The 117,105-nt window shown below is 45.3% G+C and overlaps 1 protein-coding gene across 2 annotated transcripts; it reads left to right on the forward strand.

The window, feature by feature from the left end:
* The first annotated feature begins 4,304 nt into the window (after nucleotides 1-4,304).
* Nucleotides 4,305-84,015, forward strand: MBD3 (methyl-CpG binding domain protein 3). Of its 2 annotated transcripts, XM_030220040.1 has the most exons (8): nucleotides 4,305-4,502; nucleotides 5,191-5,211; nucleotides 13,332-13,491; nucleotides 17,253-17,390; nucleotides 53,887-53,977; nucleotides 55,337-55,514; nucleotides 68,020-68,196; nucleotides 82,456-84,015. In XM_030220040.1, the coding sequence occupies exons 1-7, from the start codon at nucleotides 4,393-4,395 to the stop codon at nucleotides 68,189-68,191; spliced, it is 870 nt and encodes a 289-aa protein (XP_030075900.1). In that variant the 5' UTR covers nucleotides 4,305-4,392; the 3' UTR covers nucleotides 68,192-68,196; nucleotides 82,456-84,015. The 2 variants fall into 2 exon arrangements, with proteins under 2 accessions (XP_030075900.1, XP_030075901.1); XM_030220041.1 differs by lacking the exon at nucleotides 5,191-5,211.
* The last annotated feature ends 33,090 nt before the right edge of the window (nucleotides 84,016-117,105 follow it).

The following is a 117,105-nucleotide window of genomic DNA, read 5'->3' on the forward strand; positions in this document are numbered from 1 at the left end:
TAAACTTCACAGTAAGTAAAAAAAAATTGGGCTTGTTTTTTAACCGATATTGCTTGTTTTGGTCTTATTTATTTATGGAAAATGCGCTTGTTTTTCAACTACCTGGCAACACTGCAGAGGAGAAGCCCTGCAGACTGGCTGGAGGCAGCCTTTCTTGCTACCACTGCTGGTGACCTAGAGCAAGTATAGACACTGGACCTGGGGTGGGGAGAGAATATGAAGCAGAGATTTATGGGAGGAAAAGGAGAGATGCTGGCCTGGGGGGGGGGGGGGTGGTGGTGGTGGTGGTGGTGGTGGTAGGGAAGAAGCTGGCTGTGGAAAGAGATAGAGATGCAGAGGACTAATGCTGGACATGGAGGTGGGGAAAGGGACTTGATATACCGCCTTTCTGAGGTTTTTTGCAAGGTGGGGAAGAGATAAGGACATGGAAGGGCAAGAATAGGGACATAGAGAGAGGAGATGCTGAGTAGGGTGGGAGGATGAGGGTAGGAACTCAGGAGTGATGCTGAACAGAGTAGATAGGGACAGAGAGAGAAATGCCAAACGGACAAGGAGATTAGGAGGGGCATAATCGAAGGGGGGCGCCCATCTATAAGGGCGGCCATCTCTAATGACGGCCCCGTAAAGCGGCGTACCCGACTGTACTATCGAAACAAGATGGCCGGCCATCTTTTGTTTCGATAATACGGTCGGGGCCGGCCAAATCTCAACATTTGGGCCGCCCTTAGAGATGGCCGACATTGGTTTTCGCCGATAATGGAAACTAATGGCGGCCATCTCAAAACCGGCCAAATCCAAGGCATTTGGTTGTGGGAGGAGCCAGCATTTTTGTAGTGCACTGGGCCCCCTAACATGCCAGGACACCAAACGGGCACCCTAAGGGGCACTGCAGTGGACTTCACAAATTGATCCCAGGTGTATAGCTCCCTTACCTTGGGTGCTGAGCCCCCCCAACCCCCTCCCCCCATAACTGTACACCACTACCATAGCCCTTAAAGGGTAATGGGAGGCACCTAGATGTGGGTACAGTGGGTTTTGGGTGGGTTTTGGAGGGCTCCCATTTACCACCACAAGTGTAACAGGTAGGGGGGGCATGGGCCTGGGTCGGCCTGCTTGAAGTGCACTGCAGTACCCACTAACAACTGCTCCAGGAACCTGCATAGTGCTGTGATGGAGTTGGGTATGACATTTGAGACTGGCAAAAAATGTTTTTTAATTTGTTTTTTTTTGGGTGGGAGGGGATTGGTGACCACTGGGGGAGTAAGGGGAGGTGATCCCCGATTCCCTCTGGTTGTCGTCTGGTCAGTTCGGGCACCTTTTCAAGGCTTGGTCGTGAACAAAAAGGGACCATGTTGGCCAAATGCTCGTCTGGGCCGGCCTTCTTTTTTCCATTATCAGCTGAGGACGGCCATCTCTTAACCATGCCCCCGTCCCGCCTTTGGTACACTGACGACATGCCCCCTTGAACTTTGGCTGGCCCTGCGACGGAAAGCAGTTGAAGCCGTCCAAAATTGGCTTTCGATTATACCGATTGGGCCGGCCTTAGGAGAAGGCCGGCCATCTCCCGATTTGTGTCGGAAGACGGCCGCCCTTCTCCTTCGAAAATAAGCAGGTAGGTATAGTCTGAAGAAAGTAGAAATGAGAGCGTGGGGCCAATACTAAAAAAAAAGCAAAAAAAAAAACTGATCTCAAAGATAGAAAATAAAATATATTTTTTCTTTTTCTATTTATTTAATTAGAATATGGAATGTACAGCTACCAGAGATGGCAATTGGCATGGCTGGGGCCTGTGAGAATAACTTTTTCACTGACCTTCAATCTCAAGCAGAGTGGTGGTAAATCTTTGTTTTGGATGAGCTACCTTGGGGTATCTGCTTATTAAGGTGGGCTTTTGCATGTTAAGTAGTATGAAAGCTTTATTTTCAAAGTTCAACTTTTTTTTTATTAAAACAGCAAATAATAACAAACATTCGTAAAGCCCAGCAGTCTGAGATTAACACAGCTTGTTCTAAAGATAACAAATAATTAAAGAAAAATAATTAAGCAAGAAATTGTTCTTCTATTTTCTCATATGTGGACAGATAAATTACGCTTTGTGAGACTGCCAGGTACACTATTGGAAAAAGATTAATGGGCTTTGATGGTCTTTTTTTGTCTATCCTGGTATCTGATTGTTTACTTATGCACTAGGGCCCTCATGATCAAAAGCCCCGCGCTGTTCCAAACAGCGCCCTAAAAATAGCGCCGGGACAGCGCAGGGCTTTTCTGCATCGATGATCAAAGATAATGCATGCAAATCTAAGCAGCACTATTATCTTTATCATGTTGAAGTGCGGGAGAATTGCGCCCGAGCATGCGCTCAGCACAATCCTCCCGCACTTCTTTGACAGGTCTGGGCTGTCAAAAGCCCAAAACTGTCAAAGTGGCCTGCCGATCCCCCAACAAAGAGGCCGCCGCCGGCTACCAAACCGACTCCCACCCAGCGATGGAGGGGGGGGGGGGGCTGGAGGTCCGGTGGACCTCTGGTCCCCCCGACGACCCCCCCCCCCCATGTTCACGGAGGGCTGGAGATCCAGTGGTTCTCCAGCCCCCCCCACGAACCCCCAGAGGAGTTGGTTGCCGGCTTAGAAACGCTGCCCTACCCTCCCATCTGCGACGGGGGGGAGGGCTGGAGGATCGGTGGGTCTCCAGCCTCCCAAACCCCCAGAAATCGTTGTGATCCATCGACGGTGGGTGGGGCCTAGAGGTCCACCGGACCTCCAGCCCACCCCAACTCCTCCCCCCCGGCGTTCTCCACAAATCCCTGTGGTCCGTGGTGACACGTAACCCCACCCTCCTCCCTCCCTCCCGGCCCCCCTACCTTTGTTGGAGGAGGGACGCAGCCTGCATGCCTCCCTCCTCTTCCTTTTGACGCCGCTTCAAAATGGTGGCGCCCAGCCCCGCCCATTGCATCCTGGGATGCGCTGGGCGGGGCTACATACCATATAAGGGAGCGATTCCCTTACATGGTATGAAGCCCCACCTAGCGCATCCCAGGATGCAATGGGCGGGGCTGGGCACCGCCATTTTGAAGCGGCGTCGAAAGGAAGAGGAGGGAGGCATGCAGGCTGCGTCCCTCCTCCAACAAAAGGTAGGGGGGCTGGGAGGGAGGGAGGAGGGTGGGGTTACGTGTCACCACGGACCACCAGGGATTTGTTGAGAACGTGGGGGCGGGAGGAGTAGGGGTGGACCTCCAGCCCCACCCCCCTCGGGTACAGCGGCCACAAGGATTTCTTGGGGTTTGGGGGGGGCTGGAGGCCCGCCGAACCTCCAGCCCCCCCCCCCCCCGGCGCTGGTGGGAGGGTGGGACAACACTTGGCCGGAGGCGGCTACAAAGATTTTGGGGGGGGTGGGGGGTTCGGATCATCGGGGGGGGGGGGGTGGACCTCCAGTCCCGTGTGCTGTTGCCTTGGGGGGGACAGGGCTCACCATTCCTCCCCAATGATCCGCAAAATCTAACGCCAGCTCGGAGCTGGCGTTGATTTTGCTGCAGTCAGCGACCCAATCTTTGGCGCGCTGGTTGCTGATCATTGGGGATGAATGCGTTAAGCGCCAATTAGCATGCATTTGCAAGCTAATTGCGCTAGAAGCCCTGTTTAGCATGCATTTGCATGCTACTTGCGCTGAGAGCCCTCGAGTGGGCTGTTTCAGGCGCTTGAGGGCTCTGATCATGGGTCGGCTGCAAACTCTGGCGCTAGTATGGCGTTAACAGCCTCTAGCGCCAGAGTTTGCTTTTGATCATGAGGGCCTAGATGGAAGATGGGGTAGGGGTTAGATGTAGCGCACACGTGTGTTCACTGCCTAAGTTGTTCTTCTGGTGGTTTGCCTACTGACAATTGGAGATCTTTTGTTTTGTTTTAAATTATGGAGGACACTAATTTTTGCTTAGATGACTGCACTGAATCGATAGTGACTATTGATATGCATTAACTAAGGAGCTCAGCCTGGCTTCGGCGACAGCAAGGTTTGTCTCTTCAATTCACAGTTCTACAACAGCATGAGCACTAATTGTTAGTTGGGCAGCCGGTAAACAAAGGAGCAGCCAGTTCAGCGGCGCGCCGCCACTGTCGCACCACATGACCACTTGGCACTAGATTTTTGCGGCGGAGGGATGTGGTTCTCACGTCACGCCCCTTCTCATTCTAACCTCCTTGTTTCATATTTGGCATGGCGGTGATGCGGCTGGCGGAAGCGGTGTAGTGGACGTGCGCCGTGCGCGTTCCTGTCCATAGAAATAGAAGGCGGGAGGGCGCAGGCGACTCGGTGCTTGCTTTGAGGGAAGGAGGGAGACGGGGTGGTGAGCGCGACGGCGGGTTGTTAGAGAGCGCGAGACAGTGTGCGGGCGCGGAAGGGATGGAACGGAAGAGGTGGGAGTGCTCGGCTCTTCCTCAGGGCTGGAAAAGGGAAGAAGTGACCAGAAAGTCCGGTCTGTCTGCTGGCAAGAGTGATGTCTATTACTATAGGTGAATGTACCATTGTACGGAGGGGGGGAGGGGAAGGGGGACCCCCCGGCCGTTAGCTCTCATTTAATATCACCCGACCGCGTGGGAGTGGGAGATCTGCTGTTCATGTTCCTGTCTTCGAGTCCACACTTACTGCACAGGGGGATGGGGGGGCAGTCAATATCCTCTATCTTACCACCCTTGTTCTTCCCCGTGTCAAGTTTCCGGGGGGGGGGGGAGGTTAATTTTTCATGATCGGGTGTTCGTTGATGATGATGGGGGAGGGGGGGAGGGGAGGAGGAGGAAAGGTCGAGTCGGGGTTTTTATTTAAAGCTGTACCTCCTGTCTTTACTGGTAGGCTAGGATGAAAGACTTTTTTCTTTTCGTAGTCTGGTGGTGTTCATGGAGGATTTATGCTTATAGTCCTTTTAATCTAACGAATAACTATATAAACAAGCTGCTTTGCAGGCAAGAGGGAAGGAGGGCCGATTAAACATGTTGCAGGTGTTTTTTTAGTTTGGGTAGAACTACCGTAGTTTATGAACACCGGCCGTTATTAGGATAAAATGTATGAGTGAAATGGGGTAAGCAGTGAATTACCATTGTAAATGTTTAGATGTCTGTAAATTGTTTTAAACATGTATATTTTTTGTTATTGAATATTTTTTTTTCTATCTCCCCACCCCATCTTTGTTTGCCTGGTACACAGAGAGTCAGGGCATAAAAGCAGGTAAAACAATAGCTTTCCACACATTTTAGTTCATATATAATTTTGCTTTGATTTTTTTTGTTCTAAAATTGCATTACTTTTAGTTATGTCATAGCATTGCATCATGTGGAGCCATTAAATGTAGAATAGTTAGAGAATATAATTTAGTACTAGGTATATTGGTATGGGTAACTAAGTGAAATGCAACGGTTTATTCCCATGTTAGGTTTGCTTGATACACACACTTGGCGCTGTATTGGGTTTCTTATGATAATTCTCAATGAGTGTTGATGATTTTTCATAGTGGCGTCAGATGAAGCTGCCATTCCGGCTTTCAAAATTAAGCATCAGTTTGCATGTTTATAGCTTCAGAGACCTATGGACCATTCTTTCCTCTTCTGAAGGAAACAGCTGTATACAGTCCTGCACCAAAACAATTTGTAGACCTGAAGACCTGTGAATACGAAAGATGACATCAGAATATATCCCAAAAGATTAAAAAAAGGATAACAAGCTAGTCACAGTTATTTTAAATTAATCCAATGAAAAGGTATCATCTACAACTTTTGATCCTTATTTTCACGTATCCAAGTGGATTAACACAGCAACAATTCTTTGCTCTAATTGGACAGAAGTAGATTATCTAGTTGGAATTTTAAAATATTTGACTATGACTTTGGTATTCATTCTCACTCCTCAAGAGCGGCCAACAGGTTGTGTTTTCAGGATATTCTTCAGTAAGGATATTCTGGAAACCTGATTGATTGGCAGCCCTCAGGGGTTACAAATGAGTGCCACTGGGCTGTGATGTCACTCTTATGTACCTATTTGCTCAGGTTAAACACCATTTGAAAATGGAAGCTTATCACAAGAATTCGTGCAGAGTAGAGGGCTTTTTGTCCATATGGACAGGTGAAAAGAGCGCTAGAAATTCACCTGGTGCTGGAGGGGAGATAATTTCAATTAACCAGATATGATTTGCTACAAGGTAAGGTTCTGTGGAGTTTGGGAAACTGGCCTTGCACATTCCCATTCCTGAGTGTATCTGGTGTGCTGATGGGAAAACAGTTCTGTCCCATAAGGCACTTCCTCAGCCTTAACAAGGAAGGGTCACATCAGTTGACAAACATTTTCTCGTGCAAAGGGGGGGGGGGGGGGGGGGAAGAGACTCGGTTCAGTGGAGCTTTTTCTCTAATTTTATGCCCACTGAAAGAAAACATTTGATTAAATCAGGCAGCTTCTAATACCAATCTTTTTCAGTACATGCATAGTTGAAGCATTTGGTTAAACAAATCCTATGCATTTTATTAGGAATTATTTTACCACCTTTTTGAAGGAATGTACTCAAGGCATGAGGGACAATTGACTAACTTGTCCTCCTTTTGTGAGCTGATGAGCTTCAAAAATGTGTATGGGGGAAAAAGGAACAGTTTAGGGCAGTGGAATGTGTGGTTATTCTGGCTATTGCTCCTCCTCCCCAGGCCTGATTTTTATAAAGGTTTTATTTTTTTTGTTTTTCCTTAGCCTTTGGAAATTTTTGTGGGGCCTTATTCTGGGCTCTAGATAAGTTGCTAAACTCTTTCATAGTACTGTTCCTTTTCCACATGTTATATCCCCAAAGTCAGAGGATAGTGGGTTGAATTATTCCCATCTTATATATTATCCTTTCTCTGAGGACAAGCAGGATGTTAATATTCTTACTGATGCGCGATGTCACTTGACGAGTCTGGCACAGCAAGCACTTCTTGGTGTTCTTCTAGAAGCCTATGGAGGCAGCCTATTGTGTATGCGAGGATCTTCCCGCCTGCTTCATTGTGTGGGACCTGCTTAGTCTAGTTTTTTTTCCATGGAGGAGTGCGAATGTGTTTATCCTCTGTCCTTCCCAACTTGCATCAAAGTTTCCTCAAATGTTTTATTGCCGTTTTTAATTTGTCCTACACTCTGTAAGTATGTTCACACTGGACCAGTGTCCTTTCCTCTCCTGTTTTTTTTTTTTTTTGTTTGTTTGTTTTCAGCACTTCGCATTTCCTTTATTTTCCACATCCCATTAGGCCTTGAGCGCCTGGTCAAGAACCTTTTTTTCCACCATTGCCTTGACTATTTTTCTAGACATGTCCTAGAAAACTGTGGTTTTAAATGCTTCAGGCAACAGGACTGTGTTCTGCATGGACACTCATAATTGGTGCCTGCAAGGGCTCAATCAAAATTCTTGTAAACTCTGTTCCTAGGCAAGATGAGGTATTAAAGGTTGAGAAAAACTTCGAGAATGGATATTTGGCACTGTGATGTCTGGTCCATTGACTTTGGCATTGGACACCTCAGACACGGAGGACTCATCAATAGCAGGAGGGCTTTACCTTCCTCGACCGATTTCAGTGCAATGCGTTGAGTGGAAGTTGAGCATAATCAGCATTGATTGCTCTCAAAGCATGGCATCAAAGTCACTGATGCTCTCATAGTACTCCTCACATAAAGGCCACTCATCCTCCCTGGAAAGGATGGGGTGCAGCAGCCCCCATCAAGCTGAGACCGGGTTACTGGATCCAGCTGAGCCTCAGCTTTCACCAATAGCAGGCCTTGAGGAACGGCTCAGAGCCATGTTACAAGATCAGGTGGAGTGTCTTAATTACCTGGTAAGAGGCTATGGTAAGATTCCATGCTACCAATCCCAAGTATACATATGTAGTATCACACCATACCTTATGCTACGAGTTTATCTTGTTGGGCAGACTGGATGGGGCCGTAAGATCTTTATTCGTCATCATCTATTATGTCTATTATGTTACTAAGACAGTAGTGGCTTTCCCCATTTATACCTCAATAACAGACTATGGGCTTTTTCTCCTGGAACTTAGCCAAACTTTTGTTTAAACCCAGATACGCTAATTGCTGTTCCCACATCCTCTGGCAATGAGTTCCAAAGATTAGCTATTTGTTGAATGAAAAAATATTTCTTCCTCTTCGTTTTAAAAGTGTGACTTCATTGAAATTCAATGCGAAGAAATGCAAAGTGATGCACTTAGGGAGTAGAAATCCACGGGAGACGTATGTGTTAGGCGGTGAGAGTCTGATAATGTACAGACGGGGAGAGGGATTGGGGTGATAGTATCTGAGAATCTGAAGGCGACGAAACAGTGCGACAAAGCGGTGGCCGTAGTTAGAAGGTTGCTGGGTTGTATAGAGAGAGGTGTGATAAGCAGAAGAAAGGCAGTGTTGATGCCCCTTGTTGCCCCTGTATAAGCTGTTGGTGAGGCCCCACCTGGAGTATTGTGTTCAGTTTTGGAGGCCATATCTTGCTAAGGATGTAAAAAGAATTGAAGCGGTGCAAAGAAAAGCTACAAGAATGGTACGGGATTTGCGTTCTAAGACGTATTGCTGACCTGAACACGTATACCCTGGAGGAAAGGAGAAACAGGGGTGATATGATAGACGTTCAAATATTTGAAAGGTATTAATCTGCAAATTAACCTTTTCCGGAGATGGGAAGGTGGTAGAACTAGAGGACATGAAATGAGGTTGAAGAGGGGCAGACTCAAGAAAAATGTCAGGAAGTACTTTTTCACGGAGAGAGTGGTGGATGCTTGGAATGCCTTCCTGTGGGAGGTGGTGGAGATGAAAACGGTAATGGAATTCAAACGTATGTGCGATAAACATAAAGGAGTCCTGTTCAGAAGGAAGGGATCCTCAGAAGTTTAGTGGAGATTGGGTGGCAGGGCTGGTGGTTGGGAGGCGGGGCTAGTGCTGGGCAGACTTCTACGGTCTGTGCCGTGAGGATGGTAGATACTAATGAAGGTCAGGTATACACAAAAAGGTAGCACATTTGAGTTTATCTTGATGGGCAGACTGGATGGATCGTGCAGGTCTTTTTTCTGCCATCATCTACTATGTTATTGAGTGTCCCTTAGTCTTGGTACTTTTTAGAAACATGACTGCAGATCTGCAAACGCCAGTCTGCCCATCCACAGTAATCACTATCTCCTCCTCCTTTCCCTAAGAGATCACGTGCTTGTCCCACACTTTCTCAGATTCACAGTCCTTGTCTCCACCACCCTGATTCATGTTTACCCATTCTGAAGCACTTGACGTTTTGTAGGCCTCTTATCATATCCCCTTTCAGCCGTCTCTTTTCCAAGCTGAAGAGCCCTAATCTCTTTAGCCTTTCCTCATATAAGGAGTTCCATCCCCTTATATAATTTTGGTTGCCCTTTGAGCCTTTTCTAATTCCGAATTGTTTTTTCAGATAGAGAATTGCACATGCTATTTACGGTGAGGTTGAACCATGGAGCGATAGAGGCATTTTTTTTCAGGATTCTTTCATGAGGAACTTTGTCATTTTTCTGAAAGTCTAGATACACTACATCAACTGACTTCCTTTATCCATATGCTTGTTCACGCCTTTTAAAGAAATAAAGCAAATTGGGTGAGGCAAGACTTCCCTTGGCTTAATCCATGTGGACCCTGCTCCATTAAACCATGTTTGTCTGTGTTCAGTAATTTTATTCTTTATAATAGTTTCCACTATTTTACCCGGCATTGATGTCTGGCTTACCGATCATTAATTTCCTGGATCACCCCTGGAACCCCTTTTAAAAACCTGTGTTACATTAGCTACCTTCTAATCTTCATGCACTATGGATGATTTTAATGACAGATTACAGATCACTCATTTGACCTGGAAACTGAGGATGAACCAGGGTTGAGGTGTTGGATATACTTCAGTTTGACACCTTCCCCCCCCCACACACCACCATGCATAGAGCCCTAAAGTCTCAGGGATTCAGGACGATCCAGCTTCTTCCCATTCTATGGTGGTCAAATCTGCTCTCAGACTCCCTCCTCGGTGCCTCCAGGGAGGGTGGTTTGGACCTTGGAATCTTTTTTTTGAAAATAAATTTCAGAACTCTATATTTGCCCTCTGCATAGATTCTTACAAACTCTTAATGAACATCCATTTGCAGAACATTGCCCAATGTGGCAAGTTTACAGGCACACTCCCTTGGGACAAGACTGAGGAGCTCCACCAGCCAGTAGTCAAAGTGACAGTGCACAAAGTACATGGTTAAGACAGCTTATGATGTTTTCGATATAGCATACAGAGCCTCTGTCACAGGTATTGGGTTGTGAAGGCTCACCTGGCTGTGTGTCTCTGAACTAAAACCAGTGATTCAGGAGAATCTGGCGGATATTCTGTCAGCAAGACATCCGTTTTGGTGACAAAGTGGAGGAGGTAGCAGACTTCATCAAGAAGTGATCTGAACCTCCACATCCAGGAGATATTCTGGTGGAGGACAATGGAAGTCCTACCACTGTCATAGGTGTAGGTGCTCTCATTGCAGCAGAGGGCCCAAAAAAATCCAAGTTGGCTCCCCAGTCAAAATAGGAGACGTGCTTTTGACTGGCTCCAGGAGAGCATAGCTGCAATTCTGTAACCAAGTACTTGTCACCAAGAAGACGGGGATTTCATCCCTTCCTAGGCCTAAGGGCCTTGAATAAATATTTGGCCAAACAAAAGTTCAGGATGGTTTCCCTGGGCCCCCTGGTTTGGGAAAATGATTGCCTATCAGCTCCCAGGATATTTCACAAAATGTCTAGCAGTAGTCACAGCGTCCCTGAGCAGACTGAGGGTGCATGTTTTTCCTTACCTGGATGATTGGCTAGGCAAGAACACATTGGAGGAAACAGCAAAACTTAACACACAAAACCATTCAGGTGCTGGGATATTTTCACAAATCCTAACACCTCCAAGTGCCTGTCCCAGCAATTGGAGTCCTGCTAGATAGGACTTGGGATTGGAAGGAAGGCCCTGGCTCAACAAATAGAAGTACTCATCTCTGGTTCAGCAGGTTTGCCAGAGTCAGCAGTTACCAGCTCTGCAGATGTTAAGACTGCTAGACCACATGGCCTCAACTGTATGTCATTCCTATGGTGCACCTCAAGAAAGTCCCTCAGTTCTGCTCTAGACTGGGGTCATGTGGCAGACTAGCCTTGGATGCCTGTCTTCTCTCTGCATATCCTCCGCCTCTTGTAGCAAAAATTCTCCTGAAACTCAAGCAGGACCAGGGAACCATGATTCTCACTGCCTCGTACTGGGCGCGGCAGGTCTAGTTCCCTCTTATTTCTGGAGTTAGCCTCTGAAGATCCATGAAGACTGGAAGCTTTCTGACCCTCATCACTCAGAACGAGGGGTCCTTCTTACATCACAACCTCCTGGCCCTTGGATGTTGAGGTTTGAGGTGGATCTTGCTCGGCCAATAGGATTACTAGGTAAGTTTTTGATTGGTAGGTTTGAGAGACGGTGTCTATTTTAGCCATGGTGCCACTTTGCTGCTTATCTCATTGAAGCAGAGTATTCATGTTGATTTTGGCATGTAGTAAATGTTTTTTTTTTTTTTTTTTTTTAATAAATTAAAAAAAAAGTTCTTTATATTTGATTTTGATTTGTTAGACAAATTGGTCTTGGCTCCCTGAAGCAGCAGTTTTAACCGTGAAATATTGGCAGCTGATGTTGGAAATGGACCTTTAATAATCTTGTACAATGTTAAGTGCTTCAGTTTGGATTAGTAACTTTTGTTTTTTTCCAATACTGTTTTTGAAGAATTTATAGAAGGTTTATTGCCAATGATCAATGCAAAGATCAAGGTTTGAGCAAATGAATAGCTGGATATTTATGGCTTATCCCTGCTATATGAGGCTTTTGCCTTTCAAGCTGTCTTGAGTTTTGACAAGTCATTTACAGATTTATTTTTTTGTGCTGTTAAGCATGATATTGAGTAACGTATACTGTATTATTGTGGTGTTCTTACTTAATGCCCCCCCCCCCCCCCCCCACCACCCGAGTATTCTAAAGAGTTCCATCTTAACCAGTCAGTTCTGTCAACATTTTTCCAAAGCCACATCATGCCCATTATAGTGAAAGCGCACTGCATAGGCTGGGCTGCAAGAAAGCCGTGGCCTTCTATCCAGAGTGGACTGGAGCCCTTAGAAAGTCCACCCAGCTTTTTATTTCTTTTTGACTACATCAGGATAGGGGTTTGCCATTGGTAAACACATTGTCTAATTGGCTCACGCTACATTTCTTTTACTTATGCCCATACTGGGCTGACTCTGGAGGGTTATGCCACGGATCACTGTGTCAGAGCCATGGCTGCATTGGTAGCTCACCTGAGGTCCGCTTTAATAGAGATTTGCAGAATTACAACTTCGGCTTAGTCCACACATTCACCTCTCACTACTGCCTAAAGCAAGATTCCCGATGCAATAGCTGGTTAGGTTAGATAGTCCTTCAGAATTCGGGGTCTAGAATCCAAACCCCCGGCCCATTTGTTTCTGTTCCAGGCTGTCTTTAAAAAACAGATTTTGTTTGCGCAGGTCTCTGTTTTAAACCCTTTTTAATTGAGACAGCCTGGTAGCTAGGGATTCTTTTCTTTTAAGAATAGTCTTGTATATTCTTACTGCCCAACCCACCTTCTCTTAGAGTTGAATTCTGTAGTCTGTTGTATTAAAGTGAGCTTAGCTGGTCTTGTGCAATGATAACAGGCGGGAAGAAATGCATAGTAAGCTGCTTCCAGTAGAACACTTGAGAGCACTTGCCATGCTGGGCTTCATCGGATGATGTCGCTCATCAGTAAAAATATTCATCCAGCTGTCCTCTGAGAAGACTTGCTACAGGTGAGTAATTTTGATTATCATCAGAAATTGGGCATTTTATCATGTGATTTAGTTTAAATATTTTACACTGCTACGATGCCACTAGTGATGACTGCGCCTGTGAGGGAGAATCCCTTTTCGCAAATACCCACAAAAACACATTCTTCTAGATTACTGATAATGGAGATGTTATGTTGATGTTTAACTCTCATCTCTGTTTCCACTTCATCATTAGAAATAAGTTTGTGAAGTGGGCTATAGCACCAAAACCTCAAAAAGTGACATCCTTATCTTGGGAAGGTGCAAGGTCATCCAAAATACCCTTTAAGATGAGGGAGAAACCTCATGTCTGCCCAATCCCATCAGAATTTTATGAATGTTTTTCCCTGACTTTCCTCTCTTATTTTTGATAGAGGCATTGGCCTCGATATCATCAAATGTTTTAACTCCTCTCACTTCTCTGTACTTTCACTTCTCTGTACTCTTTCTGTTAGCCCCAGCGGAAAGAAATTCCGAAGCAAGCCCCAGCTGGCTCGCTACCTGGGCAGCTCGATGGACCTCAGCACTTTTGATTTCCGCACAGGGAAGATGCTAATGAGCAAGATCAACAAGAACAGGCAGAGGATGCGCTATGACTGTTCAAATCAAGTCAAAGTAAGAGGACTGCACTTCATCAGTTCAGAACCAGGTGTCCTTCACTGACATACCCATTTATTAACTGCATTGAAAAGATGTTGATCTCCTCAGAGGCAGGTTTTAAAGTCCACTTAGATGATGCCTAGAAGTTAGTTGGTGGCATGGTTTGTGACACTGAACAAGCTAACCTGAAGGCAGGGTCATAGTCTGACAAGGGACCCATATACTGTAAGAATGTCTGAATATCTCGGTAAACAGCATAAATTCTGCTTGGGCAGCCCCTGTGGTGCAAAGTGTGTGTGGGGGGGTGCTCAGGGAAGAAGAGGGCCTGTTTGAAGCTGCTTCTGATCCTCTAATGTGGGCTTCCCCTCTCCCAACCTAGGGACCCTTTCAGAATTGTTGCTTGAGTGCCCATGGTCAGAAGTTTGGATGCACTGTGTTTATGGATAGTGCCATTTGACTTTCAAAACACAAACTTCTTTTTGGGAGATATTTAATCCTAATTGTCTGATTGTCTCAGTATGCATTGTGCAACCTACCTACAAATTCCCTTTGAAAAGGAATCTGAACATGAAAAGTGTACACATCAAAGGCAATCTTTAATCAAAATCAGAGGTTAATAGGTTGATGGAATAATTCCGTCATCTGTTACACTTCATGGTTTGTCAGCATTTGGTTATATTATCAGAATAGGGTGTTTGTGGTTATTGCTGGTAACTGAAAAAAGCTTTAATTTGCATTATAGATACTAAGTCGGTGTAACATGTTGGTAAGTGTACGTTTCAAAGTCAGATTAAACCAGGGGCTAGAATCAGAGGTCAGTAAAATTTGGCCTTAATTTATTTTGTGTGTAGAAGCAGTACTGATACTGCTTCAGTTTTGTTGAGTAGGAATATTAAAATTTGTTAATGGAAGTCGCTTTATAGAGTTGCCTTTCCTCTGTATGCTGTGAATGTGAGCCATGAAGGAAAGAAATAGGAATGGTGTGAATCCTAACAATATAGACAAGAAAATGCAACACTGGGCCTTCAAGAAAGAGACAACGGCAGTCCTTTATTGTGAAAAAGACCCGACACGGGCTGTGTTTCGGTGCACAAGTGCCTGCCTCAGGGATCAAAGTTTGTCTTCACAATATATGAGCAGGAATGTTCAGTCTGAGTAAATTTTCACATATAAGTACAGAACCTAGTTATTAAATGTAAGCATACATCTTTCAAAAAAGGAGGAAAAACGCCTCAAGAAAAAGCTTCTCCCAAAATTGTAAGTGGGATAGAAGCTATCATTTCATCATCATGGGCGATACAAAAAACCTCCTATATTGAATTATTTGTATTTTTTATTTTATTTTTACTTTTACTATTCCTTTTACCACAAAAGAAAAGATTTTTTACTCTGCCATCCAAATTGAAAAGTTTTTACTTAGCTTGGGCAGACTTTAAATTCTCTCCTCTCGTGACCGAAATAAAACTGTGGTCAACGGGTCCCGTTTCACATTACGCTGCTTCAGGACCACAGCTATTCAATTATATATTTCAAAGGTCATCTTTCAGCCCGTTCAGTATGCCGACGGTCGCATGGCAGTCTGAGTAAATTGCCAGCCACCACTGAGCGTTTGTTCAATCCTAACAGACGCTGTCTGTGTGAAAACTGCCAAGACAGTTTTTATACAGACAGCGTCTGTTAGGATAGAACATTCCTGCTCATGTATTGTGAAGACACACTTTGACCCCTGAGGCAGGCGCTTGTGCACCGAAACACGGCCCATGTCGGGTCTTTTTCACAATAAAGGACTGCCATTGTCTCTTTCTTGAAGGCCCAGTGTTGCTTTTTCTTGTCTATATTGTATGCTGTATTACCCTCTCTTTTGTGATTTTGTGAATCCTAACATGGTCCACTCCTCAGAGCCATGAGTTAACAGTGTAGTTTCTCCTCGGTGAAAAATAAATGTGCCTTACTATGAGGTATTATGTTGCATTCCTTTACTTCAAAAGTGCAAAGGTCTATTGTAGAATGTCAGCATGTCCTGACATAATACAAGGGATGTGTATGCTGTAAGTATATGTTACTGGGGAGAAACAGGAAGAGGCAGAGGATGCGGTACTCTATGAAATAATCTACAAATGTTTACAGTAAATGCATGCCATGTATGTGAAAAAACACTTGGTTATACTTTACCCATGTGCAGACTTTAAACATCAGGTGCCCTTGGCCTGGATTGGCCGCTGTCGTGGACAGGATGCTGGGCTCGATGGACCCTTGGTCTTTTCCCAGTGTGGCATTACTTATGTACAGGTTAGAGTAACTGGTCAAGGATGTTGAGACTAGGAGACTGGGCATCAAAATGGTAGATGCAAATTGATGCACATAGCAAAGTAATCCCAACTACAGATACAAAATGTTAAGTTCCTTAGTTAGTCACCACCCAAGAAAAATAAATCATGTGGTTATTGTGCATATGTTGAAATTTTCAGCCTAGTGTATTGTCTGCTAAAAATCAAACAGAATATTAGGGATTATTTAAAAGGGGGTGGAAAATAAAACTGAAAATATTAGTTTTTTTGTATAGGTCTCTGTTGCATTTGCACCTTGAGCGTTGTGTGCAGTTCTGGTCACCCTATTTCGAAAAGGATGTTATGATACTAGAAAAGGTTCAAAGAAGGGCGACAGAAATAAATGGAATGAACACATCCATTAGGTTAGGGCCTTTCAGTTTGGAGAAAAGATGGGGGATATAAAATTAAGTGGGGAGTAACAGTTCCATAGCATCCTGTCAGACCAGTCCACACTGATAGATCGTGTGACTCCACCAGCAGATGGAGACAGAGGAAGAAAATAGTTTTTGTGCATTACCCCTTATGGGTATTATGCAGCATAGAATGTTCAGTATTTTCTTTTATTTATTTATTTAGATTTTGCTCACACCTTTTTCAGTAGTAGCTCAAGGTGAGTTACATTCAGATACTCTGGATATTTCTCTGCCCCAAGAGGGCTCACAATCTAAGTTTGTACCTGAGGCAACGGAGGGTTAAGTGACTTGCCCAAGATCACAAGGAGTAGCAGTAGGATTTGAACCGGCCATCTCTGGATTGCAAGACCGGTGCTCTAATTACTAGGCCACTCCTCCACTATGTTGGGGACACTGCTTTGCTACATTCCATTGTTCTGGACTGGTCTGGCCTGATAGGATGCTGTGGAAAGGAAAGTTATGTCTTACTGATAATTTTCTTTCCTTTAGTCCTGTCGGACCAGTCCAGAATCTCTCCCTGGTTGATTAATTTTGTTTTGCTTACAAGCTATATTTTTCACAAATCACAGATTCTGCTTCTACTTTTTTCCTAACCTATTTTATGTCACGCATGTCGTGGGAAGTTAAACATCCCTCATAACCCCCTCATAACCTGTCTTCCAGGTTTTCTTACTTCGGTGGTGGCTACAAGAGATGTATATGCCTCACTAGCTGGTAAGGTTATGATTTACTTGGTTTTGAAGTTTCTATATTGGCCATTGGGCAGATTTTGAGCGCCATTGCTTAGCTATTCGAAACACTGAACATTCTATGCTGCAAAAAACCCAAAACCCTTAAGGGGCGAGTCACAAGAACTATTTTCTTCCTCTGACTCCTTCCGTTGACCCAAACTGGCCACTGTTGGACACCAGAGTACTAGGCTTGAGGGACCTTGGTTTGATTAAGCTTGGCTTTTCTTAATACTAGATGTATTCTATCATCTAATTGTTTTCTAATTGAGTAAACATTGAAGCTTCTCCCCTTTTTTGTTTAGGGTAAACCGGATTTAAACACAGCACTACCTGTTAGACAGACTGCCTCAATCTTCAAACAACCAGTCACCAAGGTCACCAATCATCCCAGCAACAAGGTGAAGAGTGATCCACAAAAAGCTGTGGATCAGCCTCGGCAGGTTAGCTCATACACCTCCACTTTGTATGCTTGTGTACGTAGATGGACACCATACCATTTCATAGGGTGTGCAGTCTTCATTTTAAACGAGCTTTTGTAATTTTTCTTGCATTTCTGTTTCTCTGCAGACAAGGCAAGGGAATGCAGGCACTCTAAGGTGAAGACATCTGATGGGGCCTTCTGTGCTAGAGATTAGCTCAGAGAAATCTGAAGTAGATCTTTTTGAACACCCTTCACATTGCCTTGGGTTTTGTCATTAAATCCTTTGGTTCTGTCATGTTTTGATACTACTTGGCACTTCACTACCAGCATTAAGAACACGTTACTTTCAATTTCTTTCTGACATGACCACACTTCTGCTGGTGTCTTCTCTGGTACTGCCTTTCCCCTTGCCTCCACATTCAGAACTTAAACTTGCAGGTAGCAAGAAGAACAGTCAAAAAGCAGCTGCACAGCAAGCAGTCATTCTGCACAATGTGGCTGAGATCTCTGGAGCCCAAGACCCACAGAATGGAACCGTCGCTGTATCCCCCAATCTCCTCCTGTCCATCTGTCTGAGGACCCATGTGCAATGATATAAGTAAACAAATTGTCAGTGGTAAGGAGAAGAAAAAACACTTTCCCAGAAAGCTTCTGCCACCACCCCTAACGGGCACAGATCTGCACATTCTTCCTCAAGGAGGGTCCCCACTTTTACAAAGCCACAAAAAAACTAGTTTTGACACCATGCCTCTCCTCAGTCCAGTGGACCCAAGGAAAACCTGTCCATCCCCTAAGGACTCTGCCAATGGTGCTGTCATCCAGCATCTTAAGATTTATGTAGGACAACTTTCTTTCTGCAGTTGTCTCATCAGTTTCACCATGACATCAGTTGATGGTGTAAGGAAATAGACATACTTAGTGACATCATCAGATGGAGCCTTGTGTGTGGATAGCTCTGAGAAATTGCGACTTGATTTCTCTGAGCTGTGGGGGAGTTCCTATGCTGCCTCCATCTTTCTCCTCTTGCTCATATTTTTTTATATATCTGCAGAAGGTATTCAAGGCTCCCCTCAGTGTCTTTGGTATCGTTTTCCTCAGTGTATACCTGTTCTCTTAACCACAGAGTTCTTTTTAATTTAATCATGGTGTGTTTTCTTTCCTTATTTATTATTTAAATTTTGCTCACACCTTTTTCAGTAGTAGCTCAAAGTGAGTTACATTCAGGTACACTGGGTGGTGTTACCCTGTCTCTGGAGGGTTCACAATCTAAGTTTGTACCTGAGGCAATGGAGGGTTAAGTGACTTGCCCATGATAACAAGAAGCAGCAGTGGGATTTGAACATCTGTATGTCAAGACCGGTGCTCTAATCACTAGTCCGCTCTTGTGACTTTTTCCATGCTGGCAAAATCTACTTTTGCTTTCTTTATCTCATAATGTTAGTTTGGTACTGGCTACTACTCCTGTGTTGCCTCGCAATGCTCTCCTCCACAGTCTGTTCAGTTGGGCTTTGTAAAATTCAGTCCATAGCCACTCTACAGCCCGCCATCTCCCGACTTCAGGACTCGGGTGGTTGTAAGTACTAAATGCAGTGCAGCATAAAGGGGGTGGGGGGAGAAGCATTCTTCCCTCAAGTTAGGTAAGCATAATACTGACAAAGGGAAAGTTACCTTGCTGCCTCTATAAAAAGAAAATCCATCTCTGGTTAAAAAACAAATTGGGACTTTCTTTATATGACCCCCTCCCCCAGGAAGAACAAAAACTAACCTATTTTATATGCCTCTCCTCAGTCGTGAGGGCACCTCAGAACTTACCTCTGCTGACTTTTTCAGCTCTTAAGAAACTTTGTGCAAGATACTGGGCTCCTGAGAAGCATCACCAAACTAACTAAAAGCCCACCGTGTAGAAACCATGAGTGTTCAAGATGGCCCTAGTTGCTCTCCATCTCCAGTCTGGTCTCCTTGGTCTCAGCTGTTACTCTCCTCAGTCCTACTTGCACACAATGAGAACTGCTTCCAGCTTGCTTAGTGACATCCTGAGATTCAAGGAAAACACTCCTTTCCTTAGCGTCCCTCCGGACCGGACCAGGATTGGACTGATGGGTTGTGCTCGCCTACCAGCAGGTGGAGACTGAGAAAAAACTCTGACTCTAGAGAGCCAATAGGAGCCCTGGCCATGTGACCTTAGCCTCAGTATTTTCTCAGTCTCCCAGCAGGTAGGAAGTGAGCCCATTAGTCTCTCTCCTTTTCTCTCTAGATATTACAGATATCTAAATAAGATAATTCTTCTGTGCCTGGAATCTTATTTAGAGGCTTGACAGGGTTTCCTTTCTCTTCTTTCTTTGACAGCCTCGGGGGTGTTAAACTCGGGTGTCTCGAGTCCACCCCCCTTCCTCCCCATCTCCCTGGCTTAGCAGGGAAGGGCCGTCCCTTTCTCTGGAAAGGTGTACCGTCTTTGGGAGAGGCAGCCACTTTTAACAGGTAGCTGCTTTAAAAGAATTAAATAAAAGGAAATTCAAAGAAGCAGCCTTTCTTTCCCCAGACTTCTAACGAGCAGGCAGCTCCAGTGTTTTATTATGACTGAGGGGCTATAAAAAAAAAAAAAAAAAAAAAAACAGAAGAAAATAATTCAGTATCTGTGACTTTAAACAGCGATTTTTCTCGTCAGATTTAATTTCCTCCATTTTCTTGCGTTTTGGCGGCGGCGGCAGTTTAAACAAATGAAAAAAAAAAAAAAAGAAAGGTGCGAACCGCGTAAGCGCGGCCACCTGTTTTTTCCGATATGGCTTAAAAGTTCAAACAGCTGCTGTCGGTCAGCGTCGCACAGTTCACGCAGCCGGAACGTGTAAATTTTGCTCTCCCTTCAAGGTTTCTTCGGGTCCGGTGCTGCCTCCAGTTTTTTCGGGGCCTTTTTTGCCGGCTGTTGTTTCTTCGCCGTTCCACTGGGCTCCGCTTGTTCGGAGGTGTCGGGCGCGCTGTCGACGATCGCCACAGGGCCAGTGGAGCGAACGGCGGCCATTTTGTTTCTCCCTCCATCTTATCAGTCGGGGATCTCTCTGCTGAAGGTAAGGCTGCAGTTCATAGAGCAGTTCGGCTCCAAGATGTGTACACTTTTGTATGTGCTGAACGGCGTATTCTAAAATGCTCTTCACATCAGCAGGCAATATTTGGTTGAAAGGGGGCTCCTTTCATATATGGATATATAACAAGCTTTTCTTCTTTTAAATTTCTATGTATCACGGGGCTGTTAACACTAGTTTTTTCTGGTGCTCAGTCATTTTTCATTGCCTGGTGGAAAATCTACATCTTATCATAATATCATAATTCATTTCAAGCATTTTCCTCAATAGCTGTAGTATTATACAGTGTTTTAAGAACTTTAGAAACTTTCTCTATAGGCATAGAGTAAATTTCTGTCTTTCTCATTCCCTGGTGAATAGGACTACATTGTCTAAGAGTCAATTGATTGGTACTTTGTGCAATTCTGACCATAATATCTTAGTTCCTTTCAAGCATTTTACTCCATGCCTATGATGTTATATAGTGTTTTAAGAACTTAACAGACACTCTCAATGGCTGTAGTGTTATACAGTGTTTTCTTTTTCCGACTTTAAGAAGCCTTCTCTAGAGGCATACAGTATATTGTTCAGATGCCATGGGGATATATCAGCTCTTTCATATTCTCTGAGGGACAGTCCTGTCTACCAAGCTCCCAGTCACTCAGCTGCCTTAGCAGGCATGCTTTATTCATGTCTTCCCTTCTTTTCCAACTGCCTTGAAGCCTCTCATATTTCATTTTAGCTTTCTTCTGGTTTTTACAGGACATATGGTCACTTAGAGAATAAAGTCATCCTTTCACTTAAAGATAGTGGACGGTCCTCAAACCATCTACTCGTGTTTGTCTCTATCAACATTGGCAGATTATAAACATCCTGGTTTGGTCCAGTATGCCTATACATACCATCTGCTATCTCTTCCTCTTCCTTAGAGACCTGATGTTATATCAAGCTTTCTTGAATTCAGATACAGTCTTGTCTACACTGCTTTCACCAAGTGGCTGTGGCACAACTTCACTTTTTTCATTACAGGTAATTTCCAAGTTTGTCCTTTTTCATTTTCATTCTATGCGCCTTCACTCCAGAGTGTTCTTTCAATTGGAAGGGGATTCACTCACTTCCTGTGTATTTATACCATAGGTACATAAGTATGGTTATGCTGGGTAAGGCCTAAAGTCCATCAAGTCCAGCATTCATATCTAATGGGCATAGGTACATAAGTTTTGCCATTCTGGGGAAGCTCAAATGTCCACCTTTCTACAGCCAGAACAGCATTAAAAAAAAAAAAAAAACCTCTCACAAGAGTATCGAACAGAAATCTCTACTCCAAAAGCAAGGCTTTGCAGTAATTCTGCAAACTAACGCATACAATATTTGCCATGGCTGTTCACCACTAGGAACACCGGGGACCCTGGGCCTAGGTTCGGTGTTTTAACCTGAAACAAGCTCAACATTCATATCTATTGGGTGTGAGTCTGGTACTACTACTACTACTTAACATTTCTAGAGCGCTACTAGGGTTACGCAGCGCTGTACAAATTAACAAAGAAGGACGTTCCCTGCTCAAAGGAGCTTACACTCTACATCTCAGTGAGGGAGGACGCATGACCGTGGTATGTGGATTAGGGAGATCCAAGAAATTACAGGCCGGTGAATCAGACGTTCATACTGGGACATTTTTTTTTTTCTGTCCGGAGCGTACTACCATAGCTGGTGGACTCCTATATTCAGAACTTACCCAACTATGGAACGCCATAGAGATAGGGTTGGAGTTTGTAGCCCTATTTAACTGGTGTCCTTGGTCACCCTTCCTCTTCTCCTCAGGATCCAGAGAATGGCTAGTTTTTTGCTTATGCATTAACCGGTCATTTTCAGCAGTACTCTCTCTTCCGTTCTTTTATAGATCTAAGAGGATGTTCATTGCGCTCTTAGGGTCATTTCATTCTTACCTAGACTGCCTAATTGGAGAAAGTCTTATCAGCAGAGTTTTCAGGTCACGCACCGGGTGTTGCATTTCTTACAGTCTCTAGGTTGGGTGGTGATTGTAGCCAGGCCTCTCATTTGATCTCTCATTTGATCTCTCATCAGATATCTCTGATTTTCTCTTTGTTTAGTCATGTTGGCGCACAGTCTTTTGTCTCCTCTGCAATCATCCCAGTTTATATTTTTCTTGGTGACCTTGGGCCTTCGGCCATTTCCTCGCTCTATTCTGCAGAATGCAATTTTACTTTCTAATGCCCAAGAAGGAATTTTCCTTCATCCTATTGCGAATCTCAGGGTCATCAATCGCGCTATTTAAGTGTCATCTAGTTATCTCAAGAACCTTAGTTCTGTCATTGGGATGCTTCGTGCAGTACACTTTTTGGCAGAAGCTTTTTTGTATATATTTTTTTTCTGGGGGACCTCAGCAATTCGTTTTACCTTCGGGTGAATTTTGTTTTCCCTACTGACAAACAAGGCGGAGAGAGCTATGTTGGTCCTTGCCATGGCAATGGGTTATGTCATCCGCCAAGGAGGAGTTAAGAGTATACTCTTGAGTTTGTACTCATTTTTTCTTAGTTGTGTCACCCTGCATTTAGGTGAATGGACTCTCATTTTTTCAGCCTTCTTTATGCGTTTCTTCCATCATCTCACTAGGTGTTTACGCAGAACCAAGGCACCCTTCTACATCCGGACCCCCAGTCACTCAAACTTATGGCGTGGTTACTGGGTCTGCAACATCTTTGATATTTTCGCAGGAAGTACTTCAAGTTTTAATTGCTTCCAGACAGAAATCTACATTAAAGTCCTATGAATCAAAGTGGCGACGGTTCACTCTGTGGTACTCCTCTCGCCACTTCATTCCACAAACAGTATCCATTTTGCATGTTTTGGAATATCTTCTGCATCTTGCGAAATCTTGTCTGTCTTACTCATCCATTAGAGTTCATTTGGCAGCTCTATCAGTGATGCATGATACTGTTGACAACCGCACGCTTATGCAGCATCCACTGTCGAAGCGGTTTCTTAAAGGAGTCCTGCACCTGTACCTCCCGCTTCGTCCACCAGCTAGGTGAACTAGGTGATCAGACTCTTAAAGTTCTGTTTTCTAGTAGCCATAACTTTTTCTATAAAGTTTTCCTCTTCAAGCAGTGTTTCCCAGTAGCCATTGCAGCAAGTAGATCTATGTGTGGAATACTTCTACGGTGGGTAACTTCTTTTCGGTCTGCTGTAGTTTAAAGTTTTCACCTTTCCCAATCGGTTTTTTCTTATTGGTTTTGTCCTTCTAGCCAGTAGGCGTAAAAGTTTTTCATTGTTTCTAACCCGCTATATCGCGAAGGATCAAGGAAATGAGTGTCTATTTCTCTTCTCGCTGAGAGGGCAGTTCCACAGCGTATTACAACATATTCCACAACTTCAGAAGCGGACTCTATTCTTACTACGGCGATTTTTGGTGCTCTCGGTGCACATTGGTAAGTTGGCAACTTAGTCCTAGTTTCATTTTATTTTGCTCATTGGGACACACTACATGTTAGTTGTCGCCAGGTGGCCTATGCAGCATGAACATTTCTCTGCAGTTTTCATAAGGTCCCTCCCTTCAGATTACTGCTTTGGTACTTCCCATCAGTCCAATCCTGGTCCGGTCCGGAGGGACGCTAAGGAAGGAGAAATTAGATCTTACCTGCTAATTTGCTTTCCTTTAGTCCCTCCGGACCGGACCAGGCCCCTCCCATGTTCTCTCTACTCTTTAGCTTCTTTTATTAAGTAGGAAGTGTATTCATTCCTTTACGATTCGTGGAACAATACTATATATATACAGAACTTTACGTGGTCTATACCACTTCTCTGGTGGTTGCTGGTGAGCTCAATTGCTGGAATCTATCTATAAAACCTTAAATACGCCATACCACTTCTCTGGTGAGAGTTGTGGCTGAGCTCAGTTGCTGGAATATCTATAAAACCTTAAATATGATTTACCACTTTTCTGGTGAGAGTTGCTGGTAAGCTCAGTTGATGGAATATATATAAAATCTTAAGTGGGCCATACCACTTCTCTGGTGAGAGTTGCTGGTGAGCTATAAGACAAGTGAGCCATACCACTTCTCTAGTGAGAGTTGCGGGTGAGCTATATTATATGTGAGCCATACCACTTCTCTGGGGAGAGTTGCTGGTGAGCTATATTACATGTGAGCCATATCGCTTCTCTGGTGAGAGTTGCTGGTGAGCTATAGTACAAGTGAGCCATACCACTTCTCTAGTGAGAGTTGCTGGTGAGCTGTAATACATATCGGGCCATACCACTTCTCTGGTGAGAGTTGCTGGTGAGCTCTGATACTTGGCATTGCCGAGTGCTTTGTGGCTGCTAGGATTCCATACGGCACAGAAGGTCTTTCTTTCTTTCCTGCTTTGTTATTCAAATACTGAGGCTAAGGTCACATGGCCAGGGCTCCTATTGGCTCTCTAGAGTCAGAGTTTTTTCTCAGTCTCCACCTGCTGGTAGGCGAGCACAACCCATCAGTCCAATCCTGGTCCGGTCCGGAGGGACTAAAGGAAAGCAAATTAGCAGGTAAGATCTAATTTCTCCTTAATGAATTTGCTTAACTAAAGTTTGTCCAAAATAGTCAAAACACGCTTTCACTACAGCTCAGCATTTAGCTAATAGAAAAGATTTTAGTTCTATCCTTCAATCTTGTGCTGCAACAAAAGTGCTCCCAGTGCATGGCATTTTACAGGTGCTTCAGCTGTCTGGAAACCGCCTTCATCAGTACCCCTCCCCCTTAAAGACATCTGGAATTTCATTACAAAGTCTTGACTGCTCCAGGACATGATCATCACCAGCTGTCTTTCTGGTCTGTGGTATCAGAAGCAGCTCTAAAGAAATGAAAAGCAAAGTCCTCCAAATCTTGGATCTTAATGTACCTCCGGGCAAAGAAAGTAAGATTTTAGATGCTTTAAGGAGAAGAGTTTATTGAAGTTCAGAGCTAACCTTAAAAATTGTAGCTCATCAGCTGCAAATGCTTCATTATCAGCATACTGTTATATAGCAATTAGAAAATCAACTAGCTTCATCAAGTTCAACACAGGACCAAATAGCTCCTTTTCTTCTTGCCCTTCAGGAGTCTATATTCCTTCTTATAAGATCTATCTATAATGTCTGTGATAGTGTCCAGAGCAGCAGCAACTGCAGTATCATCATTTTGTATGACCTGACTCCAATTCGGTATTCAGGGAGGACCTTCATGATAAACTTTCCAGTGCACCTTGCATAGGTGACAGTCTTTTTGGCAAAAAAAAAAAAAAAATGAAGATGCCGTCTCTCAAGGATCATTCTTCCATAGTCTGGGAACTTTCTTCCCAACCTCAGGAACAGTGTAATCAACCAACAAAGTTCTCAATAGTACCAGTATAGAAAACTTTACCAATACAAGTACTTCTAACAGTTTTATTCCGGAAAAGGTTCCAACATTACCCAATAATTCAATACCAGCCATACATAACTAAATGACCAAGGGAGCACAAGATACAAGTTATTCAACCAGCTAAACTATCTGCTTTTTGACTCCATTCTTTTGGGTGGCAGGCTTGTAACACTTTTTTTTTATACCCATTAGGAAGTCATCGCTGGGCCCTCCAAAGGGTATCACATACATTTTTTTTTTCTCAGCAAAACCCCTTTGCAGTTCAAGACAGCTAATTGACTCCAGAGCATGCTGCAGTATTAACAGTGATCAAAGCTCTTTTGCAGGCAAATGTGAGAATAGAATATCCTCAAAGAATGAAGGGGACGCCCTCAGAATCTTGAGACAGTCTAGCATAACATTTATTATAAATGTTAGGTGCATAAGTATTACAAATAACATATGTAAAACTAGCAATAGTTAAATGTATCCTGTATACCCTCAGTGTCAGTGACAACTGTATGAATAATGGCATCCAGCCCTCCGCGCAACAAAATCACCACTCCTGACTGCTGGAGAACCATAGAAATCGGGGGAAACCCCAAACTCGCCCAGAAACCCATATGTGCCAAAACACCCCGTCACATACTTATCTCAATATCCTGTGAATCCTCCCGAAAATAAGACTAAGTCAAAGTCCCCACCCTTCCATGTAAGGCACAAAACTGTCCATTAACAGAGGAGAAATAGTAACTGAAACAGGAACTAAATGCTACCAGAATAACAAAAAAACCCCCAGCTCATCCAGTAAAAAAAAAGGAAAACATGAACATTTCTGATTAGCTAAACCAAGGGAACAAATAGCACAGAGGCAGACGAGCAGTGTGTTAAATTGCCTCTGGCAATTCACTTACAATAGCACTGAGCAACGTTTCAGTAGATGAGTCCAAACAATGCCCCTCTAAAAGACATGAAAAAAAAGGGGGCAGCTCAATGGGATCTGTATCAACAATAGAATAAAAGGGCAGATTCATTGCAAGCAAAAGTGCGAGAGCAGTGTGTCCCGTTTTAAGTATCAGAAAACACCGCCACAATCCAAATCGGAAAAATATTGACAGAAAAAAGGCATGCGGGCTCGGGTATCTGGAGAGGTCTCCTGCAAATTTGATAAATGCCTGTGCCTCTGCCACAGAAGTATAAATGGTAGTGCAACCTTCATACACAACCCACAACTTTGCTGGGTATAAGAGTGGAAATTTAATCTTTCACATGTAATGTGGAGCACACTGACGTGAAGGCCTTGTGTTGATACAAAGGCATTATAACATTCTCATTTTTCTTTTCCATTCCTTTCCTAATAATACCCAACTTTTTCTATTTGCTTTCTTAGCTGCCGCAGCACACTGATCAGAAGGTTTCAACGTATCATCGACTGACACCTGGATCCCTTGGTCAGTGACTCCTAACGTGGAACCTTGCATTATGTAGCTATAATTCGGGTTCCTCTTTCCCACATGCATCACTTTGCACTTGCTCACATTAAACCTGATATTTAGACGCCCAGTCTCGTAAAGTCCTCTTGTAATTTTTCACAATCCTCTTGCGATTTAACAACTTTGAATAACTGTTTCGTTAGTAAATTTAATTACCTCACTAATTACTCCCATCTCTAGGTCATTTATAAATGTTAAGCCTTTTGAAAATCCAGATACACCAATATCAACCGACACAAACATGTAGATAAAGGTATCTCTTCAGGCCACTTACCTCCCCAGTTATCAAAATCAGATGACTCTCTCAGTTGAAAACTGCACACACGAGTGGAGGTTGGGCCACAACACCATGCAGATGGTGATCACTCATTGGAGGAGCTCATGCAATAGACCTTTCCATATCATCATGCTGATCAGTCCATAGACTGGTGGGTTGTGTCCATCTACCAGCAAGTGGAGATAGAGAGCAATCCTTTTGCCTCCCTATATGTGGTCATGTGCTGCCGGAAACTCCTCAGTATATTCTCTGTCTCAGCAGGTGGTGGTCACACACAGCAGCAGCTCTGGCTAGGTCTCCAAGCCTAATTTTTAGGTTTTGTTGAGTACCTGGGGTTGAGGGCTCTTCTTGAGCAAGTGCAAACCTGGTGGTGCCAGGTCCCTCCTTTTCTCCCCCCTCCCACTGGCTCTGTTTATATTAAAAAAAATAAAAAATTTGGACGTCCTTTAAGGGCGTTTATTTCAGCGTTTATTGCAGCTGCTCACTGGGACACCAGTTCTTTACAGCTCGGAGCGAGAAGCAGGTAATTTTACCTTTTTATAGCGGGCAGGGGTTCCCCGTTCGGTCTCCACGTGGCCTATGGCGAGGGCGCGAAGATTCGCTCCCCGGTCCGCGTGTGTGCGTCTAGCGAGGATGCGGGGGTTTCAAAGCCTGAATCGCCTTTGTTGAGCATCAGTTCGGAGTCCGGTCAGTGTCCTGGTTCTTCCTCCGGTGCGGCGGTTTTTCCCGCCATAAGCGCCCATCCCCCGCTGCTCGCCCACTCCATGTTGGCCGGCCACTCTGCTCGGATGGCTTCTTCTTGGGCCGCCCTCGAGCTGGGAGACGTTAATACTATGGTCGCCCTTGATTCGGGCGATGGTAAGAAAGCGGCCAAGGTTAAGCGCCGTTCTTCCCGCGCAGCTCCTTCTCGGAGTTTCGCGCCGGACGCCATTTTGGATGCGTAGCACGTTTCTCCCCCGCTCTTGCGAGCGCCGGTTGAGTGTGCGTCTAGGGCCATGGCCCAAGCTGCAGAAGTGCACAGTTCGGGGGGATTCTCCCCTTAGTTCATTTTACTGCTGCATCAGGCTTTTCTTATGCAAAACGCTGCCCCTGCCCCCCTGTCTGATAAAGGGGTTGAGGCCTCCGGAAGCAAACGCCCTCGGGTGGATTTCCAGGCCCTAGAGGACTCTGTCTCCTCTGATGTAGATGAGGGCAGCGTATCTGAGTTCTCCCAACGGTCCTTTGGGGATTCCTTGGAGGAGACGGATTCCCGCTCGGATGGAGCGGATGACCCCTCTGCAGCGCGGATCTTTCGCTCAGAGGATTTGCCCAACCTGTTAGTGCAGGCCATGAGCATATTGAAGATTTCCTCTCCGGAGGACGTCTCTCCCTCAGCCTCTGTTGGCTCTGCCGTTATGCTGGGGACGAAGCACCCGCCTAGAACTTTCCACGTGCATGAGGCCATGCGCACCTTGATTTTGGCTCAATGGGATGTCCCAGAAGCGAGCCTCAAAGTGGCTAGGGCATGTCCCGCCTCTATCCTCTGCCTGAATGTGAATGGGAGGCCTTTCTTTGGCCTACCGTGGATTCTTTAATCACTGCGGTGACTAAGAAAACGGCGTTGCCGGTGGAAGGTGGCACGGCCCTAAAGGACGCCCTAGACAGAAGATTGGAGGTGGCCTTAAGGTCGTCCTTCGAGGCGGCTGCTTTAAGTTTGCAGGCCTCAGTTTGCGGCTCCTATGTGGCCAGGGCGTGCCTGACGATTGTGCAGCGGGCTTCCCCCTCGGATCCTTCCTTGAGGGCTGATTGGCCGGCCCTGGAATCGGGCTTGGCTTATTTGGCAGACTTGCTGTATGATGTCTTGAGAGCCTCAGCTAAAGGTATGGCTCAGACAGTCTCTGCGCGGCGTTGGCTTTGGCTGAAGCATTGGTCTGCTGACTACGCCTCTAAGTGTCGCCTGGCTAAGTTGCCTTTTAAAGGCAAGCAGCTCTTTGGGGTCGAGCTGGACAAAATTGTGACCTATCTCGGCACGTCTAAGGGCAAGAGGTTACCAGAAGTCAGGGCTCGGGCAAGTGGTGCTCGCCCCGGTTCCTCCAAAGGACGGTTTCAGGAAGCCCGTCGGTATCGCTCGGGCAATTCGGGCTCCTCTGCCCCCTCTTCCTTCAAGAGGAACTTCTCCCCCAAGCAGCATTCCTTTCGCAGAGATCGCCGTCCCTGAGGTGCGTCCTCCGGTCCTCCCCCAGGGTCTCGTACCCAATGACGGGGCCCTGGTCCATGGCCCAGTGCAGATTGGAGGACGCCTGTCCTCGTTTCTGGGCGAGTGGACCAGGGTAACTTCAGACACTTGGGTGCTCGAAGTCATCAGACGGCTACAAGCTAGAGTTCTGCCGACCCTTATGAGACTGGTTTGTGCACTCTCCCTGCAAGTCTCCGGACAATCTGATCCGCCTGGGTGCGGTCGTTCCTGTGCCAGAAGATCAGCTTGGCAAGGGACGTTACTCCATTTACTTTGTGGTACCAAGGAAAGGAGGTTCTGTACGGCCTATCCTCGACCTCAAAGGGGTCAATCGGGCCTTGAAAGTTCGGCACTTCCGAATGGAGACTCTCCGCTCTGTGATAGCGGCAGTGAAGGCAGGGGAGTTCCTGGCATCCTTGGACATCAAGGAAGCTTACTTGCATATTCCCATCTGGCCTCCTCATCAACGCTTTCTGTGTTTTGCAGTCCTGGGCCGACACTTCCAGTTCAGAGCCCTCCCGTTCGGGTTGGCTACTGCTCCGCGGACCTTCTCCAAAGTAATGGTGGTCATCGCGGCCTTCCTACGAAAGGAAGGAGTACAAGTCCATCCTTATCTGGACGACTGGTTGATCCGAGCCCCCTCTTATGCAGAGTGCGGCAGAGCTGTAGACCGGGTGATTGCTCTTTTGAGCTCCCTGGGGTGGATCATCAACTGGGAGAAAAGCCAGCTGCGCCCGACTCCATGTGAATCAGCACCTCTGTCTCCCATCCTTTCGTAGGGAGGACTTCCCAGGAGTACTCTGCTCTCAAATATCTAGATGTGAGACGTCATCATCAGATACTTGGAAGTGACCAATGATATCCGGAAGTCGGATCATCTGTTTGTCCTGTTTGCAGGTCCTCGTAAGGGTCTGCAGGCTGCTAAGCCTACAGTGGCAAGATGGGTCAAGGAAGCCATTGCAGCGGCTTATGTGGCTGCAGGGAAGGTGCCGCCTATCCGGCTGAAGGCTCACTCCACTAGAGCTCAGGCGGCCTCGATGGCAGAGGCCGGGTCCGTCTCCTTGGAAGAGATTTGCAAGGCGGCAACTTGGGCATTGGCTCATACCTTCTCCAGGCATTACCGCTTGACTGTGGCTGCTCGGGCGGAGGCCCGGTTTGGAGCTTCAGTGTTGCGGTCAGGGATTTCTATGTCCCGCCCTGGTTGAGTACTGCTTCGGTACATCCCACCAGTCTATGGATTGATCAGCATGATGATATGGAAGGTAAAATTATGTATCATACCTGATAATTTTCTTTCCATTAATCATAGCTGATCAATCCATAGCCCCTCCCAGATATCTGTACTGTTTTTATTCTGGTTGCATTTCAGGTTCAAGTTTAGTCTTCAGTTCCTGATCAGGAGGACTTCGTGTTCAAGTTTTTTCAGTTGGATTCTTCAGGAGTTGAGATAATTTTGTGTTACAGTGAGCTGCTGCATTCCTCTCCCCTCCGTTTTACAGGGCTGGATTGAGACCTAAATTCTGCCGGCGCTCCCTCCCGCTTTGTGCGGCTGTAGGGCAGCTTTGTACCCCTCCCGCTTCGGCGGTGTTAGGGTCAGTCAGCTCCTCCCGCGGTTGCAGGATAAGCCAGATCCCCCCCACATCGGCGGGGTGGTGTCCCTCCCCCGCTCCACGGGGATGAGCTGGACGGATTCCCCTCCCCCACTTGTGTGGGGATGAGCTGGGTTAATTCCCCTCCCCCGTTTCGGCGGTGGTGAGCTGGGAAGAGTGTCCCTTTGTGGGTGTAATTCTCTAAGTGCTGAGTCCTGCGGATGGAGCTTTGATATCGACATACTGAGGAGTTTCCGGCAGCACATGACCACATATAGGGAGGCAAAAGGATTGCTCTCTATCTCCACCTGCTGGTAGATGGACACAACCCACCAGTCTATGGATTGATCAGCTATGATTAATGGAAAGAAAATTATCAGGTATGATACATAATTTTACCTTTTGCATTTTTAGACAACACAATGTTCTCAGTTTTGCTTTGTATAACCCCCCACGTATTTGCTTCAGATGCTTTCGCCATCCATTGGAACCCATCATCCCCTATATGTATTTCCTCCTTTTTCCACTAATCTCCTGGGTTCTACAAAAATCCACTCGGGCAAAGCACAAGTCATTCTCATCGCCCCGTACTGGCCTGGACAAATTTGGCTTCCACGCCCACTGGACCAATCAGTCTGGGACATCATGTGATACTTCTCACTCAAGATCTGGGACAAACCTTTCATCTCATTCTCATATTTCTCTGACAGCTTGGAGATTGAGTGGACCTAATTGTCCGCACTCCTTACTAATTCATTAAGCAGGTCTTCTTGGCAGCGAGAGAACCCTTGTAAATCTTGCCAGTCAAAATGGTGCCGATTTTCCATTTGGGCTCAAGGCTAGGGAGGGAATCCCAATGTGTGTCCTCCATCAAAGATTCTAAACTGTTGCCTTGACCTTTCAGATTTAGGCTTGCAAGCACAGCTGTATGAATTCATTTAGCAGCCATTTATTAATTATAAAACTCTTACGATTATCATTCTCACATTTCATGAAGGGTCTGCTAATCTTGAAACCACCATTAAAACTGCCCCCTCCTGCTTGGGATCTTAGTATTATTTTAGCCAAACTCATGGAACAACCTTTTGAGCCTCTCATTGGCTTCTCTCCAGTATTTTTCATGGAAAATTCTTTTCCGTGTTGCAATAATTTCAGCAAGAAGTTAAAGAACTACAGTTCCTCATTCACTACCTGCCTTATACTCAATTTTGTCACAATAGGGTGCTTTTTCGAACCCATACAATATTTTTGCCTGAAGTTGTTTCATCTCAATCAAACTCGGAGGACAAGCAGACTATTCTCACAATTGGGTAACACTGTGCGTTGCCCAGTTCAGAGCTTTATAACAAGCATTACAGATTTTTGTGGAATGCGAGACATGATCCACCCTGCTTGTGTGAGTGCCTTCCTGCCTGCTTTGAGGGCACGGTTACCACAGTTGTTTTTCTACCACGGAGAGGAGAAGACTTCAGTCCTGGATTGGAAGAGCTGCTTTTTTGGTGCCTTTTCGACTTTTTTGCGATTATTTATTTATTTTTTTCCCCCCACTGTGCCTTGGCAGGCCTTCGGCCCCTTCTCTTCTGCATATTTTTAGTTCTTTCTGCTGGTTTTTAAGTTTCCTTTATTTTTGGTGACTTAGGCTGCTTTTAGACCTAGTCTTCTGTCGGGTCTTTCCGGGGTGGTGGTTTGTTTGTTTGTTTGTTTTCTTTCGGTACCTTGTCCCTTTTTTTTCAGACATTGATCCTTTTGATTTGGTTTTGGAAGTTTTTCCCTTCCCTGTCTACTAAAGCTCCCAGTAGCTTTAAGCGCTGTTCCCGGTGCAATCGGATGATCTCTGGCAAGGGCACCCATTTTTGGTGTCTTCAGTGCTTAGGGCCCAACCATAGCCCTGCTAACTGTTCTTTGTCTTCAGATGACAAAGAGGACTCAGGTGTTCACAAGATTTTTGGAGCCAGGACCCCGTCCTTGCAATCGAGGTCAGTGACGTCAGACCGCATCAGGAGCATTGGTCCATATGGCTGCTTCGAGACCCATAGACACTGGGAGCAGTAGTACATTGGGTGGGTCTCCACCTGTCTGGACGGCGGCTGCTGGACAGGGTCCTGGGAGATCCGACCCCAAAGTGACGTGAGGATTCAACGTCATCCTTGGCACTGGAGTCTCAACTCCAAGCTTTGGGCGAAGGCCAAGAAGCATCTATTACCCTCGACGCAAGGTGCCCGGGAGCTCTGGGGTGTCAAGGGATTTGGAACCTGAGAAGCATCGGTGCCAGGAGGATTGCTCTCCCTCTATTCAGGAGGTACCAATGCATCTGTCTACAAGCAGCCAGGACCTGACTACCATCTCATTCCCCGTCAGTTCTGCAGCCTGTCTCAGAGCCGGCACCCCAGTCTTTCCCGGTGTCTGCCCTTGATGAGCGTGTTTGGCTCTTGCTGTCTGAGCTGCTAGATGTCCCTTTGCAGCATTGTGCATCAGTATCTGGTATGATTGCGCCTGCCCTTCTACCTGTTGCTGCCCCGCTTGGCCCTCAGCCTTTGGTGCAACCCCTGGCATCGACAGCCATCCAAGCTGGTTCCTCCTCAACGTTGTTGGAGGAAGATTTGCTGGAGGCGGGAGCAGGGAGCAGACTCCTCAACGCTCCTCTCCGGGACATTGCTTCTCAAAGTTGAGGCAGACTTTCAGGCTTCCCACGAGGAGTTCATCTGATACTGATGAGGAACGTTCATGGGAGTCTGAAGAGGATCCTATGACATCCCCCTCTGAACCCTCCCCTCCACTTGAAAGGAGAAGTCTCTTCTGGGACAACGTTTTTAGATTTGTTAGGAACTGGGCAACATTCTTGGGGAGGGGGAGCCTATTCCAAAAGGATGGGCTCCACCTTAACCAGTGTGGGACCAGGCTGCTGGCATCGGCATTTTTAAAGATGGAGCAGCTTTTAAACTAGAAACTAGGGGAAGGCTGACAATCGCTCAAAAGTGCATGGTTCGGGTATAAGGTATCTTTCAAAGATATCACCAAAATAGGGAGATAGGGTATCCCGATAGTGAGGTTGCAAAAGAGACCGTAGTTGATCAGGTGTCCTTAAATAAAAATCAGACAAAAGATTGCAAATCAATACTGTCAAGTACTGAGCATGATGTCATTAGGAACAACAAACATAGTTTGAAATGTCTATATGCGAATGCCAGGAGCCTAAGAAATAATATGGGAGAGTTAGAATATTTATTTGTTGCATTTGTATCCCACATTTTTCCACCTATTGCACTAAATGAAAAATTAGTTATAATAGACCTGGTGGAAGGAGGATAGCCAGTGGGACACTGTCAAAATGGGGTACAAATTATATTGTCGTGATAGGGTGGATCAAATTGGTGAAGGGGTAGCATTGTATGTTAAGGAGAGCCTTGAATCAAATAGATTGAAAATTCTGCAGGAAACAAAATACATCTTGGAATCCCTATGGATTAAAATTCCATGTGTAAAGAGGAAAAGGCTAGTGATAGGAATGTACTATTGTCCGCCTGGCCAGGATGAACAGACGGATGTAGAAATGTTAAAGGAAATTGGGGAAGCAAACAAACTGGGCAACACAATAATAATGGGTAATTTCAATTACCCCGATATTGACTGGGTAAATGTAACATTGGGGCGTGCTAGGGAGGTAAAATTCCTTGACTAAATCAAGGACTGCTTTATGGAGCAGCTGGTACAGGAGCCGACGAAAGAAGGAAAAATTCTAGACCTAGTCCTTAGTGGAGCGCATGATCTGATGCGTGAGGTAATGGTGCTGGGGCCACTTGATAACAGTGATCATAATATGATCAAATTTGATATTAGCTTTGAAGTAAGTATACAAAAAGAGACTATGATAAAATGAGAAGAACTGTGAAAAAAAAAACTGAGGAGCAGCTTTGAGGGTCAAAAATTTACATCTGGCGTGGATGCTGTTCAAAAGCACCATCCTGGAAGCCCAGTCCAAAGATATTCTGCGTATTAAAACAGGAGGACGGAAGACCAAACAGCTGGCATAGTTAAAAAGTGAGGTGAAGGAAGCTATTAGAGCTAAAAGAAAATCTTTCAGAAAATGGAAGAAGGAACCAACTGAAAATAAGAAACAACATAAGGAATGTCAAGTCAAATGCAAAGTGCTGATAAGGAAGGCAAAGAGAGACTTTGAAAAAAAAAAAAAAAAAAGATTGTGTTGGAGGCAAAGACACACAGTAAAACGTTTTAGGTATATTAAAAGCAGGAAGCCGGCAAAAGAATCAGTTGGACCACTAGATGACCGAGGGGTAAAAGGACAATCAGGGAAGACAAAGCCGTAGCGGAGAGATTAAATGAATTCTTTGCTTCGGTCTTCACGGAGGAAGGTTTAGGAGAGATACCGGTGCCAGAAATGGTATTCGAAGCTGATGAGTCAGAGAAACTGAAATGAAATCTCTATAGATCTAGAGGATGTAATGGGGCAATTTGACAAATTGAAGAGTAGCAAATCTCCTGGAACGGATGGTATTCATCCCAGAGTACTTATAGAACTGAAAAATGAACATGCAGAACTATTTAGTAATATGTAATTTATCCTTAAAATCGAGCGAGGTACCAGAAGATTGTAGGGTGGCCAATGTAATGCTGATTTAAAAAAAAAAAAAAAAAAAAGGTTCCAGAGGCGATCCGGGAAATTATAGACCGGTGAGTCTTACATTGGTGCCGGGCAAAATGGTACAGACTATTATAGAACAAAATTACAGAGCATATTCAAAAGCATGGATTAATGAGACAAAGCCAACATGGATTTAGTGACGGGAAATCTTGCCTCACCAATCTATTACATTTCTTTGAAGGGGGTGAACAAACGTGGATAAAGGTGAGCCGGGTGATATTGTGTGTGGATTTTCAAAAGGCATTTGACAAAGCACCTCATGAAAGACTTTAGAGGAAACTGGTGAGTCATGGGATAGGAGGTAGTGTTCTATTTTGGATTAAAAACCTGGTTAAGATAGAAAACAGAGTAAGGTTAAATGGTCAGTATTCTAGAAATGGGAGTAACTAGTGAGGTAATTAAATTTGCTGACGACACAAAAGTTATTCAATGTAGTTAAATTGCAGGCGGATTGTGAATAATTACAAGAGGACCGTGCGAGACTGGGCGTCTAAATGGCAGATGACGTTTAATGTGAGTAAGTGGAAAGAGGCACCCGAATTATAGCTATGTCATGCAGGATTCCACATTAGGAGTCACCGACCAAGAAAGGGATCTAGGTGTCGTCGTTGATACGTTGAAACCTTCTGCTCAGTGTGCTGCGGCGGCTAGCAAAGCAAATAGAATGTTAGGTATTATTAGGAAAGGAATGGAAAACAAAAATGAAGATGTTATAATGCTTTTATATCGCTCCATGGTGCAACCGCACCCCGACTATTGTGTTCAATTGTGGTCGCTGCATTTCAAAAAAGATATAGTGGAATTAGAAAAGGTGCAGAGAAGGGCGACGAAAATGATAAAGGGGATGGCAAGCCTTCCCTATGAGGAAAGGCTAAAGCGGCTGGGGCTCTTCAGCTTGGAAAAAAGACGGCTGAGGGGAAATATGATAAGAGTATAAAATACTGAATGGAGTGGGACGGGTTGAAGTGAAGCGTCTGTTTACGCTTTCCAAAAATACTAGAACTAGGGGGCATGCGATGAAGCTACAAAGTAGTAAATTTAAAACAAATTGGAGAAAATATTTCTTCACTCAACGTGTAATTCAACTCTGGAATTCATTGCCAGAAAATGTGGTGAAGGCGGTTAGCTTAGCAGAGTTAAAAAAAAGGTTTGGGCGGCTTCCTAAAGGAAAAGTCTATAGACCATTATTACATTGGACTTGGGAGAAAATCCACTATTTCTGGGATAAGCAGCATAAAATGTTTTGTACTTTTTTGGGGATCTTGCCAAGTATTTGTGTCCTAAATTGGCCACAGTTGGAAACGGGATGCTGGGCTTGATGGACCTTTGGTCTGTCCCAGTATGGCAGTACTTCTGTGAAGGAAATGGCTGAGACTTTCATTTTGTTTGGCAGTGGAGGACGAGCCCAGGACTAAGATGCTCAAGGTCTTGGACTATGTCCTCTCCTAGGGAGGCTGTGTCTGTCCCTCTCCATGAGGTACTCAAGGAAGTCCTCGCTAGGAACTGGGAGTCCTGTCCTGTCCAAGAAGATTAACACAATGTATTGGATCCACAGCATACCTGGTTTTGATACGCCCCAGTTACCTCACAATTCCATGGAGGTGGAATCCGCTCTTAAGAGATCCAGGAGTTTAGAGACTATGCCTCGGCTCCCCAGGCAGAGAAGCTAGGGCCATGGACTCTTTTGGGAGGAAGATGTTCCAAGCCTCAATGCTTGTGTCCTGTATACAATCTTACAAGTGTCTATTTGCGGGAATCAGTACGAGCGATTGAGGCCTTAGATGCTGCCTGTCCTCTTCATGGCCCTCCTCCAAACAACAATAAAAAATGGTCCGTCGAATGAAAATAGCCATTCGCCGCACATAACACTGAGCGCCCTACCGACATCAACTCATCCCGCAAAAAGGAAGGCAAAGAAATAGACTGACATGAAAAGGGGAGACCACCTTAAGCAAAAAGGATGGAACCGGTCTTAATAACACCTTTTTCCTTGGAACCGGTCTTAATAACACCTTTTTTTTGGAGAAAACCAGAAATGACTCCGTGCATGAAAAAGCTTGCAATTCCGAAATATGCCATGTCGACGTGATAGCCACTAAAAACACCACTTTGAGAAAGATCCTTAAGGATGGCCTGCTGAAGAGGCTCAAAGGGCGCCTTAACTAAGGCAGACAGCACCAAATTCAAGTCCCAAGGTGGAACAACCGGTCGGACAGGGTGTTGCAACCTCTTGACCCCTTGAAAAACTGGGAGACTTTGTATGCATCACCAAGGAACGCCCCCACACTGGACTCCAAAATCAAGTCTGCACCGCCAACTGCACCCAAAGGGAAGACTACAATCCATACTGAAGAAAATCCAGAATCTGATTGACTGACGCTCAAAGGGAAACTACCTCTCTGTCCTCGCACTAATCCTCAAAAATATGTCAGTCTCGAACATAGGCCACTTTTGAGAACTTAATATAAATCACCCCGGAAAAATAACCCTTCTTCAGCAACTGCACCTGTTCTCAACACCCTAGCTGTAAGCGCAAATTGACTCGCGTTGGGCAGTAGAATGGGACCCTGCCTCAGCAGGCTTTCCTGCATAGGAAGACAAATTGGATCGTACACTTGCATCTGCACCAGGTCAGCATACCAGGACCTGTGAGGCCAATCGGGGACCACCTGACCACTGTGACTGCGCTGTAGAGCACGACCAATGATCAGCGAACCCTACCTGTTGACGATGACCTGAAAAGCCATGGGAACCAGACTCCACTCGCCTGGATCCATATGATGATGACAGTCCTCCTCCAAATCGTTTACTCCTGTTACATGGACCGTGGACAGTGACCATAAGTTCTGTTCCGCCCAGGCCATGAGAAGGGCTGTTTCTTTTGCCAACCTGAGGGCTCTTCGTACCCCCCCCCCCGCCCCCCCCCCCCCCTCGGGGCAGATTGTCATAAGCGATTGCTGTCACGTTGTCTGAGAGGACTTGAACATCCTGGAAGAGGACTAAGTGCTGAAAATCCAAAAGGGGTGAGACATATCGCCCGAGTCTCCAGACGATTGACCACCGTGACTCCTCCAACCAGCGCCCCTGAGCTACCTGACCGAGACAATGAGCTCCCCATCCGGACAGACTGGCATCTGTCGTTTACCTACACCCAGACCGTTGGGTCCAGGGGCATGGGACCACGAGGGACTGGCAAAAGTACACCTGAGAATGGAGTGGATAAAGCACCGTTCATGGAAGAGAGTGTGTATCAACAACTTGGAAAGCTAAAAGTGGACAAAGCCATGGGACCGGACGGGATCCACCCCAGAATATTGAGGGATCCACCCCAGAATTGGCGGGTCCTCTTAAAGATTTGTTTAATAAATCCTTGGAGACGGGAGAGGTTCTGAGGGATTGGAGAACGGCTGATGTGGTCCCTCTTCACAAAAGTGGTGATAGGGAAGAAGCTGGAAACTACAGGCCCGTAAGCCTCACTTCGGTTATTGGAAAAGTAATTGAAGCGATGCTGAAGGAAAGGATAGTGAATTTCCTGGAAGCCAATAAGTTGCAAGATCCAAGACAACACGGTTTTACCAGAGGGAAATCGTGCCAAACGAATCTCATTGAATTCTTTGGGTAACTGGAGAATTGAATCATCGACGTGCTATAGACGTAATCTACTTAAATTTTAGCAAAGCTTTTGACACGGTTCCCCACAGGAGGCTCTTAAATAAACTCGATGGGCTGAAGATAGGTCCCAAAGTGGTGAACTGGATTAGGAACTGGTTGACGGACAGACGACAGAGGGTGGTGGTAAATGGAGTTCGCTCGGAGGAGGGAAAGGTGAGTAGTGGAGTGCCTCAGGGATCGGTGCTGGGGCCGATTCTGTTCAATATATTTGTGAGTGACATTGCCAAAGGGTTAGAAGGTAAAGTTTGCCTATTTGCGGATGATACTTAGATTTGCAACAGAGTGGACACCCGGGAGGGAGTGGAAAGCATGAAAAAGGATCTGAGGAAGCTAGAAGAATAGTCTAAGATTTGGCAATTAAAATTCAATGCGAAGAAATGCAAAGTGATGCACTTAGGGAGTAGAAACCCAAGAGAGACTTATGTGTTAGGCGGGGAGAGTCTGATAGGTACTGAGGGGGAGAGGGATCTTGGGGTGATAGTATCTGAGGATCTGAAGGCGACAAAACAGTGTGACAAGGCGGTGGCCGTAGCGAGAAGGTTGCTAGGCTGTATAGAGAGAGGTGTGACCAGCAGAAGAAAGGAAGTGTTGATGCCCCTGCATAAGTCATTGGTGAGGCACCACCTGGAGTATTGTATTCAGTTTTGGAGGCCGTATCTTGCGAAGGATGTTAAAAAAATGGAAGCGGTGCAAAGAAAAGCTACGAGAATGGTACGGGATTTGCGTTCCAAGACGTATGAAGAGAGACTTGCTGACCTGAACATGTATACCCTGGAGGAAAGGAGGAATAGGGGTGATATGATACAGACGTTCAAATATTTGAAAGGTATTAATCTGCAAACAAATCTTTTCCGGAGACACACTGGTGAAGCCACACCCAGCAAGAGAGCCTCTGACTGAGGAGACCAGCACACGCTAGCAGTGCCGACTGTAGAGATGTCTTGTGAGCTCTCACCCACAGCACTACCTCGATGATCACCACCATGGAACCTAGAACTTGCAAAATGTCCCTTGCGGATGGAGCCCGGAATGTGAGGAGACAGCGAATCTGAGATTGAATCTTCTGTATCCTGGTCTCCGGAAGACTTGCCATCCTGTCTCGAATGTTGAAACTTACCCCAGGTACTCCAAGGTCTGTTTGGGAACTAGAGAACTCTTGGCCAAATTGACAATCCATCCCAGGCCCTGGAGTAGCGGAACCACCTGAGATAGTCGCATTTTGGTGCTCCTTGACTGACTTTGCTCAAATCAGCCAGATGTTCAAGTAGGAATGCACAAGAATGCCCTCCTGCCAGAGGTGGGTTGCCGACACCACCATTACCTGAGAAAGGTTCTCAGTTCCTTGGCCAGGCCGAAGGGCATTGCCCGAAATTGATAAAACAGCTGCAACCTGCTACCTATCGGCACAATCGGTTGCTGGACCCCCAGAATATCATTGGGAAGCCCGGGCACCACTCGAAGCCCCTTCATGAGGGCCTCCAAAGAACTGAAAGGCCTGCCCCTTATTCCAGAAACGACTACGCTGGGAACCGGCCCCTCTACCCTGCTGATACTTCTAAATTTCCGAAGGTGCCCCCCGACCAGCTGAACAGCCAGACAAGCGCGACCTATCCTACAGAAGCTGAGGCACCTTGGACTCACCCAAGCTCTTAACCAGCTTCTCTAACTCCTCCCCGAAAAGCAACTTGCCTTTAAAGGGGAGCTGACTGAAATGGACCTTTCAAAATGTCTGGTGCTCACTCCTTTTCCTTTGGTGGATCCACTATTTGCTGTTTTCTTTTTTTTTTATTTATTTAGATTTTGCTCACACCTTTTTTCAGTAGTAGCTCAAGGTGAGTTCCATTTCAGGTACACTGGATATTTCTCTGTCCCAGGAGGGCTCACAATCTAAGTTTGTACCTGAGGCAATGAAGGGTTGTGACTTACCCAAGATCACAAGGAGCAGCGGTGGGATTTGAACCAGCCATCTCTGGATTGCAAGACCGGTGCTCTAACCACTAGGCTACTCCTCCACTTTATTTTATTTTATTTTTTTTTACTGCTTGGCTATTTGAAATACTGGGCAGGTCAGGGTTACACAGTCCTTATACAGGTGTCACTAGTCAGTAGTTCTCTGTCTTCTGCTGGTGGGAGTTCATATTATCCACTTGTTGAAAGTGGTCTGGAGAGACTCAAGGAAAGTAAATTAGCAAGTAAGATCTAATTTCTCCTTTCTATTGAATACCCTAGTGCAAACCATTCTAGCTGACTTTTATAATAAGATTCTTCATGGGAAAATGTTGCGCAGCACAACAGTCTGGTTGTTTGGATGCATTTACAACTTTAGATAATACTATTCTGTCCTTTCCCGTAGATAAATTCTGGACTTTATTTGATAGTTTCTACAGCTGAGGTAAGCAGTTTGCTCTGAGATCTCAAAATCTTTTTTGTTGTTTTGATCATTGCCCAAATAGGCTGCTGAAACAGCCTCCACCAGCGATTCTTCACTGGGTTACCACACTTACAAATTGTATATTGCAGTCAGGCTTTTACTCAGAATCCTTGTAGGATGATTTTAACCCCTATTCCGAAGTCACTGTCACGCTCCTCACCTCGGTAGGACCCGCTCCTCCGATGCAGAGCGCCAGCCATCCTGGCAGGTCCGGCGCTTCGGGCGGTCCCGTGCCTGCGACGCTCCAGGGAGGGTTCCTGGAAGGGCATCTCCGCTTTCGGAAATGCGGAGCGCTGGCCATATTGGCTGGGCTGGTGCTCCGGGAATTCCCCTGTCGGTCTGCCACGTGGAATGCTGAGTCTGGCACCGCCTCCTGCTCTTTGGATGCTCTGCCTCTTGTTCCTTATGATAGGTCCTGGCTCCTCCTGACACTGCGGCTGGCTAGCCAATGGGAGGCTCCCCCTGCCAGCTGATTCCATTTCACCTGATGGTGGGGGCTATTTTAGGAGCAGCCTGGCCTCACTTCTGTGCTTCGGCTTCTACTCCGGTAGATTACTTTACACTTTGGTGTGTTATCCTTTACTCGTGTTGCTGCCTGAACCTGGATACTCTGCCTTCTGCCTGACCTCTGCTAGTGTCCTCGCCTGACCCGACTCCTCGCTGCCTGCAGCCGTTTGACCCCTGTTCGTATCCAGAAGTCCTGGTGGCCACCTGCACCTGGGGGCTCAACCCTCGGGGAACGGTAGTCGCTCCCAGGTGAAGCCTCGAGGTTGTTCGGCTGCCCGACTGAGCGGGGGCTCAACACACTGGGTCACGGTGCTCTGTTTGGGCACATGGGCTCACAACCGTAACAGTCACCCAATTTGGACTGCTGAACTATCTACATGTAGCCCAATAGCAAGTAATCCGTTTGCTAAATTAGCTGAATCATTGTTCACCAAACAATTGACAGAATATTTATATAGATTTTCAGTTTTAAACCTTTCAACATGGTATCAAGAGCTTGCATAGCACTGAAACAGTGCTGCTTGCTATGGTTTCCAGTGCTAGGCAAATCAGTAGTGGTGGCCAAGCTGTATTATTGCAGTTAGGTTTATCTAAAAAAAAAAAAAAAAACAGCAACAAAGGAGTGAGGAAACAAAAAAACAAAAATGAGGAAGCCAAAGCTGAATGATGTAAAAAAAAAAAAATAAAAATTGAAGGACTTGACATGCATGGCTGTGTTTCAGCAGGTTTGCCTTAGGAGCCTTAATTGTAAAAGTAATTACAGTGCAATCCGCTTAAGTGCAAGGGTCTGGGACCAAAGAAATGCATGCAGTTAACCGGAGCATGCACTTAACCGTTGTGACCCAAAGAAGCTTGACATCTGATAAACATATGTACAGTACTGTTATACATACAGTATACAGTCTTCGTTAACTGATGTTAGGCTTACTTGAAGTAATCAGTTATAGTCCTCTGTACACTATTGGGTCTGTGAATTCCATAGACTACGTCTGCCAGACGGTAAAAACCGTCATAGCACTGACATCCAGTGGCCTCCAGATAGGCCCACACGGTGTTGAGACTCTCCAGCGCTCTTGCAAAAGTGACAGGAGGAGGTTGTTGAATTTCATCAGCATGTGCCTCGCTGCTCATTTCATCCTCTGTTTCATTATCAGCTGTTGTTGCCTATGTGTAGGTGCATATTTGGACATCAGTGCTGTCGTCAGCTGTTTGTAGATCGTAATCAACAGCTACGTAGTGATGAAACTCCTCTTCAGTAACACCGGCTGGTATGTCAATAACCTGTTCATCTGACTTGTTTGCAACAGCTGCATCTGTTTCCTCCCTCTCCACATCCTTAAAGCTTGCCCACTTGTAGCAGTTCACAATGGTTGCCTGTGTAACATGATTCCAGGCTTCTTTCTGCATATGTAGAGAATTCAACAGTAATAGATTATGAGCCAGTTCAACAGCACGTTTATCCTTGCCAGTCTTGTCATCCATAACGGGTCATCAGACGACGTAGCACAAGAGCCCGATTAATGTTGTTTGAAATTGGCTACTATGCCCTGATCCATAGGTTGGCTCGTAGAGGTAGTGTTTGGTGGCAGGAAGACCACCTTGACGTTAGACAGCCTGACATCATCCCTGTGTGCAGCACAATTATCACAAAGCAGCAAAATCTGAAGCTTTTGTGTCTGCATTCTAGTGTCTAACTTCTTTAGCCACTGCTTCCAAATTTCCCCAGTCATCCATAAATTTGCGTTAGCCTCGTATGACACTGGAAGTCGCTTAACTTTCTTGAAGCAATGGGACTGTTTGCTCTTTCCAGTGATGAGTGGTTCCATCTTCTCACTCCCATCCATATTGCAGCAAAGGAGGATCGTCAGTCGGTCCTTTGACATTTTACCTCCAGTGGTTTCGGCATGTTTGAATGCAAGTGTTCCATCAGGAATTGTTTGCCAGTAGAGACTGGGAAGAACTGAACTCAATTTTCAGCACCAAAGTCAGCGTCTTGTTTCTCTCCATGCTGTTTCTTGAATTTTATGCTGTTCCTCTCCTTCCATCTTTCCAAACATCCAACAGTTGCTTTGAATTCAGTTAGTCCAAGACTTTCAGCTAGCTGATTAGCTTTCTCCATAAGTAGTGGACCACTGACAGGAAACTGTCTGCTCCTGACTCGAGAAAACCACAGAAGAGCATCTTCTACCTCCTCAGCTTTTCCCGCCCGGTTTCATTTCCATTGTGGATTTGTATTGTTTTGCTAGTCTTCCAGAAGCTGATCTTTCTGCTTCAAGACACGTGAAATTTGACTGGGATTGACACCATATTCCTTAGCAATAGATGCTTGACTTTCTAATTTTTTAAGAACTTCTATTCGTTCAGCCAGTGTTAGTCTTACAGTTCCACCACAACGACGACCCCAGTGTACTCTCTAACATTCTTTCGCTTATTCTACCTGTGGCAGTTAAATCTCGTTGGTTGTCATGCGCCAGTCAACTTCCATATTCCGTGCGTGCGCTAATGCGGAGTCTTTCCTGCAGAGGAGCGGTCTTGAACCATGCATATAAGCGAATCTTGCACTTATCAGTGGTGCGTTAAACCAAAGTTTGTCCCCATAGAAATTGATGGTGCCAAAAACGGGACCGAAGTACAGCATGCAGTTAAACAGAGCATGCACTTAAATGGAATGCACTGTACATGTAAAGGTATAATAAATATCCATGCTCTCAGTCTCAGCAGATGATAGTGTTAAGCCTGTACAGTCCTGGTCAGTTGGGCCCTGGGGGAGTTGATAAGATAGGGTTTTTCCCCTTGAGGTTGTATTTTAATACTGGCCCTATATTTTTATACTGCTCCTATATACCAAAAAAAGGGAGAGAAGAGAGAGCAACAAGCACCCTCGCTGTATTTGCCTTTTTTTTTGGTCCTGGCTACTGGACTGAGGTTGAGGTCCATGAGGGTCTCTTCCACTCCGGGGGTATCACACCTGGGTGGCTAGGTCCCTTCCCCGTCCTGGGACCCTTTTTGGGTGTCTTAGGTGGCCTGCTGGAGAGCCTCAGGGTATGCCTTCATTCATTGCTTAATGGATTCCTTCCCACAAAAACAAACCCCACAATTCTCTAAAAGCCTGTTCCTGGCATCTCTCCTGGTCTTTCTCCTTTGCTGCTCTTATTTCTCGGCTGAGTCTTGTATTGTTCAGGGTTTCTTCAGGGCTCCCAGGGCATTGGAGATGAGATGTCGGCGCCAGAAGTACTGAGCGGTTTTTGAGCTTCAGAGCCTCGATTCGGCAGGGCACTTGTTCCTTTTTGTGGTACCTGCTGAAGCTGCAAGTTTGGGAATAGGGGCTGTGCCTTCGGCAAGTTGCTCTTGGGAGACTTACAGCAGGGCGAATGCTGAAGGAGAGAGGTTAATGGTGATGGTTCGGGATTCAGCAGGCACTATCGCCATTTTGAGCGTCTCATAGAGCGCTGATCAGCCTCCAGTTTTTCTTTTTTTTTTTTTGGTGGCGATTACTTCGACACAAGTTTTTGAAATTCAGACCCTTTCTTCCTGGGATTCATTTCTTGTTTTAATTTCATTTTCAAATAAACTTACATATATAATGCAGCAAGAGGCAAAACCCAAGTCCACATTAATGAGGAAAAAGACATTCATACTAAGCAAACAACTCCCTGCCTAATATAATAACACGTTTACAAGACTATATACAATTTCACAAAATCCTAAAATCACTCTTGTTCAAAAGGTTCCTAACAATGGATAACAGACCTTAAGTCCGTCTCATTCTGTGGTTTAACTCCCTTGCAAAACATAATATATATCCTTACTCATATACAACTTCCTTGTTATCAATGTCAACTATATGTACAGTGTATTGTACTTTGAATTTAGCTTTTACCATTTTTTTTCTCAACAAATATCATTTTCAGTTTTCTGGGACTTAAAATGTGCTGTACTTTGAATGAATTATTTTTGTTATACTACTTGTCCGTTGTAAGCCACATTGAACTCAAGCTTATTTTGGGATAATGTGGGATATAAGTGTCAAAGCAATACATTAAACAGTGCATCAATTCTGAGTACCTTAAATCTAAGACCCTAAATGTAATCTAGAATCCCCTAACTGGCAATCAGTGAAGACTAATAAAGGAAATTCACTTAGCATTTTCTAATATAAATGTTCCAGCTGAACAGGATCAAACATATTAGAATCCAGGAAATTTAAACACTTGCAGAGAAATTTGAAGATAAATTTTTTCCCCACTGCAGGAGTACAACCAGAACATACCAAGTGAAATCAAACTCAAAACATATCTCCCTGGAAAGCAGACTACAGAGTACCGCAAGGATCACCACTATCACAGATCCTCTTCAACCTAATGATGACCCCACTAGCAAAGTCCTTAGCCATCCAAGGCCTCAACCTATTCATCTATGCAGACAACGTTACAATATACATTCCTTTCAAACACGACCTGACAGAAATCACCAACGAAATCACGCTCAGCTTGAATACTATGAACTCATGGGCAAATGCATTCCAATTAAAACTCAAGACAGAAACACATTGCCTCATCCTCTCATCCCAACACATGTACAAACCTACAAATGTAAACACCCCAGATTACACCCTCCCTATCTCAGCCTGAAAATCCTCAGGGTCACAATCGACCGTAACCTCACACTCGAGAGCCAAGTGAACTCTACAAACAAGAAAATGTTCCACTCTATGTGGAAACTCAAACGCATGAAACAGTTCTTCCTGAGGGAAACTTTTCGCAACCTGATACAATCAATGGTACCTTAAAGCCATGTGGACTACTGCAATGGAATCTATGCGGGATGTAAAGAGCAACTCATAAAGAAACTTCAGACTGCTCAAAACACAGCAGCCAGACTAATATTTGGAAAAACACGATTCGAAAGTGCCAAACCCCTCTGAGAAAAACTGCACTGACTTCCAATCAAAGAACACATAGCTTTCAAAATCTGCACCCTGGTCCATAAAATTATCTATGGTGAAGCCCCGGGATACATGGCCAACCTCATAGACCTACCAACCAGAAATGCAATCAGATCAACACGAGCATACTTAAATCTCCACTACCCCAAGCTGTAAAGGACTCAAATATAAATCAATTTATGCATCCAGCTTCTCCTACATAAGTACACAATTGTGGAATGCATTACCAAAAGCTGTGAAAATAACGTACGACCATCTTAACTTCCAGAAGTCACTAAAGACCAACCTGTTCAAAAAGGCATACCCTACCAACCCAACTTAAGTGCCTGAACCCTGCAACACAACGCAACCAAAGCTCGTAATGAACACTATATAACTCTCCTTCTCTGCTATTCCCAATGTGTCTGTAACATATGAACCTTATTAAGACTACAACATCACTTTGTATTTGTTTCTCTACTGGAGTTGGCGAATGCCTTCATGGTACTATGTAAGCCACATTGAGCCTGCAAATAGGTGGGAAAATGTGGGATACAAATGTAACACAAGTACAAGATTTAAATTGTAGGAAAGCCCTTCTCTGGAGCTGTGTAACAAGCCTACATTTGGAATTTTTTTTTACTTTAGCTCCATAGGAGCCAGCTTTTTAAAAATTATTGGGGAGTCCTGAACCAAATGGAAATTACCCCTCTGTACACAGTCAAAGAATTTGCTCAATTTTGGGGGTGGTCGAGGTCCCACAGTACCCACAGAACAAGAAATCTTTTGAAGTAAGCTTTCATGACAAGAACTTTTATCTTTTTCACAAATAAAAAGATACTAGGAGGGTGGCTCACTCAGATATTATCCTGAGTCATTTCTCAAGAGATTCCTGTCGGATAATACATCACCTGCATGTTTGATGTGTTGTATTCCTGTTTTGTTTTGTTTCTATCCTAATATTGGTGTTCTTTTCCAAATTTTATGGGGTATTTTTTTATTGTAAGCCACCTAGATTTTTGACTGAGTGGTATATAAAATTTTAATAAACTTGGAAATTTACCCTCCTGATTCACCTGCACAGCATATTTAGGTAAGGGAATGTAGATAGTTACATCATCTGCATATATGTACGGGTGCAGGCCATGGTTAGATAGGGCAGTAGCAAGTGGAGACTTCATAATATTAAATAGGGTAGGTGACACGGGGGAGCCCTGAGGAACTCCACAGTAGGATCTCCAAGGTGGTGAAATAGAGGAATGGACTTTGACTTGATAGGATTGATATAAAAATTCTCGAAACCATTCCAATGCAGATAGTAAAGACAGAAAGAGGTTGTGGTCCACCATGTCAGATGCACTGGACAGATCAAATTATAGAAGCAAGATATCCAATAAAGCTTTTTGGATATTTTACTGATCTGGTTTGTTTTCCACGTTGGATTTTGCAGATCGTCTGCCTTGTTTTCTGGAATAGAGAATTTATCCAGATAATAAGTGAGCTGTGAATTGACCAAGCTCTCCATGGACTTAACTAGTAGTGGGATAGTTGCAACAGGGCGGTAATTAGATATATCTTGTAAAGTCACTTCACCTACAGGAACACTAGATTCAAGAGCAGAAGGTTCTGTCTAAACCACCGGTTTGAGTGATGTAACCATCAAACTAGTAGATGGTACCCTGGAAGAATGGGAGTAGAAAATTCTCTCCCTAGTGGGAATAGACCTCCATCTTGGGAAGGACTTAATCTCAAGGAGGGAATAGGTGGGAATGGGGCAGGTCTATCCCCCCAAACTGAACAATGCTCCAGAGATTAACCTTAAACATAATGCTGTTGGAGAGTCCTCAGTTTTTTATTGTATATGTTTATCTGTTGGGCCTGTAACCGTAGGTCCAGTAGAGCCTTCCCCTTCCTTATCCAAATGAATATTTTTAACAGATAACCTGCAAGTTAAAGTAATTGTTCAATAAGGAAGATAAGCTTTGGGCTCATGGGCTTCAAAGGGCCATTCCCCATGCCCCTGTATAGCTGCAACTTGTACTCAGCAGACGGCCCCACCAGATGATGTCATAAGGCTGACTGATGTGTGTCAAGGCAGCAGTGGAATCTTCTGGATCAAGCTCCTAGTGGTACAGATACCTCACTGGGGACCATTTCTTTGTTTTTCGGAAGTTGGCGTGGCTATAAGGACTGTTCTTCCAAAGTAGTATCAGCTTTCCATCTGAACAAACCAATTTCCTTCCCCCCCCCCCCCCCCCCCCCCCCCCCCACCACCACCACCAAACCAAGCAGGGAGGCCTATGAAATGAATTTCAGATCCTTTGAGTTTCTGGATGTGCAGAGAGTTCTCATAAGATATTTACAGGCTACTGATGAGTTAGATCATTGTTCTGTTTTCTGGTCCTAAAAGAGGTATGCAAGCTTCAAAGACCACTATTGATTGTTGGCTAAAACAGACTATATCTTTTGGCTTATATTTTGGTGGGTAAACAGCCTCTTTTGAACCTTAAGGCACACTCTACTAGAGTGCTAGTTGCCTTCTTTGCTGAATGTCACATCAGTTACCATTGATGAAAATTGTAGGTCTGTCACCTGGGCTTCCTCGCGTACCTTTTGTATAGAGCACTATTATCTGGGGTTTTTTTTTTTAGCTAGTGCTTCCTTTGGAGCTTCAGCCCTTTTGGTGGGGGGTGTCCCATTTCCCAACTTTAGGATTGCTTTTATACATCCCATGAGTCTGGATTGATCTGTGGGATGAAAAGGAAGGAAAAAATTGGTTCATACTTGCTAATTTTTTCTCCTTTAGTCCCCCAACAGATCAGTCCAGAAGCCCCTCCCTTAGTTCCTCCATCTGCTGATAAGAATATTCTTCAATTACATACATTTAAGTTTTCTTTGTTTACAGATGCAAGTTTGGAAAATGTTTCATATTATGATTCATTGTTTAACTAGTAAAAAAGGCCCGTTTCTGTAGGCAAGGAAACAGGCCCTAGGCAGGCAATTACTCCCCCCCCCCCCCGGACCGCCGAAAAGCGCCCCCCGCCGCCGTTGTGTACTACCTGTGCTGACGGGGGACCCAAACCCCCGACAGCCGAAGTATTGTGCCCTTCGCGTTCCTTCCTCATCTTCTCTGGAAGTTCCTCTGCATGCGTGCTGCGCGTGTTTCCCTACTCCTCCCCTTGCCTAGCAGACCACCTCCAGCCTAGGGAGCCACGGTCCCAGGCACAGAACGTTGGAGGTGAGAATTATTATATAGGATGTTAGAAGCAGGAGAATTTTTTTCCTTTGATTTATTTTCTGTTCTGCTCCTTTATCAAAATACTGATTGAAAGCTGCTGCACAGTAGCCTTTATGGCAGAACTCTGTTCTCTTTCTCTACCTGCTGACATAACCCATGAGTCTGGATTGATCTGTTGGGAATAAAGGAAAGAAAATTTGCAAGAACCACATTTTTCCTTGGTATCTGTTGCAGGCATATGCACAGCTGCAGCAAGGGGTTCAGCTTTTCACTGACCACTACTGCCTGAATCATTCATTGGCATAAGATGTAGCTTTTGGCCAATCAGTTCTATGCAATCTGTTTGCATAGACTGCTCAATTTTTATACATTTCACTTTTCCTCAGTCCATTTCTAATTTTTTGGGCCAGCAAAACAAACAAAAGTAATGTGGCCATCAGCATGGGACTCACCATTAGTGTGCCTGCATTCACTTGCCTTGTCTGTGGAGAAAGCAGAGTTGTTTACCTGTGATAGATGTACTCCATAGATAGAAGGGGAATGAAGTCACACTTGCCTTCCCTCCATCCCCTCAAAGGGAGGGGGGGAAGAGAATAAGGAAATTAGATAAGAGGCTTTAAAGCTGAACTCACACTTCAGCTTTGATATAGACTGAGGAGGAGGAGGGAACCCAAGGTAGTGTGCAAACCCCCACACATTCTCAGAGAGACTTACTGCAGACTTCCTGAGCTGAAGGGAATCTGGCACACAAGGGTTGATTGGATGATGTCACCTTATTGTGCCTGCATTCCCCTGCTATCTACGGAGAACCTGTTATTCAGCTGTTTCTGATTCTAATGTTGTAATAGTCAAATGTTTTTCTAAAGCATGCTGTCCATTAGATGAATGTCCTGCATATGTGTTCTCACTCTCCTGAGTATTTCATAACCTGTCATTTCACAGCTAATCTATTCAAGAAAAAAATGATTAAGAGTATTAAATACCACTGATAACATCAAAATTGCAGTAACATCATTTGACCCCTTCTAGTTAACATCTATTGTCAATACAAAAATAGTGTATCGGGGGCTGTCAAAATTTCTAAAACTGTGTTGAGATGGTAATATAATCAAATTCACTTCATAAGTTAATCAAGCTATGTTCTACAGTGGTTTGAGGGATTTCTTAAAAAAAGAAGAAAAGTGATATAAAGTTATTAAAGATGAAGCTTCATTTGTCTTTTGGACTCCTCCATGTGGAGTTCCTCAAGGGTCCCCAATTTCTCTGCTGCTGTATAATATTTACATGAGTACATTGGGATCAATTTTTTAAGACTTGGGTGAGAAAATCTACTCCTATGTGGATATTTTTCTGTTTCTTCCTGTTAATCCACACCTAACTATAGTAACTAAAACCTTGACAAGGACTTTTGAAAAAGTTAAACAATGGTTATCAGAATACCATCTGAAATTTAATATCAGGAGTGTATTCTTGCATCAGGATGTTGGACGGCTCTCGTTTTAAAATAGATAAATTTCTAAAGTACTGCTATTACATTCCTCTTTAAGTATGGATCCTCAGATTAATGCTATTGTCAAAAATTCTTTCTATAAATTGAAAGTTTAATTCTTTCTAATTTGTTTTAGAATATTTGTTAAATCTCCTATTCTGTCTCAGATGGATTGCTGTAACTTTTTGTATTCTGATATTTTAGTGAAGGAAACTTTGATTCAAACTCTGCTGCTAGGCTGTTATTTAAGAAACAAGATTTGATTCATGTCACCGTTTTGTTTGAGAGTCTTTGGCTTTCTGTTGAGTGCCATATTTTATTTAAATGTTTTTCTTTTGTTTCAACTTTTAGGTGGCAGAAATAGTGAATGTTTAATGTTGTCTCTTCCATTGTTGGAGTCAAGTTTAAATTTGCCTATTAAAGGTCTTTTGGTTATGGTGCAATTAGTATCTGGAATTCTTTACTTTTGAAAATTTGTCTAATTTCGACTTAGGAACTTAACCAGCTGAGAAAACACTTTTTTTTTTACCAAGTTTGTATGCGTTGGTAATTTATATTTCATTTAAGATTGTAGATTTGATACTGTTACCTGCTTTGAACTTGATTAGGGATTTGACAGGATTCAAATCCTTTTACATAAGATAACATAACCTCTATAGGTAAGCAGCTTTGCTTTTTGCATATTTTCATCCTAAATGTGTGCTAGAACACTTGCATTCACAGGTCATTTGTGTATACATTAATTTGTAGCTATATATGCAGAAGAATTTTTCAGGCATCCAAATCCAATTTAATGAGAAGTGCTCACCCAACCATTTAACCATACCACTGTAAAACAATAGTGTTGCCTATCTTGTAAACATAGGCAACTGAATTCATTTAATACATTTTTGAAAAATGTGATTTCAGTAATTGCATTTTTTTCCTTCAAAGCTGCTTTATTCTGCTATAAATGGCCAGGAGTATGGTAGAGGTAGTAAAGCTACTACCCTGGATAAAGAATATTGTGTCCAAGCTGTCAAACTGTTAATAATCGGGCTTGCCTGTCATGTGATGCCTACTGTTGGGGCTTCTCTTACCAGTCAGAGGAGTTTCCTCCTAGTTTATGGGAAGGAAAGTCACTTGCCTGTGTGAAAATATTTTTGGGGTTTATTTTTATTAGAATATAGCTCACAACCTTTTCAGTAGCAGTTCAAAGCAACTTACAGTTGGCTACAGTAGATGCTTTCCTGTCCTTACGTGTGTACCTGAGTTAGAGAAGGATTAAGTGATTACCAAGACCACAAAGGGCATTGTTAAGTAGAGGAAATTGGAGATATTGCTTGGAACATTAAACCATGGGCTCCTGTTTGCTATCAGATCTGTGTGATCTAAAGCAAATTATTTGATGTTTTCATATGCTTGTTTTCACAACTATTTTGGATAATAAGGATACCTTCCTTCACTTGTTAAGCTTACATGCAGTCTAAACTTCTGAAATGTGCTGCTCAGTCATATATCACAAGATCTGTTGCACACAAGCTTTCAAAACTGAAATCAGGCTGGATGAATCCACATTCTTCACCACCCTTCTCTCTTCTTTGAGGCAGCTGTTCTGGGAGAAGAAACTGAGTGGCTTGAATGCTTTTGACATTGCAGAAGAGCTTGTGAAAACTATGGACCTCCCAAAGGGCTTGCAAGGTAATGATGAGCAAACTATTCCCTTGCCAATGTCAATACACTGCCAAGGTAGGCAATTTATAAATTCAAATAAGATAAACACATCAGCCCTTCTCTCGCCAACCAGACCAGTAGAGAGTACAAGATAGAAAGTGGGTGTTCTCAACTGTGGTTCTTGAGGGTCACAGAGCAAATAAAGATAAGACCATTAACCTGGTTGTTGGACCACATGTATACAGGTCTATCTGAAAATTCATTGTAAGCATTTTTGGTCAGATTTAGTTTTCAAGACTGCAAGTGAGAAGTACTGAACAAACCTTCAAGCTTAGCTTGATATTTATTTATTCCAAGAATATATTGCCAAAATTCCTAACTCAGACTCGCCAGATGCTAATAAAGATATTCCTTGTACGCTGTGAGAAATATTTTAGAGGTAGTATGTCTGTCAACTATGCAAATAATGAAGATGGAAACAACTTCACTACAATTCTAAAAAAGTATGAGTACTAATCAATATGTATGGAATAAATAGAGACCGTACAATAGCCATAAGATAGGAGAAAAGGAACTTTTGTGACCAAGCGCATGGACTAAAGCAGCTTCAATCAAGTCTTTATATATAGGCCCCTTTTATAATCCTAGGTCTAGAAAAACTCCTATTACATGCACATATATTAACACATTCACTTAACTCATGTGCTACCATTGCCCGTTTATGTTGTATATAAAAACAATTTCACAACAATCTTGTTCTCAATAATTCCTGTCTAATTCACTTGTACAATTCAGTGATTGAATTAAAATATTATAGTCCAATCAAAATTCAACAGTTCATCATTTAAAGAAATCTCAGCACTTACCTTAACTCCATGCACTTGGCCATATGAGGATTCTTTTCTCCTAATTTAAAATCTAAAGTCTATTTATTCCATACATATTGGTTAGTAGTCATGCAATGTCCAGTCCATCAACCATAGAAACAGATTTACAGGTACCTTAAACTTTTGAAGTGCAAAAGATCTCATTTAAACTATTTCCATGAACAGTAGAGGAGGAATAACATGTGAATTTTGATTGAACATTCAAAAGGAGAGATTTGGGCCAGCAACAAAAGGTTTTCATAGATTTTGGGTCTTGTTGTAATTGGGTAAATACTTATCTGCCCAAATAACAGAATTAATAGAGGTAAAGTCTGTGGGTTCTGCTGCATGAACATCTCAAGGAAGGTCAAAATGTCTGAACGTTAATCGAGTGTTAAGGGGGCAGGGAATGACTTTTCTGTGGTAGATGAGCTTCATTTGAAAAAACCTTAGTCTGTTGTGTGTGCTGTTCAGGTTGTCTGAGTGTTTTGATATTGAAGCATGTGAGTAAAATTTGCAGGTGTTGGACCAGGTTGTACCGATGAGACCCTTCTCTCAGCCATTGCTAGTGCACTGCATACCAGCACCATGCCAATAACAGGACAGCTCTCTGCTGCTGTGGAGAAGAACCCTGGGGTTTGGCTGAATACCTCTCAGCCACTTTGTAAAGCATTTATGGTGACAGATGAAGACATTAGGTAAGACACAGGTTTATGAGTGCAAACCTACTACAATATTGTCTTTGCTCTGTCTCCACCCTGTCTATAGCCTTTTGGAAGAATGGCTTTAGAGGCAATTTTATTTAATTAGTACAGTTGGAGAGAGTGGAGTCAGGAGATATTTATGGAAGGGATGATGGATGCGAAGAATGCCGTCCTGATGAGGTGAATATAGACTGTATCTGAATCAAGAAAGCATAGCCATGTACAGAGGATCTAAGAGGAAGAGATAGTAGATGGTTTGGATGGGCCATATGGTCTTTCTGCCATCATTTTATATTTTTATACCTAGGTTAGTCTCAGTGACCTGTACAGAAACATCAGGTTTTTTTTTTTTTTTTGTTATGCCTCTCCCTGTGAGCTCCAGCTACTGTCAACAAGCCAGTAAGTTAGTGCTCAGTCTCCATACTATCCTTTGAGCAATGGACTTAAGGCCACAACTCATTTCACAGTAAATTTAGATCATATTCCACATACCATGGCTTAGAAGTGAGGTTCATTCCTATCAAGGTAGTTGCAAAATCCATTTGGAGAAACTACCTCTGAGAGAAAATTACCAACTTGACTTGATCTGAACCAGTAACCTAAACATGAAAGATTATGAAATTCAATGATAGTACTTCTGTTACCCAGTACCTGTCGTGATTCTCTCCTTGTAGCATTTAAAAATTTCTGTTTTACGGTAAAAGAATTTGCATATATAATATTAATTTCTTTCATGATTGGAGCCATGTGGCAAGATGGCCACTGCTCTCTGAGCTCCATTGCTTCCCTCTGATTTAAAACCTGGCCAGACAGCTTTCAAAAAAAAACCCTTCTTGCCTCTCAAATGCTCCCTGCAGCTGTCTGGAGCATGATTTGTGTGCTGGTCTTCGCCATGAAGTAGCAACAGTGGTGCAGCACTGTGAGGAATTGTGCAGGAGAGGAGCCATGCCAGTTGGACTGGCTACAAGGCATTACGGCTTGTGATCAATGGGTCACTTTCAGAACCCCCCTTGGGTGTGAGCTGACTCCTTTACTGTCAGACCCGCGGCTCTGCCGAGTCGCAGAGAGCCCAAAGATCGACGAGGCTGAGGCACCCCCTCTTGCACATGGCAGTGAGGTGATCTGGCCTGGCCTTTCCATCAGCTCCTTTAAAATTTTCACGGAGCCTTAGCTTGGCAGCAGGGGGTGATGCTTGAGTGCTGGGCAGCAAGCGGCCACTGGATTCTAGCAAAGAGGATGTCTCAGCAGCTGCTGCAAGTGTCTTCTGGGGGACATTTTACTTTACTACTTGGAGCAGATTGAGGTACGCTGAATTTGGGATGTGATATCTCCACTGTCAGATCCATGGTCTCTGACCGCACTGCGACCCCAGATGGCACTGGTATCCAAGGGCTATGGATTAGAGCCTAGCCCAGCCACAGATGATGGCTTGGACCCAAGGCTCCTAGTCGAAGGAAGGACCGAGGCACTACCAGCCCCAACCGCGGGATGCATTACTGGGCGGCTATTGGAAGAGGCAGACTCCCTGCCATAGAGCTGCGTTGGTACCCTTGAAAGCTGAGTGTCCCCCATCTTTGAAACAGATAAGATTCCTCCGAGCACCGGGACCAGCGAGGACAACCCAGCTGAGGGAACAGAGCTGCTACTGGAGGAAGAACAATTGAGGCAGCGCACTCCAGACACAGTGAGACTGAGGCTCCGTCAGCCTCTTTGAATTCCAGAGGGAGCAGAGCAGCCTCTCCGATGAGAAAGCCAGGGAAGCACTGAATCCCAGAGAAGCAACGTGTGTCCACAGCAAGGAGAGCCGGGGCCTCTTTCCACACAGGACCAAAAAACCTTCGGGCCTATTCACCCATCTGCAGGCGCTCTCCTTACCTCCTGAGACTTTTTTTTTAAGGATCTCTTGCTACTTGGCACACTCCTCATCTTGAGAGGATCTCTTCTAGCACAATACTTCACATCTTTACCAGCTTGCATCCAGCACACAACACCCACAAATCCCCCACTAATTTGAAACAACTTTCACCTCCACAAGACCTTTGTTGGAGCAGAGAACCCCGACATAACACACAGAAATCATGGCATCAAGTCCCTGACTGTCTATTCCTAATTCTCACTAGTTGTGGCCATTGGCCCCTTACCCACTCTCTAAATCTAGCATACAACTATATCCTCCTTCCAGCTCATCCTCACGCCATTGAAGTCTGCCTACCGCTGACTTGATCGACTATTCGCAAATACTACCCTCCCCTATTGAAGTTCTGTAAAGTACCTCTTACTGCAAATGCTTTAAAAGATACAAAACAAACACTTTCTGAGATCAAAAGACCAAGGTCGTTCCCTCAAAAAGGATACAATGTCAAAAAATTTACATTTCCTCTTCTGTCCCCATTCCCTTAACATTAGGTCAGTGGGCAATAAAATACCACTCAACATTGGCTTAATGGACATCAGTCGAGTTGCCTCTTTCTAACCGAAACCTGGTTATTTTCTGAAGACCCTCAAATTAAAGAACTATCTCCTGCAGGATACAAAACTATTACATTGTCCTGGAACTGAATTCTAACTTTAGATCTAGAGATCTTTGCATGCCATCTCACTCATCACAAGACCCAGGGCTTTTTTTGAGGGGGTACTGAGTACTGGCACCTTTTCCATTGTCTGCTAAAATTGACCCAGGATCCCCAAGTTTTAATAAAAGAGCTCAGGCTCTACACACCAATTCTGCCTTGTCATAGGTTCTGTGACTGGTTGCTGGGCACCTGGCTATTGTGGGGTGGGTCCTTCAGTGATCACCCCACCCTTGAAGGGTGGCCTGGCATTTGAGTACCAGCACCTTTTTTGCTAGAAAAAATGCACTGACAAGACCACTTAACAATGCATACTGTTGTTACAGCCCTCATAACAAGTGGCCTAAAGTTTACCCTCAATTTTGTAAATTTATCTCAAAAAAACTGTTTAAAGTTCTTGTAATCTATTATTGGGAGACCTTAATGTACACTTAGAAAACGTATCAAATTCCAGTAGGTCTGATTTCTGCTCCTTCCTTTCATCTTTGAACTATGTGATACTTTCCCCCACACCAACCCACAGTAAAGGTCACAAACTAGACCTGGTCACCTTCAGTGATAATGGAAACATGAATCTGACTATTAGACTAAACTAAGTTGATATAGAAGAGTGATAAATGGTTCAATCTAGGTTTACTGAATGCAGAAAACTAGAACGCAAATGGATTTAAAAGAATCCAGTCTATCTAGGACCAATTGTTGAGAAGCAGTTCATATCGACAAAAAAGCTACAGTTTTAGCTAGATATTATTCAGAACTTATTCAAAAGTTTTAGCTAGAAAAAATTATTCAAAACTGATTCAAAGGGGGATGTAATAAGAAAAAAACTGTTCTCCATTGTCAACTCAGTACACCTCCAAACTCTGAGGACATTACGAAAGAGGACCGTCCCTCAGCAAAACAACTAGCCATGTATTTCCAAGACGAGGTTAACAAGCTTAAAGTTGATCTGTCCTCTACCACTGACATACATTTCCACTAGGGACCTGACCTCTTAAAGCATTCCGTCTAATAGAACCTGGAAAGATTTTGATACTACACAGTGGCCTACCTTTACCAAACTACTCTCAAAATATGCTCTTTCCTATTGCATACTAGATATCTGCCTTCCCCATTTAGTGAATACGGCCCCATCAGCATTCCAGGCTAATGACCTCTTATGGCTTTCAACAAGTGTTGCATGGAATCTTTCCTCAAAGCTTCACTAAAATCATCATTACACCGATACCAAAATACCCTAAACCTAGACAAATGGTTTCTAACTACAGACCGGTGGCCTCTATTCCATTCTTTACTAAATGAATGGAAGGAGTAGTGACTCTACAGCTCACTCACTACCTGGATTTGCATGATATTCTTCCACCATCACAATCCGGATTCTGCGTGCTCTTCAGCACAGAAACAGTCTTGTGCTCCAGGTTAGACGACATCCAACTACTATTAAGTGAAGGAAAAAGTGCACTGCTACCCCAAATTTGATCTGTCATCAGCGTTCGACATACTGGACGACATTCCTACTACAGAACCTCGAGGAATCACAGAAATGTTCTAAAGTGTTTCAGAGGCTTCCTGGAAAGTGGATTGTACAGGGTCAAAGAACACAGAATTATCCCAAAACTGGAGCAACAGATGCGGGGTCCCATTGGGCTCACCACTTTCTCCAGTACTGTTCAATGTTTTTCTCTGATCCTTAAGCTCACTGTTAGTTAGAACTGACCTTCTCCATTACATCTACGCTGAAGACATCTGTGTTAATCCCTATCCAGTCAATTTTCAGAATAGATGTAACTAGGGTCCAGCAATAAGTACATAAGTATAAAGACCAAAGGTCCATCAAGCCCAGCATCCTGTTTCCAACAGTGGCCAATCCAGGTCACAAATACCTGGCAAGATCCCAAAAAAGTACAAAACATTCTATACTGCTTATCCCAGAAATAGTGGTTTCCCCAAGTCCATTTAATAATGGTCTATGGACTTTTCTTTAGGAAGCCGTCCAAAACTTTTTAAAACTCCTCTAAGCTAACCGCTTTTACCACATTCTCTGGCAACGAATTTGAGTTTAATTACACGTTGAGTGAAGAAGAATTTTCTCCAATTCATTTTAAGTTTATTACATTGTAGCTTCATCGCATGCCCACTAGTCCTAGTATTTTTGGAAAGTGTAAACAGATGCTTCACATCTACCCGTTCAACTCCACTCATTATTTTATAGACCTCTGTCATATCTCCCCTCAGCCGCCTTTTCTCCAAGCTGAAGAGCCCAAGCCGCTTTAGCTTTTCTTCATATGGAAGTCATCCCATCCCCTTTATCATTTTTGTTGCCCTTCTCCGCACCTTTCTAATTCCACTATCTTTTTTGAGATGCGGCGACCAGAATTGAACACAATATTCGAGTTGCGGTCGCACCATGGAGCAATACAAAGGCATTATAACATCCTCATTTTTGTTTTCCATTCCTTTCCTAATAATACCTAACATTCTATTTGCTTTCTTAGCCGCAGCAGCACACTGAGCAGAAGGTTTCAACGTATCATCAACGACGACACCTAGATCCCTTTCTTGGTCTGTGACTCCTAACGTGGAACCTTACATGACGTAGCTGTAATTTGGGTTCCTCTTTCCCACATGCATCACTTTGCACTTGCTCACATTAAACGTCATCTGCCATTTAGACGCCCAGTCTCCCAGTCTTGTAAGGTCCTCTTGTAATTTTTCACAATTGTTCTGCGATTTAACGACTTTGAATAACTTTGTGCCATCTGCAAATTTAATCAGCTCACTCCCATCTCTAGGTCATTTATAAATACGTTAAAAAGCAGCGGTCCCAGCACAGAACCCTGGGGAACCCCACTAACTATCCTTCTCCATTGAGAATACTGACCGTTTAACCCTACTGTCTGTTTTCTATCTTTTAACCAGTTTTTAATCCACAATAGAACACTACTTCCTATCCCACGTCTTTCCAATTTCCTCTGGAGTCTTTCATGAGGTACTTTTGTCAAACGCCTTCTGAAAATCCAGATGCACAATATCAATCGGCTCACCTTTAGCCACATGTCTGTTCACTCCTTCAAAGAAATGTAGATTGGTGAAGCAAGATTTCCCTTCACTAAATCCATGTTGACTTTGTCTCATTAATCCATGCTTTTGAATATGCTCTCTAATTTTCTTAATAGTCTCTACCATTTTGCCCGGCACCGTTGTCAGACTCACCGGTCTATAATTTCCTGGATCTCCTCTGGAACCTTTGTAAAAAAAATCGGCGTTACATTGGCCACCTTTCAGTCTTCTGGTACCATGCTCAATTTTAAGGATGTAGCCAATCTATTTGAAAAATGGATGCACTCAAAAATTCAAACTCAATACTGAAAAAAACCAAATGCTTAACTGAAAACCAGAACAAATCCCTAAGATGCTTAGCATCAACTAAATGGGCTTCACTCCTAGGCATTCATATTGACTGTGCTCTTTGGAGGCACAAGTTAATGAATTTGCCAAAAAATGCTTCTTCCTAATGAGAACTCCATACCATTTGGATATACTATCGGTCAATATGAATGCTTGGTACATGTGCTGCTAATATTTTTGCTTGATTACTGCAACATGATATACCTGGGATGCACAAAGACCTTACTTAAGAGATTTCATACCATTCAAAATACAGCAATCAGAGTAATCTTCAGGCTATCAAAATTCGACAGGGTATCCCTTTTTTTATTACATCAAACTACACTGGCTGCCCATAGCGGTGAGAGTGCTTTTCAAACTACCATGCCTCCTTCTCAAAATACTACAAGCAGCACTGATCTCCAGCTACCTGCTAACTCATTTTTGCTTTGCAACCCCATCCAGAACTAGAAGACAGGAAGCTCCCAACTTTCACTTTCCCTTCATCTAAGGAAAAGAAGAAACTAGCGCGTTGACAAATCTCCTGCCATTCAAGTAGCGAGACTTTGGAAAAATGTTGCCGAAACGTTCTCTCCCTCACAAATATCTCACATTTTGAAAGACAAAAACTTGCTTATTCAGGAATGTACTTTAGATTTCTGCTTGTCACCAAAATAACCATTGTAATTCTCAAAGGAATGTTCTGATCTCTTTATCCCTTAGGATACTTGTAAACCGCTTAGAAGTGGTATGTATCTTTGCTTTCCTTAGCGTATGCAGCAGATGAATCCAGGAACTGGTGGGTTATGTCCATTTAGATTACAAAGCTGAAGGCAGTGATACCAGACAGTCAACTCCTCCTTCACTTCAGTGTATCTCTATCTCTAACAGCTGGTAGACGGGGTGTCTGCAGCTCCTGGATTCGTCCCTTGGGCCTGTGCCTGTGCCTTTTGGCCAGTTGAGCTTAGGGGGTGTTTGGGCTCTGTGCCAACTTTAGGGGCATACCCGGTGGCCTGGGTCCCTGCCTCACCCCGTGGTCCCTTTCCTCCCAGAGTTTGGGCTGTTTGGACTGTAGCCTTCCTCACCAAGAAAAAAAAAAAAGTTCTAGTCTACAACAGACCTGTGTTTGCTGTTATCCGCTGTAAAAAAAAAAAAAAAGGCAATTCAGGACACGGGCTCTACAGCTGCAACAGGTTGCTAAGAGGAGTCTTGGGGGCAGCGTCTCTGAAGTTGCTGTGTGTGTGTGTAGCCTACTGAGCCAGTTTGGCAGGCTTGCCTGGGAGGTTCTGCTGTCGGCGGGAAGTCTGGCAGCGTGTTTCCGGTAAGTGCATCTTTTTCTGCCATTGGGGGGACGTGCGGTATTGACGGCGGAGACCACCATAGGAGGCTCATGTTGTGAGAAAGCGTTGGCGGCAGCGGGGACGGGTGTTGCCGGGTGCACAGAGGCACAGGCAGGCACCAGGGACTTCTTTCTTCAGAGTGGGATTCCCGCTCTGTGGCGTTGAATGTATGCACCATTTTCGTTTGGCTCATCCGGCTGTTGGCTGCATTGACGGCATTGCCTCTACTATGGGGACCCCTTCAGGCTTTGTACCGATCTCTCCTGATTTCAGGTGAATTGTTTTGTGCTGTGATTTTGTCGTCCTTTTTGTCCTCGTCCACTGGCTTTTGTCCCTCAGCATTTGTCTGTACCCTGCCCCTTTTGACGGTTCCTTTGAGTGTAGTAGTGGCTTTGCTACCCTCTGCGGTAGATCCAGTGTTCCTGGAGAGACAGCTGTGTGCCGTGTTAGAGTTTGTCATTGGGACCTCTTTCTGGTTCCCCCTCGATAGCTTCATGCTCAGGGGAGTTTTTACGCCCATGGATGGATTCTAGATGGCAAAGTTTTTTTCAGAAGAAATGTGATGGAACTTCTGCTGTGCGCCTTGTTTTTTTGGGATGCACGTCAGCTGCTCTGGGGGCTTCTCTGGGGCAGGGGCTTCTGACCTTCTCCCCCCCCCCCCCCCCCCACTTCCTGTCTGGTAGGGGAACTGTTAGTTCCTTTTTAAGTTCTGCCTTTGGAGACTTCTGTCTTGTTCTCTGTCTTAGTCTCCACCGATGGGCCCAGCCCCGAAGAGGGGATGTTTACTCTCCAGCACAACAGTAGCGTCCATTGCTCCTCTGTCTTCGTCTATTCGGAAGGCGTCTTTTCAGGGCAGTCCCTTTCTGCACAGAGGCAGCAAGAATCACCTGAGCTGGAATGCCATATTTGCTTTGAGGGCAGTAGACCTCACTGTCTGTGGTGGGTTAAGATTTTCTTATAGTTCCTGCATTGGCTAAAGGCTGTTCCTGGTGTGGGAAACAGTGAACAGAATCAGAGCTGTGGCCCTTGGCTCCTTTTCATTTAGGGCATAATTTTTTTCACTCTCCCATATTGTTTGCCTTGACAAGTAGTTATTTGCATATCAGGGACAGCTAACACTACGCTATAGTGCCAAGGTTAGCTGTGTTGGTTTCCCACAGCAGCTTTGCTCTTTTAGTTTTGCACTTGACACTGGTCAAACTATTGTATACCAGCTCCAGCTTCCACTGTATTAGCGACACCTCCAGCTAGCTATATGTTGCAGTGTCTCTAAGGCTTTTATTGCACTTTTCTTTGTATTGGACAGCTAGCTATATTCTGAGCTACTTCAATTTAGCATTCTTCCCTGCACTTCTCCTCTAGGAAGCGTTTCTACTCTTTCCCCTTCGGCACCTTCATCTGCAGTTTTTCTGTTTGGACTTTCTGGGCCCTCATATTCAGTTCCAGGCTTTGCCTTTTGGCATGGCTATGGCTCCATTCACCTTTTCCTAGTATTGGGAGTCTTGTGGCATTCTCCGCAAGGACGGCATCTGAGTGCACCCCGTTCTAGACGAGATCCAAGAGTCAATCTTGGGTCTTCTCGCTGTTTGAATCCTTGGTCTGGGTGGTCACCCTTCAAATGAGCCACCTTGTCCTGTCCCAGACAGCTCTGGTATGATTTTTTTCTTGACCAAGGACTGGAGGATCTAGCTTCAGACTTGAGTGCAGAGTCCTCAGGCCTGGCAATGCTTTCATATCTTGGGCTCTGTGGCAGCCATTTTGGAGGTAGTGCTATGGACTGTGCTTCTGTGCGACATCTACAGCTCTTGCTTCTCTGCAGTGGTGTCCTGTGTCCCAGGAGTGTCTGCTGTGTCTTCCATGGCTGTTCTCGGAACGGCTGCGCATGAACTAGTGGCTCTGCAATTCCTCCCTGTGGAAGGAATGCCTTGGCGCCTCTGCAGTGGATGGTGGTTGGTCATGTATGTGAGTCTCTCGGACTGAGAGCACTTTGACGCCTTCTTCCACCTCTGGAGCGGTGGATGGCACAGGACGGTGTGGCTGATCTCCCGCCTAGAGCTGCTTTTGGTGCTGTTCGTTTTCTAGCCTTTCAGGACACATTGTGGGCCGGGTGATGCTTGTGCCGTCTCTCCCGCCTGGACCTGCTTTTGGTGCTGTAAGTTTTCTAGTCCTTCAGGACACATTGCGGGCCAGGTGGTGCTTGTGCCTTTGGAGAACATGGCGGTGGCTGCTTCAAAGGAGTGGGACTCGGTTGGGCCATGCCCATCAGGGCATGTCGCCTCCCCCCCCCATGGAGTGGGCAGAGGACCTTGTGTTCCGTTTCTCCGTGGCCCACTTTGCGGGCTTTTCCTATGGTGAGTTCTCTTTTTCTGCCGTCTGGTCTCAGCTGAATGGTTATTCCGCACCAGTGCTTCCCCAGTTTGACCTCAGGTAGATCTGGTGGCATCCCAGCTGGACGCCAAGATGTCGTCTTTCTTCTGTCATCGGAGAGACGGTGATTCAGCAGGGCTGGTTTTTCAGCTGCTTCCTTAGCCGGAGGACGTTCTTCGATAGTGTTTCCTCCGTGCCCTCTCTGTGGCCGAGTTCTTTTTGGATCGCGCACCACTAAGGTTGAGTCATTCTGGTAGCTCCGGATTGGCCACGGCGCCCTTGTATGTGGATATGGTGCGGTTCCTTGTGGCGCCTTCGTTTCGGATTCTGCTTGACTGCAGTCTCTTCCTTCAGTGTCCTTTTACTGAGTGGATGATCCCTCTCACTTTGGTCTTACGCTGGTTGTTTGAGAGGTTGACAGTGATTTCTGCTCTATTGCGATCTTGTATGCAGTCCACTTTGATCACGTATTCTCGGGTGTAGAGGAATTTTTGAGGGATAGTTGTGGCCCATGCTTGGTCTTCATTGCAGGTGTCTATTCCTCAGCAATTGATTTATTTCTGCAGGATGGGTTGCAAAAGGGCCTGACCTGGCTTTGCACGTGGATGTAGTGCATTTCTTGCAGACTGCTTTGCTCCTCCGCTGCTGCGACCTTGTTCACCCTGAAACCTTGTTCTTGTTCTCCGAGCCTAGCTTAGGGCTCCTTGTCTACAGAGCATTGCTTTGGACTCTTTTTGATCCTCTGTAGAAGGCTTTGCTTAGGAGCTTACGAGTGGTGGTCTTGGTTGCCAATTCTTCAGCATGCAGTGTGTCTGAATTTTTAGCGCAGCTATGCCGAGCTGTTTTTCTGCAGCTCCTTAGTCTGGAGTGACCTTGCATTTGGTTCCTCCTTTTCTTTCTGGCTGTGGTTTGGCTTTTATTCTTTATCAGCCTCTCTTTCTTTCCTCCTTTCGGGAGGGGGATTTTCACATGGAGTACATGGCGCTTTGTCTTCTGGATGTTAGGGTTCTCTGGCATTTGCAAATGTTGCATATTTTTTAGCATTTGGATCTTCTCTTTGTCCTCGCTAGTTCTTCCTGTGGTATGATGGCCTCTGATCTGATTTTATTTTTTCACGTTGGATTGCAGATCCTGTGTTTCCATGGATTTTTTTTAAAGGTTGCATCCTGCCGGTGGCGTTGCAGGCTTGTTCCACGAGGTTGCTATCTACCTCTTGGGCAGAATGGGTGTGCTTTCACTATTCAGATGTTGCCTTTGCAATGGTGGTTCTATTTTGGGGAGCGGCGACTTTCCACCCTAATTAGGGATTGCTTTGGTACATCCCACCAGTTCCTGGGTTCATCTGCTGCATACGCTAAGGAAGGTAAAATTATGCCTTACCTGCTGATAATTTTCTTTCCTTTAGTAGCAGCACTCTGTCAGCCGCTATTGTTTTGACTGGCTGTTCTTGCCCTGGTCTTTAGTTTCCCAAAAAAAAAAAAAGAGAACAAACCACTGAAGAGGAGTCCATCGCAGTTGTGGTTTCTCTAAGTTTCTGTTGTGTATGGTTGGTGAGGAAGGCTTCCTGGTTTCTTGTCTGATTCTGCTTGGTGATGAGACACATATTGAAGTGAAGGAGGAGCTGATAGAGATTACAAAGCTGAAGTCATAGATTACAAAGCTGAAGGCAGCGATATCAATCTCCACCTGCTGGTAAATGGACATAACCCACCAGTTCCTGGATTCATCTGCTGCTACTAAAGGAAAGAAAATTATCAGTAGGTAAGGCATAACTTTACCTTCAAGAATGGGCTAAAAACAACAAACTTTGCTTGAATCCAAGTAAAACAGAAGTTCTATGGGTCCCTAACATACGTGGGGAGGTAAGACGTCAAAATTTTCTTTTTGGAAATATGAACGCCTCTCAAATCACAAGTCAGGAACCTTGGAATATAGCTCGATTCAACACGTACTTTGATCCCCCAGTTCCAAGCAACTTTCAAGATCAGCTTGTATCACTTGCAACAACTACGCTGCCTCTCTCCTTACACTGAGAAGGCAAGCCTTGTTTCAGTTGTGCATGTCATGATAACATCAAGACTAAATTGCTGTAATGCACTCTATACTAGTCTGACAACAAAATGATTTACATCATCTCCAGTTGATTCAGAATGCTGCAGCAAGACTAATAGAAGGTTGTAAGCGATGTGACCACATTGCTCCATTTTTGCATAAACTTCACTGGCTACTGGTACAATACAGAGCCAGATTGAAAACTGTGTGACCTTCATGGTCCTTAAAGGAGTTTTCTTAACCACACCCTCTCCAAAGGATATCACACAATGTGATACCCGCAAGCGAGCCTTCTCCAGAATAGCCCCCACACTCTGGAATGCACTATTTGTAAGGCTTTGCTTAACACAAGACTCTCTACTTCAGGAAGCAGGTGAAAGCTTGGTTCTTCAACCAGTCCTTTCATGGAAGAAGTAAACGACACCGGCTACACATACAATATAGCAGGACATGTTTATCCATTCCTACCTTAGCTAAGATAATGGTCATGCAACTTTCTTTAAATGAGTCCCTTATTTTCTGACTCTTGTTAACTCTGTCTTATCAGTTTATATGTTCCATCTTTGCTTACACCCTATACTGTCCATTAAAATGTTTTTTATTTTGTATTGTGTTGACATTGTATTATTGTTTGAATAGTTTTACTGCTGTAATTGTATATTGCTTACACTTGATTTATTCTTGCTGTACACTGCCTTGAGTGAATTGCTTCAAAAAGGCAGTAAATAAATCCAAATAAAGTTGGTCTTGATCTGCGGTGATGCTCTGCTTTTTGTTCTTCAGGAAACAAGAAGAATTGGTGCAGCAGGTGCGAAAGAGGCTGGAGGAGGCGTTGATGGCTGACATGCTGGCACACGTAGAAGAAATTGCAAAGGACAGCGATTCCATGATAGAGAAGGAGGGGGAGGATGAAATAGAAGAGGAGGAGCAAGAACAGGATATGGATAGTGTATAGTCCAGGTAATGCTCTCAATATACCATAGCAAGATAAATGACAGTGGCTTGAATTCAATGAAACTCAATATATGAAGTCAGAAAAAGACCTAAACTAGTTTGCCCAGTTTCATTCCTGGTGCCATGTCATAGATCTCGCTTAGTCTGTGGTTTTCCCATCATTCAAACCTAGAGATAATCTGTGCTTAGCCCAGGCTTCCTTGAATTCTATCATTTTTTTCATCTCCTGTGAGGCCATCCTTTGCTTCCACTTTATGAATAGATGTTTCCCAATGTTGCTTCTTGGAGCCTTGCCCCCCCCCCCCCCCCCCCCCCCCCCTTTGTACCCTCATGCTATGCCATTCTTTTATCCGAAAAATGATTTTTCCTGTGTTACATTACTGTACATCTTTGAGGTATTTGAATGTGTCCATCATAAACCATGTCTTTGCCCCCCTCAGGAGTGACTCCTAAACCTGTCTTGGGTGACCGTCAACCCGTTGGGTTTTTAGGGTATCAACAGTGAGTATGCATGAGAGAAATTTGTGTGCACTGCCTCCACTGAATACCCTGAACACCGATTTTGCTTGGCGGTCCCTCTAGACAGGTTTGGGAGCCACTGTTTCTTAGCATCTCTCCAGACCGGCCTAGACGGGTGGGATATGCACTCCTACCAGCAGGTGGGTGAGACTGAAAATTGCAGAATTCTGGTGGAGCTTATAAGGTAGCTATGCAGTCCCAGAGTCAATATTTTTGTCTCCGGCAGGTGGTAGAGGTGTGAGTCTTGACTGGTCTGGTAGGCCTGGGGATCCCTACACCTAAGGGAAGGAAAAAAAAAATCCTTAGTAACACTCCACACCGGTCATGACTCTTGGGTTATGTACACCTACCAGCAGAGGGAGGTTGAGAACAACACTATATTCCCCATATGCAGACCTCAGCCAGCCAGTATTTTGCTGTCTCCCAGCAGAGGTGAACATGCAGTCTTGCCAGTCTGGTAGGCCCTGGGGAAGTCCCTTGTTGGGGGGTTGTTTTCTCTCTGTTCTACCTGGGTGCTAGGATTTAGGTTTAAAAAAGAAAAGTGCTTCAGGGGTTTTGGTTCGTGGGAGCCACGTTTACCCCGTGGGGGTTAACCCAGGTGGCTGGGTCCCTTTCCCTCCTCTGGCTTCTTTTCTCTCAAGTGGGCTTTGTGTCTCAGCTGCTGTTTCTTGAGGGAGCCTTGAGTACCCCGTTGCTGGTGAGCAGCTTGCAGCAACTCTTGTTTAAAAAAAAAAATTAAAAAAAGGTAAGATACAAGAGTGTTAATTATACTGAGCTCACAAAGTGCAGCACTTTTGGAGGGCTGAGCTTTGGGCACTGGGTTTTTTTTTTTTTTTTTTCTCAAGGCTGTCTTTAGCAATTTCTGCTGGATGAGTTCCAGGAAAGTGCTCTGTTGCCATGGCTTTGTGCATTGCACTCTTGAGGCACCCAGTATTCTGTGTAAATTTTGTGGGGATCCAAAGTCCGGCCCGGATCAGGCCTCAACACTGGACTGGAGAGCTTTGGGAGGCCATTTCAGCGTGTTCTGCTCCTGCTGGCTTTTCAGTGGCAGTTCGTTTTGGCAGGAACCACTGCCATTTTGAATTCTTCCCACACTGATGTGGCTCCTTCGTGGCTGCTTCCTGAGGTGCCTTTCCTGGACCCGTCTTCATCTGGGACAGCATTGGGAGACCCCCCCTCCCCGAGTTCATTTGGTCCCTCCGGGGGGGGGGGGGGGGGGGGGGGCGGGGCGGTAGTTTCTGAACCAGGGGCCCTCAACCCCAAAAAGCCTCTAAGAGGCCCAGGATGGACTGGGCTGGTGTGATGGAGGATCCTTCAAGTCCTATGCATGGAGGAGGAGGTTGTAGGGGAGGACCCAGAAGAGTGGGTCTGGAGGACGAGGTACTGCTTCCTGGGGAGGACCCTTCCATCGATAGGATCTTAGGGATGAGCTGGCGGAGTTGACTGCTCAGGTGTCTTCTACTCTTAAGTTTGAGCAGGAGATGGTGGCTGCAGAGAGTTCTCAGGTGGACCCGCTAGTGAAGAGAATTCACCAGCTGTCATGAATCAGGATGTGAGGGACATGATGTAGGCTGAATGGTAGTCTCCAGATGCCCCTTGTGATGGGCAACCTGTATCCCTGAATCCTCCCATTGTAGACACTCTGGTGGTAGCGGTGACCAAGTAGAGTACTGTTCTGATGGATGGTGGCACGGTGCTTAAAGACCTTCAGGATAGACTGATGGAGTTTCTTTTGAAGTGTAGTTTTGACTTGTCAGTGCTGGTTCTTCAGGTGTCCCATCTGTGGGGGCCTGGTGGCCAGGGCTTCCTTTGGGTGGACAGAAAAGGTGCTGGATGGTCCTTTTCTAGAGAGGGAGGCGTTGGTCCAGGAGTTGGCCAAGCTTGAGGTGGAGACATCCTTTTTAGCGGATGTGCTGTATGATTTGGTGAGGGCTTGGCTAAGCATACGTCCCTGGTGATTGCAGCCCATTAAGCATTGTTGCTTTGGGGCTGGGCTCGAGTGCTGCATCCAAATCTAAGCTGTGCTCTTTCTTTCAATGGCTTTATACTCTTTGGGGAGGAGTTGGACAAGCTGGTTCGGGGTTTTGGTGACAGGTAACACGTTTGCCCAAGGATAGGTGTAAGGTAGGTCACGGTGTTTTAGGGGTGCCAAGCATTATCGCCTGGGATGGTTTAGTGGGACCCAGCAGGGTCATTTTGTTTATAGCGGATGCAGTCCTTTTTGGGGCAGCCATTGGGGTCGTTAGGACTCAGACCCAGGGGCTGCTGGAATTTCTCAAGCTTGTCAATGACGGTGTTATTGTCTAGCCTCTGGTACCCGTGTTTTACCAGAGGTGGATCCAGGTGATAGACAACCAATGGAGTTCGAGCATCCTGTTCTGGATCTTTATTTGGAGTCTCCCTGTTGCTTCCATCTGAAGGTGGTCTGGGACACACTGGCCCGCCTTCTTCAGTTAAAAGGCAGTGGTTCCTGTGTCCAGAGCACAAGCTAAGATGTTCTTCGATTTATTTTGTGGTGCCCAAGAAGGAAGGTTGTTCTTGGCTGATTCTCAAGCGTGTCAACATTTCTCCGAGGACAAGCAGGTTGCTTGTTCTCACATGTGGGTTGACGTCCGCGTTGGCCCAGGAATCGGCATTTTGCAAGTAAAATATAAAAAAAAGTTTTGCCAGAGTCTTCTGGCACGCGTGCGCGGACTGATTTCCCACTCGCCATGTGGGCGTGCCACCTCAGTTTTCTTTTCTCCGCGTTGAGGGTGCAGTAGGTTTTTTTTTTTTTTCCTGCGCTCCTCTCAGGCCCAGGAAAGAGTCTCGAGTTTTCAATTTTTTCTTCTGAGTTTTCGTTACTTTTTTGTCATTACAAAAAAAAAAAAAGTTCCCATAGTGTACTTTCACTTTTGTCCCCTTTCAAGTTTCCTTTGCTTTTCGTCGCGGCTGGTTTTTAGGCCGTGCGGTCGGGTTATTCCCTTATTTTTGTGCCTTTTTGTTTTATCAGGCACAATCGCGTCTTTTGATTTTCGCAGAAGTCGTTTTCCTTCCATGTCATCGAAGACATCCAGCGGCTTCAAACGTTGTACTCGGTGCAACCGGACCATCACAGGTACTGATACCCATGCCTGGTGTATCCAGTGCCTTGGGCCTGACCATAGCCCAACTGCTTGCAGTCTGTCTTCGTATGAAGAAACGGACCCAAGCGTCTCAAAGTCCGAGAAAAGCTTTTTGGGGCTCGGTCCGGTCCTTCGATGGCGGCATCGACGCCGGGAGCAGAGGTAATGGCTGCTGAAAGACCAATTCATGCTTGGAGCACTGAGGCATCGAGTGGGTCTCCACCTGCCTCTGGTGGGGAAGACTTTGCTGCAAGTCAAGCAAGACTGCGGCACCATGATCCTGATTGTACCCTTCTGGCTGCGTCAGATTTGGTTTCCTCCTCTTCTGGAGTTGTCCTCCAAGGTACCGTGGAGATTGGAATGTTTTCCAACCCTCATCACCAGAATGAGGGGTCGCTTCTACATCCCAACCTCCAGTCTCTGGCTCTCACGGCCTGGATGTTGAAAGCTTAGAATTCGCCTCCTTGGGTCTTTCAGAGGGTGTCTCCTGAGTTTTGCTTGCTTCCAGAAAAGATTTCACAAAGAGGTGTTACTCTTTCAAATGATGGAGGTTTGCTATCTGGTGTGACAGCAAGGCCCTAGATCCTCTGTCTTGTCCTACACAGACCCTGCTTGAATACCTTCTACACTTGTCAGTCTGGTCTCAAGACCAACTCCGTCAGAGTTCACCTTAGTGCTTTTCATCGTCGTGTAGAGGGTAAGCCTATCTGGACAGCCTTTAGTTCGCTTCATGAGAGGTTTGCTTTTGTCAAAGCCCCCTTTCAAACCTCCACCAGTGTCATGGGATCTCAATGTCGTTCTCACTCAGCTGATGAAAGCTCCTTTTGAGCCTCTGATTACCTGCCGTCTGAAGTACTTGACCTGTAAGGTCATTTTCTTGGTGGCTGTTACTTCAGCTGGTAGGGTCAGTGAGCTTCAGGCTTTGGTAGTACATGCACCTTAAATCAAATTTCATCACAACAGAGTAGTCCTCCGCACGCGCACCCTAAGTTCCTGCCAAAGGTGGTGTCGGAGTTTCATCTGAACCAGTCAATTGTCTTGCCAACATTCTTTCCCCGTCCTCATACCTGCCCTGGCGAAAGCAGTTTGCATACCTTGGACTGCAAGAGAGCATTGGCCTTTTACGTGGAGCGGACAAAGCCCTTTAGACAGTCTGCCCAGTTGTTTGTTTCTATCTATCCCAACAGGAGGGGAGTCGCCATCGGAAAACGCACAACGCACAATCTCCAATTGGCTAGCAGATTGCATTTCCTTCACTTGCGCCCAAGCTGGGCTGACTCTGGAGGGCCATGTTACGGCTCATAATGTTAGAGCCATGGCTGCATTAGTGGCTCACTTAAAAGTCAGCCTCCATTGAGGAGATTTGCAAGGCTGCAATGTGGTCATCAGTCCACACATTCACATCTCACTACTGCCTTCAGCAGGATATCCGACGCGACAGTCGGTTGGAGTGTGTGGTCTGGGTGGTGAACCCAGTCAAGACTCATCTTTGTCCCTCTCAGTGCCTGGTGTATTTGGGAGCTCGGTTCGACACTCAGGTGGATCATGTTTTGCAGATTTGTTTTTTATACACACATCTGATCCTTCTACATCTCTCCCTCCTGAGGGGTTGGGGTCTTGGATCTTTTCTCAAACGTCCTAAGGTTTCCTTGGCTGTAGACGAAGCTGATATGGAGTTTGATCCTGAGATGCCTCGCATGCCTGGTGAAGACCCTTCTGTTGTAAGGATTTTTCGTAAAAAGGATTTAAAGAGCTTACAGCTTTGGATACTGCATCATTAAACGTTGAGGATTGAGGTAATTAAGGCATGTAAGGTGGATCTTTACTCAAGGGCATTAAGAAGGCTTGTAAAACTTTTCCAATGCACCAAGATATCTGGGACATCATTCAAGCACAGTGGGATGTGCCGGATACTCCCTTTTTGTCTTTCCAGGTTCATGATTCGCTTACACCCAGTGCTGGATCCAGACACTGCTTTTCTTAAGCTTCTGTATTTGATGTGGTGGTTTCTGCAGTTACTAAGTGAGTCATTCCGTGTCAAGTGGACCAGGGGTCCCCACCTCACCATCTCAGATTTTGATGAAATTTGGTACATAGTTTCTTTATGATAAAAAACTAAGCTGTGCAAAACTTTAGTTCAAAAGACTAAAAATTGGAGGTTCTAGGGGACCTCAAGTAAAGGGTTGCAAAATGTCACCTGAGCAAAAATGACATTTTGGGCCAACTTCCAGAAGCTGTAAAACTGGAAGTTTTAGTAGTACAAGGGGGATATTTGGAGAACCTGCACTACTTTTAGGGCTTAATGAACTGGCAAAACCCCATGTTCCTAGTCCTCTTACTTTTTGAATGGTTTAGGCTCAAACGTTGCCATAAAAACGGCAAAAATCAATTTACAGCGATGTTGAGGCTGCTGTAGTTTCTAAACTAGTTGGCCTTTCAGGTTGATTTTTGGTAGGTGTACTAAATGCAGGGCTGTAATGAGGCATTCCAATTTGCAGCACTTTCCTTCAAGTGGTTGAAAAATTATAAGCGTTCAAAGTTGGTATAAAAAGCATTTTTGCCCATTTTGGGCTATCTTTGATGCCCTTGATCTCCAGTGGGACAGCTTCAATATTCTTTCTTTTAGCACCATTAGAAAGAGCAGATTTCCTTCTATCAGAATATGTAGTTTTCATTTTGGAGTCTCATCATATAAGGATTGCAAAAATGCCCTCAAATGTTTGCGGGCAGCAGCCTGTGATTTCTTCACTACACCCTTGATACAAGTGTAGTAAAAGTGATTCTTCTTTCAAAAAGCACCAATTTTTTAAAATAAAGAACACATTATATTATAAAACTGTATTCAAGAAAACTAAAAAACAGGAATGTTTTTTAGGATGTGGAAGGATGAGGCCAGGTTTCATGACAGGTTTAAAGAAAACTGCAGTCAGTTAGGATGACCGACTTGGCCAATTATGATTGGTGGACCCTGTTGCAAGGCGTCTGAGTGTCTGCTGCTGGTGTTTCTTCACCCTTGCTACAGTTTGACCTCTTAGTGAACTGTAGGCATCAAAGTAAGCCTAGCAACAGACACTCAGGAGCCAGGAGGTACCAGAAGCATACAATTGGGCAATGAAACAAACAATTCTGCCTTGCAACAGGGTTCACAAATCATAATTGGCCAAGTCTAACTGGCTAAAGAAGTTTTCTTTAAATATTATGTTATAAAACTGTGTTCAAGTAAACTAAAAAATAGGGTGGAAACCATTGTATACATACTTCTTGTTGAAGAAACTCGCACCTGCACCGACAGGCTCATTTATATTGAATTAAATGCCACAAATGAAGATATTAATCACTTTAGACTGAAGTAAAATTTTACCCATTGAAAACCTGATTGCAAGAATAAACGCGTTTGTTGAACTGATGCTAATGGTCATCAATGGATCCAGAAAGATCAGATGAATTTCCACTTTGCTCAGTTGGCTGTTCAAGTACATCAGAGTGTCATTTACTGACATACAATAAAAATAAGGGTTTGAAATTAATTGAAGAGCTTCTGCCTGATCAACAGAAGTTGTTACAAGAGCATTCTGGTCAACTTTTCTATGCTGGATCAACTATTTGCCTTCATCATGAATCCTTACTGTTGAAAAAGTTTGAATTTTTGCAAAGAACCTGCTGTAACCCATTTTCCAAAGGTGGTCATAATGCAAAAAGGGGCTTAAGAGTGCTGGATGACACACTAGCAGCCCAGCTAAAGGCCTTAACAAGCAAAATATTTGTGCCGGGTCAGAAACTATGTCCATCTTGTCGAAAAGACGTCAGTAACAGAGCTGCTGATTCTTTATCATCATCAACAGCAGCAGATGATGAACACAGTGACATTTCTGGCAAGTTGAACACAAGTTTGACATCTCTTGGTTTTTCTCCATTAAAGTTCAAAAAAGTCAGCAAGCGTGATGTACGAGGCTACACCAAGCGCAAAATCAGGCGAGTGCAAAATACTTTGAGAGTCATCATCTTGCAGTTGCTGGTGGCTTAGACATTCTACCAGTCAGAAATGTGACAAATGTTCTGATTATGATGACCTGCTAAACGAGTTGAAAAACAAAGTCCAAGTTTCAGCAAATCATGCAGAAAAACTGCAAATACTAACTTTAGCACCAAACAGCTGGTCTATTGAAAGAACTGCCTCAGAATTCATGGTTTCAACTAGAATGGTTAAAAAAGCAAGAAATCTGAAATCAGTTTGTGGAATTCTGGCAAAACCAGACAAGAAGAAAGGTAAAGTTTTACCAGAAGAAACAGAAAAAAAAAATTCTTGGCTTTTTTGAAGATGATGAATTCAGTAGACTGTGCCTAGGGAAAAAAGATTTTGTCTCTGTCAGAACTGGCACTGAAAAAATTCAAATGCAAAAGCACTTGCTGCTTAGCAATCTAAAAGAAATGTATGTTGCATATCGTACTCGAAATGGGCCAGAAGTGGGTTTTTCCAAATTTTGTGAGCTAAGGCCAAAATGGTGTGTCACTGTTGGCTCATCTGGTATGCATTCAGTGTGTGTTTGTGTCATTCATCAAAATGTGAAGCTTATGCTTGCTGGAAGCCATCTGCTGAACGAAGATTACAAAGCACTGATGGCTAAAACTGTGTGCAATTTGGAATGCAAAGAATGCATGCTTCACAGGTGTGAAATATGTCCAGGTAAAATTGTGCTTGAAAATTACCTGACAGAAGTGTTCATTGATGCTGACCCAGGTGAAACAATCGAGTTTAAGCAGTGGGTTCATACAGATCGCACCACACTGGAGACCAAACAAATGTATGTTGATGATTTTGTATCTGAGCTTGCATTGAAAGTTTCAAACCTGTCAATTTACCATTACTTTTCCAAACATCAGACACAATACTTAAAGAAAACCTAAATCCTTGTGAAATTGTTGTTCTCTTGGACTTTGCTGAAAACTACTCCTTTATTGTCCAAGATGCTGTTCAAGGTTTCCACTGGGAAAACAGTCAAGCTACACTGCATCCATTTGTTGGGTACTTCCGTGATGCTTCAAGTGAAATTCAGTGCATAAGTGTTTGCATAATAAGTGACAGCTTGCGGCATGATGCAGTTGCTGTACATGCATTCTTGGAAAAATTAATCGCGTTCTTGAAAAGCAAAATTGGAGAAATAAAATATGTAACATACTTTAGTGATGGCTCAGCTGCACAATACAAGAACTTCAAAAACTTTGCCAACTTGTGCTATCATCAAACAGAATTTGGAATAAGTGCACAGTGGAATTTCTTTGGCACAAGCCATGGCAAGTCACCATGTGATGCCATAGGTGGTACAACAAAGCGACTAGCTGCTCAGGCTAGTTTGCAACGACCTAAAAATAGCCAAATTCTCACAGCACAAGGCTTGTTTGAATTTTGTGATCAAAAAATAAATAAAATCAAGTTCTTTTTTGTTTCCAAGGATGAAATTGAATCTTCAAGATCTGCACAAGAGGAAAGATTCAGTAAAGCTTCCACAGTTGCTGGAACTAAATCACCAGTTATTCCCATTGACTTGAACCAAATTTCAGTCAGTAGAATGTCAAATGATTCCTCCTCATTTGTTGTCAAACTTTGTCAGTCGGATGACCCAGTGAGTGTACCTGGCATAAATGTGTCTCAACTTCAGCCTGGGCAGTATGTTGCCTGTGTTTATGACAACAAATGGTGGATTGGCAATGTCTGTGACACATCATTTGAAGAACATGATGCCTTGGTCAACTTTATGCATCCATGCGGGCCTGCACGATCATTTCATTGGCCTAGCAGAAGAGATTCTTGTTGGATTTCTGAACAGCATATTCTAGCAGTTCTTCCAGTACCAGCAACTACACACTTGGACGACAGTATACATTTCCAGAAACAGCAGTGAAACTTATCAGTGAAAAATTCTTGTCACTTCAGCACTGAGGTTTTACTTGGAACCATTAAGACACCCCCATTAGGCTTGAGAAACTAGGCAAAGACAACCAAATGAGGCTTGGGAACCTCAAGTAAGATGCCCACCTTCAGGCTTGGGAACCTGTGCCAAGTGGCTGGACTTGCCTTGCTATCGGGCGTGACCTCTTGGCGATGAGGTTGCTACTTCCTATTGAATTGGTAGTGGCATAGCCACCATGGACCAACGCATGCTTAAAGCAACTGAGTGACTTATACAGCAATTAGAAACATTGATGGGCCCTATATCCATTTCATCTATCATTCAACAATACTGGCCAAAAAACACTTTTTTTGCAATCCTTATATGGAGAGACTCCAAATTGAAAACTACATATTCTGATAGAAGGAAATCTGCTCTTTCTAATGGTGCTAAAAGAAAGAATATTGAAGCTGCCCCACTGGAGATCAAGGGCATCAAAGATAGCCCAAAATGGGCAAAAATGCTTTTTATACCAACTTTGAACGCTTGTAATTTTTCAACCACTTGAAGGAAAGTGCTGCAAATTGGAATGCCTCATTACAGCCGTGCATTTAGTACACCTACCAAAAATCAACCTGAAAGGCCAACTAGTTTAGAAACTACAGCAGCCTCAACATCACTGTAAATTGATTTTTGCCGTTTTTTTGGCAAAGTTTGAGCCTAAACCATTCAAAAAGTAAGAGGACTAGGAACATGGGGTTTTGCCAGTTCATTAAGCCCTAAAAGTAGTGCAGGTTCTCCAAATATCCCCCTTGTACTACTAAAACTTCCAGTTTTACAGCTTCTGGAAGTTGGCCCAAAATGTCATTTTTGCTCAGGCGACATTTTGCAACCCTTTACTTGAGGTCCCCTAGAACCTCCAATTTTTAGTCTTTTGAACTAAAGTTTTGCACAGCTTAGTTTATCATAAAGAAACTATGTACCAAATTTCATCAAAATCTGAGATGGTGAGGTGGGGATGACCTTTAAAATTGGTCCACTTGACACGGAATGACTCAAGTGCAATTCTGTCCCTGTTGATGGCATCTCTTTTAAAATCTTTTGATGTCTCTGCGCTGGCAGTACAAGCAGCTACCTGTGGTTCTTTGGTAGCTAGAGCTTGTTTTCGGTGGTCCGAGAGAGTTTACATAGGTTTTTGGATGATTTCACTTCATTAGACACAGTCACTTCATTAGACACAGAGGTAGCTAAGATAAGAGATGACCTTGGCTTTCTTAACAGATACCTTTAATGATTTGTTGAGGGCCTCTTCCAAATCTATGGCTTTGAGTGTTGTGGCCCGTTCACTTTGGCTTCGAGGTTGGTCAGCTGTTGTGGCGTCTAAGCTTAGTAAGTTTCCCTTTCGAGGCTTCTTTCTGTTTGAGGATGAGTTGGATAAGTTCCTCAGTTACCTGAGGATCATCCTTTATCTGCTGGTCTTGGCCTTGACGTTTCAGAGATTTTCGTAGATTTTGATCGGGATGAGTAGCTACTGCTCAAGTCTCGCTATTTTCAGAGATACCAGTCCTTTTGGGGTGCCCGATGCGGAAGTAGAGATGCAGGCACTTCCTTCCTGCCCCCTGCTCGTCCATCCCATGAAGGTTTCAGGGCCCAACCTCCATTTCCAGTGGGAGCTCGGCTAGCTAAGTTTTATTGGAGGTGGGCCCAAATTACGTCCAATCAATGGGGTCTTGAGGTTATTCACTACAGGTATGCCTTATAGTTTGCACCCTCGGTCTTTGAGGGTCATATATAGAAAGGAAGTAGCTTCTGTGCAACTGGTAAAGCCAAATAAGCAACTAATATATAGAAGCCCAGTGCATTTGGATTCTCTAGCTGGGTTATCTTTTGCAACTTCGCAACATAGATGCCTAACCAAAGTCTAAGCTTTGTTTTCATGGGCTCATATGATCTTAATTTCACAACCTTACTGGACCTTAACCTTTTGATGTCATTTGAATTTCTCTTTTAGGATTAAGCTGAACTTATCTCAGCCTCCTTGTACTCTCTAGGCCTTTATCCTCTCTTATCAACACTGTGTCAAGTGGTTTAGTCTTAACAGATTCAGCTATATATCTTCTAGTACCAGCTAGATTTTTGTTCTTTTTTTTTTTTCTTTTTTTTTCAGCTACCGTTAGCCGTTATGGGTCAGATTCTTTTTAGGGGAGCAGCTGCGATTTTCTTCGTAAGTGTTTACAGATTATATTATTGTCACTTTTGGTAGGCAGCTGCCTTTTTGCTCTAAAGTTGTTTTTTTTTTTTTGTTTTTTTTTCATTCTGCCCTGTATAGGTTGATTCTTTCTGAGTCGCCTTTGCCATCAAGACTTTAGCAAAATCTTTCCTTCGTAGACTATGGCATTTCTCCTTACAGAAATTGTGGTATCTTGAGTACAGCTGAGTACTGCATTTTCATTATACAACTCTTTGGCATGTTTCCAATTCCCTTCTGGAAGTTTTAATGGTGATTAGGCCCTAGCTCCTACTTGGTATAAAACTCTTAATTCAGCACACTTAACTGCTGATGTAGTGGTTCAGCCGTACAGTGGTTCATTGCAATTTTTTTTTTCTGCTAACAGTGTTCAGTGTTTTCCTATGGTTGATGCAGACTGTTTTGTGCCTCGGTCTTTTTTTTTTTTTTTTTCCCCCTGAGGTAGGGAAGTGTCCTGGAGTGTTGGTACTGAACAGACTACAGACTGTTGTGTTCCTTGGTCATGTCCCATCAAGTGGGGAAGTGGCCTGCAGAGCCAGTTTTGTGCCTCGGTCAGAATAGTTGGTTTGCTATGCTAGATGGTTGGAGAAAGGACCTGGCAGAATTTCAGGCTACTATAGTGCATTGGATTAAGGAGGCCATTGCTTCGGCTTACCTTCTTGGTGGCAAGGTGATCCCAGATGCCCTAATACACTTTCTACCAGAGGGCAGCCAAGTTTGTGGATGGAGAGCACTTCGGTACCGCCACAGGAGATTTGTAGAGCAGCAGGCTGATCCTTTTTGCATTCCTTTGTTAGGCAGTACCACTTAGATGTTCTTGATCGTCCGGATACTGCTTGTGGGGCTCTGATACTAGTCGAGGCTCTGAGGGTCACACCCTTGATGCTAGCTGCTTTGGTACTTCCAATCCGTCTGGAGGGACAGTAAGGAAGGAGAAATTAGACCTTACCTTTTAATTTGCTTTCCTTTAGTCCCTCCAGACCGGTCTAGAACCTGCCCATTCTGTTATGATCTGGCTTTCTGTGTTTTCGGTTATCTCCGTAGGGATTTGTTTAGGAGTACTTCCTGAGAGGGTGCTTTTGGACAGAAGTGTTCTTTTTTATTCCAAAAAATAAAACCCCTGTTTTAAGTGATAGAGCTCTCTTCATGGAGAGTAGAATAGGAAGCAAAGAGTGTTGTACAGCTCATTTGAGGCAGCAGATTCTGTGTGACCACCCTTGATTTCTGAGGCAGCTGCTTCCTTGCACATCGTATGGGATTTTGAAGGGTTAGGGGAGATTTGTTCTTATTCTATTTGCTAGTTCTTTCTGCTTGTTGCGTTCATACTGATTCTTAGATGGTCTGCACAGTTAACTTGACTCCACCAGAATTCTGTAGTTCTCCTATATGCTAGTAGGAGTGCATAACCCATCCTTCTAGGCTGGTCTGGAGGGACTGAAGGAAAGCAGATTAGCAGGTAAGATCTAATGTCTTCTTCTAGGCTATACAAAACCAGGTCTTTAAGTCTCATCTCAAGATGTTAGGTTTAGACACTGCACTATTTTGATAATCTCTGAATTGCCTCCACCCTTTTTAGAGCCTTTTGGAAGAATAGCCTCCAAAATTGGATAGAATTGTAGGTAAAGTGTCAACAATGACCTATATAAAAGCATGATCACTTACTTTTCTCTGTTACGCTTCTCCCTGTGATCCCCAGCTTCTCTGCCAACAATCAGGGTGAATTGGCCACAGAAACAGGAAATGTCATCTTGGTGGCACCCAGTAAATTGCACACAAACCAGGACTCGAGCCACCAAAAATATATGAAAATACTTACACCAGTATTAACTTATACATATGAATTGTAGATAGAGGACCCTCATATATTCCACTATTAATGCAGACAATAATGCTGCTATGTAGTGGTATAGCACTTCTTTCATCGGGTCACTAAAGGTCTTTTTGGATGTTACCAGATGCATTGATATTGTTAATTCATCTTCTGATCTTGTGGCACCAGCATGAGCATTTGCTCTGGCCACCTCTAGATCACAAAATGATTCACTCTTGACGTCTTTCACCTTATTGGTGTACATTTGTGTCTGTTCCCCACATCACCCATCGTGTGCTGTTTACTAGGGTTTCTTAAACATCCCAAGTGTATGATTTTGCAGTTTTTTTTCACATTAAAATATTGACACACACACATCCATTTTGTTGCAGATTCAATAAAAGGTCTGCTAAGTATAAAGTGCAAAGTATTTCATTTAAAGGGCATGCCAGGAACCTAGAATTGTAGTGATGAGGATTTTGGATCCTAGACCTAGGTTAGAGAAGTGGTTTTCCTCTGAGGTACTGCATAAGCAGGATATTGGCCTTGGATGAGCTACCTGTCTGAAGAAAAGATCAGTAATTACAGCCAATCAAAAAGATGAAAAATTGGACCATCCAGTGGTCTCTGATATTTAATTTTCTGTATAAAAAAGGGACTTATTTCTTTGGTTTCATTTTTGTGTTTGTTTTTTAGGGTACTGTCTATCCAGAAGTTTACATATTCCAGCTCTGGCCAGTACAAGGATATTTACACAGCAGGATTGAACTGTATCTACTGGCCTTGCGTGTGAGCATGCCCTGTGTCTGCTTGCCATGAAGTTGGAGGGGGTTGGGATGGGAGAAGAGGTGGTAGCTGTTTAGGACTAGGTAGGTTGAAGCTGGACTATACTAAATAGGCAGACTACCCATTTGTCCTTGGGAAGGGGTGTTGGATTGATGAGCAATTAATGGGTTAATGTTTGAAAAGAAATCTGATTTCAATATTTGGTGGTCACAGGTCAGTTTTTTTTTTTTTTAATGTATGTGAAATACCATAGTATGAGAAGATTCTTTTACTGTGAAAAGTCACTTCTGGTTATAGAACCAGTGGAGGCAGTTTAAGGAAAGAGTTTCTAATGCTACCTTTCCTTGGTGTTTCATGAACTTCTTAGTTGAAGACAAATACTCTGAAAAGGTCCAGAATTTGAAAAGTCTTAAATAGTACCACAAAATGCTGTCCTCCCTTCTTTGCCCAAGGTTCAATGTGCTTATGTTACTTTCTGTATGTTATGATAGCCTATTTGTTGCCTGCTCCTGATTTTACATAGATCCTTCATATAGCACAAGGAGAGGGGGAGGAGGCAACCTCTTAAATTCCAGATTTTACACATGTCAATATCCTATTCTTGGGTCACACACATGGAGATTGCTTGAAGACACTTCCACTCATTTTCTCACCCTTTAACATCCTGCTGAAATGACATGATTTCCATTGCTGCTTCATATCATGGGGGATATATGCAATACTACCATATTTACTCAGCAGAAAAGAAATTCCTAAAAATCCTCGCATTAAATAATTTCGATAGTTTTTGTACTGTATTTATATTGTATAATTTGGAAGTTTGAGAGGTTTTTTTTTTTTCACTTTATCTCCAGATTTCTGCAGCTACTATTGGTAGATGATCAGAAGCCCTGCACTGTTCCAAACCGTGCTCTAAAAATAGCACTGGAACTGCGCAGGGCTATACTGCCCCTGTGATCAGAGCTAATTGCATGCAAATATAGGCACACAATTAACTCTGATCATAGGGGGAAAGTGCGAGAGGATTGTGCCTGAGAATGCGCTTGGGCACAATCCTCCCGCACTAGTTTTGACAGGTCTCAGCTGTCAAAAGCCTGGACCTGTCAAACAAGGAAATGGAGATCCGTGGGACCCCCATACCTCTGTCATCTGCCACCCCCCCCACCCCCCACACACACATAGCGACATTGGGGGGGGGGGGGGGGGCAAGAAATCCAGCAGACCTCCAGCCCCTCATCCTAACAACCAAAAAAGTAAACGTTGGTTGCCCAAGTGGGCTGCCATCTGAACCATGAACTTCCCTGGTGGCTTAGCGGATTCCTCCCCCGTACCTTATATGGTAGGGAAGTCCCGACCAGTGTATCCCAGGATCCACTGGGCAGGGTGCTGCCATTTTGAAGACGGTGCCAGACAAGGAAGGGAGTGTACCTAGGCCACCAGGGAAGCTTGGGGTTCAGATGGCAGTACACTTGGGCCACCAGAGTTTATTTTTTTGGTCAGGTTAGGGTGTGGGGGGGGGGGGGCAGTAGCCACCAGGGCCTGGACTGCTTTTTTTTGGGGGGGGGGGGGGGGGCTGCTAGCATGCACATGCATACTGGATAGGGCAACCCAATGCTCCGCAAGCTGGCATAGGGTTTGCTGTGGGAGCAGCACCAATGTTTGGCGTTCTGCCCGCTGAGCATTGGGGAGGAATAGCTAATGCCCTGTTTAGCATGCATTTGCATGCTAGTTGTGTTCAGAGCTGGCAAGCGCATTGTTATATGCGCTCGCTGGCTCTATTCATCGGTTGGGAGCAGTGGGTTCTAGTATGACGCTATTGGCTTCTTGCGCCCATATTTGCTTCTGATCATCTGGGCCTCAGTGTTGCAGAAATGGCCATCTAAAGTGCAGCAAATGAGACTTCCTTGTCAGCAGCAGATGAATCCAGAGACTTGTGGGTTATGATCATGTACCACCAGGTGGCGCTAGAGTACCATACTAAACTCTGCCACATAGGACGGTATGCTTCTTGGTCAGTCAGTATGCTTGATCTCCACAGGCAGTAGACAGGCACAAAATCCTGGTTGTTTCTGCTTATGTGGCTCCTGTTTTGGGTTCCCTGGTTAAGTAGAGCTTGTGTGTGGGGGGGACAGAGGTGCCTGACTTGGGGTATACCTGGTAGTGTCGGATCCCTCTCCTGCCACTTCCTTCCTCCTCCTTGCAGAATTTTGAAAAAAATAAAATAATGCTGTTAGAGAGCAGATGTCTGCTTCTGGCATTCTGGAGGAGATGGTATGTGTCTGTGCTCCTGCAGCTGTTTGGATTCAGCCACCTGAGCAGTCAACTATAGGTACCAATAAGGCTGGCAAAATTGTGAATGTGAACTTTCATTCTTCCCCTTTGTCGGGTTTGTACTTTTTGGGTTAGCGCAGGTGTGACGATACACTATTTCCTTTTGGGCAGCCTGTGTGTGCCTGTGTTTTCGGGAGAGTACCATTGGGCCAGCATGGAGTGACTCTTTGGCATGCTTTTTTACAGTTCCTCTCTTTAGTTGGCTGCAGCCATTTTGGTCACAAGGCTATAATAATGGATTCTTTTTCTTTTCTGTCTTCACAGCTTTCGGGCCGTTATGGTTCAAACGGCGCTAGTTCCTTTGGCAGAGGTTTTTTTGTGTTCCTTTGCGGTTTCCTGTCTTGGCTGCTTCTTGAATGGCGAATTCCCACTCTGAAGAAGCCTGGACATTGCTGCTCCCAGGGCACACAGCCTTCTCGTCAGTGGCCTTCTTCAGGCTCCTCTCGGCTGCATTTTCAGTCTGCAGCTCATTTCATTTGTTTCTGAGGCCTAGGCTATACTGGCTTGCTTGGGCTGTCCTTTTTTCCTGGGGGGGGGGGGGGGGAATGTATTTCCTTCTTGCTTAGAGCTACAGGGCAGCGTCTCCTCACAGTTGCTTGGCCGGCTCTTGACTTGTGCCTGCACTTCCTGCCTCCTACTGTATTTACTCCAGGTACTGGATTATAGTGTTCCTTGTTTTGGTAGCTGTGGCTCGATGTTGCTTGGACTGTGGTTTTTGGACTCTGGGGTTGCCCCCACCCCCTTCCTGAGGTATGGCCATTTTTCTCCTCTGTGTTTTGGGGGCAGCTGGCGGTCTTGCTCCACACACAGCTGCCTTTGAGGCATGTCGGTCATCCCAGCATGGGCTCCCTAAGGTGGAGATCCTGTTCAGCTTCATGAGCTTTAGACTATCAGTTGTCTGGCCTGTTTTTCAGTCCCTTGTGGTATTGTCAGCCTTTAGCTATGACTGTGTTCGCAGACTTCAGCTTCAGCATTCGGCAGCGTTTCCACCTTGCAGCTCTGTGTTTTTAACCAACTTGGGACTGTTCTAGCATGGGCGATTCCCCTTCAGATTGTTTAGGGTTTGCACTATTGGCTTTTGAGCTGCTGTAGCCACGTGGCTTGGAGTAGGTGCCATGTGGGATGGTCCCTGAGTGCTTGGCAGGTTTCAGCCTTGTTTTTTTGCTGCTGAGATCTTGTGGGATGTTCAAGTGAAGAACTGGAAGTCCCCTTTGTCAGTCCCTGTCCTCCCTAAAAAGATTGACACCGTGTACCAGAATTCAGTCATCCCCGGGTTTGTTAGGCCCCAATTGCCTCATCATATCCTGGTGATAGAATCTGTGCTCAAAAGAGCCAGGAGTTCTAGTGACACTGCTTCTGTGTCCCCTGGCAGAGAAGCTAGAACTCTGGATTCTTTTGGGCATAAGATGTACAGTAGAACGCTGGGCATCTGGATGTCCAATTATCTGGACCCCCAGTATCATTTCCCACAGATAGTTGAAAAATTAAAATCGCTCACCAGACGGATGCAGAACCATCCGGAGGTGGATAGAAAGAAGCCCCCGAGAAGCTCCACTGTATCGCGAGTGCCTGCGTGCCATGCGTTGTCATATATATGTGCATGCACATCAATATGAGGCTTGCGCTACTCAGCGGAACTTCGTGAGGCCTTCTTTCGATCCAGCTCCGGACGGTGCCATCTCCTTCTGGAGAGGAATTTTAATATTCCAAAGTTTGTTTGTTTTTTGGTTTTTTTTTTCAAATTATCCAGACCACCTTTTTAGAGTATAGTCCGAATAATTGGCGTTTTACGGTATCAGACCTCTATGCTCATCTCCTGTATTCAATCGTACCAGCTCTACACAAGCCTGTACTTGCAGTCCTTGGTGCGTAGTATGCCTAATTTGGCAGACTCTCCCACTGGAGCAGGCCGAGCTACTTCACCAGTTGGTCAAGCAGCAGATGGTGTGTCGTAAGTTCTTGACCAGGGGCGCCTACAGTACTTTTGATGTAGCGTCCAAGGTCTCCACTAAAAGTATAACTATGTGCAGACTGTCCTGGCTGTGTGTCTTGGTCCCGGTGGTCCAGCACAGGTTGGCATATGCTACGTGCTGGGGGGGATAAGCTTTTTGGAGAGAAGCTGGAGGCGGTTGCTGACCTTTTCAAGGAACATACAACATTGACACACTCTCCTGCTAGACGCCTTCTGCAACTGCCGCCTCCTCTAGGAGGTTTTTGGGCAGGTTGAAGAGAGGTTCTTATAGAGGCATAGGTACGTTCCCTCTCAGCAGGCTCAGATGTTGAGGTTGTTAGGCCTTCATCGTCCATGTCATGCCCATGGCACGTCTTCGTATGAGAACTGCCCAGTGGACTCTAGCTTCCCAGTGGTGACGGGCCACAGGGAAACTAGCGGATGTCATCCGAGTGTCAGCACACCTGGTTCAATCTCTGCTCTGCTGGACAGTTCGATCCAATTTGACTGTGGGGCTCCCATTCCAAATTCCTCAGCCCCGGAAGGTGCTGATGCTGGATGCATCCCACCTAGGCTGGGGAGCTTATTTAAATAAGCGTCACACTTGGGGTGCTTGGTCATCTCAAGAGGCAGATCTTCCAGTCAAAACTTCTGAAACTTCAGGCCATCTGGAACGCTCTAAAGGCTTTCAGAGATCGGCTGATCTTTCGAATTGTACTTATTCAAACGGACAATCAGTTTGCGATGTACTACACCAACAAACCGGGGGGGGGGGGGGGGGGGGGGGGGGCACTGGATCACGCCCTTTGTATCAGGAGTCTGTCCGGATGTGGCAGTGGGTGCTCCAGTATTGGATGCTTCTCAGTGCCACTTATCTGGTGGTCAAATCCAACAGCCTGGCCAACCGACAGAGCAGGGTTATGCAACCGCATGAATGGTCTCTCAGCATGGGTGTTGCCCGCAAGATCATCTGAGTGTGCTGCACCCCTTTGGTGATATCTTTGCCACTCAGTTCAATCACAAAGTCCCCCAGTACTGTTCCAGGTCCATGACAGACTAGTGTCGGATGCCTTCCTTCTCCATTGGGGAAATGATCTCCTGCATATGTATCCTCCCATACCTCTTGTGAGGAAGACTTTGCTGAAACTCAGTCAAGACTGAGGAACCATGATCCTGATTGTGCCATATTGGCCCAGGCAGATCTGGTTTCCTGGAGTTATCCTCCAAAGAACCTTGGAGTGTTTTCACACAGCATGAGGGATCTCCTCTGCATCCCAACCGCCAGTCTCTGGCCCTCACAGCCTGGATATTGAGGGCTTAGAATTTGCTGTCTTGTATCATCTTGAGGGTGTCTCCAGAATTTTGCTGGCTTCGAGGAAAGATTCTGCCAAGAGATGTTACTCTTGGTTTGCCATCTGGTGTGAGGACGAGGCCCTATTTCCCATTTTCTGTCCTCCACAGAATATCTTTTACATTTATCGGGATTTTTTTTTATTTGATGCATTTGTACCCCACATTTTCCCACCTATTTGCAGGCTCAATGTGGCTTACATAGTACCATCAAAGGCGTTTGCCCAGTCAGTGGATAACAAATACAAAGTTGTATAGTATCATATGAGGTATAAGTGGAGGGTCAGAATGGATGACGATTGCGTGATGTCCTGTTCAATCATAGTCATGCTGTGTTGGTAGGTGAAGAGGGTTACGTGGGGTCATTGGGGTAGGCCTTTTTGAAGAGGATGGTTTTTAGTGATCTCCTGAAATCACTAAAATTTCCTGGAAAACAAAAAATTAGGACGACATAATGCCTTTGTATCGCTCCATCGTGCGACTGCACCTCGAATACTGTGTGCAATTCTGGTCACCGCATCTCAAAACAGATGTGGAATTTGAAAAGGTACAGAGAAGGGTGACGAAAATGATAAAGGGGATGGAACGACTTCTCTATGAGGAAAAGGCTAAAGTGGCTAGAGCTCTGATCTCATCCCATGGTTTTCAGTATCACCTTTATGCTGATGACTCCCAGATCTACCTGGTCTCAAGGCCAACTTTGTATGGGTTCATCTCAGCAAAATTAGTGCTTATCGTGTAGAGGGTAAGCCTGTCTCTGGATGGCCTCTAGTTCGATTCATGAGAGGTTTGCTGTTGACAAAGCCCCCTGTTAGACCTCCACCAGTGCTATGGGACCTCGACGTTGTCCTCACCCAGCTGATGAAAGCTCCTTTTGAGCTGCTTGATTCTTGTCATCTGAAGTACTTGAGCTAGAAGGTCTTGTTTTTGTTAACTGTTACTTCAGCTTGCACAGTCAGTGAGCTTCTGTCTGTAGTAGCAGATCCACCTTATACTAAGTCTCATCACAACATAGTTTTTCGTTCCTGCCTGAGGTTGTGTGGGAGTTCCATCTGAACTAGTCGATTCTTGCCAACATTCTTTCCCAAGCCTCATGCCCATCCTGGCAAAAGCGCACTGCACACTTTCGACTGCAGGTGAGCATTGGTCTTTTACTTGGAGCAGACTAGGCCCCACAGACAGTCCACTCAGCATTTTATTTCTTTTGATCTCAACAGGATTGCAGACTTTATTTCTTTCACTTATACCCAGGCTGGGCTGACTCTTGGTAGTCATGTCAAGGCTCATGGTGTCAGAGCCATGGCTGCGTCGGTAGCCCACTTGCAGTCAGCCTCCATTGAAGAAACGTACAAGGCTGCAACTTGGTCTTCGGTCCACACATTCACATCTCAGTACTGCCTTTAGCAGAATACCCAATGCGACAGTCTGTTTGGGGTTTAACTCCACCCCCGGGCCCATTTGGTTCTGTTCCAGGCTGCACTTTCACACAATTTATATATAGTTTTTAGGTTATCTGTGTTTGGCCTCTCTATTGCAAGGTTCAATTGACCACTGTTTTCAGTGACCTGGTAGCTAGGGATTCCCACATGTGAGAATTATTGGCCTGCTTGCCCTTGGAGAAAGCGAAGAAACTTACCTTTAGCAAGTATTCTCTGAGGACAGCAGGCCATATATTCTCACATTCCTTCCCACCTCGCCTTGGAGTTGTCTCCTTTTTTGTGGTATGCTACAGTATATCCCGTGCTCTCGTGGCAGGCAGGAAGGCATTTGCACATGTGCGGTGGGAGCACATTGCGTGCTCTTAGTTATATATAGTTTTTTTTTTTAAGCTCCAGACTGGGCAACATGGACCGCGTTACCATGTGAGAATGTATGGCCTGCTGTCCTCGGAGAATACCTGCTACAGTAAGTATCTTTGCTTTCCTTTAGTCACAGCAGATGAATCCAGAGTCCACTCTTTCACGAGATTGACACTGTCAGTTCAGTCCTCGCTGTGGTTGTCTGTGCATAGTTCTGCTAGTTGACAGGTTTGTACTTCATTTCTGTGAGCTGGGAGAAATGTTTGCCTTATTCCTTCTGCTTTGTTATGAGAAATACTGACTAAGGAGCATACTGTCCTATGTGGCAGAGTTCAGTTTGGTACTCTGTCTCCACCTGCTGGTAGATGGTCGTAGCTCACAAATCTCGATTTGTCTGCTGTGACTTAAGGGAAGAAAGTTATAGTTTTTCCATCTTAAAATCTGCTGCACACCCTTGAGCTGAAGGAGCAGACTATAGATTATAGGACATTCCAGGATAATGGTAATTCCCCCTCCTTACCAACACCTACCCCAGGCAGAGCATTTTCTGGGGATGAACTGCGAAAGCCAGCAATTAAAACCCTGGGGTTTCTGTGAAATGGTGCTCTGTGCTTGGAATACTGTGACTATTAAAAATCCTCTCCAGTTTTGTTTGCCTTAAATTATATTCGTTTACCCACCCACATTGCCAAGTTGTATATTAATTTTCAGAATACAGAGATTTCACCCTTAAAATGTGGTGGTTTTTTTTAAAAATTGAAAAGTTGCTTGTATTCACATAGGTCTTCACATCTGACACTGCAGCTATCCCTGAGATGAGCCACTTGCCACCATAATGACTATAAAAAAGGGCTTTGCAGCTGCCAAGTTTTCTTTAATGATCTCTTTTTAGCAGATGCTAATTGTTCTCAGGCCTTCCTTTATAACTTCAGACTCCTATAGCAAGGCAGGAGAGATATGGAATGAGGCATCTTAGTATATACTTCTATAAAAAGTATTACAAGCCATGGGTGTGTCCTCAAAATTGGCTTTTCTAAAGGAAATTTAATTATAGTGGTACCCTTACATTTGATAACTTAATTGACAAGAACAATAAATTAAATGCTAGATTTCTTTACCTTTTTCTGGAGTCTTATTTTGTAACCTTAGATCTACTTAAAAGGATTCTTTAACATTGGGAGTTACAAAAAATACAAAACCCACTAAGACGGGGCATTTGAATTTTTAAAAATGTTTAAAACATTTGAGTATTAGGAATATTCATAATATATAGGAAGATAGACATAACTGATCTGTCTGTTTGAACCAGAGGTTCAACGAGTGATAGAAGTGTACACTTGTATCTTAACACAAAAGAGGCACCTTACGCAGTTTGTTTCTTTCCTGAATCGGCTGTCTGGGTCCCTTCACATAAATCTGGCCCAAACATGGCAGGCATGCCGACATAGCAGACATTCCCTTGCCTACAACATTTTAATCATATCCATGCATGGGAAGGGCCTCTGATCTATGTGTTAAGACAGCCAGACAGAGGGAAAGCAACAGGTGCTCAGCATTTCTGAAAGATGCTTAAGACCACAGTTTGAAAACTGTAAAATAAAGCTTGCATTATTTCTAAATTTGAGAATATAAATATAATGCTGATAGTTACTGAAAAGGTTCTAGTTTGTAATCTCTCAAAGCTTCTTCATTGCTTTATTTATTATTTTTTTAAATAAAATTTTATCTTCCGACACACATTAGTTCCTTGACACTTGTGGTAATAGCTTTTGTTACACATGTTTGTGTTATATACATATAAAATGATTTGAAATCAAATTTAAGAAAGCACGTTTCTTTCTTTCTACTTATGTTTGGAGTCTTTCGTATAGGCACAGAATGGGGGAGAGGAAGTCTTTCATTCACATCCTGAATTTTTTCATGGAAGAGGACTTATTAAAACTTCATTTAAAATTCATCCCTCCAGTTTAGTCCAGACTGAGTGCACTCTCCTACCAGTAGATGGAGTGAGAATTACTGGATTAATGACACCAATTTATAAGGGTGATATACAGCCCTGAACCAGCCAGTATTTCTCTGTCTCCAGCGGAATGGTAGGTGAATACCTGTGCAGTTCGGTTCTGGTGTTGGGGGGGGGATCTGATTTTTTTTTTTTTAGTTCCAATATTTTTATTGTGTTTTATAAATGATAACAAATGGCTAAAATAAAACAATTAGCCAGCTGCTTAAGTTAACAGTAACAAGCATCAGCATACATGTTCAAGTTAGGGGGGATCTGATTAATTCACTGGTCCCTTACTGGATGATCTAGTTCTTGGGTGTGCTGTGTTTGGCCCTGTTGAATTAAAAAAAAAAAAAAAAAAAGTTAGGACCACATTTTTGACTGGGCAAGGACCAGTTGTGCTAGTCCCATTAGGGGGTGCAAACTTCAGTCTTCAGCTTGTCTTCCCCCACCCCCCAGGCAAAAAGCAAACAGGCAAGCAAATCATTAAAAAAAGAAAAACAAAATTGGCTGCTGACCTTCCAGGCCTTGAGGTTCTAGAGGAGAGAAAGGGGTGCACTGTTTGTGTAATGCTGTCTGTGGGATTTTTATAGCTATGCAACAAAAGGGCAGGCACTGTGCAGCCTGTATAGTATGGAGGCTGGTCACTGCTTCAAATGACGTTTGTGGTATGTGCTCCAAAATGAAGAAGGGCAGCTCGGTCTCTGAGGAAACTGTGGAGTAGGTGTGACTGTCACCAGTGGATAGTGTGCTGGTGGCAGACTCGGGCACCAATAGAGCAAAAGGCTGGGAACGTCCATTATTTTTAACACTATGACGACAAAACTCTGACTTGGATCCTGCTGATGGAGGAGACTCCCCTTTTTCCTCTGAATTTGTTCTGCTTTTACATTGGGCTTTTTGTTTGTAGAAAGGGTCTCTTTGGGGGGGGGGGGCAGGTGAAAACTTCCAGCCTTACGGCTAGAGAGCCACTCAGTGGCCAAATGGCCTAAATTGGTGTATTGTCGGGATGTGGAGTCATATGGGTCTACTGGGTTGCTATAGCCACCTGATGGAGTACTAGTGTGTGGCAACAGACTTGGAAGTAGAAGCTCCTCCAAGGGAAGACACCTCTGTGGTGTGAATCTTCAGAAGGCAGGAGCTTTCATATCTGATAGCCAGGGTGCAGGAGGTACTAGATTTGTCAGAGCTGCCCCTCTGGGGCAGCTATAAAGGGGGACACTCTCTTGGTGGGTAACAAAAAGCCATCTAGAACCTTCCCAATGCATGTCATTGAGCTGGTGGAAGCAGAGTGGTAGGTGCCAGATACAGAGCTTAGGGTCACCAGAGCCATGGCTCACGTTTATCCATTGTCTGTGCAAGAGATGTTCCGCTTCCTTTAGGTGGATGCCTTAGCGATTGGAGGTGACTCGGCCACTATTTTGGCCAAAGATGGGGATAGCTTTGAAAGATTCTCAGGCCTGTCAGATGAAAGCTGAAGCAGTCTTTTTGAGGTATCCACATTGGCTTTACAGGTTGTGATTTGTGGAGGATACATGGTATGAGCATGCATCCATTGGAAGGAGTAGTTAACAAAGAATAGGGCTGCTTGTTGCAGTTAACTCCACAATTTATATGTTTATTAATTGTGATCAAAAAAAATTAATCCTGGCTAATAAAATTAGTTGTGCTGCAGTCTTTTCACATCCTCCAATTCATGGTCCAGCATCTCTCCCTCCCTGTCTTGCTCACAGTTCAATAGCTCCCCCTCCAGGTGTACCTTAAATCAGGCCATTTTGGTCCTGGCAGCAATATTCACTCATGGTCTGTAGCCTGCTTGGAGCGCTCCCTCGGACCTGTCCCACTTCTGCAGAAACAGAGTTGCATCAGTAGAAGGTGAGACGGGTCAACCGGAAAGCTCCGGTGCAGGCAAGTAAGTATTGCTGCTGGGTCCGAGAAGACATGATTTAAGGTACACTTGGGGAGAGGGAATTGAGAGAGGGGGGAGCTGCTGAACTGTGGTCAAAGCAAGGAGAAAGATACTGGACTGTGAATTAGGAGGAAAAGATGAGGAGATGGTGGCCAATGGGAGGGAGAGAAGAATGAAGAGAGATAATGGACCTGGGGTGGAGGGGATAGATAAGTACTGCCCAGGGGGAGAGGGGGGGGTAATGCTGGCCTATGTGAGGGAGAGGAGGATGAAGAGATTGTGGACGGGGCGAAAGGGAGAGATGGAAAGGGTGGAAGGGTGAGTGATGCACAACTAAAGGAAGAGGGAGTGAAGGATTGGTTCAGAGGAAAGAGATTGAACCTTGGTGGGGGTAGATGGAAGGAGAAATGCTGGACGATGAGAGAGGGAACAGATGTTAGACTTGGTGGTGGGAGAGGAAGAGATATTAATCATGTAATTAATTGCAGTTAAAAATTTAAATTAAATACAACCCTAATGAAGAACTTCCATACCCCTACTACCTAAATAGACTCAGGGCAGTTCACAAGTTAGGACGACATATAAAAATACATTTTAAAAAATCACCAAAAATTAAAATGTAACACTTTGAAAGTAATACTTTTTTAAAACGGCAGTGTTTGACTCTTCCTAAATAGAAGATAACTTATTTCAGTGCATAATTCTAATTTGTCTGCAAACCGCCTCATGCATCTTGGGTTGCTGATATGTATGATCTGATTAGGACTTCTGCAAAGAATGTAGCCCTAGCAGTTGCAGATGTACCTTCTGTGGCTTGGAGGTTGGGTGGTGGATGTGGACCTTCAAGACATGCCTTGGTGCAGGGGTGTCAACCCCTTGCCAGTTCGGGTTTTCAAGATTTCCTTGATGAATATGCATGAGATCTATTTGCATACAATGGAAGCAGTGCATGATCTCATGCATTTTCATTGGGTTAATCCTGAAAACCTGACTGGATTGTGGCTGTCAAGGACTGAAGTTGGATAACCCTGGTTGCCCAATGGAGAAAATTGGACGAACCCCTTGCCTAGTTTTTTCCAAAGTACCAAGGTTTCAGGAGGATGATTTGTGTCCAGAATGTCTTCAGCCAGGGTTTGTTTTCGGGATGCTAGAAGTTACCGTCTGTGTACAGTGAGAAGGGCTTAAAGAGGAGCTGGCCCTTTCACAGTAGCAAGCAAAGGGCCTGTGAAAGCAGACAGGGGGCCCTGGACAGCCCAATGAAGGTTTAGGAACCCATTCTTTGGTGGTAGCTGTGGGAGGTCGCTTGGCAACTGTTTTACCGAGCATTGCCCCATATCGCATTGGATCAGTGGGTGTTGAAATTCATTCAAGAAAGCTGTGCCCTAGACTTTGCTCATCCACTGGCCTATGCATTCCTGGAGTCCCTCAGCTGGGCACCAAGAATAGGTGGTGGCTGTTCAATTGACGTTGGACTGACTACTCCAGCTGAAAGTGGTGGTTCTGGTTGTGTGTGGGAAAAGAGGCCTAGGCAGATACTCATTTTATTTTGTGGATCCTAAAAATGGAGGGCACTTAAACAATCCTCGATCTAAAAAAGGGTAAACAAGGCCATGAAGGTTACCTCTTTTCACATGGAAATGTTGAGATCGGTCATAGTTGGGGGTTTGCTAGGGGAAGTTTCTAACTTTGTTGGATCTGATGGAGGCTTATTTGCATATTCTGATGCAGCAAGAGCATCAGAAACACTTACCCTTTGCGGTTTTAGGAAGGCATTTCCAGTTCCATGCCTTTCCCTTTGGATTGGCTGCAGCCCCAATAATCTTCTCAAAGGTGTGGTGGTAGTTATGGCAGGTCATCTCGGCAGAAAGGGATTCTGGTTCGTAATTGGTTGACGTGAACAAAATTTCTTGAGAGCAGGTTTATCACAGACCAGGTGATCACTTTATTGCAAGAGTTGAGTTGCATTGGGTGGTGAGTCTTGCCAAGAGTCAGCTGCAGCCATCACAAGAATTGGAGTACTTGTTTGACAGTGCAGCAGCAGAGTGTTTCTTCTGGATGGGAGGATCTAGAAGTTTCAAGCTGATGTGCCGGGTAGGGTCTATGGCAACCACAATAGAGCAGTCCCCTGGACCAGAGTACTCATCCTGCCGCTTCAGGAGGCCTTGCTGTCTCGGTGGTCTCCATAATCTTAGGATCTGGATCTATGCCTCCCCTTGAAGGGGGGGGGGGGGTTGAGGTGCATTCTGACTTGGTGGCTAGATAAGGGTCAGTTTGGTGCGCAGCAAGGGCACTGGCTCTCAGAAAGCAGCATAGTAGATCAGTCATCTGGAAATGAGGACTATTCGACTGGCGCGCCAGGAGGTCCTGCTCCTGATTCAGCACTAAACTGTGAATGATGCCAGACAACGCAACCACAGTAGCATATATCAATTGACAAGAAGATAACCAGGAGCACAGGAGGCAGCGATCCTGATGAAGTGGGTGGAGAGGAATCTCCCTTTTCTGACAGTCCATGCAGTAGGAGCCAACAATGTGGAAGCAGATTTCCTCAGCAGGCACATATTGAATTCAGGAGGGAAGATGGGCTCTGTCCATGAAGCCTTTTGCATAATAGATCGGTGGGGGGGAGGGAGTGTATGCCAGAGATTGACATCATGGTGACTGCAATCCATGCAAAGGTTGACAGATTCATCAGTCGCGGGAAAGAGATTGTTAGAAGATGTGGACGAATTGGTGTGACGATGACCTAGGAGACTCATCTGTACATATTTCCTCCTTGGCCGTTGATGAACTGAATTATTCAGGGCGGGTGATGTGGATTACTCTGGACTGGCCCAGAAGTCCTTGGTAAAAGATATCATGGAGCTGAACGTAGAGGGTTCCTGTCGTCCTTCCCGCGATGGTGGGACTGTTAGAATAGGGACCAGTTCTGATGCAGGATGTGGACTGATTTTATCTTACAGTGTGGCTATTGAAAGGAGACAGCTGTTAAAGCAAGTGATTAGGGTATTGAGTTTTAGGAAGCTATCCACATCAATTTCCAATACCAGAGTTTGGAGAGTTTGAGGTCTGGTGTGAAGAGTTCAACCTTGTGCCACTTACAGCTTCTGCCAGTATAGTCCTGCAATTTCTGCAGGAAGGTTTAAACAAAGGCTTCGCTTAACCTCCCTGTGTGTTCATCTAGTGGCCATACTGTGTGTTAAGAAGCAGGTAGGTGCAAGTTCATCCCTTGGCGATTCATTGGAATGTCTCCCACTTATACCTCTGTTTAGAACAGTACTTCCTCATTGGTATTGGAACCTGATATTTTCAGTCTGTGCAGGCACTGTGTGTGAACCTATAAGAAAGGTGACTATCAAGGACCTTTCTTTTGAACGTGGTGATTTTTGTGGCCATTTCATCAGCCAGAAGGATTGTGGAGTTGCAGATGCTTTCCGTTGGAAACCATATCTGGTCATTTTCCGAGAAAAGGCTGTGTTTGGCTTGTTCATCCTTTCTTCCAAAGATTTTGTTCCTCTTTCCATGCCAATCAGCCTATCATATTTCTGGTGCTGATGGATTGGAGGACTCTGAGGAGGGAAGATAACTCCATTGTCTGGATGTTAGAAGAGCCTTTTGTGCCTACTTGAAGTGATCTGAAAAGCTTCATTGGTCAGATTAGCTTTTTGTGGTGGTTAAGGGTTTGTGGAGAGGTGAGGTAGCCTGCAAGGCTGCTATTACCAGATGGATCAAGGAGATGATATTTACTTGATCAAGGGTTGGCAGTTGCCAGCAACGTTGAATGTGCATTTGAGCAGAGTGTAAGCTTCTTGAGTGAAGCAAAGTTGGATTCCGCCACAGGACAGTTGTAAGGTGGACCACATGGCTGCCCTGCATTCATTTGCACACCACTATAGACTCTGCCTGCAGTCTCGACAGGATGCAGTATTTGGAGCCAGTGTACTAGTGGTTGGTTTGGCTGCATCCTGCCGTCATTGAGTTCTGCTGCTTTCATACTTCCCAATCATCTGGATTGGTTTGGAAGGATGATGAGAGAGGAGAAATTAAGTCTGCTAATTTTCTTTCCTCGAGTACTTCCAAACAATACAGAACCTTCCTGAGCAATGGTGCCTAAGGTGACTGCCCTTCAAGATTATGTGGATACTGTTAAGATATCTGTTTCTCCAGTTGTTCTAGGTAATCTAACCAGTAGATGGGGTGTGTTTGGAAGGGATCGTTGCTGAATCTGCAGCGGGAAACAGAGGAGAAAAAAACCAAACAGTTTAAAAGCTGCAAACCCTGTTCAGGTCTCCAGTCGGCAGTGCAAGGCCCTTGTGAGCGTGAGGCCCTCTGCGGCCATACCGGTTTCTCCTGCCTAAGACTTGCCCTGCATACGGCACCCTAGACAGCCTTTTCACTGAGGTTATAATACTGAGGTAAATTTGGTGGCACTTCTCAGTGAGATGTGAGGTATTTGGATACAGTTGAGATAGTGTTGGTATTGTCTCTGGATCTAGCTCCTGCATTTGACATGGTGGATCATATTTTCATTGGATTAGGGTTTGGAGGAACTGTTTTTGTCATGGTTTGAATGTGTTTGTGTGGGGTTTTTCTTTTTTTCTGAGCATACTTTTTGGAAGTACAGGATATGGAATGTTCTTTCATGATTTATTAGTGGGGCTCCTCAGGGGTCTACACTTTTTTTTGCTGATCTTGTTTAACGTTTTTTTTTAAAGCCATTAGTGGATTTGATACAAACGAATGGGATTAGTCCATATGTGTATGCAGATGATTTTTTTTGTTGGTAGCGATAGTGACTTATGATTTGACAGGCATTCAACAATGTTTACTTGGGATCTCTGCATAGCTAAGGACTCACCATATGGTTTTGAATGTCAGTAAGACAGTGGCATGCTGGGTTATGGGAAGGAGGGAGCAAACTGGGATGTCTGATATTTGATAAAGTAATTAAGGTAGGTAATACTTTTAAATATCTGGGTGTTTTGTTTAACAGTTCACTTTTACTGAACAGGTTAATGCAGTGGCCAGTGGTTACATGACACTTCGTAAATTACAAGTGGTCCATGGTTATGAGAATGCCTTTCTGATTTTGCTACATGCATTTTTTTTATGGCGCAATTAGATTATGCAAACTCTATATTGGCTGACCTTTCTGGTATTATGTTAAAAACAAAACTTCAAACACTCCAAAATACAGCTATCCAGATGTTGGGGAGGGCAGTTAAGACTGATCATGTTACGCTGCTTTATATGTACTATCGGTTTCCGGTCCAATATAGAAATAAATTTAAAATATTGATGCTGACATACAGGGTATATCACGACCAGGTTCCACCAATATTTGTAGACTTGAGACCATATGTTCCTGCAGAGAATTTGCATTCATCAGATGCTTTACATTTAGTGGTGCCAGGTATGAATGAGGCTAATTTGATGGTTACAAGGACGGGGGTGATTTTTGCTGTGGCCCCAGACTTATGGAATACTTTACTTTGTGCCATGCAAACTGAAAAATGTCTCCCTTTAGTTTTTTTAAGTGCATTATTATTGCTTTTGAAGTTCCCCTTTAGGGGATTGATGTGCATATTTTGTTTGTGGGTGATCCCATATGATTGAGCTTTCTTATCACATATTGTAGTAGTTTCTTCTTTTTTTTTTTTTACTTTTTAATTGATTGTACACCACTGTGATCTGTTTTATAAAGTGTAACTGGTGTTCTCCGAGGACAAGCAGGCTGCTTGTTCTCACTGATGGGTGACGTCCACGGCAGCCCCTCCAATCGGAAACTTCACTAGCAAAGTCCTTTGCTAGCCCTCGCGCGCCTGCGCGCACCGCGCATGCGCGGCCGTCTTCCCGCCCGAAACCGGCTCGAGCCGGCCAGTCTTCTTTTGTCTGCACTCGGTACGGTCGTGTTTCGCCGTGTCGGGCCCCGGAAAGTTGACCTCGCGCGTCCAAATTGTTTTTTGAGCGTGTTTTTTTCTTCGGAAAAGCTTTTCTAGAGTCGGGAAGTGCTCCGGAAACCCTCCACCGGGTTTCGTGTCAATCCTCCCCGTACTTCCAGCTTTTTGCCCCGGTAAGTTTTCTTTCGTCGTCGGGGTAGGCCTCTTTTTGGCCTCGGTCGAGATTTTTCTCCCTCTAAATTTTGGTGCTTCAATTTTCGCCATTTCGGCTTTTGATTTCGCCGGCGTGATTTTTCCGCCCATGACATCGAAGCCTTCCAGCGGCTTCAAGAAGTGCACCCAGTGCGCCCGGGTTATCTCGCTCACTGATCGACACTCGTCGTGTCTTCAGTGTCTGGGGGCCGAGCACCGCCCTCAGAACTGCAGTCTGTGTTCCCTGCTTCAAAGGCGGACTCAGGTAGCGAGACTAGCCCAGTGGAACATGTTGTTCTCGGGCTCTTCGTCGGCATCGGCACCGGGATCTTCGAGTGCATCGACGTCGTCAGCGTCCAGACCATCTTCCTCGGCCGCCCTTGCATCGAGTGCATCGAGGCATCGGGCCTCTGCATCGGCGCCGAGACATCGGATAGCTGCATCGACGTCGGTGGTACCAGGACCTCGTCTGCTGATGTCGTCGGACGGTGGTGCATCGGGTGGAGTGCAGGTGAGGGCTGTCCATTCCCTGCTGGTGGCGGTGAGCCCTCGGGTGGGTCTCCTCCTACCCTGAGGGCTCCTGCGGTACAGCCCCCCCGAGATCGACCCTCTTCGGTCTCGGCCCCGAGGAAGCGACGGGTGGATTCGACGTCCTCCTCGTCGGTGCCGGGGAGCTCCGGTGACATGCTTCGGAAGAAGTCGAAGAAGCATCGACACCGGTCCCCTCCCCGCGTCGGCACCGAGAGCTCTGGGTCGCCGAGGGAGTCGGCACCCAGCAGGCATCGGCACCGAGAGGACCGCTCACCCTCTGTTCAGGAGGTGTCGATGCGCTCCGCTCTGGACAGCCCGGAACAGCCTCCACGCCCGGAACAGGTACTGACGTCGACGCCTGCATCGACCTCCATGCCTTTCTCTGCAGCCGCTCTGAACGAGAGCCTCCGGGCCGTTCTCCCAGAGATTCTGGGGGAGCTGTTGCGCCCTACCCCTCCGGTACCGGCGGTGCTTGCGCCTCCGGTACCGTCGAGCGTGGCGCCGGCTGGCCCATCGCCCGGGGTGAGGTCCCCGACGTCGGTACCGCGTGCGGTGCCGACTGCGGCCACCTCCCAGGAGGGCTCCCCGACTACGTCGGCGGAGGGAGCTTCGCCGATGCGGGCGAGGGAGTCTACCTCTCGACGCCCCCATCGTGGACGTGGCTCCACGGAGTCGAGCCGGGCCCAGTTGCAGACGCAGGTCCGTGAACTTGTGTCTGACACCGAGGGTGAGGCCTCGTGGGAAGAAGAAGAAGATCCCAGATATTTCTCTGACGAGGAGTCTGAGGGTCTTCCTTCTGATCCCACTCCCTCTCCTGAAAGACAGCTTTCTCCTCCCGAGAGTCTGTCTTTTGCTTCCTTTGTCCGGGAGATGTCTACGGCCATCCCCTTCCCGGTGGTTGTGGAGGACGAGCCCAGGGCTGAAATGTTTGAGCTCCTGGACTATCCTTCTCCACCTAAGGAAGCGTCCACTGTTCCCTTGCATCATGTCCTAAAAAAGACATTGCTTGCGAACTGGACGAAACCTCTAACTAATCCCCACATCCCCAAGAAGATCGAGTCCCAGTACCGGATCCATGGGGACCCAGAGCTGATGCGCACCCAGTTGCCTCACGACTCTGGAGTTGTGGATCTGGCCCTAAAGAAGGCTAAGAGTTCTAGAGAGCATGCTTCGGCGCCCCCGGGCAAAGACTCTAGAACCTTAGACTCCTTTGGGAGGAAGGCCTACCATTCCTCTATGCTTGTGTCCAAGATCCAGTCTTACCAGCTCTACACGAGCATCCACATGCGGAACAATGTGCGGCAGTTGGCGGGCTTGGTTGATGCTCTTCCCCCTGAGCAAGCCAAGCCTTTTCAGGAGGTGGTCAGGCAGCTGAAGGCGTGCAGAAAATTCCTGGCCAGAGGAGTTTATGACACTTTTGATGTTGCGTCCAGGGCCGCTGCTCAAGGTGTGGTGATGCGCAGGCTCTCATGGCTGCGTGCCGCCGACCTGGAGAATAGAATCCAGCAGCGGATTGCGGACTCGCCTTGCCGTGCGGATAACATTTTTGGCGAAAAAGTCGAACAGGTGGTAGAGTCTCTCCACCAGCGGGACACCGCATTCGACAAATTCGCCCGCCGGCAGCCTTCAGCTTCTACCTCTACAGGTAGACGATTTTTCGGGGGAAGGAAGACTGTTCCCTATACTTCTGGCAAGCGTAGGTACAATCCTCCTTCCCGACAGCCTGCGGCCCAGGCTAAGCCCCAGCGCGCTCGCTCTCGTCAGCAGCGTGCGCCTCAGCAAGGCCCCGCGGCTCCCCAGCAAAAGCAAGGGGCGAGCTTTTGACTGGCTCCAGCAGAGCATAGCCGACATCCAAGTGTCAGTGCCGGGCGACCTGCCAGTCGGGGGGAGGTTGAAAGCTTTTCACCAAAGGTGGCCTCTCATAACCTCCGATCAGTGGGTTCTCCAAATAGTCCGGCAAGGATACACCCTCAATTTGGCCTCAAAACCTCCAAATTGTCCACCGGGAGCTCAGTCTTACAGCTTCCAGCACAAGCAGGTACTTGCAGAGGAACTCTCCGCCCTTCTCAGCGCCAATGCGGTCGAGCCCGTGCCATCCGGGCAAGAAGGGCTGGGATTCTATTCCAGGTACTTCCTTGTGGAAAAGAAAACAGGGGGGATGCGTCCCATCCTAGACCTAAGGGCCCTGAACAAGTACCTCGTAAAAGAAAAGTTCAGGATGCTTTCCCTGGGCACCCTTCTACCCATGATTCAGCAAAACGATTGGCTATGCTCTCTGGACTTGAAGGATGCCTATACACACATCCCGATACTGCCAGCTCACAGACAGTATCTGCGATTTCAGCTGGGCACACGCCACTTCCAGTACTGTGTGCTACCCTTTGGGCTCGCCTCTGCACCCAGGGTGTTCACAAAGTGCCTAGCTGTGGTAGCAGCGGCGCTTCGCAGGCTGGGGGTGCACGTGTTCCCATATCTCGACGATTGGCTGGTGAAGAACACATCCGAGGCAGGAGCCCTGCAGTCCATGCAGATGACTATTCGCCTCCTGGAGCTACTGGGGTTTGTGATAAATTACCCAAAGTCCCATCTTCTCCCAGTGCAGAAACTCGAATTCATCAGAGCCCTGCTGGATTCTCGGACGGCTCGCGCCTATCTCCCAGAGACGAGAGCCAACAACTTGTTGTCCCTCGTCTCGCGGGTGCGAGCGTCCCAGCAGATCACAGCTCGGCAGATGTTGAGATTGCTGGGCCACATGGCCTCCACAGTTCATGTGACTCCCATGGCCCGCCTTCACATGAGATCTGCTCAATGGACCCTAGCCTCCCAGTGGTATCAGGCCGCTGGGGGTCTAGAGGACATGATCCACCTGTCCACGAGTTTTCTCGAATCCCTGTTTTGGTGGACGATTTGCTCCAATTTGACTCTGGGACGTCCCTTCCAAATTCCTCAGCCACAAAAAGTGCTGACCACGGATGCGTCTCTCCTGGGATGGGGAGCTCATGTCGATGGGCTTCACACCCAAGGAAGTTGGTCCCTCCAAGAATGCGATCTACAGATCAATCTTCTGGAGTTGCGAGCGATCTGGAACGCTCTGAAGGCTTTCAGAGATCGGCTGTCCCACCAAATTATCCAAATTCAGACAGACAATCAGGTTGCCATGTACTATGTCAACAAGCAGGGGGGCACCGGATCTCGCCCCCTGTGTCAGGAAGCCGTCAGCATGTGGCTCTGGGCTCGCCGTCAGGGCATGGTGCTCCAAGCCACATATCTGGCAGGCGTAAACAACAGTCTGGCCGACAGGTTGAGCAGGATTATGCAACCTCACGAGTGGTCGCTCAATTCCCGTGTGGTGCGACAGATCTTCCAGGCGTGGGGCACCCCCCTGGTGGATCTCTTCGCATCTCAAGTGAACCACAAGGTCCCTCAGTTCTGTTCCAGGCTTCAGGCCCACGGCAGACTGGCGTCGGATGCCTTCCTCCTGGATTGGGGGGAAGGTCTGCTGTATGCTTATCCTCCCATACCTCTGGTGGGGAAGACTTTGTTGAAACTCAAGCAAGACCGAGGCACCATGATTCTGATTGCTCCCTTTTGGCCGCGTCAGATCTGGTTCCCTCTTCTTCTGGAGTTATCCTCCGAAGAACCGTGGAGATTGGAGTGTTTTCCGACCCTCATCACGCAGGACGACGGGGCTCTTCTGCATCCCAACCTCCAGTCCCTGGCTCTCACGGCCTGGATGTTGAGGGCGTAGACTTTGCCTCTTTGGATCTGCCAGAGGGTGTCTCCCGCATCTTGCTTGCTTCCAGGAAAGACTCCACTAAGAGAAGTTACTTCTTTCATTGGAGGAGGTTTGCCGTCTGGTGTGACAGCAAGGCCCTAGATCCTCGCTCTTGTCCTACACAGACCCTGCTTGAATACCTTCTGCACTTGTCTGAGTCTGGTCTGAAGACCAACTCCGTAAGGGTTCACCTTAGTGCAATCAGTGCATACCATTACCAAGTGGAAGGTAAGCCGATCTCAGGACAGCCTTTAGTTGTTCGCTTCATGAGAGGTTTGCTTTTGTCAAAGCCCCCTGTCAAGCCTCCTACAGTGTCATGGGATCTCAATGTCGTTCTCACCCAGCTGATGAAACCTCCTTTTGAGCCACTGAATTCCTGCCATCCGAAGTACTTGACCTGGAAGGTCATTTTCTTGGTGGCAGTTACTTCGGCTCGTAGAGTCAGTGAGCTTCAGGCCCTGGTAGCCCAGGCCCCTTACACCAAATTTCATCACAACAGAGTAGTCCTCCGCACTCACCCTAAGTTTCTGCCAAAGGTCGTGTCGGAGTTCCATCTGAACCAGTCAATTGTCTTGCCAACATTCTTTCCCCGTCCTCATTCCTGCCCTGCTGAACGTCAGCTGCACACATTGGACTGCAAGAGAGCATTGGCCTTCTACCTGGAGCGGACACAGCCCTCCAGACAGTCCGCCCAATTGTTTGTTTCTTTTGACCCCAATAGGAGGGGAGTGGCTGTAGGGAAACGCACCTTATCCAATTGGCTAGCAGATTGCATTTCCTTCACTTACGCCCAGGCGGGGCTGGCTCTTGAGGGTCATGTCACGGCTCATAATGTTAGAGCCATGGCTGCGTCGGTAGCCCACTTGAAGTCAGCCTCCATTGAAGAAATTTGCAAAGCTGCGACGTGGTCATCTGTCCACACATTCACATCTCATTACTGCCTGCAGCAGGATACCGGACGCGACAGTCGGTTCGGGCAGTCAGTTCTTCAGAACCTGTTTGGGCTTTAGGATCCAACTCCACCCCTCGAGGGCCCTGTTTGTTCTGTTCCAGGCTACACTCTCAGTTAGTTGGTAAATTTTTTAGGTCAATCTCAGTTATGTCCTTGCCGTTGCGAGGCCCAATTGACCAATGTTATTGTTTTGAGTGAGCCTGGGGGCTAGGGATACCCCATCAGTGAGAACAAGCAGCCTGCTTGTCCTCGGAGAAAGCGAATGCTACATACCTGTAGAAGGTATTCTCCGAGGACAGCAGGCTGATTGTTCTCACAAAACCCGCCCGCCTCCCCTTTGGAGTTGTGTCTTCCCTTGAAGTGTATTGTCTTGCTACATACTGGACTGGCCGGCTCGAGCCGGTTTCGGGCGGGAAGACGGCCGCGCATGCGCGCGAGGGCTAGCAAAGGACTTTGCTAGTGAAGTTTCCGATTGGAGGGGCTGCCGTGGACGTCACCCATCAGTGAGAACAATCAGCCTGCTGTCCTCGGAGAATACCTTCTACAGGTATGTAGCATTCGCTATTGTCTTTGTAAGGATAGTTGAAGACAAGATTTTTGAAGGACCTTTTCTTGTTTGGAAGGTCGCCATGGTTGGTCTGTACAGTTCTATAAATAAAATGTATTTTAGCTTGTTTTCCTGCTCGGGGTTATCGAGGGTCGTTCGTCCATCTTATAGTAGATATACTGGCTGGGTTGGAGCTGTAGAGGCCCCTTATAGGATGTCATAGCCTTTGTAGTTTCTCAGTCTCCATCTGCTGGTAGGAAATTATGAGCCACTAATCTGGACTGGTTTGGAGAAAAGAAAATTATCAGGTAAGACTTCTCTTTTAGGGTGTGCTGGACTTGGACCTATTTATAAAAAGAAAACAAGAAAGCCAATGCCTTGGTTATGGAACCTTTGGGACTAGTTGTACTGGTTCAGGTACCCTAGGGTCTGGGTCCCCCACCCCCACCTTCTTTTTAGTGCAGAAAGCTATTTTCTGCCTGATTGTGGCTTGGCTCCCTCTATCCTTTGGAGGGGTTCTTTGAGTGCCCCCTTGGGAGCTGAAGACAACCAAGCAGCAAGCAAAACAAAACTGAAGGATGGGCGCCTAATGCGGGAACGGCGGCCGCCCCAGCGGGGGGAAAACTGGCTAAATCAGCAAAGTCCGGAAGAGCACCCAAAAAGGGTTTCTCTGCCTCCGATCCCCGCTCCTCCCCACTAGCCACGCGATCGCGGTCCGGAGAGCACTTTTTCGCGCCCTTACCATCCGACACCATGATCCACGAGGGAAACGTTCGGGGAATCCCCTGCCCGCTAGGAAAAAGTAAAATTACCTGCTTCTTGCTCCGAGCTGCAACGAATTGTGTCCCAGTGAGCAGCTGCAAGTAAAATCTTTTCTGCTTCAAGATTTTTTTTTTAATGGAGCCAGCGGGAGGGGGGAGAAAAGGAGGGACCTGGCACCACCAGGTTTGCACTTGCTCACGAAGAGCCCTCAACCCCAGGTACTCAACAAAGCCTAAGTAAATAGGTGTGGAGACCAAGCCAGAGCTGCTGCGTGTGACCACACACCTGCTAGATAGAGAGAATACTGAGGATTTCCTGGTAGCACATGACCACATATAGAGAGGCAAAAGATTGCTCTATCTCCACCTGCTGGTAGATGGACACAATCCCACCAGTCTATTGATCTGCTTGATGATATGGAATGAGGGAATAACAGTATTTCTAGGATGGGCGGGACAAATTGCTTGTTCTTTTGGCCGCTGTCGGTGACAGGGTGCTGGGCTCGATGGACCCTTGGTCTGTCCCAGCATGGCGATACTTATGTACTTATGATGCAAAGTAGTAGAAAATTGATTCAATTCCCCTATGAAGTAGTCTACTAGCCACATCAGATCAGGTTCCTTCTAGAGTTGTCGTCCAAAGAACCGTTGAGACTACATACCTTTCCAATCCTCATAACACAGAACGAGCAGTCCCTCCTGCATCTAGACTCCGGCTCTCTGGCCCTAACAGTGTGGTTCTTTACGTCTTCCAGGTGATGTTTCTAGGATACTCCTAGCCTCTAGGAATTCTTCGACACACGTGTTACCATTTCACGTGGAGAAGATTTTTCCCTCTAGTGTATAGCCCAGAGCATTCAACCCTACTATGTTCCCTCTTCCTTCCCTTGTGGAGTATCTCCTCCATCTTTCTAATTCCAGCCTAACTAAAATTAACTCATGCAAACATGAGTGCTATTAGTTCTTACATCTCAAAGGTTGATGATAAAACCAGTTTCTGTTCATCCCTGAATAGTTATTCATGAAAGGTTTATTTCATATCAAACCACCTCTGGTAGTGAGGGATCTTTAATATCATCCTTACAGTTTTCATGAAACCTCCGTTTGAACCACTTTGTTCCTGTTCCTGAAATTCCTAACTTGGAAAGTACTGTTCTTAATAGCACTTGTCAGAAGAGTAAGCAAACTTCAAGCGCTTGTGGCAGACCAGCCTTACACCAGATTCTACAATAACAGTTGTTTTCTGAACAACTTATGATCACCTAAACTTCCGGAAATCATTAAAAACTAACCTGTTCAAAAAGGCATACCCTACGGACCCAACTTAAATGCCTGTACCCTGCAACACAACAAAACCAAAGCTTGTAATGGACATATAACAACTCTTCCTCTCTACGATTCCCTAATGTGTCTGTACACACGAACCTTATTCTACCACAACATTACTGTATTTGTTCATACCGGAATTGGCGAACGCCTTTACGGTACTATGTAAGCCACATTGAGCCTGCAAATAGGTGGGAAAATGTGGGATACAAATGTAACAAAAAATTAATTTTCAAAATGTGAAAAGCCTGATGTGCTCTAGATCTACACAGCTTGGAGACAGACAAACATAAATAAGACTTTGAGGTCTACTAACCAAAGCTGAACAGGAAATTAATTAAAATTCAATAAAGTCTTAAGACATAAAATCTCTGCAGACGAGAGAAAAGCAAGCATTAACTAGTTTCCATAGTGTACAACCCTTTTCCAGTAGTTATAAACTGAAAATTTCTCTAAGTAGTACACTTTTTTCCCATAGTTTTAAACAAACTTTTTCTAGAGGTAGAAACATAACAACCAAAAAAACATTAAAAAGGATTGTAGCAAGGCTCACATTTTGCTCTAAAAGACAGTTATTTTCTGTTCTTTGGCTACTGGTGAGGTAGCACTGCTACTGACCTGTATTAGGTGTTAAGGTGTGAGGAAGTAGAAGATTTGCAAAGGTTATTATGGGCAATCTGACAACTGAGTTTGAGAAAGGTCCCACTTTTTTTTTTTTTTTTTTTTTTTCTGAGGAGTTCTGAGAGAAGAGGGCATTTCTCTTGGTTAAGTGAACATTATTTTGCTCTGTGCTTTGGGAACTTAAAGATTGGGGTTTTAAAGGAGGAATTACAGGTTATTGATGGGCAGAATAAAAATATAAAAACCAAACTTTATCAATTAGTCACTTCATAATTTATTTCTCGAATCTCTGTGACACGCTTAGCTCAAGGCGGGGGCGGTTCGAGATACTCGTCTTCGATTCATTTGTCTGGGTGCGGTAGTGCCCATGCCCCAGTGGGGACAGGCTGTTATTCAATTTATTTCATGGTGCCCAAGAAGGGAGGGCTCATTTTGACCCATTTTAGACCTCAAGAGGGTCAGTGGGGCTTTGAAAGTTCCCTCCTATCAGATGGAAACGCGATCTGTTACTGTCACGGTTCGACAAGGGGAGTTCCTCGCGTCCCTGGATTTGACAGAGACTTATTTGCACATTCCCATCCAAGCGGCTCATCAGCGTTTTCTGCGTTTTGCTGTGGGAGGCATTTTCAATTCTGTGCTCTGCTGTTCGGTCTTGCGGCAGCGCCACAGACCTTTTCCAAGGTCATGGTGGTTGTGGCTGCTACTCTTTGGAAGCAGGGCATCTTGGTCCACCCCTATCTAGATGATTGGTTGATTCGGGAGAAGTTGCAGTTGGAGAGTGAAATGGCAACCACACGTGTGGTAAATTTTCTGAGTCACCGGGCTGGGTGGTGAACCCAAGCAAGAGTCATCTGCTACCGTCACAGTCCCTGGAGTATCTGGGGGTTTATTTTGACACGTTTGAAGGAGTGTGTGTTTCTGCCTCTCACTCGGATTTCCAAACTGCATCGCAGATTTGGCAGCTTTTTTTTGTTACATTTGTACCCCACGCTTTCCCACTCATGGCAGGCTCAATGTGGCTTACATGGGGCAATGGAGGGTTAAGTGACTTGCCCAGAGTCACAAGGAGCTGCCTGTGCCTGAAGTGGGAATCGAACTCAGTTCCCCAGGACCAAAGTCCACCACCCTAACCACTAGGCCACTCCTCCACTCCTTGAAGCTTCTGTCTGAGAAGGCTCCTGTGGCCCGTTCTTACCTTCAGGTGCTGGGTCTGATGGCAGCAGCGATAGAAGTGGGCCAGGACACACAGGTGGTAGTTGCAACTTGCTGTTCTGGCTTGCTGGTCTCCGCAGATGCAGGACTTGGAGGAGCAATTGCCTCTGATGGGACTCCCCCGCCACAGTCTGCAGTGGTGGCTGCACACACTGAATCTGGAGAAGGGCATGCCTCTGGAACCTCCGAAGTGGATAGTTCTCTCCATGGATGCCAGTCTGGTGGGTTGGGGGGCTCACTGTCTCAGCCAGGTAGCTCAGGCCCATTGGTCGATGGAGGAGGCTCGATGGACCATCAATCGGTTGAAGACACAGACAATCCAGTTGGCTCTGGAGTCCTTCCGGTCAATGCTTGTCAGCAGAACCACAAGAGTTCTCTCCAACAATGCAACAGCCGTGGCCTATGTCAGTCGACAAGGGGGCACGAAGAGCTGGGAGGTTGCAGAGGAGGCGACATTGTTAGTGCACTGGGCGGAAGTTCATCTTCAGCATCTCTCGGCAGGACACGTGGCCGACGTGGACAATGTGAGGGCAGACTTTCTAAGCAGATACACTCTAGATCCCAGAGAATGGCGATCTTTGACCACATTATGTTAAAATGGGGTCTGCCGGTGAAGGATCTCATGGCGTCAGCCGGCAATGCTCAGGTGCCACGTTATTTGCAGATGGAGGGATCCTCAGTCCGAAGGGATCGATGTGTTGTTATTCCGTGGCCGCCTCAGGTGTTTGTGTTTCGCCCATGGTCGTTGGTGGGTTGGGTGGTTCAGTGAATTGAGCAACACTTGGGCCCGGTGATCCTGGTGGCTCCAAATTGGCCATGTCGTCCGTGGTACGGAGATGTAGTGCTTCTGTTGGTGCAGGAGCAGCTACCTTTAGGGGAGACTGTCCCATTGTATCTGGGTCTGATCGTGATGCCCGACCCATCTCTGTTCTCGCTTACGGCTTGGCTCTTGAGAGGTGTCGGTTGAGGAAGAAGGGGTTTTTCTCTCAAAGTAATTGCTACTATGCTATATTCACATAAACTGTCCACCTCATTGGCTTATGTGTGCATGTGACGCGTTTTTGAGAGTTGGTGCCAGGATCATTCTTACCTTCCTTGTGGACTTATATTGCAGAGATTTTGGACTTTTGCAGGATGGTTTGGACAGGGGTCTAGCTCTGTCCTCTTTGAAGGTAAAGGTTGCGATGTTGGCTTGTTTCCGGGGGGAGGTTCAGGGGATGTCCTTAACTGTTTCTCCGGATGTGGTCTGTATTTTCCGGGGGGGGGGGGGGGGGGGGGGGGGGGTAAACTGATTCATTCGTCACGAAGTCCATTGGTCCCTCTGTAGGATTTCTATCTCGTTTCGCAGGTGCTAGTAGGTACTCCTTTTGGAGGTGAGCACCTGCAAAGATCTTACCCTGACGACAATGTTTTTGGTGGTCATTCCCTCAGCGCGAAGGATTTTGGAGCTGCAGGCTTTGTCATGTAGAGATCCTTTTTTTTTGTCTTTTTCCAAGGAGTTTTCGCTGAAGCCGGTCCCATCTTTTTGGCCCAAGGTGGTTTCTGATTTTCATGTTAATCAAGTGATTTCCTTGCCAGGTCTGGGAGATAGAGCAGGGGATTTGACGCAATGTCTGGCAAAGCTGGATGTCCGACGAATCTTGCGTTACCTAAGTTTGAAGCCTCGGATAGATTGTTCAGTATGGAGGGCCTAAGAAGGGGGTGGCCGCTTCCAAGGTGACGATAGCCAGGTGGCTGAAAGAGGCGATTGCTGTAGCCTACTTGCTTAAGGGTCACGATGTGCCATCGGCTCTCAAGGCGCATTCCACTTGCAGTTTGATTCCTCCGCAGGAGATTTGCAGGGCAGCAGTCTGGTCCTCTATGCATTCCGTTGTGAAACATTATAGAATTGACATACAGGTGAAAGAGGATGCTGAGTTTGGAGCAGCAATTTTGACCTCTGGTTTTCAGGGGTCCCCCACCCTTAGATGTTTACTGCTTTGGTACTTCTCAAGCGTCTTGGCCAGTCTGAAGGGTTGCTGAGGAAGGTGAAATTAGGCCTTACCTGCTAATTTTCTTTCCTCTAGACCCTCCAGATCGGTCAAGAGCCTGCCCTGTGTTTCGATAAGGTGTTTGTCTCTCTTTTTTTTGTGCCTGTGTTTTCCTGTGGCTGATGAATAGTATATATCTAGTAGATACCAGGCGCATGGTTATGTTTGTGAGAAGTTCCATGTACAGGGTTATCTGAGGTTGTTTCTTTGTGTTCTCTGCTTTATCAGTATACTGGCTGGTTGGGGTTGTGTTCTCAGTCTCCCTTGGCTGGTAGGTGTGCATAACCCAAGCATCTTGACCGGTCTAGAGGAAAGAAAATTAGCAGGTAAGGCCTAACTTCACCTTGCTATCCATACATTCCAGAGCTTACCTGATACAAATAACAGACCACAGTTCAAACCCTGCAAGCATTGGGCTTCCTGATCAATTATGCAAAATTCAACTTAATGGCCAATTACTTCTTTAGGAATTTGCTTGAATATAACAGCACAGGTACATCTACCACTGAACAGGAAAGAAGCTATGGCAGCACTATACAACCATCTAGTTGACTGCAGCAGGAGAATGCAATCATATTTACCTGTTCCTCATCCTTACATTATATCCAAGGACACAACTACTACTAGTAGCTAGTGCCTAAACTTGAAAGGAACTAAGCAACTTATGTAGGAACTTCTACACAAGGCATGTTACTTAAGCTAGAGGCGATTTCTAGCATACAGGTTCCAACAGATGTCAAGTGTAGCCTTGTTGCCCAGCTGTCTCCAATGAACCCATGTTACTGGTAAGCAACTCAACTTTCTGGTGCCCCCTCCTTTTTTTTTTCTCATTGTCACCAGCTGTGAAAAAATGAGGGGGGGGGGGGGGGAAGAGAATCACATTTGTGCTGTTATGCTAGAACATGGCCTCCTGCTTTATTAGAATAGCTTTTCTGTAAAGCTAAATAAGAATTTACCAGCCGGCTACAACGGAAGCAGCCCCTTTTATTTATTTATTTTTGTTGAATGCTGCTTCTGTCCAAATCAGCACAATTAAAGCTTGTTGTATCCTGATAACCCAATTAAAGGATGTGTGCTTTTAAATTAAAAGTATGAGGCAGCTAAAGTTGAACCTACTCCCCATATTCATGTGACTGGATTCCATACAGTGCCCTTTCTTCCACCTAATACAACATCCACCTTCTATAAAATGTTTTAAAAAGTAAGCTAACTAGAACTACTGCAGCAAGAGCAAAATATATTAAGAATTAGGATTCAGCAAAATGAATTATCAAGTTGTAGCTCTATGAAAATGAGTAGGTAGTGAGATAAGGTATGTTTTAACTACTGTAGATTGTGCTGAATTAACTGAACCATGTCACTGTTCCCTTTGGTGTTCTAGAGCTAAAAATAAACATTGGATCAAAGTAGAGCTGTTTATGTAGTAAAAATAGGAACACACAGTGACAGCAGCTAAAGGCCATATGGCCTACCCAGTCTGCCCATCCATACCATCTGCTATCTCTTCCTCCCTAAGAGATCCTATGGACATCCAGCTGGTAAAAACGCTATATAAAATACTATCCCTTAGCTATTCAAAAGCATTTAACCAGCCAGGATCAGCACCTGGCTGGTTAAATGCCCCATAACTGGCTACATGGCAGTATTCAGCAGGGGTTAGACAGTTAGTGGCTAGCGGATAACTGGTTATATCGGGCAATACAACTGGCTATCGGCTGAATTTTCAGTCTAGCAGCCAAATGTAGCTGCTTGAAAATGTGGGGATATCTTTGAACAGTTTCACGATAACTGGCTAAGTCTGGCTTAGCAGGTTCTGTTGCAACTGGCTAAAAATAAAACATGATATTCAACGCTTGTCACCAGAAATGGCCCGGCATTGAACATGTGGCATCACTATCCGCCTTATTTTCGAAAGAGGAAAAACGCCTACAGTGTGACCTAAATCGGGAGATAGATGTTTATCTCGCAAAGGCGCCCAAATCAGTATAATCGAAAGCCAATTTTGGGCGTTTCCAACTGCACTCCGTCGCGGAAATGAATAAAGTTGATGGGGGCATGTTGGAGGCGGAACAGGGGTGTGGTTATCAGCCGAGGAGAGATGGGCGTCTTTAGCTGATAATCGAAAAAAAAAAAAAAAGGCGTTTTTCACGAACAAGTCCCAAAAAAGTGCCCCAACTGCCCAGATGACCACTGGAGGGAATCGGGGATGACCTCCCCGGACTCCCCCAGTGCTCACTAACTCCCTTCCCACCAAAAAACCCCCACTTTTAAAAACTTTTTTCCAGCCTGTATGCCAGCCTCAAACGCCGGACCCACCTCCATGACAGCAGAATGTGTTCGATCCTGTCACAGCCTTTCCCTGGGTCAGATGTGGACTCTCGGGTGCAGTACAGGGTCACATCAGCATTGCATGGTGGTGGGTGTAGGGTATTGGGCTCTGTGATTTCATTAGCTTGTGTTACAGTCTCATGATGTTGGTAGGCTCTTCTTCCATGGTGCTTTCCCCATGCCTACTGGGTCAGAGTGTGCTCTGTTGTGTTTCCTGTTGTAGTCCTTGCGGTAGTGGCCATTTTTGTAAGCCAGTTCCCTTTCCTGTGTTAGCCACGTTACAGAACTTAGTTCTTATCTTGAATGTGGCTGAAAGAGGGCATTGTACAGCATCTCCCAGCTCTGACCTACTGCTCATCTCAGTACCAGGGAGACTCGTTGCCAGTGGGGCACAACCTCTGATCTGCAGTTAACTGTGAGTGAAGGCGGTTATTCCAATAAAGGACGTTTTCGGAGAGATTAGTCTTCAGGTGTCAACTGGTGTGCCAATGTTTTATATAGCAGCAACCAGTCCTAGAGGCCTGCGTGTATGCAGGTCCCTAGAGCACTTTTAGTGGGTACCGCAGTGCACTTCAGCCAGGTGGCCCCAGGCCCATCCCCCCCCCCCCCACCTGTAACACTTGTGATGGTAAATGGGAGGCCTCCAAAACCCACTGTACCCACATGTAGGTGCCCCCTTCACCCCTAAGAGCTATGGTAGTGTTGTACGTTTGTGGGTAGTGGGTTTGGGGGGAGGGGGGTTGGGTGTTCAGCACTCTTGGTAAGGGAGCTATGCATGTGGGAGCTTTTTCTGAAGTCCACCGCACTGACCTCTAGGGTGCCTAGTTGGTGTCCTGGCATGTCAGGGGGGCAAGTGTACTACGAATCGTGGCCCCTCCCACAACCAAATGGCTCGGATTAGGACGTTTTTGAGCTGGGCGTTTTTAGTTTCCATTATCGCTAAAAAAAACAAACAAACGCCCAGCTCAAAAACGTCCATTTTTTTGAAAATATGGTTTGGCCAGCCCCTTCATGGACCCATTCTCGGAGATAAACGCCCATGGAGATAAGCGTTTCCGTTCGATTATGCCCCTCCACGGAAGTTAGCCGGGCTAACTTGTGGTCTGAATATTGGCCCCAATATATTTATTAACAAGCATCAACATAATACATATTAGGAATAGGCAGCCAAAGATAAAGGGTCTTCCCCACCCCACCCCCCAGACTGAATGGCAAAAACTGCACACTCTTCAGAAAAGATTGAATATTATGTGCAGAGAGGGGCCTACAGCCACAGCCTGATCCACCAGGACCAGAAGCAGTATCTGCATTTTATCTTGGGCCTCCATTGGCAGTAGTGAGGCCTTATTCAGATTATCCATGGACATCCACCCCATGTTCAGTAGTGGTGGCTCACTTTCAAATAAGTGAGGTGTGTTTCCTTACTTTGACTGGTTTGAGTGTGTGAATCACTTGAAGAGACACAAACCTTGGGACGACTCTGCGGTTATATGTTTATGGACTCTGGAGCTCCTCCTCAGCAAGCAGACACAACTGTTAATCATCCCAAATACAGCACTTCATTGGGGCAGATAACTGCACTATCACAGCAAAGGCCTTACTGCCTCACATGGGGGCCAGTAGTAGGGTCTTCTTCGGCCCCTTCATAGCTCGAAAAGGACAGTTCAAGCCAAAACTCTCCTATGCTTCCTGAGCCACCCAGGAATGATTGTTAATGTGATCCTACTTTCCAATTTATTTTTAATTTATTTATTTAGATTTTGCTTACACCTTTTTCAGTAGTAGCTCAAGGTGAGTTACATTCAGATACATTGGATATTTCTCTGTCCCAGGAGGGCTCAGAATCTAAGTTTGTACCTGAGGCAATGGAGGGTTAAGTGACTTACCCAAGATCACAAGGAGCAGCAGTGGGAGTTGAACCAGCCACCTCTGGATTGCAAGACTGGTGCTCTAACCACTAGGCCACATGGGCCCTCTCTTATGCAAACACTGAACCAACATAGGCAATCACTGGCCCCCCACATATCTGCTCACACCGTGACCTGCATGACATTCTCTTAGTGGATTAGCCAGGCCAACCTTTGGAGGGGTGGGGGAGAGGGCATGCTTCTACAACCTCATCCCCAGGCAACCATCATGACAAATACCTCCAAACAAGTCACCTCCTCCCTCTGCACATGGTATAGTAAAAATGTCAACAGCCTGGACTTGAAAGCCACTGGCAATGCGTTCTGGGCATCCTGATCCAGAAAGATAACCAAATCACAAAGTGACACACTCCCACAAGAAATGCGTTTCTCCAGTTGTTATAGGCTAGTGCGATCAATTGCACACTTCAGGCTACCTACTAGGGGAGCTCAATTCTCTAGCAATCTGAGTCATCAACTAGTTGATCCTTTGACCTCCATATCACCTTAACTTTTCAGTAAGTGGGGCATGCCTTCTGTGGTCCTTTTGACCAGCAAAAGCAATTAAGTGACCATTTTTCTGCTCTGAGCACCCTTCAACACAGGCTGGCTCTGGATAACTGGCAACAAGGACTGTTCTTTGCATACCTACCCACACCATTGATTACCAAGACCCTAAAGAAGCAAAGCTTCTTTAATCCTGATTCCCCCTACTGACCCAGACAAACCTAGTACCTATAACTATGGTGCCTGTCCTGACACTCGCCTATCAGCTTGCCCCTTTTTCCCTCTTTCATCACTCCTCTTTGCAACTTCTAGTTCTTTTCCAGCCTGTTTGTGCACAGCTCTGATACCCCAGCAATGGGTGCTATATCAAAAATTTTTAACAAACTTAATGCACCCTGACTGGAGATTTCAGTGGACCTCTTGGAATTCAAAAGATGTTCCACAATAACCTAAACCTTCCCTCCTACCTTTGTCAGTTGGGTCATACTTCCTACAACAAGGTTCATCTAAGTTCTGTAGCTACCTCTCACTGCCAACTAGGGAACAAACCAGTATTGGTCCATCCCTTAGTAACATAGTAAGTGAAGGCAGTTAAAGAGCTGAATGGTCTGTCTAGTCTTCCCAACAGT

Source organism: Microcaecilia unicolor, chromosome 11 (assembly GCF_901765095.1).
Source record: "Microcaecilia unicolor chromosome 11, aMicUni1.1, whole genome shotgun sequence".
NCBI classification, from domain to species: domain Eukaryota; kingdom Metazoa; phylum Chordata; class Amphibia; order Gymnophiona; family Siphonopidae; genus Microcaecilia; species Microcaecilia unicolor.

What these genes read in the sequence shown, in the direction of transcription:
- MBD3 (XM_030220040.1), top strand. Translation starts at nt 4,393, where the DNA reads ATGGAACGGAAGAGGTGGGAGTGCTCGGCTCTTCCTCAGGGCTGGAAA. An exon ending in AGTGATGTCTATTACTATAG is followed by an intron (nt 4,503 to 5,190) that starts GTGAATGTACCA and finishes CCTGGTACACAG; the next exon opens with AGAGTCAGGGCATAAAAGCA. An exon ending in ACTGTTCAAATCAAGTCAAA is followed by an intron (nt 13,492 to 17,252) that starts GTAAGAGGACTG and finishes TTTTTTGTTTAG; the next exon opens with GGTAAACCGGATTTAAACAC.